Consider the following 144,179-nt stretch of genomic DNA (forward strand, 5'->3'; position numbering starts at 1 on the left):
CCCGAACCTTACTACATGTATCCGTACAAACCCACCCAAGCCCAACTAGCCTAACACCCTTGCCCCAACCCCCCCAAAAGGGAACCCCAAAATCGGACCTGTATTAGCATGTTTAGTAAATGCATTTTATGTAAATTAATAAAGTTTCAATTACTTTATTTAGCCTCATCTCATCAAAATGGCAATTTTTTGATGGCTAATTATAGGAAGGAGAACCCTTTCACATAATTTAAAAAAAAAAATTAAAATTCTGAAAATGCAAAAAAATACATTTAAGTGCACAAGCTTTTTCCTTGCAGGTTAGAAATTTGATAAATAGGTCCATGCATGCATTTTGTATATGATGACCTATTTATAAAATTTCTAACCTGCAAGAAAAAAACTGGTGCATGTAAGAAAGTAATTCTTACCCAGAAGAAAAAAGCTTTTGCATTCTAATGTATTTTTTTGATATTTTTAGAATTTTAGATTTTTTTTTTAATTTCCAAAATTATGTGAGAGGTTTCTCTTTTATTTTGTTTGCAATAAAAATAAAAATTTCGATGAAATGAGGGAAAATAAAGTAATTAAAACATTATTAACACATACATTTAAAAACATTAAATATACCTGTCCGATTTTCAGGTGAAATCAATTCCTCCCCTAATTCCCTTTTGGGGGCAAGGGCAAGGGTTTTGGGTTAGGTTAAAGTAGGCACCGGAGTTTTATGCTGGTTCGCAAGAAAAGCGCATTTTTCGCGATTTGGGTGTCCAAAACGCATTTTGGGTTCCATCGAGAATGTTCACGATTTTGACCCATCGATAAGCTTAAAGTTAAAACTTACGATTTTATGCCCCAAATCGGCAGCATTTACAAGAAAATTCACGCAATATTGGTTCTAACTTCACTTATGTACATCAAAATACAAATAACGATCATTAAACCAAGCATAATGTGGGGAAATTTGCCCTTGCTTTCGACATTTCGATCGACGATTTGTGATGGTCGCCATCTTTCTTTTTTCTTTTTTCTAGAAACTGGAAATGAACCGGAAGTTGTTGGTAATTGATTGACAGGCCATGGTTTTACCAATGTTTTTCTCGTGTTTTGCATTGATAACATGGGATCACGCATTTTAGCGCATTTTGACCTATTTTTTGGCGATTTTCACAAGATTTTGAAAAGTGGCCAGCGATTTTGCCGCTTTTAAATCGCTACAAACTCCGTGCCTAGGTTAAAGGTTAGTTGGGCTAGGGTAGGTTGGTATACATGTAGTAAGGTTTGGTGGTGGATTAGACTTTGTGTAAGGGTAGGAAAAACATTGAAAAACTTTAAAAAAAAAAAAATTGATTTAAAAAAAACAACGTTTAAACGGTTAGCGATTTTTCTAAACGGATAGTGCATTTAACGGGGGTTACATGTGAAACGTTTAAACGTAGACACCCTTAGCATGCGCAGTGGTTATCCTTGTGGTATTTTCCAGGGTTATTTTGTGGTGTTTACTGGCGTTAGGGTTAGCTTTTACATGTTCATTGGGTATTTTTAGTTCATTTTCTGAGAATAAGCAAAATTTCACTCCAAGATGATAGCTTCCCAAAAATTTGTTTTAAACATTTTTCCAAATCCCAAAGTTTTTGTGGAACATAACTCCCACATGTGCAACTTTATTTGGAAAAGGCTGTACCAATCATGTTTTTTGAGGCACCAAATTGCCTTAGAAATGGGTGCTCTTGCAAACAAGCATTTAAAATGGTATATAATGACAATCGGTGTATATACTAAAGTAATAATTATTATTATTAGTCGTATGTATTGTCCAAGCTGATCATCTGCCTGTATATCGGTATATGGCTTTTAGCATCTGCATGATACACAATCCCTGGGAATTCCATTGTTATTGAAATTATCAATAAAGAGTTGTAATCACAGTAGTGGGATTGGGAGATATTTGGCACTGTTCCATAATCTAGCGTGACGTACCTGGATACCCATACCAAATGTTTTATTCATTTGATATTTGTTTGATTTTTAGGAAATTTTGTGGCTTTACTTTAAAAATGCGTACTAATAGTTATAGCAAGATTCTTGTTTGTAATGCATATTTACCTTGGTCGTACAAGTGAACTTTCATTTAATTTATTCATAGCATAGTTCACATGCTGAAAGTGCAACAATTAATTGCACAGGCTAAAATATTACTTATTGACCAGCTGATGAAATCACATGAGTTTTTGTCAGAGCTGTAAATACACTCATAAATATTAAATGTTTATTTTAAAATGAAAATATGGTATTGTAAAATATGGTAAGGTGCATTCAGTAAACAGTAAAAACAAAATATCCACTTTTTTTTGCCTTATTGTCATTGCAAAAACATGCTTATTTGATATGTGAGTCCTATCATGTACATATCCTTAGATGGGGTATATAGTACTACAAAAATCTTTCAGTAATGCCATATGATGATTTATCTTGTTTTAGATTAAATAAGAACTGCAAAATAAATCTGTTCAAAACATTTGTATGCAAAATGACAATTATTCTGGTGCAAATGTCAGAAATACAGGTCCAGGAATTTGTAGAACAAGTTAAATTAACCCCTTCAAGAAATCATGATTGTTTTCGTTTATTAAATGTATGCAAAATGACAATCCATGGTAGAAATGTCAGAGATTCAGGTTCAGGAGTTCAGAAACAAGTCGAATTGACCCAGAAAACACAATTGCCTCTGTTCATTAAATCTGTTGGATAATTTGTATGCAGCAGAATAATAAAATTCATGGTACAAATGTCATAGATTCAGATTCAGGAAACATAATTGCCTTAGGTCACTAATTTGCAGTGGTGGCACCAGGATTTTTGTTGGGGGGTCAAAGTGAATTTCAGGAGGGAAAAATAAACAAATTTTGCGCAAACTTGCCGCAAAAAGTGGAAATTTACGTAATTTGGGGTTTTTTGCCTCAAAAGTGGGAAAACTGGGGGGGCAAGAAAAACATTTGGGGGAGGCAAATTCCCCTCTTGCCCCCCCTAGCGCCGCCATTGCTAATTAGTTACAAAGAATTGTTAAAAATTTTCAGTAAGTACCCTTTTCCCCCTCTTCATTTTCTGTATGATAGTACCTGTAAATTTATCAATATGCTTGAAATTTAAACCATCTTTGGATATTTTACTTGCCACATTCAATCATCTCCTAAGTTGTTAGAATCAATCATTCCCAGTTTTCAGTGAAAAATCTGGTAAATCATGCATCCAGGGCAGGGTGGATCACTCCATCTGAATTTTAAGCGTACACATGCAGTCTGTTGTATGCTGCGGTTAAATTAAGAAAGCCGCTTGGTTTGCGTCACCATCCCAGTTAATGTTATGAAATTGGAGACTTGTATTGACAACAATACCGGATGAGGTGAAACTGTAGATGCCTTTTCAATGTTCATCATCATGCTCTGTCCATGACAAAGTTCTCTCTGGCAGTATATCATGTTTATATCTATTACAATCAGTGGTTTATTTTGGGTTATTTTTGTGAACATGTAAGATATTTACCTTGACAAAAAGCTTGGTTAAAATCAAAATAAAACAGAATCATTCTATTTAAAGAAGTTAAAACAAGTCATCAGGTGGACTGGTGGATATATATCTTAGTATCTTACTGTTTTTATCAATTTCTAGCTAAGGAGCTAATGACCAAAAAGGCTCATATTTGTAATTTTTGCTCAAAAGCACATAAATGTTCACTGTTCAGGGTACTTTCCTGTGATCAGGGATATGCTCTGATATGATAACAACATTATGAAATGTATACAAGAATATTTTAATTTAAAGGAAGATTATGCATGAAATGCAATTTCACACTCAATTGCAAGCAATGATTCAGGTTGTGCTTGATTTGAATGAAATGTACCATGGAATTGACTCATGAATGGCAAAAGTACTTATTGCTCAGGATTTAGTCATAAGTGATTCTGCTACATTATTATGCTAATAAATGCTATTAATGCTTGTTATAATTTTATGTGACAAATTTCATGATTTTATGGCAAAACAATGAATATTAAAAAAAAAAGGAAATAAATAATGAATTTGTCATTTCAGCTGAAATGCACGCACTAAGAAAAAGAAACACGGCAGGCATTTTGAGACAGCATTTTTTAGCCAAAGTTGTAAATGCAGGTTGGTGAGAACTGAGAATATGAACAGTTTATGTAAAAAGATCATATGCTGTGCAAAATTGATGGTATTTCATATGAAAAGTAAATTGATGTTGGAATTACTCTAATCCTAACTACTAAGGTTTGCCAAAAACACTTCGAATACAATACGAACACTTAGATTTGCCATAACTCTATATTTTCTGAAATGTTGCTTGCTTGATCGCATCACATATGCTGTTATGATTTCTTTCATGTTATTGATGTTGCAGTTTTACATAACATAACATAACATAACATAACATAATTTATTTTTCCACATATGCAAAGTACAATAAAATCACAAGAAATATATAGTACAATTACTGAAAACATAGTGGAGGAGGACTGGGAAATAAGCCAAAGGCCTGTCAAGTCCCAGACTCCATTATCATTACTCTAACATTTTGTAATCTAAAATAAGAGAGTCCTTATAAGAACATTTAAAAGAGTTAAGATTTCTGGAGTTTTTAACATGATTTGAGATATTGTTCCAAATCTTTACACCCTGGTAGCCAATAGATTTGTTGCCAAATTCAAGCTTATTATTTGGATATTCAAAGTCAGAAGCATATCTAGTGTTATAATTATGATTATCTGCATTAGTTGTAAACATATTATTAAATGCTGGTGGCAACAAGTTGTTGTTGTATTTATACATGAATGTGCCAATATTAAGTTTACATAAGTCAAAAATTTTTAGTTGATTATATTTGATAAACAGTGGATTTGAATGACTTCTGTACTCACTATTACTAACTGCCCGTAGAGCACGTTTTTGTAATATGTGGAGCTTATTTTTACCAACATTGCCTGCACTACTCCAGGCAGTAATACCATAGTTAATATGTGAAAGGACCAGTGTATTATAAAGGGTTACAAGTGCAGTTTCAGGAAGATATCTTTTGACCTTGTACAAAATACCAATACTACTTGAACATTTTTTTGAAAGTTCATCGATATGATTTTTCCAAGTTAGGTTTTGATCAATAGTAACACCTAAGAATTTAAATGCATTTACATGATTTATTTCTGTGTTATCAAGTGAAAGTTTAAATTTGTCATTAACTTGATTAGTTTTATTACGAGTTCCAAATAGCATATAATTAGTTTTTTTAAGATTAAGAGAAAGTTTATTTGACATAAACCATGTGCTTAATTTACTTAGACCATTACTCATAATATTATTAAGTGTTTCAATATTTTGATGTGATGTAAAAGCACTTGTGTCATCTGCATAGAGAATAAATGATAATTCAGGAACAGAATTTGGAATGTCATTTACATATATTATGAAACCTAAAGGTCCTAGAATTGAACCTTGTGGCATTCCAGAATTAATTGGTTTTGTTGCAGATGTATGGCTGTTGTAATCAACAAACTGTTTTCTATTAGTGAGGTAATTTTTGAACCAATCCAAGACAGTACCTCTTATTCCATAATGTGCCATTTTATCCAAGAGGATATCATGCTTTATAGTGTCAAATGCCTTGGAAAGGTCCAAAAATACGCCAGCAGTTGTTTGATTATCATTTGCGGCATTTACAATTTTGTCAACAAGCTTAGTTATCGCCATATTAGTAGAGTGCTTTGGACGGAAACCAAATTGATTTTCAAAAAGAATATTATGCTTATTTAAAAATGAAATACATCTATTGAAGACAAGTCTTTCAAGGATTTTTTTGAGAATCCTGGCAGAACTGAAATTGGTCTATAATTGGTGAAGATATTCTTACTTTCTTTCTTATGAATTGGAATAACTCGAGCAATTTTTAGTTGATCTGGAACAGTGCCACTTTTTAAAGACATATTGAAAATACATGTAAGAGGAATACTTAGTTCATCAGCAAGTTTTTTAATAATTAGAATAGAAATATCATCATGACCCGCACTTTTTTTAGTATCCAGATTATTTATAACTTCAATCACCTCCTCCTCTGTAATTGGAGTGAAGAACATGCTGCTTTGAATAGGATTAGAGAGATAAGTGGAAAAGTGGGTATTAGTATCTGGTATTTGTGAAATCTGATTAGGGCCAATATTGATGAAAAAATCATTAAAGTGATCTGGAATTTGATCAGGGTTATTTACAATTTGTCCATTCAACTTGAATTCATTATTACATGGTTTATTATGATTTTTATTTAGAACATTATTCAATATTTTCCAAGTGTTTTTAATGTTTTTCTTCTCCTTTTCTAATTGATCTGAAAAATAAGTCTTTTTAGCAGTTCTCAAGAGCTTATTTAGTTTGTTATTTAGAGTTTTATATTTAGTCTTATTTAGAGAAGTTCTTTTGTTCATGTATTTCTTATAAAGCCTGTTTTTCTTGTTGATCATTTTAATTAAGTCTTTTGTTATCCACGGCAATTTTGATTTGGTTTTTGATTTATTATTTTTCTTTTTAAGTGGTGTATATTTATCCAGCATACTAGTGAAGATTTCAATGAATTTATTGTAGGCATTATTGACATTATCATGTTTTATAAACGCTTTCCAGTCGAAATTTCTCATATAAGTTTTCAAGTTGTTAATATTAGTATTCGAAAAGTCTCTAATCTTCTTTTGAAAATGGTTTTTCTTTAAGTTAATATTTGTTTTTGTTATTGTAAAATTAACATACACTCAGCCAATTCATTTTCTTGTCAGCGTCAGCGTCAATGTCAAAACCTGGACATAATTATTTGTACATTGCAACCAAAATTGCATTCTCATATAATGCACTTGCAAAATCACAATTAAGGCAGGGATTTTTTGAGTAATTTTGTACCTGGGTACCCAATGCTTTGGGTGTGTAATCGGGTACCGTACCTGAAATTGCAAAAAAAAAAAAAAGTTTTGAAATCAATTTTAAAATAGAGTAAACATGAACACAAATTACCACTTTGCATAATTAAAAACGCTTGTAAACATTGTTTTTGAATGAATGAATGAATGAATGATACTAGCATTTAGCTTAGGTCCAGGGACCTTCTAAACTCAAAAAAATAAATAACCTATAAATGTTTTTTCAGGGAACCTGATGCTGGCTATCTTACTTGGGTAGTGAAATCTTGGTCTGGTACCTGAAAACATGACTGAAAATCCCTGCCTCAATCACAATTTATTATTTATCATATTTTATTAAAAAATTGCTCTCATTTTGACATTGACCTGGGGATAAATAATATTATGAACAATTTCACAGGTTAATGGATAAGTAGTTATTTTTGAGTTCAGATATTTTCGCAGTTTTGTGTGTGTTGATACTTTTATGCTGTACTTAAATTTGTGATATTTACCTCTATTATTAGGGAAATTTGCAAAAATAAAACCCTCTCGAAAATTTCCATGTTATGCAGGATATGATACCAACAATACAGTCAAAATATTTAGAATTTTTTAATGAGTGCATTGAATTAGAAATGTCATACATGTATTTCAGTTATTATAAAAGATAGTGGGATTATAATCTGTAAGTTTTCACCTTCAAAATAGGCCATGCAGCAAAGGTTGTGAAGGGTAATTCAGCACAACACAACATTAAAACAAGGAGAAGCGGAAAGACTGGACAGGATTTGTGGAATTTTGGACAGAAATGATACCCAATTAAGACTTCTAAGATCATTATGTTTCATGGGCTGATATCAGCGGAATATTATTACAATTACAATATTAATGGCCAATCAATACTTGACAAACATTGTTGAATGACCGTAAATATCATCTCATGAATTGTTGCTGCACCAGCATATTGTTTTATTCAAGGTCACCACATTAATTGCCACTGCTGTATTTGTATTCATTTTTAGCTGAGCTTAGCAAAAAAAATTGCATATGAAACTATACTGATGATTTAGATTGATTAGTTCAAAATCATATGTGCACCACCACAGACCACCCCACCCACCCAATTTACACACAAACACACCCCCACCTACCCCTTTACACAAAAGAATCCCAAACCTGTAGTTCACAACAACATGAAAAGGCCAAATGTTGTGTTTTATTGGATTTTCCACTCGCTTGTTCTGATTTGAATTGATATTCATTTATTTGGGTTTCTTCAAAATAAACAGTTGGTATAAATATTTATGTTTATCAATAGTCGGTCAAATATTTCAATATTTGAAATTGAACAGCTGAATGTTATTTGCCATCCATTCCTGCAATTGCCAAACACAGATGGCTGGACTGGATTGGTAATTTATTGATTTATTCATAAAAAGTGCAAGTGCCTTTCTAGGCCATACACTTTGAAGAATAAATTCACAATCACCCAATACATTGAACATTAATGCTAACATTAATTTCTTAAAATCCAAGCATATTACCGAGGCTAATGGTTGCATCAATTTGCATTGTTATCTTTACAAAGTAATATTTCAGCTGGCTAAAAGTAGTTTCATGAAATTGGATGTTTGTGATAGAACTGATAATTAGAGTTTCTTGTGATAGAACTAAATGATCTTTTTATGTTCTTTCATGGCCACAAAACATCAGACTACACATAAGGGGCAGGGATAAGCTTACATGTATGGTTGAGACTTTATTCCCTTCAAATGGATTTAACTGGAAGATGAAGTAAAACATGCTCACTTGAAAGTGATTTAAACGATAGATTATTGCTACCATGCTACCATCATTCAGATCTGTATGACCATTGAAAAAAGCCCCAAGATCATTGTTATAATAATTTTGTAATGTATTTTAAGGAAAGATGAAATGGAAAATTGCCAATTGATTACATAGCATACATGTATGGGTCACTCCATATCAAATCAAGGAGGCGCCCCACCTGACCCCCTCAGATTTGATTTATATTTTAGTCATATGTTGTACCTGTAAAAATATTAAAACCTGCAAATTTGAGGTCTGTAGCTCTTACGGATTTTCTGTGGCAGCCATTTAAAGTTGGAGTAGGGAGTCTAAATTTGGACCCAAAAGTTGCCCTTTAAATAAATTTCATCTTTGGGCGTTTGTGCCTTCTTTATAAAAAAAGAAAGAGAGGTCTGAAACTTTGCATACACACTAACTGCATGCCCAATTTGTCAAAAAATAAAAAATAAAAAATTCTGTAATTATGCTGTTGTGTCACGGGCTCATTAAATATGCAAGAAAAAATGTAATGTTTTGTAAACTGGCAAGTTTAGCCCCCCTAAATTCACATTTTTTGTCAGATTAATTATTTTTTGTTGTAACCGATGCTATATATAGGATAAATACAATGCATACCCAAAAAATTGGGGTCACAACTCATTTACATTTCGAACAGCGCCCTCACGAAGATGGAATTTATTGCACATTCAACATTTTCAGGGGGCCCAAAGTCGATGTGGTCCACCTTCAAAGTTTATAAAACATCACTTTTATATAACTACAAGTCTTAAATTACAACTTTGCTAAGTCCCAGTAATTGTATAGGTTGACTTCATATAAAATGACAAGCCCAAAGTTAACCATTTTCTTATGATTGCATGTAGTGCAAATGTGCCAATTCGAAGGCTTGAAAGTCAAATTGGCCCCAATATTGAAAATAAAATGGAAATAAAAGTAAATAGGGCCAATAACTATGCATCTAGTCATTTATTTTCAATATTGTGGCCATTTTGACTTTTAAACCTTCCGAATTCGCACATTTGCAGTACATGCAATCATAAGAAAACGGGTCAACTTTAGGCTTGTCGCTTTATATGAAGTCAATCTATAAAATTAATGGGATTGAGCAAAGTTGCAATTTAAGACTAGTAGTCATATAAAAGTGATGTTTTATAAATTTTGAAGGTTGACCACATCGACTTTGGGCCCCCTGAAAATGTTGAATTTGCAATAAATTTCATCTTTGTGAGGGCGCTGTTCGAAATGTAAATGAGTTGAGACCCCAATTTTTTGGGTATGCATTGTATTTATCCTATATATAGCATCGGTGACAACAAAAAATAATTAATCTGACAAAAATGTGAATTTAGGGGGCTAAACTTGCCAGTTTACAAAACATCTTCGTGAGGGCGCTGCACTCCAACTTTAAATGGCTACCATAGAAAATCTGTATATATTGAAAACGAAATGGAAATACAAGTAAATAGGGCCAATAACTACTCATCTAATCATTTATTTTTAATATTGTGGCCAATTTGACTTTCAAGCCTTGCGAATTCGCACATTTGCACTACATGCAATCATAAGAAAATGGTCAACTTTGGGCTTGTCATTTTATATGAAGTCAACCTATACAATTACTGGGACTTAGCAAAGTTGTAATTTAAGACTAGTAGTTATATAAAAGTGATGTTTTATAAATTTTGAAGGTGGACCACATCGACTTTGGGCCCCTGAAAATGTTGAATTTGCAATAAATTTCATCTTCGTGAGGGCGCTGTTCGAAATGTAAATGAGTTGTGACCCCAATTTTTGGGTATGCATTGTATTTATCCTATATATAGCATCGGTGACAACAAAAATAATTAATCTGACAAAAATGTGAATTTAGGGGGCTAAACTTGCCAGTTTACAAAACATTACATTTTTTCTTGCATATTTAATGACCCCGTGACACAACGCGCAATTACAGAATTTTATTATTTTTTATTTTTTGACAAATTGGGCATGCAGTTAGTGTGTATGCAAAGTTTCAGACCTATCTTTCCTTTTTATAAAGAAGGCACAGACTCCCAAAGATGAAATTTATTTAAGGGGTAACTTTTAGGTCCAAATTTAGACCTCCCTACTCCAACTTTAAATGCCTGCCACAGAAAATCCGTAAGAGCTACAGACCTCAAATTTGCAGGTTTTTAATATTTTTACAGGTACAACATATGACTAAAATATAAAGAAAATCTGAGGGGGTCAGGTGGGGCGCCTCCTTGATTTGATATGGAGTGACCCGTATGTGTGTTGATTATATGTGACCGTACAGCACGAATGAGCCGTAAATGTCCTCAATTGTATTCTGAGTTACAGTGTAAAATGGGCATGAAGGTCATATTCATAGGTATTTCAATTTGGTGCTACGTGTATCTCATTAAATGAGGTACACGTAGCACCAAATTGAGGTACCTATGAATACGACCTTCATGCCCATTTTACACTGTAACTCAGAATACAATTGAGGACATTTACGGCTCATTCGTATGTACGGTCACATATAATGGTATTGTTAAAAATGGTGCTGTTTTCTACCAAGTTGTTCATGTAGGGGAGGTACAATGTTTTTGTTTTCTTCTGATGATGAAAAGCTATTTATAACTTGTATAGTTGTTGAACTACATATAAAAAGTTACTTCCAAATATGGTCATTTCCATAAAAGTGACATTAGGTTATTCATGAAAAACATTGTTTGGGTGTAATCACCCGAGCCTGGGTTTGTGTAGGTTGGTAACCACAATAATTAACAACCATTATTGTTCTCTTTTGTTTACTTTCAGCACTGTTAAATCATTTGGTGTAGGAAATGTATACAGAGGTATCAACTTAGACTTAAGTTTTGAGCCGTCCATGCTCGATTTTGGAGAGCAGTAAGTATCCGTATGAATTACTTTGAACAACAAGTCAGGGGGAAAAACTGTTTATATTCTGAGAAGATGGTTACAGGTCGATAATCTAATGGTCTTTAGTCAAAAAACCCAATAAATTAGTTATGAATCCTAACCTATACCCTAATTCTAAACTTCACCCTAGCCCTAACCTAAGTCCTAATCCTAACCTTAACTGCAACTGTAACCTAAAACCCAAAACCTAAAACCATAACTCTTAATCCTAACATGTACCCTAACCATTATCTTATCCTAACACTAACCCGAACCCTAATGCTAACCCTAACCATATCTCTAATCGCAATCCTAACATAAAATGCCCAAAACCCTAACTTTAACCTTCATCAAACTAATGACACTTCAGATTAAAAAGATGAAGCCAAATTTTCCATGAAGATAGCAACATTTCCCAGAATTAAATGTTTTTCTTTATTTGGAAGAGTACAAAATTTCATTCAAAATGCTAAACAGAGAAGTAGCTTCTTAGATTCTGCACTTTTTCCAGCCGTGCTTGTTACACCGTAACCAAGGGACATTATCAATAGCAACTCACCGATGCAAGTCATGTTATGAAAGGGCACGGGAGAGATGAAACATGAATGGTTAAAAGCATTGCATTAATAATGGCTCGCAGGAATATCATGTGCAAATGGTTGATTGGAAGATCTACGGTGTTCCATTATTTCTTATGCTTGGCTTCTGGCATTTATCAATTGTTGAATGAACAGTGTGGTCAAATCCTCCCCCATACATAGCCATGTAAATTATAACATGGCAAGTATATAACAAAGTGATGGCATGTGTTCTTTTGCTATGCCATACTTGTTACATTATGTAGTGTACTCAAATAGCATAAGGTAAAATATATTGATGTGAAAAAAAGCGACATAACAAATTTCCTTATTATTATCAATTCATTTGAGAAACAAGTTAAGTGTTGTTTACAGTTCATAGACTACATGTTAATTGGGCTATTCCAGTTGAAATCCATACACCCCCTATGGAAGACATGACCTTATAAATATCCCACACAGGGCATGTGAATTTTAAGTGGGGTTACCTGAATGGGTGACTTCATTTGAAATTGACACCCCTTATGTGGGAGATGTCGATCATGTCTTCCATAGGGGGTGCATGGATTTTAAATGGAATAGCCAATTGGTTACAAAACATGTTCCTCATTCAAGTGGAACTGGTGGGCATATGAATGAATAGGTAAAATAAACACATTTTGTTTTTGAATGAGAGTTTGTTTTTACCTGGATTTTTAATTGTTAAACTGAACTTTTTAGATGATAATGTCAAATCCCTTGCATGAATTTTCATGTGGGAAGCCTGATAGACAGGTTTAAGGTTAGCAACTATTTTACACTGTTGCGATGCGTGAGTTCACATCTTGCAAATGGTAGTGAGCGTTGGCAAAAATTACATTGATCATTTCATACCAAACATGTAGAAGAATTCAAATATCACAGATATACCTTTGTAGGTCCTGTGGTTCTTGAGTTATGAAACAACAACACTTTTATAAAACGTATAACTCATTAACAACAATAAATCAAGCACGTTTTCAAAGTATATGATTTGTAGAATGAACTTTTTTGCAAAACATCAAAGTGTTATTTTTCGATAATATATGAAAATCAATATTTCGGCTGCTTCGACCAATAATACGTCGTGTACCCTTAAAAGGGCAGAGCTCTTCATCATTTTAGGGTACCAATCAGGCCCTCCTGGGAAATTTAATATTTGGATGGAAAATTTACTGTCCCAGATAAAGAAATACCTTTAAACTGTGTGGGAAAAGTTGCTTTCGTAAGTGTTTTTTCTCTGACCTGGGTGTGGGGTGTAAGTGGAAAGGGGTGTAGATTAGGTGGGGAATAATTTAGGAAACGATCTTAATTAGGCATAGATGGTATCTTGTATATATTTTTTTTAATTGACAATGTTTTTATGATCCCTTTCAATTAAAACATGGTGATTGTGTATATAAATAGATTCAAACAGGGTGATGAGGTACATATGAATATTCTGAATCATCTAGGTAGATTTATAGTCAAATAAATATTGTAACTGTTCATCTGGACTTACTATTTATGCTGGCTACAGTTTCATGTCTCATCCGAGATGGATCAGTCCATAATGGGCTTGCGCTGAAATGTTGACCCTTGACCCAATTGGAGTGATGTGATGGGGAGTTGCTGACCAATTGTATTTGATGGCTGCATTGTGTGTATATATTCAAACAGAGTGATTATATTATTCTAACCCTAACCCTACCAAAAGCTACAAAAGTCTGTAGCACAAAGCAACTGAAAGTATCCCACATGATCCGATTGCATCATCATGCGAACACATGGGTACGAAACTAACGAAAGGCTACTGTGCACCCCTGCGGCACGCTATAGCTAGCACCCGAGGGGTAGGTGGTTAGAAACTGCACCAAAGAAAACAACTTCTCTTCCTTCCTTCCTTCCTTCCTTCCTTCCTTCCTTCCTTCCTTCCTTCCTTCCTTCCTTCCTTCCTTCCTTCCTTCCTTCCTTCCTTCCTTCCTTCCTTCCTTCCTTCCTTCCTTCCTTCCTTTCTTTCTCCCTTCCTTCCCCTTGGCTAAAAAGTCTCCAGTAAGTTTAAACAAACCCATTTCTTTCCCTTCATTGAGGTGTCCACTAACCGTAACCCTAAGCTACAAATGGCTACAGCACAAAGCAACTGCAAGTTTCCCACATGAGCTGATTGCTTCATCATGCAAGCACATAATGGGCACGGAAGGCTTGGTACACCCAGTGGCACTCAGTGTTTAGTCATTCATGTTTCTAGCACCTGAGGGTTGGTGGTTCAAATTTGCACCCGAGAAAACTTTACTCTTCATCTTCTTTCTTCCTCCCTTTCTCCCTTCCTCCAGTAAGTTAGGAATAACTAATATCTGATAATTGAAATGACATACTGCAATGTGCTTTTATCTCTTTCAGTGCGATTGGTATGCCACATATAGAAACAGTCAGAGTTTTCAATCCTCATCCAGAAAATCAAATACGGATGCTTTCAATATCAGGGAGCACACCACATTTTCACTGTTCATTTTTTCAAGATAAGGTAAGATGCTAAATATGATGGTAAAATTTTAACTGCAATGTTTTGTCTAGAATGTGCACAAAAATTTGAACACATGATGAGCCATAACATTGTCATCATCTAGAAATAGTCATTGTCATCATGTCATAGGCAAAATCAGTTTTGTATCATACATGGAGCAATTAATGTGGTTTTAGTATAATATGTTGTTATAATGAGCCAGGCACCTGCATAGTAGTAACAAGTAGGTACAGATGAGTCAGGTGGTTTCAAATGGTGTTGCTATAAGAACTTAATTTGGCACACCAATTTGGCTAATTTTATGAGAGAGTACAATTTGTGAAATTAAATTACCAGTAGCATGTAAATTTAAGTGAATTTCTTTGGTGGAAACAAAAAAGGACGACAATTTGACAATGGAAAAAATGTCACTGGTAACAAGTGTTATATTAGTAGTTACAAAGATTTTTTAATGTTTTGCTGTCACAGAGTAAGAATAATATTTCTTATTTTTTGTACAAAATAATGGAATTTTTAGTGAAATTGTTAAGTGCTCAAAGTATACTGTACAGCAGAATTAAAATGCAAGCTATTTACCACCCTTTGAGGAATGCATTTTACAAGGAGCTTTTAAAAGCTCATTTTACCATTAAATTAAAATCTCCAATAGTACCGTCATTCAGCATAATATGGTATTATGCAACAAATGCTGAAAGGCACAATTACCTGATCACTAACGGATGATAGCGAAAATAGGTAATGCTAATATGTACCGTCCACCACAAATTGGTTGTAATGTCAACATTTTCACTTAATGAGATATTGGCCAGGCAGATTTTCCTTAAAATAAGCTTTACAATGATGTCCATTTTATAGACCATATCGTCGGCCTACTATGCTAATTGCCTTAGTAATTTTTTGTAATTTTGAGAACAAAGTACAAAATGTGGTTCAAGCATGCATCAGTTACATAATCACCCTAATTAATTAATTAATTTAAATGCATGCATGAACCATATTTTGTTCTCAACATTACGAAAAAATGACTTGGGCAATTAGCGAATTTGCAAGGTAGTAAATATCAGTAAATTGGTTGGGAAATTCTATTCAATGGAACATATCAAAACTGGCTCTGCACACGTTATTCCTGTTCGAACTCCAGTGACACCTCATTTATTAAGACTAACACTACCGCCCTGTTGATCAGGACATAAGGCCCTTCGCACTTGATTATTAGTTTCCTGTTTACCGCCCGCGTCCAAAATTGAAAATCTCAAAATAATTAATTATTTTATTTTTATTTCTAATTTTCTGCTTTAAGATAACTTTCAACTACTTCTACTTGCCATTTTCTGACTTTAATAATATCAACAATAATGATGAATGAACAAAGAGTACAACTCCATTTATCAAATCAAATATTGTTGTGAAATAATTAAATGCCGCTCTAGTCAAAAGCGAGTCAATAGTTGCTTGTAATAGTTCAAACTAAATAAAGAAAATAAAAGATAATTAATAATTAATAATTAAAAGTCACCTCGTCCCTTTTTCAAAATCTTTAACAGGAAACTAATAATCAAGTGCGAAGGGCCTAATATAACCGGTATCGCATCACATTTTGCTACACAATCTAGCCAAATTGCTATGCAATCACACAAACTTATGTGTCATTGCTATACATAATTATTGCTATACAATTACAAATAAAACTTTGTCACAATTTTGTTATGCAAAATTCTGACACTAAATTATGCTCTGATGCTGATTCCTATTCAATGCATCCAAAGGTCCAAGGAAATTAATGAGGTGTCACTGGAGCTGGAGTAGATAGTTACATTGCAAAATTGGGTAAATAATGAAAACAAACAAAATGTTGATATATACATATGTTTTTATAACATTCAATTATAAGGAAAAAATTGAAATGTATTTTAAAACTGTTCATCATTCTTAAATAGGTAAAATTCTTAAATGGCAAACTGAAACAAAATGTATACTTTGAAAAAGACAAATGCTGATCAGTAAGCATTAACACACTTTCATAACGCAGATAGTAGGGCAGTCTCTCACTCGCTCACTCACAATGACCTATAATTATGTTCACATGTCCTGTGGGTGTACCCAACAACGTACTAGACATGTATGCAGTGCACACACTTCACTCCAATTATTCTGTCTGTTGAGATTTCATGCCAATATCAATGGTATCAGATATGCATTGGAATAACATTGCTGGAGAAGAATCGTTTCAGACAATTTTTTTCTCCTTTTACGTCGGTTGTGTTTATGGATTGATTTGCGTAGCTACTGCTTCTGTTGAAAGAAAAACAATAAAATTCTAATAGTATTTTGTGGAATGAATTTAATTTGCCTTGGTTTCATTTTGAAATTGCACAATGGTGATTGCAGTAAAAACCAAGTGTTTTGATATGTGTAGATATTTTCTAATTTATGTACCGGTATTTAAACTTACGGATTCTCAACATGCACATACATGTGCATCTGCATCTTACATTGTATGCAGTTTTTTGCAAACACACACATCCCCATTCCTGCACCCCTGCACACAAGCTTGAATACAAACTACCATGTTGAAAATAAGTTAATGTTTGAATCTGTGAGGAATAGCTGATTCTTTATAAAACAAAGAGATTACATAAGCTGATGATGTCACTTTTATGTCTTACATCTCCAGAAGATAATTTGTACACCTGTCAAATGTAAATGATATCACCAAAAAGCAGTATTTCAGAAATTATATTCAACCATTTGAGCATACTCGATTGAAATACCAATTGAAATAATTTGTCTTTCATTTTCATAAACAAAATTTCATTTCATGGAAGAAATATTCAGGGAGTGTAGGTGTTATCTATTTTCCACAATACTTGTTAGATATGATTTGAGGAAGTGGTGCAATAAAACAAAGAGACATTAGGTTTGCATAAAGAAGTGAAACCACTTTCTGATACTGTGTATAAAGCAAAGGAAGGTGTGTAAGCACAGGATACGACCCAAGCTCCTGAATTTACGTATATGTAGCTCTAAGTGATTGCTTTAGTCCCCAAAGGAAATTTTTGTCCCGTAGAAACGTATTAGTTGAATTACAGATAAGTGTATTGTTATCATGTTGTTATCAAATGGTGGGGTTTGGCGATAAAAGAGTGTGGCAATCCTGCAGTAATTCATGGAAGGGAGTGAATAAATTTGATTCTGAAGTCCAACGGATGAATGTTGTCTGCTAGTATGATTGTGATATATCCTTTGTACTCAAAAAACAAACAAAACTATATTATTGGAATAATGCAACTATAGTCTATCACATCTCAAGTTGAAAGAAGCACCATGTTGGATTTCGTAGTGGCAGATTCAAATTGCGCGTGCTAAGCTAATCCTGTGGGGCGTATACACACAAGTAGAAGGGCGATTTGTCCAAATGCTGGTGACGCAACCGCGTAAACACACTGATTCGAGTCTCCACTACAAAATCCAATATGGCGTTACTCTCAACTTGAGACGAGACACAGTATAGCTAGACATTCATATAAATATTAATATAAGGTTGAAAATAACAGGTGGATTTGTTTACAATTTAAATGCCATGGCTTTTATCAGATTGGACCAAAATTACATGAAAAACTGATAACACCCCCCATGTGAAATTACCTCCGAATGGGGATGCTCTTTGAAATTATGCAAACAGCAATGTTACTCTCCAACCTTCACTGATTAACAGGGGATGTACACAATTGTTATGACATTTAACCCATATTCTGGGGACTGATTGTTGATCATCGATAAGACACACACCCTAAAATATTTATTGATGTTATTTACAGTCCACCCCCATCCATTCCTATTACATGATTTTTTAAACAATTTATATTCTGTATGTGCATGGGTTGTACCTACCTGTACATATATGCCTAAGGTGTTAGAAAATGCTTCATCTGACCATATTTGAAAATAATATTAGCTTCTGATAAGAGGAGAAAGAAGTATACCTAACCTTCATTTTGTGGGTCATATTTTGGTTATTTTAAAAACGGTTGCAATTAAATGTTCTTTGCATACATAGATAATTTAGGCATGGTATTGCATGGCTTTCAATGCAAAATATTTATCTGAAGGTTTACACAAATCAAGAGGAATTTGCTTCATGCGTTAATATTAGTTATTAGTGTTATATTTCAAGAGAGTTTAGTGTAGATTTGGGTGGGTGGAGTGGAAGGTAAGTAGCAATATTTAAATGTTATCATTTTGGGCAAAAAGCCATCCATGTACACATCATAAAACTGTTAGAATCTACACTTCCTGAATCTATAAATTGGAATCAATTTAATTGCCTTATCTTGTTTCTGAATCCTGTCCATATCTTGTTCTCTTTTTACAGTTGCTACCGCCTGGAGGAAATACAACTTTTGATATAGTGTTCTTAGCACGTGTTCCAGGAAATGTAGAAAACACAATATTTATTCACACAAGCGGGGGATGTCTCCCTATCAAGTGAGTGGAATCAGTAGACCATGCCTATAGTTAATACAGTGCATAGATATGGTCAGGGACATGGGAACTGTTGGGAACACAGTTCCCAGAAATACTGAAAAGTAGCAGAAAATATTGGATGATTTGTAGAATGCAATAAATTGTCACTAAAATGACTGCAATTAGTATGTGCATCCAAAGGCTATTTGCTCTCTGTTGAATAAAGAATATAAAAAAATACTATTTTTCAGCATGTATAAAATATTAAAGGTACTAGCAGTGATTAAGCTAAATTGGAAAATCTAAAAAATATTTCAGGAAGTCGGATTGTTACATCAAGTGAAAAGAAAATGGGTGTGCTAATTATTAATATATTATGCAAGTGATAAGACTGAAAATGTACAAAAATGTAGTAAGGACAAATTGTCCATTATGGTCAATATTAGGGGAGTCTGTCTCTACGTACACTGTTATCCATGGGAAGAGAAACTACTGGGTACAAGACTCACTGAAACCAGAGCGGTAATCCGCTTCGCGGCTCGATGTTGCGGCTTCGCTGCTCATCCCACCTTGATCGCGTGTAGTATTTGACAAAGACTACATATTTATCAATGCTGCTGTGTTGTCTATTCTAAATTTCATTCTTCTTTGCTATTAAATAATTCATATGAGGGATCAATGAGAGTGTCTTTAACATATAAATTTCATTATAGCCTGAGTAACAAATGATATTTCTGAATAAATGAATGAATATTCTTAGTCATCCAGTAGTTTAAATAAGGTTTTGAAATACATCTAATACTGGAACTTACTTTTACAATTTTGTTACATTAAGTCTGGAACAACCAGACTTCATCAGGCAACTGACCGCTGGGCCACCAAGACAAAACCTAGCCGTCTATCATGTGACCAGTCCAGTGGGTCAGTTGCCTGATTAAGTCTGGTGATTCCAGACGCAACATAGCAAAGTTGTAAAAGTGAGTTCCACTATTAGATTTATTTCTAAAAACGATGTTTTTGAATGTTTTCCATCCAATTAACATTTTGTTTCCCTTGTGTTTCTTTACAGGTGTTTGGTGTAGGGGTACCCAATCCATACAGATTAAGGCCCTTTTTAGGGGCCAAGGTCCCTATCAATACTAGTTACTCACCGCTTATTAACATGCATAATCCCTACAGTTCTGGCCTTATGGTAAGTTGTTTTATATTTGTGTTTTGTCTTGCTTTATTCTCTATCTGTGACAATTATGTGATTAGTTTTAAAAAGATGGATAAAATCAAGTTAGTATAAAATTTGAGCTTTCTAAATTAGGATATGAAAATGGGTAGAACTACAGGTATGAAATTTAAATGTTTATATTAAATTTTTAGTTGTTTTTAGCTAAATTGCACTGTATTTTGCAACTAATTTTGTTGACAATTTTATTTCCACCAATCTTTTAGACTAGGCGGTCAACCATATTTGGGGGTTCTCACCTGTCGCGATTACCTAGCTGTTGCAATTAATAAACTGCATAAGATGCTATATGTGACCTATAAGTGAGCATAAAATGATTTACATCAATTTGTGACACAAACAAACATATACCCATCAACTTTCATGAGCCTCCCCCAAAAAAACCCCAACAACAACACACCAAACAACCAATTACTAATTTTGGTTATAAATGGTATTTTGCAGCCTTATTTCACCAACTTTAAATTAAACCATTTGTGCCATTCAAATAAAACCTTGTCTTATTGTTGCTCTTTCCCCGGCCACTATAGTTAATGGTTTTTGTTACTTATTTCCTTAATCATTATGAATTTGTAATAATGGATTACAATGACAGTATTACTGCCTGTATGGTATAAGGATGATAAAAGAAACCATGAAAATAAAAACAGGCATATAAATCCATTTCCAATATTTTATAATGCTGCTGTAGTATGCCTTTTGCATAATTCTAGGCATAAAATACCTCATAAACACCAACAACTGAATTTACTACTAGTAAATAAAATGCCAACTGAACTGAAAGTGGATCTTTTGTAATGCATTAAATAAAGCCCTGTGAGTATTGCATATTGTGTTGCTTCTCAATTGAGAGGAAAAAAATAATACCTCCCAAATTCGCATTGAAATGCTTTCAACAGTACAATACACTGCGGATATCAGGTGCAGGGTTGTGGTGTGTTCACTAATCAATATTTAAAAGCCATCCCCCCTCGGAGCCAACTGAAAGTAATAACTATGCCTGCAACTGTCATAATGCAGTATGGAGCTTGGTGTTAGAAAGTGGAGCTTGAGGTTGTCATGGGAACTGTTGCCAAGAAATTAGATTTTTAGGCTTATTGGATTGTTTGTAAATGAAAGGCTGGTTGTTAGCCGATTGCTGTTAGGGATCAGCATTATTAGATCGACGTGACCTGGGGTAATAAAATGCCTATTCTCTAATGGCAATGAAAGAAATATATTATGACATTCAACAGGAAATGCATTAGAAATGTTTGTCTGTTTCTTATTCAACTTAATTTATATTATTTATGTAAAAGTAAAATCATAATTGTTATATAAAATATGGTTATATAAAACAGCAAATATATATGGAAGGCTGAATATGATTAAAGTAGAGGAAAAGAGAAATGTCATTGGTGCATCATTTAGCATATTTAAATTCCATCTGACATGTGCCTTGATATCACAAAAAACATAAATGTTAAATTATTCCCAGATAATATCAATTGTGTTAAAAGCATGTCCAATGTCACGTCACATTGACTGGAGTGTGCAGAGAGAAATATTAAATTGAATCAAGTCTTTGTGTACGTATATATTTTTATTCAGTTTACTGATAGGTGTTTTAGAGCAAATATGTTGATTTATGTAATGCTGTTTTATATCTGTGTTTTTTTAAATACTAATAGCTTATTGATAAAAGTTGATTTCTTTGTAGGATGTGAATAACTCTTGCTCATTTTTGAGATGGGAATCCGTTAATCTTTTTGGTCTATTTGAATGTAATATATTGTGCTATACAGGATGCTGTAAATTGCATTTCACACTGGCAACAGATTTAAAAGATAATCCTTATTTTGTAGTACAATGTATGTTGTATTTTTAAATAAAGATGAACAGATTTGTTTTTCTCCTATTGGTCATAAATGTCAGATCTAGGATTATTAGCCAGCATTACCTATTCTTTAATTTTCAAAAGTTTTGCCAATACCACTTGGGTATAACCCCAGACAAACAAGTACCTAGACCTATAACTTTGGTTTGCGTAGTGAAGTCAACACTGCTTAGCAACGATTTTGACAAGGACGCAACCCGGACGCAAACAAGCAGACATGTTCGCGTCTACAGAAGGTGTTGCATTTGACGCGGGCGACAACGGCGCAGCAATCACTCACCCGATCGCGTTTTTCGTTCCAGACATGAACGCTTATTTCACGCGTCCGACCACCCGACCAAAGTCACCTTGGTTACGTGGCTTCACCTACTGCCATGGTTAGGGATGGGCAGTCATAGGTCTAGGTGGTATGTCTATGGGTATAACCCCGTTTACAGCTATAAGTCTACCCAATATTTTTCCAAGACATACTTGAATTAAGAATACATTGTGAATTAAGCCAGCATTAGTTAAATCCACATGATTTAGTAGATCATGCAGATTGCCATGTTTAAGGTCCATGCAGACCATGGCACAAACGTTCCTCCTCATGAATAAAAAGGAGACTTTCTTTTTCCACAGAAAGCTGCTCATCAACGTTTTTTTATGCTCAAGTATAAAATACTATAAATAACAAATTAAGTAGTAAAGATGCAAAGAATAGACATATCTAATAGTATATATAATTTAACTAATATGTCTAATAGCATAAAAGCATATGATCTGAATGTCAAATAAATTTAGTCTCCCCAAGTGCTATATGCAGAAAAATTACTGACAAGATTTATTAGGTGTTTCTGGTTAAAATCCATACACCCTTTAGATCTATGGAAGACATGACCACAATCTCCCACATAGAGGGTGTAGATTTCAAATGGAGTCAACAAAGACAAAAAAATATACAGATCATTCACCGACAGGCAAAGTCCCTGTGCTTTGTATGCTGAGGATACTCGCATATGCATTAGAGTTTAGTTGTGTGAGTCCAACAAATCACGGTCCATTTTTGCTTGAAATACTAACACAGATATATTGCATTCTTGGGATTCGTCATTTGTATACACCAACGTTGTATTGCCTTTGCATTACACAGTATGTATGTAGTGGTTTTGTCACCCCTACTTAATGGACTGATTGGCCCTCATCAATTGACGTTGGGACTTTACCTACAGGTGATTGGTCTGTTTCTCTTTAGTTTATGGGACCCACCCATTCAGGTACAGGTAACTCCATTTGAAATTCACACTCCCTGTGTGGAAGATTAAGGATTTCAACTTGAGTTGCTCATAAGGTGATTGTCTTAAATCATAGCACAAGCTCCTAGAGCCCAATTGCAGGCTTATCCCAATAAAGGGCATCACTACTTGTCTAAACCCATCATCAATTAGTGATAAAATCCAAGAAGGTTCTATAATTGATTAGGTACTTCAGATGGATTAAGGTAGTTAAGATTCGGTCAACTTAGTTAAATTGATAAGCCACTGACTCTGCTCTGGTGCTTGTATGTGTGTGTTAAAAATGAGTTGGAGTTTTAATGTTACTGTTATTGATGTTTGTCTGTTACATTCAAAGTTGGTTCTGGCTGTAATGGTATAAAAGTAGGCCCCCCTATATGAAATTAGTTTGGCAAAATAAATTTGGCCAAAAATGACCCATGACAGCATGTGAATGTATTGAGTCTTTCAGGATTTTTCATCTCGAGTTCTATTAGTCACCAAGTTTAGGGTCAGGTTGTCCCATTTGTGATGTAGTGCAAGTCTTTGTGAAATGATTTCCATGGAAATGAATAGTTAATTTGGTTTGAGCATTTAGAAGTTGTGCTAATACAAGACTGCCAATTCTGTTGTTTTCTCCTGCTTTGTTTTAGACAGTGTCTCCTGCAAGTTGGAATGTTTCTGCGCGCCTGATGTGGCAGTGATGTTTACTCGTTGAGGCAGCTGTTTCACGCGCGCATCTGCGACATCTTTAAGCACGCGTACACAAATGCTTGTGCGTCGGCGGGCTAGCTACGTGAAGCTGTGCCACATCAGGGTAAAAAATGAAAAATGGTATACAAGTCAATTAAGTAAATGTCCTCCCCCTCCCATCACTCGCTCTCTGGCTCTTGCTCGCTTGCTCCCACGCTATCCCCTTCAGATAAACCCTAATCCTTTAGCAAGAATACCATACATTCCATGAGATGGTACATTCCTAACTAAATACCAAATGAAAGTTGCAACAAAACAGCAAGTTTTGTGAAAATTATCAGATCTTATAATTTTATCTTACATTGTACATGCACTACTCAAATGTTGCTTTTGAGGTATGTTGGAATGTGATATGGCTTAGGCTATTTATTTTTTACTGTATTGTTGCAAGCTCTTTCTGAAGCTAAATAAAATAATGTAGTTACAGCCTCAGTAAAAGACATAATTACAAACTTATCATGGCAGGGGGTATTGGAAGGCACAAAAGGCAATATGATCCATGTGACATGCCTTTAAATGAATTTTCCTCACTATCACCTCTAAAATGTATTTAAAAATAAAATAAAATTTGTACAAAAACTAAAATGTTTGAATGTCCCTTTAAATCTATGCAAAAGCTCCTTTGTATCAACATATTGTTCTAATCAAATCTGACGCTATGAGTCCGCTGCAACTGCGGCCGTCTTTGTCAATACTGTCATAGTTAAAAGAAATCATTTAAGCCTTCAATATAAACTCACCGATGGATTTGCTATAGGAAGCCTAGGTATAGGAAATGCAAACGTAAAACTTCCTTGCCCTTAACAGGTCCTGAGTCCAGTATTGTTAAGCTCACTATTTTTTGCAGTGTTTATTTTTTATAAGTATAATGTTTCAGTAATACATTCTTGGTAGATATCTGGGGTTAGACAACCATTGCACATTAGTGAGGATGCAATTTAGTTTTTAAACTGTAGAAATTTACTTCTATTTCTTAAATTACCCAAATCTGAAAATGTTATGATGTGAAAGTTTCTAAAAGAAGATAATATAAAACTATCAATATCAGGAAATTGATATGGCATTGATGAGAAAACTAAATCCTTAAGTCTTTTTTAATGGCAAATAACAATGCATTAACTACTATAGGCTTTCAAATCATTTTGTACATTTGTAGTCCTGGAAAAAATGCCTATTCCCTAAATTCCTGTGAAATTAGTACAAATGTCCTACAGGATGTCAATTTTTCCACATTATGTTTTAATGCATTTCTTTATCTGGGAAAGGAACATTGTCCCTGCCAAATTGTATAGAACGATGCTTCTTCTTTTCCCCATTTTACCCAGGCCTGTTGATCTGGAAAGTTAGAATTACTGATACAAAACATGGATCCTGGATTTCTCTATTGGAAGTCAATTTGACCAAAATTATTTCCTGCAAGGTAGTAGCAGACCTGCCAACTAGTATGTTGTTTCCCGTATTTCATAAAAGGAATTCATTGAAAATACGGGCATATGTTTTTCCTAAAAAAAATATGGCTTTGACCATTGACCAAAAAAAGTTTAAAAATCCCATTTATCAAAACAGCTGTGAGTGTGAACATTAAAACACAAGCCCAGATCTTATAGCTAGCGCATCTATGATTGGTGCATAGGTATGTAAACGCAATACATATAAACCAATCAGGACGTTGCATACAAAAGTGCTAGGTATCTTGCGAGAATCATCAATGGCCGCCATTCATGAGCAGCGAGTATCTGAGATTATTGAACAGTTGAAATCTCCAGAAAACAAGCTTTAGAATAGTATATCACTTGTTAAAACTGTGTGGGAAATAATTAGGTGCTCAAAAATCAAGTTTGCTCTTGAAATTCTTTTCTTTTCTATAGATTTCTATAATGCTCATTGGTCTATATCGCTTGAATAAGCACTGGTGACTTAACACTGGGTTTGTCGTGAATGGTCACATATTGTTTTGTGGGAATCTCTATCAGAAGTCAGTTTGATCAAAAATCAAACAAGACTTTTGGTAGATTCCAAGAATCCATGCTGGTGCCTGGGGAGGGACCTGTAGGTTCATCACAGTACTGTACATGGTGCTCAGAAGTAGTTTCTTTTTCAATGTTTACTAGCTCATTGAAATTTAGGTGTCTTTGAAAGGCAAAAAAAACTAAGAGCAGATTATAAAAAATAGAGATGATATCAATCGGTGACAAAGGGAGTAATTTGTTGAAATTTGGTGTGCAAATTAGGGTCTTCAAAGGTGGTGGTCCAAGTTTATCATTGGTGTTTTGAACTGTATTTGTGGAAGACATCTCCCCTAAATGAGGTCTTTTGGCAACAGTTTTCTCATTGGAGTCTGAAATTTGACATTGGCTTGCAGTATGTTGTGTGAGTAAGCCGTTGGTATTTTGAACTGTTTTTGTGGATGACGTCTCCTCAAAATGAGGTCTTTTGGCAACAGTTCTCTCATTAGTATGGGGTCTGAAAGTTGGCATTGGCCTGCAGTATGTCATGTGAGTGCAGGTGAAATCCAAAGTCAAGTTCATTAGTCATCTAGGGTCTGCTGTCATGGACAGGATGGGATGTGGAAATTGGCTCATAATGAGATTATATGCACTGCTTATTTATTGTTATTGTTGACATTATCATTACTGCCAAATAAGAATGAATTCCTGGGATCTATATTTATCTATTTAATATGGATGTCACAAAATTCCAGATTAAAGTCATGTATAACACCTGGCTTACCCTGTGATTTCACTTGTGCTATCTGTTATCAATACTAGTTGTTAACTCGGAGGTTGTATGTTGCAATTTTGACCCAGTAAAATTTTTATTTGGTACACTCAAATTTGCAGTGCTGTATTACAACTAGTCAATTTGAGGAATTACAGAGCCAAAATTGGGCCAGTTTTGGGGAAAATGCTTCATATGGCATCAAATGGCCAATCAATTGATTAACTGATTAATCAAGCAAGCAATAAAACACAGTCATCAGAAACCTACCATAAAGGAATTATTTATTCATTTATTTGTTAATTTGTCTGGTCATAATTTATAGTTGGTTGTTCTTTGTACCTATCAATCCTCTGCTGTATTCTGTCATTATCATCTATTATAATCTTTCCAGATTGGTCTTGTGAAGTAAGTTTTTAAGAGGTACACAAAATTGTACTGGCAATTCAATCAGTCAGTTGATAAATCGATGAGTCAGTTGATCAGTCAATCAATTTAATAGGTCAGTCAATCAGTCAGTTGATCAATCAAGATCAAGCACACAATCAATCCAGCTTAACCGTACCATAACTGAATTATTTATTCATTTATTTGTTGATTGTCTGCTCATAATAAGTTGGTTGATCTGTGCATATGTATCAATCCCTATTCTGTCATTTGTCATTTATTTTAATCTGTCCAAATTGGTCTCCTGAAGCAATGATGTACACAAAATTGGACAAGTAAAGATAACTTAATGGTGTATTATTTTTAATACAGTGATTGTGTATTAAAAAATAGCATCAAGTGTCATCACCAATGTTTGGACAGGAATTAATATAGTGGAAAATCATCACTCTTCATGGTAATTGATGCTGCTAATGGTGTGGTGTTGAAGTGCCTAATTTATTATAGCAATTTATGGCATAATATTGAGTCAGATAATATTGAGCCAATTGTGTAAACCAGTTTACTTTACGCTCAATTTTCAATGCAATATGTATGTAGTCTTTTTAATGTGTTTGAAGGGAAGAGTTAATGTACTATTCTGCATGTATGCTCTTATAAGCAACATAGGTCAATTGACCTTTTCGGTAAATCCCATAACCCTTTGCGAGTACACCTAAGAACTCGTCATTTTGCCTCACGCCGCTCTGCGCCGGTCAATTGAACAGTATTGTATATTTAAGAAAATGTTTTTAGATTTTATGGAAAAATGCCGACATATTGCAGAAATTGCAAATTAACCTGAAATATTCTGTTGTGAATGTTCCCAATGTCCTTCAGTGTCTGTAACTTTTCATATGACATCCATATATTCTTCTTTCAACAACTTTAATATTACTAGGAAATAATTTATTGCTGTTTCAGGGTTAACACATCAATTGAATATAATCAGCTTCCTTGCTCAATCATGTATTTGCATCTTCTTGAGACTTATTATTTATTTTTCTCTCCATTTTTTTCCAGGTCACAGAAATTTATTCCAGTGGAGGGGATTTACATCTAGAATTACCCACTGGTTCATTAGAAGCACCTCAAAATTTATGGGTAAGTGAAACAGACAAACCCCCAGACAAACAGACATACAGAAAATACAGATAGTGCATGCTCCAGGCATCAAGAATTTAGTCACAGATGTTTGCATTTTAGCACTTGGAAATCACTAGTATTAGTTACTAGTAAGTTTTTTCAAATCAGTTCAGACATGAATTGGGTTGTAACAAAATATGTACTTGTTAATGTATATTTGTCCTGTATCATGAAGGAAGATAGAATGTCATGCTTTTGTTCTTTCCATATATGTAACTTTGCTATCCCATGGGTTTGCAAATGTAAAAGACAAATAGGAGTAGCACAAGATGAATGGGAGGAAGTCCTTAAGAGCTTGCATCAATACATATACTCACGATTCCAGAAAAATATAGCAGTAAGTTTTTGGGATTAAAGTTATCAATACATATACTCACGATTCCAGAAAAATATAGCAGTAAGTTTTTGGGATTAAAGTTATCAATACATATACTCACGATTCCAGAAAAATATAGCAGTAAGTTTTTGGGATTAAAGTTATTATCTTGTTTTGCCAAATGAGACAGCCCAATCCTAATCCTGGAGTTGAATCTAACTGGCAATAAAAGTCAAATTTTAATAATTTGGTCAATTTTTGGAAATAAGGGCCAAAACATTTTGCATGGTTTTTTTTCAGTTGCAGTCACCAAATTCAAAGACTTGACACAAGTTTAAGTATTACTTTTAATCTTGTATGTTAATTGTAACAATTGGTTATAAATAGAAAAGAAACTATGTGTGCTAAAATTACAGTGCATAGATTCACATTGATATTATTAGACTTTTAGGCTTGATTGTCACAGCATACAAAAAAAACAACCATATATAAAATAATACTCTAAAAAGCACGTTTTTTTTCAAAACCGCCTTATATCCAAAAAATTGGACAAATATTAAAATTTGACTTTTATTACCAATTAGTTCTACCTAAAGGATTGGGATTTAGCTATCTTTTACTCAGCAAAACAGGACAATATGTTTTTAAAAGCAAAAAAATTAAGAGCTATATATTTCTAGAATCAGGAGTAGTATACTGAATCCTTTCTTTCATTTTTTCCACACATTTGTAGGAAGATTCCTCTCAACCATACAGATATTAAAACGAAAAAGGTTTTTCTACTCCCTTTGGAAATAGCAAGAAATCGCATTAAGCATATTTTTATAAACACTACTTCCTGCTTTATCAGAAATTATAACAAATAATGCACCAGGAATAAAGTGGATAGTGTCTTGCTGATGTGGTACACAACACCATTTATATTCCATGAACCTGAAAAGCTGCAAAATGTCACGCTGAAAGGGCAAAATTGCATTATTGCAAGCATGTGTGTTCAGCTCTTTTTCATTTAATAAGCGAGAGAATAGCTAGGGTTTGTCGCTGTTTAAAGCACTCTAGCCATTCGCTCATTTGATTTTCCCCACACTGTTCATCATTAAATTGTAGAATGCAGACCAAATACTTTGATATCAAACATTATGTGGTTCATTTCCATTCAGTATCAATTTAATAATGGCAAATGTAACTGGTGACATTTTCTAAAATCTATGATACTTTAGATCATATTTTCACAAATTTGCCTTGGATTTCCAAAGTAGGACGTCAATTTTAAAGCCAGGTAGCATGTTGGTGGCCTTATCTCAAAAAGCAAATAGAGTACTGTAAAAGTGGAAATTTTCGCACTACATTTATTTTTGCGCTTTTCACATTCCAAGCTGCTACCGCGAAAATAACATTGCGCAAATATATTCCTTATATGTATAGGTCAGTATAAGGAAACAATTCAATTCAAGAAACAATTCAAGAAACATTTATTTCACAACTTCAAACAAACATAGTATAAATGACAAATGCCATAATTTTCAAACCAATTACATACAAAGCAAAGTAATGAATCCGATCACAGGCCCACTGATGACAGTCAAATGCGAACACGTAAGAACAAGCAACCTATTAAAAGGCAAGAGACAGGTCAAGAGAGGGCCTGAGACAAGATTATGAGGGGCATCAATAAAAAACCTAAAATAAAGTTGTGGGGCAACACGCGGGGAGCAAGCTCGTGGGTGCGGGTTGCCGGCAAACAGTACAAACGAAAATACAAATACAAACAGGACAAGACAAGACCTTACAAAAAAAAAAAAAGATGTGAACAGGAGTCAAAGAATAATTACTTCGAATCATGAATTTCAAAACAAGGGAAACAGTTGCAAAATTGGCAAAGGGTGGAAAATTAATCATGCGAAAATTTCTACTTTTACAGTAATTACATTAGGCATCTGAAATGTTCAGTTGTTATTATGACATGCAGCTGATGTAACAGTTTGTATGTTTTCATATATCTGTCATCATTTTGAACCATCAGATCTCACATCAAACTGCAGCACATTCAGAAATTGCTCAACCTGCTGCGTGCTTTTTTTACATAACCAGGGCATATAATTTTACTGTACAGTGTATTTACATTTTTGTTATCAAAAGCAACTTTATCAATTCTTCATAAGGCCATTTCTAAACTCAGGACATTGAAGTGTAGTTGGTTAGTCATTTTATGGCTACGTGCAAACCCATAATATTAATAATAACAGGTACTAGATATAAGAAAAAACAAAGCAATTGTCATTATCCATTGATCCAGAAAGAAAAAGTTTGTTATAGTTCTAAGGTCAAGGGTAGATATCGAAGCCCAATATGTGTAATTGGATAACAACATTTCACGATCAATTGGTCCTCTTAATTGTTGGCGTAGTTAAAACAGGCTTATTTTGAAGAATAAAGGCAAAATTAAAAGAGGATTAAAGTTAATTTTTTGTTACTAATGTTGTCCCGGTACGTGTGGCTGGTGATTGGCGATCGTGTAGAAGTGGCGAGGTCTTCACCCCTTCTACGTGCCGAGGTCTTCACCCCTTCTACGTGCCGACGACCAATGGATCAGCCGCCTTGTTGTCAAGACCGTTGAACAGCCAATCAGCGTGATTGTTTATCACTTCTGTGAGACTGTGTTTACGCTTGTGTACACTCTGCGCAAAGCACAGACCACGGAAGTAATAAAAATTAACTTTAATAACTGTTACGTCTACAACAACAATAGAGAACAGTTTGCATGTGTAGCTTGTGTGTGTAATGGTTTTGTAGGTGTACATAAAAATATTATGTACAGTATGTAAACATTCTCTCATATCCTGTTGCATTTTCCATTTAAAGTGCGCATTTATTATATAGGGATCATTTGGCCATTTAATTGACCTTGACAGGAAATATCATGTAAATGTATTGCTTATAAAAAAAACCGCCATATAAATTTAAATAGGGGTTCATTCATTTCATGACTAAATAATTGCTTATGCCCGAGGGCTTTAGCCGAAGGGCATAAACAATGTTTAGTCATGAAAACATATGTAATGAACCCCATACCATACAATACATACAAAACGTTATATGAGCTATTATCCCCCCCCAATTGAAGGTGCAATCATTTAAAACTAATTCTAATCCCTTTTTAAAAAGTCTTCAATCACCAATTGAGAGAAAATGTTTACTTGTTCAGTTCATAGTTTTTGGACGCATGCAAACATTGCACACATCGCGCGCATTGCATTGTGAGTATGTCTGGCTCGCGATCGCCCATGGGTTCTAATTTCAAATCGCTACCAATCACAAACTCTCTATAGTGCATTTTTATGAATTTTTATTGGTTTTTTTTTTTTTTGCTTGTTTGTCGTGTAAATCAAAAACTACAATACCTATTGGTATATGATGGTGTTCTTATTTGTGTTCAATGGAATCTTGCGAAAAATTCATCTAGATCTTTTTCACCTTATTCTAGAAAAGTTCCAGGAGCGGGGGTGGGGAGTCAAGCTACTTTAATAATACAACTAATGTAATAATAAGCAGTGCATTAATGCATGGTGTTGAGTCTGCATTGCCAAGTAAAGTCAACAATGCTGTAATTCAGTACAAACCTTTCTTTATGATTTACCAATAGACCATACACAGACAATTTTATAGTTAGTAGTAGTAGTACATTTATGAAACTTGCATTGTAACTTTCACCTTGCTTGGATAAGGAAGTACGTGCAGTTCTTTGAAAAAGGATACTTGTACAGGAAAGAATAATGGGGTGAAAGAATGCTAACTTGCATGTAAAATGCATATTTATATCCGTTTGATTTTGGATGGGGTAGGGATTTTGATTTTGGATGGGGTAGGGATGTGTGTATGGGATTCTGAAACATTACAAAAATACACAAAATCTCATGAAAAAGAAACTAAAAAATATATTAATTTTCAATTATTTCTGTTCAGAATTAGATGTGCCCAAACAATGAAAAATCTATACTTTTTCCAGTTTTGGATTTTTTTTTTGTGAAGAGTGCCTCATCTCAACCCAGTTTTATGACCCAATCTTTATCAAATTAAAAAAAAAGCCTGAAAATACACCCTGAATATGCCACACATGCCCATTCCCACCTTTTCACTATTAAGAACCTCAGGATTCATGCACATTGATAAATTATTTGGTGGAGCAGTTTGACATCCGATGGTTCCTTTCACAAAAGGAACTGAACTACCTCCTGTCACAAATGTTTTTAGGAAAATGGGAAATGATGTATTATCAATTGGAACTGATAGTTCAACCAAAGTGTAGCACACTAATCTATTGAACCTTGTACCATCCTGGTTGAGTAGCTCAATGAACATGATGAAGTAGTAGTTGATGTTAATGTGACCTATATAACACTGTCAACATATACTCTATAGTGAGCAATTAATAGTGAATCACGGAAGCACATAGTAGCAGCCACAGTAGACAGCTACTGTCAGTATTACAATCTCTGTGGTTTAGAAGAGTGATACTTTATCTAGAAATAGTATTCCCCACAATGAAAGGAAATAATAAATAATAATAAAAATTTAAAAAAAAAATGCTGAAAATATCACAATGAAAACATGTAGTTCTAATGTTGAGACATCCCCTTGAAATGTTATGCTGATCAATATTAGGAGGTTATCAGATTTGGTCATGCATTTTAAACTTGCCAGCTCACAACATTTTTAAATCAATGCCATTTTTTTTAAAACAATCACCTCTGCTTATGAAAAGTAACTTGAATATTCTGAATCCAAATATTCCATTTGACTATTCCAAATCGCCAGCGAAGTGTTACGTGTAATCCGATTTTCACCATATCAACTGGATCACGCTTTTGAGTTCTACACCACGATCGAAATGATAGCAACATAAAGTCTATGACATGTACTACCAATACCAAAAGGTGTGTGATCCAGTTACCAGGGAATTACGTAACCACTTCGCTGGTGAGTGCATAATAGGCATAGTATCAAACCAAATGTATGCAACACACATCCAGGAACCAATGAAACTGAATCAAGTTTCTCTAGTATTTAAAAAATTTGAGGTCATGTTTCCAGACCTGTTTAACTTTATACATGAAATCATGTCAAAAACAAATCTTAACACAATGTCTTCCATTAATTTCATCGTCTCTATCCAGGTCATTCCACCCTACCAAACAAGATCAGTGATGCGGGCAAGTTTCACTGGTAGGGTGGAGAGTAACCATACAGCATTCATCCGCATCAAAACTAACCACTCCAGTAGCCCGGAGGAAGAAGATGAGTTTCTCATGCTACCAGTAGAAGTGGAAGTTTCATCAGGTAAGTGTTTTTTTTTTATTCATTGACACTAAAGGTCAGGTCAGATCTCTCACATTTATCCATTGACCTGATGGTCAGGATTGGATCATTCATGCACAACCGGTGTGCCAAAATAACAACTTGCTTGCATTAGAAATATTAGTAACAACTTGCCCTGGGAATTTAAAACTCTCAATTTTAAGTGGGCATGTACCACATTTGAGCTCTAGTATATAAGCCCAAAATTTAATCGGATTAAAGTGGTAAGTGTTACAGTGAGCTCATGTATGTGGTTTAAATAAATTATACAGTTAAGTGACTTAACTGTTTTTGAAAGTGTTGGAAAGCATTTAGTAAATCCTATAGCATATGGAGTAAGCTCTACTATATGCAGATCAGGAGAGATATTCAACTAAAACAATAAACTCGCCAGACTTTTCTGCAAACAACGAGTTTAAGAGTCTAATTCTTTGTTGCATACAAATTAAAATGCGACTAACTCCTGGAAAAGCTAATGGTTTAATTATTCTCCGAGTCTAGTGCCATCTAATACAATATGCATGATAGTAATTTTTAGAGATGGTACTACAGCATAATAGCAAATCTCATCTCTTGTAGTCATATTTTGATGATAACATTCATAAGTTACAGTTATGTTTTGGTTTATTCGTAATTCAATATGATTAGAATTATAAAGCTTAGAGAGTTGGTATCATGCATTTATTAGCGACATGGAACTACACTTTCTAATAATTAGTTTTAATGGCATTAATAGTATTTTGGTTCATGCACAATATTCATTTGAATTTTAACTTTAGAACTAACACAAATTTCAATCTTCTTCTTTCTCTGTTGTTTTTACAGCTCCAGGAATTTATGCATCATTAGAGCTATTAGATTTTGGTACCTTGAGGTCTTTAGATGAGCCTAAAACATTGCCACTGTATCTTCTAAATACAAATACTCAAAAAACCATACATGTTACGGTAAGTATTATGTAAAAGTGGCCAAGAGTGGTGGATGTCTTAGTAATAGACAGAAACTTTAACTCAGTATGAGAGGCTGTTCCTTAGTTATGAAACAATCACAAAACATTTATTAGAAAACATTTAAATAATAAATAAAGGGTATTAAATATTTTAATAACATTTCTAAAAACTTGCTGCAAAATATTCTACCACAGTGTTATTTAAGTGTTGACAAAATATTTTGCAAAAATGTCCCACAAAACATATTTTGACACTTTAAAAATGTGGTTTTGTTGTGTTTTTTCATATAAAACCTGTTTAAAATGTTTTCATGACTTGTATAACCTTTTAAATGCTATTGAAACATCTGATTAAAACCAAAGTATGTTTATAACATTTTAAAAATAGTTGTATTTACTGAGTAGTACCCTGTATACCATTCTAATTGACACATGTTTCATTGCCTCTTGTGACCCCACAATATTGGAAATGAATTTTTATTATATTACAGTGAAACCATCTTTAAGGTGGTATTGGATGCATTTTCTAGAAACTAGAAAATGCTTTGAACATGTTTTAAACAGATTAATTGAGTAGGGTAAAGTACACTGATCAATATGCCTTTTTTGTTTGAGCAAATCGGACATTCGGTTTCATAATACATCAATTTATATTTTCTTTGTATCCTATTGTTTTTGTCAATAATCGATATAGTTAATGAGCTAAAAGCACTGGAAAGGCTCATTAATATGTAATTTTTGCCAATATTTTGCTAAAAATCAATGCATAAATGTTCAGGGTACTTTTATTTTGCATACTTTTGCCCTGAAACTTGGTCAAAGTGTTTCTAATATGTTCTAATAATGAGCTAATTTGCATAAATGCTAATTAATTATGCAAATATGCAAATTAGGGGGGCGGCTTCACTATATAATACATTAGAGCATATTAGAAACACTTTGACCAAGTTTCAGGGCAAAAGTATGCAAAATAAAAGTACCCTGAACATTTATGCATGGATTTTAGCAAAATATTGGCAAAAATTATATGTTAATGAGCTTCTCCAGTCATTATAGCTCATTAACTTGATTGATTATTGATAAAAACAATAAGATACAAAGAAAATATAAACTGATATATTTTGAAAACCGTATGTCCGATTTACTCCAAACAAAAAGCATATTGATCAGTGAACTTTGCTTTACTCAATTGATCTGTTTAAAACATGCTTAGAGCACTTCCATAATGCCTCCATAACCACCTTAAGTTCTGAGTTGCAATCGTTGCAATATTTAGTGTGCAGTTATTATTTCTATTTTTGCATAAATCGGTCAACAGCTCACGATCATAAATCACTTGCTTTTATTATGGTAAATTAACCTTGCGTTTTATGCATTGAAATAAACGTATGCAGCAATATGTACAATTATAACAGTTTGTGACGGCTTCGCTTGGATTTTTACAATACAGTTCAATGTAAACGCCTCCTTAAAATGACTTAATATTATTTCAAGTGCCCAGGGGTCAAATTTAGGTCAAATACGTTAAATGATAAATTGATAACTCATTATTGAAGATGGTGTTACTTACCTGCATCTTTCTAAAGAACTATGACGATCATGAATTGGAAATGAGTTTTCCAAATCTTGTAGTAAACTTGCTTTCATATAGTACAGACACAGCTTATTTTGCTCTGAGCTTGTTGTCGTGTTTGCTACCGAGTTCTATTTGAACTTGACTTCAGTTTTTGACTTGAATTAGTTTTTAAACTACAGCATGTAGTTTTCGCTGTTTGGTTTTATATTTTGTTGTCTGTCCCTGAAGAAGAGCAGTTTATCTGCTTGAAACGTCGGTTTTTAGTTGTTGTCTGCTTATGTGCATAGTGATTTTCATCATTTTACACTTTTGTACTGTTTTCCTGACACTTCTGTGGGCTAATTGGCAATTTTTGGCCATCGAACTTTGCCTGTACCTACATTGGTTGTTTGGTTCTCTATGTCTGCTTCTGTGCATAGTGATTTTCATCACTTGTTCCAGTGCACTTTTTTATTCCTATTGATCCGTGTTGTTTTTGCAGGTTTAACACTTCTGTGGGCCTTGGAATTGGTAATTTTTGGCTATCGAACTTTACCTACTTCTATGCCTACTTTTGTTGTTTTTTGTCCCCCTCTGCATACTGTCTGGTCTGGATTTTGTTTCCCCACATCAAGTTGGTATACCTTGCTCTCTTTCTTTTCAGTTTTTCAAACCAGACTAAAATTGAACCGTATAATCTAATAGGATAATAACATCAATCACATTTACATAGAAATCATAAATTTTTATCTTGACTTGTTTTTTCCCATTCAGGGTGTTTCGTTAATGAGGGCCAATCCAGCTATTACTATAGATTTTAAACCAATCGGTGTGAGGTTTGTAGATCAACATACCAAAGTGGCAGATGTAACATTCAATCCACTTAGGGCAAACACATCGCGTCTATGGTCGGGCAAAATCATTATCAAAACCAAAGACAAGGCACATAAACTCCAAATTCCATACCAAGCACATGTTTTACAAGGGTAAGTGGATTTTTACAGGTCTGATTTGAATTGTTGCATGTTTTAATTTGTTTAGGTTAGTTAAGGTTAGCAACTATTTTAAACTGTTGCGATTTGGTAGTTCACAGCATTTTGCGAATGGTAGAGAGCCTTGGCAAAATTGCATTGATCATTTCATAGCGAGTGTGTAGAATAATTCAAATATTAGTATCACAGATATACTTTTGTAGGTCCTTGAGTGTGGTTCTTGAGTTATGTTGTAAAGAAGGCTGAAACAACAACACTTTTGAAAAACGTAGAATGAACTTTTGCAAAACATCAAAGTGTTATTTTTCAATAATATGTTGATTTAGATAATGAAAATCAATTTTTTTTGGTTGCTTCGACAAACAATACCTAGTCTACCCTTAAGTTGTTTGGACTAGGTTTTACAATACAGTACGCCACCTACAAGCTGCGCTGTATTTTGTGTGTCCACCGTTCTCAAAATAATGAGAAGGCATACGACACGAGTTGGTACTAGATTTTAAATTGCAAATGTTACCTGAACTTCCAGATAATTTGAATGACTAACTTGCTGTGGCAGTGCATAAATCGGCCAACAACTCACTATCATAAATCATTTGCTATTATTATGGTAAACCAGTCTCATGTTTTACGCATTGAGATTAAAGTATACAACAACATTGACAAATCCCCTGTGATGTAATCTAACACACTTACTGTGTGTTGATGCAGGCTATTCCAGTTGAAATCCATATACCCCAATGGAAGACATGACTTCAACCTCCCATACAGGAGGTGTAGATTTCAAATGGGGTCACCCATTCAGTTAACACCATTAAAAATTCACACTCCCTGTGTGGAATATAACCCCATTGAAAATCTACACTCCCTGTGTGGAATATTAAGTAATGCCTTCCACAGGGGGTGTATGGATTTCAACTGGAATAGGCCGATGCATATGGTCAATCAACTCTGCTTCACAGAATTAATAATTCTTTGCTCATATAAATTGTTTTTAGCAAAACTGATATTAAATAAAACTCACAATGATTACACTTTGTCAGGTGACTTTTATGTTATTATCGTTAGGCCAACATTTTTTTTGTTGTGTTGGCCTCAGCGACTGACCCCCAAAATCCTGAAAAATCAGGGTTGTAATTTGCTAAAAAAAATTTTGAATAATTTTTACAGCTTTGTTCAAAAAATCAATGTTTTTCACTAAAAATTAATATTTTATTGAAAGACTAGTCTTAAATTGATTATTGGCTAAATATCCAGTTGTCACAATTGACAAATGTCCCTACTGGAAGAAGCATTATTTAATATTTGTGGGAATATTAAAAAACTAAAGGTTTTAAAAACACTTTTTGAAAAAAATTGATCAACCGACCAAACTTTCCCACTTTCTCCACTTGAGGGCAACACTACAATTTATTTATTATTTGGCATTATTAATCAGTAAATAATTATTTTAATTTCGAAATCTACCATACCAAACTTGTTAATGCCCATCGTTTAATGTTTGTTTTTCAATGTGTCACTAAATCTGTTCAAAACATGTATTTCTTTCTCTCCACAGCACTCTGAGTTACGACAAAAATTCCACCCTTTTTTATCTCCCCACCAATATACCACGGGAGATTCAGATCAAGCCACTGGCTCTCACAAACTTTTTCAACTTTTCCTTGGTGGTGCAACAAATAAGTTTTCCAGAGGAGGTCAGATCTATTTTTAGGGTAAGTTGATATCCCGATGATTCTGCATAATGACCAATACATGTTACTATAAACAAGGAGTTCTCAATAGGTGGACCAGATCCAGCCCACAGGCCAGTGGTTGGCCCTTGAGCAGCTCTGATATATACTGTACTTAGCAAAACATGGTGCATTTGGCCCAATTACATATCTTTGAAATGGGTTTGATCATCTGTGGTATGCAAGAAAATGTAATTGGGAACCCCTGCTATAAAAAAACCCCAAAACAATGCATTGACTTATAGTGCACTAGGCACAGGCACAACACCTAGATGTTGATCCACAAGCCGCAGCACACTTTATAGATAGTTGCTGACCACTGCGGCCCCAAATCATTTCACAAACCATTAAACAACGACAGGGACTTGCAGCTAAGAAGCGCACACCCTAGATATACCACAATTGACCTTCGCAGCCAGGATCAGCTCCCCCGAGTTTCGTATGGGTTACATACAGACAATCAGCAGTAGGTTCCTTGTCCAGGGGAATTTCAAGCTAACTCAATACACGAAAGCGTACTAATCACTGCCAGGGTTCAAACCTGCAACCTCTGGCACCATAGTCGAATGCCTTATAGATTGAGCTAACTTGACTGCTGAAGTTATAAACAGGGACAGGCGATTTGCGCGGAAAAAATAGCAAATTGCGCGGAACTTTTTTTCAGTGCAAATCATGTATCCCTGCCCATACGAAAAAAAATAGCCAATTGCGCGGGATTGCGCGGAAAAAAGTTCCGCGCAAATCGCTTGTCCCTGGTTATAAACCATCTCTATGTAACCCCGCACAAACCCGTGCAGTAACCTATGTGATTCAGGGACAATGGAAAAAAACAGTTTCCAAATCTAAATTTTACCCTAGCAAACCCTTGGTGTATAAGAAGTTTAAAGAAAATATCTGACAAGAGTTGGATGTAACTTAACATCATTTTAACTTTTCTTCTTCTTTTCTCACAGCTTTCCAATTTCGGTGATCCATTTGAAATTCAGCCACAGAAATCTGACTCGTCAGTGAATATAGTTTTCTCACCCAACGAAACCATGACAACATTATCAACAGACCTGTTGTTAACGACCAATGCATCGGTTTTTACAGTGCCGGTGCATGCGTATACAGGGAGGCTTAAGGTAAGAGGTCCACATGAGTGCTGGAGAAGTGATAAGAATTTTCCGACATTCAGCTGATTTGAAGCTTTCCTGATCATGAACTCCTTATATAGAAAGAATTATTATTATTATTGCATTCACAACCACAAACCTCCTCCAGCTTGACGTCAAAATGATTGGTACCCATCAGTTTCCTATGATAATGGACAAGGCTGCCACATCAAAATGAAACGTAGGAGCTACCTTATTTATAGAGATGAATTTTGTTAAAGGTCATAAAATTGTAAATCCTGGGCATTTCAAGAGGATCTGATATTGCATGAAAAAGCAGGCTTGTCAATTAATGCCAAAAATTGATGATACAGCCTGTATGTTCTCATGACCTGAATAGAATGTCTATTAACATAAATGGTATAAAGATAAAGAACGTTAATAAATATAAACATCTGGGTGTAATTATTGATGGCATATTATTAACATGGAATGAACAAATGATTATTTTAGGTAAAACAACTTATTAGGTATGTTTATGCTAAAACAATGCATAGCAAATTATCTTCCCAAGGATATTTTGTGTATTGTGTGTAACACTATTGTTCTGCCGCGACGTGAACACACAACCTTGGATACAATACTGACCTATCGTATATGTGTTGGCATGGTTAAATTCACTTTACACGTTACGCATGCACAGCCGCATACACTGGCGTACATCGTGCACTGTCCCAAAAAATTGTGTCACACACTATGACAGGCTGTGTTCATTCACCTGAAATTTCCACTGTAAAAAACTGTAACATCATAATATATACTTTCAAAAAATAATCTTAAAAAACAGGAATGCCCGTAAGTATGTAACCATCGCCATTTTTGGTTTTGACAATTGATAATTTTGTTTGTTAGTCTAGATGTAAGAACTTGTAATTGTTTTGCAAGGAAGAACAACTTTTGTTAAATTGGGCCTCCATGTTGAAATATCTATAATATAATAGTTCAGGAAATTTAAAGCAATAACAAATGGAGTAAACAAGGAGAATAAGTCCATCACTAGCAAAGCTATAATCCTAACAGCCCTCTAGAGTGAAAAGTGCACAGAAACAGAAACGATAAAAATTATTTCAGGAAGTGAATGTTGTTTCAGGAAGCAAATAGGCTTATTCCAATCAAAATCCATCCACCCCCTATGGAAGACATGACCTGAATCTCCCACACAGCAAGTGTGAATTTCAAATGGGATTACCTGAATGGGTAACTCAATTCGAAATCTACAGCACATGTGTGGGATATCAAGGTCATGTCTTTCATAGGGGGTGTAAGGATTTCAACTGGAATAGCATTATCCCAACTTGTAGTATATTGAAACCCTGATTCTTAGATTCTTAGATTTCCTATGAATTTCCACACGACATTACGACACATGTATAGCCTATCAGTTAATCAGTATTCCCTAGATGGGATGGATCAAATGTGTCATCATCATGTACTGTCATGTTCTAGTTAGTTATGACAACTTGAATTGAGATGTGAACTTTTGAGTCATGTTATATTTGTTACTGTTGTGCTTACCTGGGGTGCAAGATTAGTCACTTCAAAAGAAAAACTTAGTGCAAACTTCATGGCTTGCAATGTTTGCACACACTTGTTATGTTTATTTTAAAGGAAATATCACATTTGCTTGGTTCTTATAAACTTTTATTTAAAATTGCATTTGTTGGTGATTATATGATTTTGGTGAATTGTAAAGTTCAAAAGTCAATATTTCTGTAAAACAGTCTTATTTTATCAGTAGACAAATTTGAAGAGTGGTTTTGAATCATGAAATTAAATCACTGCAAACTTTATGTACTATATTTATGGGCTATGGTGAAGAACTGAATATTAGGCTTCTTAGTAAAAATGAGGTTTGATGGATTGTATTACATTATGAGTCATCCATATGGAATATACCTAGGCATGACCTAATTCAGTTCTACTCTTTTATTTACTTGGTGCAAAAAAGGAACAAATACTGCGAAAAATAAACTAAACAAGACAAATATCAAGAAACTGACTATCATTGACCTAGTTTACCGGGGGTTTACCGGTTCATATTTTATTAAATACATTCAGGCCTTAGGCCAATAGTATTATAAAAAAAGAAAAGAAAATGAATGACCTAGTTTACCATAATCCCTAAAATATATTTCAAATTGTTCAAGAAAATCAGCATGTAGTAGCAAAGCATTAATCCATGTAAATTTGATATATTATCAAAACAGTGAGAAGTGAAATTATCGAAGCAACTCCTAACTGATTTGAATTGATTCAAATTGTTTTAGAAAATCAGCATGTAGTAGCATAGCATTAATCCATGTAAATTTGATTTATTATCAAAACAGTGAGAAGTGAAATTATCGAAGCAACTCCCAACTGATTTGAATTGATTCAAATTGTTTTAGAAAATCAGCATGTAGTAGCATAGCATTAATCCATGTAAATTTGATTTATTATCAAAACAGTGAGAAGAGAAATTATTGAAGCAACTCCTAACTAATTCAGTTGCTTATGACATATGACTTCCCTTGAACTAAAATACTATGATGTTCTTTGTTGTCAACAGTTTTCAGCTCATGGGGGAGAAAATAAACAGATAGACTTTGGTACTATGAGCACCAAGGATGTGCGCAGCATCTTCTTTGCAGTTCTCAATCAAAATCCTATTGAGGTAAGATATGAACTATGCATGGGCTGTTCCAGTTAAAATACATATACCCCCTATGGAAGACATGACCTTAATCTCCAACACAGGGGTTGTAGATTTCAAATACAAATAGAGTCACCCATCCAGGTTACTCCATTTGAAATTTACACTCCCTGCGAAAAAGATTAAGGTCATGTCTTTTTAGGGTGTGTGAATTTCAATTAGAATAGTCCTATAACATGTGTGATTGAGAAAGTTTTTACTGTGGCTACTGCAAGCTTGCCCAAACTTTGGGTCGCGATCCAAAATTGGGTCGCCATCACTTTACTCCATTTCCAAAATTCTTTTGACATTTTGTTAATCTTTTGCAAAATTGTGTTAAGTTTGGCCAAAAAATCTGGGCTTCAGGTATAAAAATGGGTCAAATTTTATTTGAAATTTGTATAAATATGGATCCACACAAATAAACGGGCATCTATATCACTGACTGACCCCAACATTTTAACATTTGTGAATATTTTTTTTCTGCCAGATTATTTGATTCAGTTATTGATTCTGCAAAAGTGAAATACAAACAGTACAAATGGTTAAAGTGTGTTTGTATGTGCTGTACGTGCTGGTTTACTTTCCACACTCACAGTAGACACCGAAACTAACTCTATTCAATAGAAAGAAACATAAACTAAACTGTAATGCTTTGTTGATTTCATACAAAGACTTGTGCACATTTTACTCTCTTAATGGATGATTTGTTAAAATGGTGCAAAACATAACCTTTAAATAGTATGTTGTGAAAAGGAAAGAATCAGGAACTTCACATAAATATGAATATAAAAGAAATTGTAGCAGGAAGTGAAATATATTTAATGTACACTGGTTTTTTCTCTCAAAGTACAAACATTATTATGTGTATTTTTAGATGTAAATACTCATACAATTTTTTTTATCAAGCTTATTTTGTCCCCATCAAATGAAGTTTGGAAAGGGGGATTCCAAAATGAGCTCCTATGTCTGTTATATGTATGTATGTATGTACAGAAAATGTTAACCCATTGCTGTTTTTTTTTGTGCAAACATCAAATTTATCTAAATACTTACATTGAAAATATGTCTGACTTTGGACTAAGGTTTCTTATATTTGTGACCCACTCTGACGAAACCAGTAACAAGTAGCATTTTTGACATCTTCTGATTTTATATAAATGTAAATACTAGACACTAAGCTTTAAAATTATACTAAAATGATATAAATAGCATCAATACATTCAAGATATGGATAATTTTGTAAATGATACCTTGATATTTTTGCTTAATCGCTATTCTGAGAAATGGGCAATTAGTTTTCTGCTTTACATATTCAATAGGGATTATTCTAGTTCAGCTGTTAATTATTGATTAAATAATCCTCTTGTCAGTAAATACTTTCAAGGATTTGAAAGTTCACTTAATTTCCCAGTCAAATAAATGAAATTTGAAATTATTTTTGTTGGGAAAAGTCATCTTTAAAGCCTATTTTAACTCAAAAACAAGTCTGACGACTTGTTCCGGGTTTTGTGGGAGTGGGTTACATTTTTTAATTTCATCTCATATAGGGCTCATGGAATGGTGATAGGGTGGATTAAGAAAGTGGTCATGTAAACCACATTTGACCATTTTAATGTTCAGCTAACTATTAACATTAAATCAATGAGTGACTTCTAGTCTGTTCCTAATTGTTGCTATGTTTTATTTGTATTTTCAGGTGCCTATAGCTAATTATGAGTGCAATTTAATGGACTGTACCATTGAAGCATTAAGTATAGAGGAAGGCAATACTACATATCATCTGAGTGATACAGCTAAGCCAATTCTACAAGAAAATCCAGTGAGTACAATAAATTGCTTGCCCCTTTGTAAATTAACCCTTACATCCAAAAATACCACAGAATACCACGATGAAAAATTCTGCGCATGCATGCATCCCAGGGTCTGCGATGACGCAATCACCCTAGGTGTCAAATGCTCACAGAATTGCTGGCCGGGCAGCAATAACCCGTGTAGCTCCGGTCCGCGCTTTCGTGTGGTTGGCATCTTGGGGGTCAAAGATTCAATCCCGGGGTGCCAAGTCAAAATTCTTCTTCTTCTTCACTTTTTCGGATCTTCTGTGACTTCCGAAACCACACACTCCTGGGGCGGGGTTGGGGTTGCGTAGGGTGTAGTTTTCGTGTTTATATCGGAGGTTGACGCTTCCTCAAAAAAAAAAACCACAGAATACCACGATGAAAAATTCTGCGCATGCATGCATCCCAGGGTCTGCGATGACGCAATCACCCTAAGTATCAAATGCTCACAGAATTGCTGGCCGGGCAGCAATAACCCGTGTAGCTCCCGGTCCGCGATCGTGTGGTTGGCATGCGGGGGGTCAAAGGTTCGAATCCCGGGGGTGCCAAGTCAAAATTCTTCTTCTTCACTTTTTCGGATCTTCTGTGACTTCCGATAGCAAAAAACCTGGGTAAGTGTTAGGGTTAGTATCTCTTCTGTGCTACTGTGCTATTTTTGCATACATATCAAATTGTTTGCTCTTTGGAAATTGAGTGCGTAAGTTTTGCTGTTCAAAAGAATGCTCTCACCTTAGTACTATAATTAATACTGCTGTATGGTTGTACAGACAGCTAAGCCATCATAAAGGTTGAAACCTTTGTAACAAATGCAGACTGGACTTTCTTGTATACTATGTACAAGACACCAAACACATGCTGTATGGTCTGTACATTACATAGTGTGTTGAAGTGATATGAAATGTTCTGCCAAAATAAAAACAAGAACTTTCTTAACTGTAAAGCTGAGTAGACAGAAATTCTGGGCTGGAGGGTGCTCAAACCACAGATTGTTAGTTGACTTGACAGAATAAACTCCAAGACTGGTGAATATGTGGTGAACATTTTACAATGGCATGTTTCTTACTTAGTTAACCATACTTGTGTGTCTATCCTATCCATAAAATCCATACGCGTTGTTGTAACAGAAATGTTCATTTAATAAGATAATTTCGGTGCTTTTGTACATTTACTTCAATTGTGTATCTGGTGCAATGGTTCCCATATTAAATATGCCTTTGTGAAATGTGTTTAGAGTGGATGTATTTTGTTGTCAAATGAAAGGTGATGAAAAGAATGTAATTTACAGAACACATCCTTTCTGTACAGATAACCAAAGCACTCAAAATGATTCAATATTATATATTTTTTCTCTTGACTCAGTTGGTTATACCAGCAAACTACATGGCTGTGATGCGAGTTGAAGTACAAGCACCGGATCAGGAGGGTCAGTTCTTAGGGGAAGTCAAGCTAAACACAGAGTACGAGCAGCTATCTATACCAGCTCAGCTTAGAACAGTGGAGGGTTGTCTTTCAATCAAACCTGACCATGTCATCATGAAACCAACATTTCCAGTAAGTAGAAGCATCTGGTTATTAATGTACATATTATAGATTGATTACTTTTGCACGAATGTGACTTGGCCAGCTACCATTGGAGAATGTAGAGTGCACCACTTGAAGGTACAAGAAGTATATCCATTTAGAGTGTACGCGATATTATACTGATATAGGGCTTTTAGCCAAATGCACGCAGACACTGATATCAATATTTTGTTGGGCAAATCACTGGCATACTCTACACTGCTGAGATGTCTGTACAAAATAGCTACCTTGATGCATGTCACTGATTATGTGTGCATGAAATAGCTGCCTCAACGCATTGATGTCACAGACTACGCTAGGTCAAAAGTTATATAACTGTATACAGGCATAGCTATTTAGGTGGCCATGTAGAGGGTAGGTTCAGCTTATGTGACTATGTAACTCATAATGTTACTCAAAACTTGTGGAGAAGATTGATAACAAGATTTTCTTGTTTCTTTCTCATCTTTGATTGGTTTGGTTTATTTCTTAACATGGGTTCCACAAATCTTTTCTTTCATCATAAAGTCCAGGCACTTAATTGGTGGTCTGTTTAATTAAGTATGTTGCATATCTCATTAAGGAGTTACTATGATGTCAAAGAGTTAAAACAAGCATTTTATCTCTTTTACTTTTCAGGGTTACCCTCAGTCTCAAAACATGGCGGTGATGAATAATTTTGGTTATCGTATGAAGTTAGAAAGCCTGCTCCCAGATCCACCAGACGACAGATTTTTCCACAAACCACCGCGGAAACAGCCAGATGTAGAAGTAGAACCTCATAAAAAGCAAAAGGTAAAATAAACTGAGTGACTAACACATAATGAAACAAATCATACTCAGACAAAACACTTTGGGATATAGTCTAACAAAGACTAACTAACTGACAGGATTGGTAAGGCTCCTAATTACCAAAGGACACTATATGTCTCGTCTCAAGTTGAGAGTAACGGCATGTTGGATTTTGCAGTGGCAGATTCGCACACACTAATCTAATCCTGCAGGGCATATACACACGAGTAGAAGAGCGATTTGACTGAATGCTGATGACGCAATCACGTAAACGCACTGATTCGGATCTGCCTATGCAAAATCCAAGGTGGTGTTACTCTCAACTTGAGACTAGACACACCATAGGTGCACAAAGAGAGAGAGAGAGAAAGGAAAGAAAAGCAAAAGGAAAAAAGAGAGAAAACTACATGTTGGTGGAAAGATGAGACTAGAGCAGCTTTTTGAATGAAGATGTACTGTTGGCATTCCTCATTGAAAGGCAAGCTATTCCAGAGACGAAGGGGCAACAATAGAAAATGCCCTATCACCAGCCTGCCTAAGGAATCTATGGATGACAATAACAAATTAGTCAAAGTGATGGGGTGCTTCCTTCCCTCTTGTGGATGATGCATACATGTCATATTTACATAATCATGTTTTCTGTATGTTTGATTTTGTTTTTCAGATTGGCAGAATAGTGTTTGATCCTAGAAAATATTGTGACACAGACTGCTATGTGGGTTTACCACCAGCAGGTAAGAAGTACATCCAACACATCATTGGTCTAGAATTCTATACAATGTGGAAAAAATGTCATATACTTGTATAATATTATTGGCATACTGTAATACGAAGGATACAAATGAAAACCTTTTTGACATAACTGAGCTAAAAGTTTAATTTGACAAAACCGAGCAAAAGTGGCATCAGTGAACCACTGACTTTCTCAAAACTGGTGTTGTTGTGATCCCACAGCTGATTGATGGGAAGTGATGTCACTTCCAGTAGTCTTAGTTGCAGTCTCAACTGCAACTAAGTTTAATTTTTATTTTGTTTTATATTTTTGTATTAATTTTTTGCTCACATAACATTTTAATTGTCAAGTTTTAATTGTCACATAACATTTTAATTGTCCAGTTTTTTACACCTCAAATGAATATGCTCCAGACTCAATTTGATATATCGTTCCATTTTTCTTCAGATGAACAAGTGTGGTTACAATCTTTAGCTTTACCAGAGGAAACTCAGGATGTAGACAGATTGTTTTACAACTATCTACGCAACAAGTGGATGAAGCTAGAAGAAACAGGAGAAAATTTGTAAGTTGAGCTATCAGCAATAGAGTTTCTATGTTAATACTCTAAAAATATGTTATATACACTGGCAAAGTGCCATAGCAATAGGTGAAAACAATTTTTAATATAACACGCTGCATTACAAGCAGGTTGCACTCATCACCTGGGTATGTCTGCAATCATAGATTGAATACAATACTGGTCTTACAGGTGCAAGTGATCAGCATGATATATACTTCAATGCAGAGGTACCGCGTAAACATACCAATGCAGAGCGGTATATTAAAAAAATGTTTCACCTATTGCTATGGTAGTTAATCTGATCATTACATAACTTCACCAGTGTATATTCTACCTATGACACATGGATCTAGCTGACATATTAAATCTGAGAGAAGATTTGTTAAAGACGCAATACCCCAACTTAGTGTACTGATGCGCTTGTAACCTACAAGTAATTTTTTCCTTTTTAATGGTCATATTTCGTATATTGCTTGTTCACTAAAAATCACATACTCTTTTTCTTGCAGAATAAATGTGACCATGAAGCTAAACAGCAACTTGGTTAAAGGTTTAGAGATACCCATTAGTGCTGAACTCGTTTGGCCGAGATTGGTGCGCAATGACATCATCAATTTTCCACTCACCTACATAGGAAATTCTTCGGTAAGTATGATAAAGAAGTGAAAATAAGTTACATGTTCATTATGGTCTGACTGGGATGAGCATTGCAATGCTGTGTTCATTAATAAAATTGGTATTTTGACAATGTTTGGAGACAGTAAGTATTGGATAGATGGGATGTGTGTATGTGGGGGTACAGTATCAAATACCAAATAATTCATGCTGATTACGAGTTATAAAAGCAGCTGTTATTAAAAATGAATCTTTTATTTCAATTTGTCATTACAGAAAGGAGAAGTTACTCTATACAATCCATCAGATAGTTTAATCCTGGTGCAGCTATTACCCATAGCAGCCTATCAGGACCCCAACACAGTACTAGACCTACTCGCAGACAGGTAAGCTTAATGCATATCTAGGTTGAATTTTCACTACTATTATTTTTTCCAGATTTCTTTTTCAAATTAAGCCTACTGCCAACCGTCCAGCGCATATTATTTTCCACAAGGTCCTATGCACATGCTTGATGTCGCACGCCTATTCGTAATGGTTAACACATGAAAGGAACCCTGAATAGTTGTATAATACGGTGGCAATGAAGTTGTGAGGTTTTCTTTATCATCTTTCTCTGGGGTGTGGAAGGTTAAAACCTGTGAAAGTGGTTCTAGTTCATTAGCAACAGTGTTTAATAAGTGTATGTCAAAGATATTCAAGATATGCAGATAAGTCTGACTCTGTATGGTCACATGCGTTACGCTATGTGAAATCCACCATACTGGTAAATGGCACATCATGATACACACACAAGTGTAAACAAGCCTGCACAAAGATTAAAAAATTAACTATATACCATCCATGAGCCACAACAACACTACCAGTGTTCCTTTAACGTTCCTTTAACAAATATTGACTTGATCTATTACTGTGAGGCTCTCATGATGTACTTTCACAGCATTGATAGCATTGGTAGCAATTGAGGTATTTCAGTAAGACTCAAGAATGTCAAGTAGTTAAAAGTTATTGAAAGATAAAAAAAAAGTAGTTAGAAGTTCCTGTAAGGCTTTTATGGATTACCAGCCGGGCTGGATAGTGGAAATAATGAGAAGGTACAACATTGAAATGAAGTAATGGAAGGTTGGACTCTGAAGCATGTTGTATAAATATCATATATTAGCAATCTTTCCTTATTTTTTCCTGTAGGTTTGATTCAGAATTAATAGAAATTGATGACCCAGACACATTTTTCATGATTGACGTAACAGACAAGGTAAGTCGGACTTTGATTGGGATTCAGTCAGGTTGTCGTTAGATATTGTACATCTAAAGTTCTGTTTGAGAAATCTGAAGTAGTTGACAAACCTCAGCAACCATTTTCTACTTCACAGCAATAGGCTCAGTCTGAAGCTTACTAGTCATATAAATTTAAAACCAGTGCTAGAATCTACTAGGATCAGTTCTGGCAGGAAGTAGACACTACTTTCTCATGCAGAATCAACAATTTTACAAGCTTGAAAGTTGCTGATATAATATGCTGACTATTTGAGATTTGTTATCAGAACTTTTTTCTCACAATTGCTATTGTGAATACAAAGTTATATTTATTTCATGTATAGTTGGTTCAATTTTCTGATGAACATAAAGTACTTATTTAAAACAAAAACAAAATGATTGGACTATTGCATATTGATGGTTTTAACCATATTAAAACATAACATAACATGTAACATTTATAACGTATCAAAATTTGTTATAAATGTGTAATAACCTTTATGATAATTAATTGAAATCCTGTACTGTGAATGCATGTTCATTATAGCATTAATTTACTACCCATGTGTATAAAACAGAACCCAGAATGCATGCGTCCTCCAACATCACTTGGGAAACCTGAGCCTAACAGTGGCAAGTCCACTGGACACACTCAACCACCACCAACACCACCTGATACTGAGCAACAGCAACAACCCATCAAAATCAACATTAATGGCATGGAAATGACCGTCATTCCAATCGCTTCTACAGAAGGTCCGGCCGGTCAGCAGATTATTATCGACACCAGTAAAATGGATGGCAAAACGGGGGCTCCTACCATAGTGATGTCTCCTCCCCCAAACGCTAAAGCGCCACCACAGAAAACAACAACGAAAACGACCAAGAAAAAGAAAGAGGTAGTGGAAAATTCTGTGAAGCTATGAGGATACTTTTGGCTAACAACCATCATCATTTATTTATTTTTTTTAAAAGCAGGGTGTATGATGCATTTCTACAAGCTGGTGAAAGGGCAATAACAACGTCAGTAAACAAAATATTGTCTTTTTTTTGTTTCTGTAATATTTCAGGAATTGCTGTGAAGCAAAAATGTATCCATGTAAATAATAAGTCACTTTCCCGATGACTCCAGTTGCCATTCTCAGCATGCATGTCTGTCTCTGTTGTTAAAAAGCCTTGGATATGGGACACTTTCTCTTTCTATTGGTGATGCTTTATTGTCAAACAGGACATTTTTGCATGGTTTCTATTTTGTGATTCTCGCAGTTGACTTAAGAACCAAGAATTAAAAATCCTGTGAAATATTTTTGGACTTGTACTACTCATGCTGCCATTTGACAATTTTCCTGGGAAACAAGAAATTCCAACGTGTCGCTTGCCTCAGTCCTTGAACAGACTTTTGCATTGAACTGAAGTGGCCATTGTTGTGTGGAATTGAAGATATAAAGAACAGGCTTACTGCTAACAATTTAAATCTTTCTCTCACTGTTATTTGCTCTTGCTCACACAATCACATGCTCATCCATGCACATTCTACAATTAGTCTTATCTCCACATCTTTCACTATTATTCTTAATTTCCCTCTCACTCTACCATTCACTACCCAGCAAACACAGCAATATTTTTAAAATATTATAAACATGTTTTGGTCAAAACATTTTAATAACATTTAAATGTCGGGTTATGTAAACTTTTTGGCAAAATATTGTGTTATCACTTTAAACATTATGTTGGAATGTTAACATTATAACTTGAATGTTAACATTATGTTAGAAACTAACATAATAGAACGTTTTGCTGTAAGTTTTCAAAAATGTTTTTGAATGCTATTGAAATGTTTTATACCCTTTACATAACCTGACATTAAATATTTTCTGCAAAACATTTTCTTTACTGGGTTGCTCTCATGCAGCCCTCTCTCAATATTCGCTCCATGTTTCTCTCCCTCATACTCTCACACTCTGTCTTACATCTCTTTCTACATCTATTTGTCTCTTATATAAAGAATATTTCTAATCTCTACAATCTGTCTGAGAAAATGGTACTAACACATTTTCTGATTCCCATGCTCTACTAACTCTGCGGTTGGATTTGAAGAGAATAGATGCAAAACATGATATCCTAAATCTGCATTGTGTTCTTCTGTTTTAAGATAGCTATAATGCAATGAGATAACCCTGAAATAGATCTTCTGAAGCAGGGGCAACTTCCTGTGAAAATTGCCCCTGGGTCGTGTGTTTTTGTGTTGAACCAGGGGAAATTTCGCTTCAGCCTGGGCCAAATGCAGTGCAAAAATGAATATTATGCTATTCTGATGATAATTGTGCATTAGTAATTTGGGGGCAAGTTTCAATTAAAAGTTGCTTCTGGTCATGAAGATTTCCATGGGAACCAGGGGCATTTGCAAGTTCAGCAGGGACATACTTGGCCCTGGCTCCTGCTTATTTTGAATCCTGAAATTGAATTTATAAGCAATTAACATTACTAAATACTCATTTACATTATACCAGTAACCAGTGGCGGCGCCACTGAGGGGGAGCATGGGGGGCAAATGCCCCCAGTCAGAACTCTTGCCCCCCTGTTCCCCCCAGAAAAAACCCAAAATTACGATTTTGCACAAACTTTGTTGATTTTGCCCCCCCCCCCCTGAAATTCACTTTGCCCCCCTAATGCCCCCCCGAAAAAAATTTCCTGGCGCCGCCACTGCCAGTAACACTTTCAATATCAAAATAAACACAGGGCAGTATATCGTTTATATCAGTTTTTGCACATAGACTCTTCATTTCTTTTCATTTGACTCATTCTTTGATATAAAATTGGATCGGTTGAGCCCATATTTATTGGTCGAGCTATGATTTTTAAAATATTGGACGAGACGTAGTCGAGTCCAATATTTTACAACTCATAGCGAGACCAATAAATATTGGGCGTAAAGCATCCAATTTTATCATTATTATGTTTTGGATCCAATATTATCACAACTTGGATCCATCAAAACATAATAATGGACAAAATTGAGCTCTTATGTTTATACATCAAATGCTCTAATGCAATGTTTTACAGCAAGCAACAATTTTCACTCAAAAGTTCAGTAATAATTTACATTTAGATTTTTATTTGTGGAATAAGAATTTTCATATTTTGAGCATGTATAATTTTGCATACTGATAACAAGTCAGTGGCAATATATTTTCTTTCCAATATTTTTTTTGCAGGTCTGAGTAATCAAAAAAAGTTAGCGCAATTATTGAGATTAGCCTTCTCATTTTAAGGCCAGTAGATAGCTTGACAATTGTGTGTGTTTTGTCATTGTGACAATCAGCTATGGCAATATTTTTCCCAAGCTCCAAATAAAGGTTAATTATTTGGGTGAAAAATTGCAGCAGGGAACAAAAAATGTCTGCTGATAATAGAAAATCTGTTTGTCACAATGTGAAAATGTACACAAAAAGTCACACTATATAGTCGCATAGTCATGATGTGATCAAGCAAAATGAGTTGGATGTCGCGAGTATTGATTTTGAGATATAGCCAATAAAAGTATTCAACTTCTTTTGAATTTTTGTTGTTTTGAGCAACACTAAAATGGTCATATCTATGGAACTGTAAGTCTAATTATAATGAGGGGGGTCAACAAAATAGAGCATTGAGAATGGCTCATGTAATGAAATTGAAAACTGATTTTTGATTTTGATCAACATCCGACTCTGACTCGTTTAGCTTGATTGCATCACTATCGTCAGACTATATAATCACACTGGGCCTTGTATTGCAATTGGATAAAGTTTGTATTTTCACTAAAAAATCATGTGTTGTATTTTTCCTCAACAGCATTCCCCAGGAAAGTGCCTTAGCACGCAAACTGCCATAGAAGAAAATTTTGGAGTAAAACCCAATAGGACAGCACTGACAATAGGGATCAGACCACGGCAAAATGTCACCATCAGCATTGGCTTCAGACCAAATGATAACAGGGAGAGAATATCACTCATCTTAATCAGGTAACTTACTGACTGGGCACAATTCACTGTTCATTTTCTAACCAAACCAGTAACTAACTGCTGGTATCATCATTTTCAATGTACCAACAAAAGAGAGGCTCAGCATTAAGCTGCATTGATATTCAACAGGGTTATAGCTAGCCCAATTTGAGTGCCGACTAACTTGCGAGGCACAGGGATAAGCTAGGGTGTATCACCCCCCTAAAAATATTTAGAGAGTGGATTTTGAGCCCTTCTTTCACACACAGGCAATAAAATGCTAGGTCTAACTTATTTTTGTAAAATGGTGGATTTGGGCCCTTCTTCCACTTAGGTATTTATTTTTATGCATTTTGTCCTTTTTACGCTACACACAATTTGCTTTTCCTGTTAGTGTAGTAATTACTTATTTTATCTTGTATCATTTTGCAGAAATAACCTGACAGTACTGGATGCATTCATGGTGAGGGGACATGGGGCTCGGGGAGAGCTCAGAATGAATGGCAAGAAACCCAGTGCCAGAAGCAGTCTACCTTTTGAGCTCAAAGAAAGCCATTTAGTTGATTGTGACAGTAAGTTGAATTTGATTGTATGTCAAATTATTTAATATAACATTTCCAAAACAATGAAAATATTCTTTATTTGTATCAATCTCAACATCTGAACATGACTAAATGAAACCACTTATCGATTTGCTACAAAACCAATAACCAGTGACGAAATCCCCAAGTGAGCAGTAAGATTTTGAGCATGAGATGTTAAGTTTACTTTACTTATGCTCTACCAAGTTAGTCAACCTAAGGGGGGGCGAGGAGGTGACACTAAATTCAAACTTAAGAAGCATATAAAAAAGTTCTGATTCAACAGTCACTTGAATCACACAGTACATACAAGAGAGGTTTTCACAGATCAACTAATTTGATACCAGTTCAAGCATATTGTATCATGTATATTTATATTAATAAATATATATATATATATATATTTTTTTTCAGGGTCGTCTCCAAAAGCTAGGGTTCCACCAAATTTTACAGTGAAGCGTACTTTAAGTCTTAAAAACACAGGGCAGCTTCCGCTCGCAATACACAAATTTCAAATTAACGGATGCGACTGTGAGGGCTTTGGTTTTAGGGTACTTCAGTGTCGCCCAATAGAACTGCAGCCCAATGAGACAAAAAGGCTGGATATAGCGTAAGTCAATTTTGATAATTAATTCTCAAAATTTGTGGATGCTTTATGTCAAGGTGGAGGAATATTATTATTGACCAACTGCAGATTTTGGACTTCAAGATCAGAAGAAGAACAACAAATGATATTAAAAAAAACTGTTTGGTAGATGAGTATCATAATTTACCCCAAAGTTGATTCACTATAATAAATATACCATATTTTCCCAGTATAATAAAGCTGTGACCAAATTTGAAATGATTGTAGAGTTTTTTTTATTGCAAATTTTAAAAGTATAAATTACACTCATGTAATTTGAGTCTTAAAAGACTATCAACAGAATCTTATAAACCACACCTTAAGATGAAATGTGACCAACTTTTTTCTTCCTCTTCTTTTCAGATTCACACCAGATTTTACACTTTCGCGGATCACTCGTCAACTGAGCATCCACACATACAATAGCGAGACTTTAGAATATACACTAATAGCCACCCTACCCCCTCACATGCTTTCCATCTGCACATCGGCGCTCCCCAGACCACCTTGGGAGCAACTCCTGTATGCAGTATCAGCTGTTCTAATGACGGTGCTCTTTATGGGAATTCTGACAGCTGCGTATCTAGAAGCAGTACGACTTATGGAACCTGTGGTCAACCGAGTTTGCGAAGAAAATGGTGAAATCAACAAGTTAAAGCGGTTTGATTTAAGAAATATACCAGTATTCAATAGCGGTGACGGGGGTGGGGGCGGCGGAAGTTTGAAATCTGGGTAAGTGTTGCACTTCAAAGAGAAGAAAGACAAGTTTTTGAAAGTTGACTTTACTGTGTCTCATCTCAAGTTGAGAGCTATTCAGGGTGGCTTAGCATGCTATCAGTTTGTGATATGCGGTTGCGTTGCCAGCACCATTCTACACGCGTGTATACTCCCCACTGGATTAGGTTAGTGTGCGATTCAAAACTGCCACTGTGAAATCCAACATGGCATAAATCTCAACTTGAGGTGAGACAAACTATAAAACATGTTGCATGTCTTGGTAGACTTCCCACGCTTGTGGCTGTGTATAATGAAAAGGTGCATTTATAAGAAATTCTATTACTCTTACGACCCATTATTCAAAATCGCGCACTGTTATTTGTTAAAACACGTCACGTGAGAGCCCATTATTCTGCAATAATGGGTCAAGCGCCGTAACACATTCTGTGCACAGCATTACGCGTGGTTTCACGTGCAATATTTCCGCGACACGCGCTGTCACTTACGCGTCGCTATCCACCTTGAAGTAAACAACTTTAAATATTTGTGCCAAAAAATGATATTTTCTCTTTAAATCGCACTATTTTGTGGTAATAGAATAGAAATAAAGGGTGCAGCATTATCCTTTACACTCAAATAATGTGTCCTTGGCAGTAAAAACGTTTAAATTTACGGTTTTACTGCCTCGCACACATTATTTGGGTGCAAAGGATAATGCATTACCCTTTATTTCTTAAGTATTTGCCATATTATTGCTCCTCTTATTGCTGCCAGCAATATTAAACATATACCTTATAAAGTGAGCCATATCATGAAATGTGAAGTGGACGGTATTAGGAGTAATGCAGATTTGTAACTTGGCGATTATTGTATGTGCAGCCCAAAACTTCATACAAGACCTCAAACAGATACTAACTTGACCTTCAAATGACCTTGAAATTACCTTGGACAAAATTGTCTTTATTTACGAATGAATGTACTCAGTTTCATAATCCATCTATTGACACAATTTGACATTTGTTTGACCTCTGGTGACCTTTAAATAACCCCCATCATATTTTGAATCGTAGCAACAGCAATCACATGTACTAATTTATATTCAAATTGAATAAACTTAAGATATTTACCCCTTTTGACTCCATAACAGATGATCAAAATAGAACACATAATCCCAGTCCTTTAGGAAACTACAATTGTAGGCAGCTGCAATAACTTACATCATATAATATAATTGGAGGCATCTCTATTTTTTTTAATTGCAGGTCACAGAGTGTTTTATCAAGCCTTAGTGGAAAATTACCTTTTAGACAGTCATCATCACCGCAAAGATCTCATGAAAGTGTTGGCAACAACCATGATACTAGAGCTGAGCGTAGGCCGCCTCCAAACAAAGAAAGGGTTCGGGTTACCAATTATACTCCCAACAGTACTCCTTACTCACACAGCAAACATGGCAATGATTTTACCCATAGTTCATCAACACCAACTATTGCAAACCATGATTTATCACATCGAAAAGTGGCACGAAACAGACGCCGAGCATCATCCGATGTTGAGGCATCGTGGAACCACACCGGCAACAGGGATAGCAGCAAAGAAACACCTTTCATAAAAAATTCAGATTTAGACCCCATCGGAGACCCTCCAGACAATATCTCGAGGACTCCGAGCATAGAAGAGTTAGATCCAGCAGCACGTATAAAACTACCAAAAGGCAAACGTAAATCCAAAGCACTAAATAGCAGCAGCAGGCGAGAAGAGCGAGAAGCAAGGAGAGCGCAGAGTAAGATGGCTCGCAAGTCGGAAGAGACTAGGGAGCCAGACCGTGACGATTCGTCATCCACCACTACCGAATGTTCCAATGCAGACTCTGAGCAGTCTGATAAAACTAACAAGGTGAGCTTATCACACCAGCAATTTTGTAATCCAATTAGGTGAATTTTGAAGATTTTCCTTGCAACTTTTGACAATTTCCTGTACCATAGAAACCAATGGTTAAGAAAGAAAATTGGTGACTTTTTGTTTCACAATGGGAGGTTCAGTTTAAAGGGGTAATTTATGATTTTAGGTCCACTTTTTAGGCTATCATTCAATAGATACAAAAAATGTCAAAATTTCAGTTGATTTGGATATTGAATGACGATTTACGCATAAATTACATGTATTATAGCGCCTATAGGGCACTGTGTTGTAATTTTGGGTTGTCAACAGGAGGAAAATATAAATTTGTTCAATATATGTAGTCTTAGGTTTCATGATTTTCACTGGGTGGGCCTTTTATTTTTCATAACTCAATACCTGCAATACATATGAAATATTAATTTGACCAGTCGCATCATTGACTTAATGCTTACAATGTCAGTGTGTTACTATTATAAACTATTATTAAAATCAAATAAACAAAACAAAACGGGGCAAATATAAGACCTGAAAGCCCTGACCATTGACCAAAATGGTATCAAAAGTGTCATAACAGAAAAGATTTTGTACTATATTGAATTGTATCATTTCACCTTGTTTGCAGTTTGAGCATGTTGTGTCTAATGGTGAGCCCATCTGGTCTTCAGGAGGTCCCAAGGCAAATGCCAAGGTATCAGACCCCGAAGCAGGTGTGCTGGACCTAGATGCACTCAAATTTGAAGATGTCAAACCCAAATCAAAGTCGAGAAAAAACGCCAAAAATGACAACAAGAATACACCTTTTAATGGAGATGTGTTGAGGCCCAGGTAAGTCAACAGTTTTAATTGTGATCCATCATATAGAAACATGGCAGGTGTTGGAAACCCTTATTTACAGAAAATGTTTATAAAAATGTTAGGAATTTATTTGTACTATATTTACCACATAGAATTAATATTCTCACAGCAGCTGAAGGGAGTATCGTGTATTGCAGTGTATCTGCTTGCTCCATAATGAATTATAAGTAAGAGCTGCTTGAATATTGAGTTATACTTTCACAATACCTTTAGAGGTCATATTTTTTCATACAGAAGTTGAAGCACCTCTGATTTAAGGGAATAATTGAAAGGTGTTGTGTACACTTTCTATGGTGCATGCAGTCATATCATATTGCAGCATTTGATGGAAAAAACCTTTCAGCTGCTGTGAATAGTCTACATATGACAACAATGAGGTGCCATTTTAAAGCTTAAGAAATCAGTTCTTTGGTTGAGAAATCTAAATTTACATATTTAAAGACAATTGCTGTGTTTTGATGTGATGGATCATGATTATTGATACCATATGTTGGGTAGAATATAAACATCAAGAGATGTTAATGAGCAATATTTCAGTGTTTTCTTTTATTAAGAAACTTGGATTTGATTTTCACATGCAAATTTCATTTATTTTAAAATTATTTGGAAGTAGATTTACTCAGTATGCTAAAATGAAAATCAATTAGACTGGATTTCAAGCTTTTGATATGATCTTTAAGATACGTGTATGATGTATATAACATTTTCAAAATCTTTTGAAAATCAGTTGCATTGGATTTGAATCTTTTGTCCTTCTTAACTTGCTACTGTATTCTATGGATTGGCGCACTGCATGAATAAGTAATAGATTCTGGGGAAAGAAACTGGAACATTGAGAAGATAGTGCCTACATGTAATTTTCATTCACTAACTAAGGATTCCCAAGGACTTGAAGCAAATCTCCATATACCGTATTTCCTCGAATAAACACCCCCGTTAAAATCATTAGGTAACCTTAAAAGTCACGCTAAAATGACGAACTATGAATTAGAAACACTGACTTTTGGTTCACTTCAGGGTTTCCGATGTAGATTTTCGGCAATTATTGCTGCTATCGACCATGTGAGCAACTTGGAAAGCTTACTACACAAGATAGCATGGAAATATCGGCATTTTTGAAATATCTTGGTTGAAAAAAGTGGTGGGGGCGTTTATTTGAGGAGGGGCGACTATTGGAGGAAATACAGTACTATATAATGTGGAAATATTAACCTTTATGTGTGTTATCAACTGAACTGAACAACTAAACATTAGTTTCATCAACTTCTTCTTTCATCATGCTACTAACATCAGCAGGCGGAACGTGCCTCCGGAATTACTTAATTGGTAACAACTAATTTGTGGACTAATAATTGTTTTTATGTTAATGCAAGTAAACTACCCTGCATTTTAGTATGTGTTCCAGAATTTAAAAGATAGCAGTAACCTTTGTGGTGTTGGAAAATATGCATGCTGGGGATGGATCAGGAGTACTATTATTTATTGTAATTGCTAGACACAAGGTTTTAATTGTTTTATTCGAAACTATTGTTCTCTGAAAATGTGAGGAAATAAAAAATGGTTTTACATCCGAGGACCTAACATGCTTTCCCACGTTCTAAAGCAACTACAATGTCTATTCAGTTTAACCCAGTTTTAAACTTGGCAATGAATGCAAAAATGGTTGAGAAACCAATGTAAAAGGGACACAACTGGTGGGTGTCATTGTAAAGTTATTTAAACCAAAAATGATGTAAGTGGAAAAGAATTTGATACATGTATTAGGCTATTGCAGTTGAAATCCATACACCCCATATGAAAGACATGACCTGAATCTCCCACACGGGAGGTGAGAACTTCAAAATGGAGTTACCCATTCAGGTAACCCCCATTTGAAATTCACACTCCCTGTGTAGAAGATTAAGGTTATGTCTTCCACAGGGGTATACAGGCCTTGCCGTTTGAGGCGAGCGATCGCTCTCGCTCGCCACCGCTCACCCAAACTCGATTTCTAGCGAGCGATTTTCCACTCGCCATAGACATTTAATATCACTCGCCGCGAATCTCCCAAAATCTACCATCGAATCAACCAATTCAGCACTTAATCGATTTTGTGCCCCCTCCAAGCGGATAAAGTCAACATGAATACATAGATACCGTTTTAAGACCAAAGGTTTACTTGATTATACCCAAATAAGTGATATTTGTGAAAATTCGACCACTCGTCTAGCATCACGCTAGCGAGTGATTAACCCTAACACCCAAAAATCTTACAAAATCTTACGATGAAAAAATCTGCGCATGCATGAATCCCAGGGTCTGCGATGACGCAGTCACCCCAAGTGTTATATGCGCATGGAATTGCTGGCCGGGCAGCAATAACCCGTGTAGCGACCGGTGCGTGATCGTGTGCTTGGCATGCGAGGGTCAAAGGTTCAATCCGGGGTGCCAAGTCAAAATTCTTCTTCTCCTTGACTTTTTCGGATCTTCTTTGACTTCCGATCCCAAAAAGCAGGGTCCAGTGTTAGGGTTAACTAAGATGTATTTTTCCAGATTAGAGCCTACCCTAACCCTAACACCCAAAAATCTTACAAAATCTTACGATGAAAAAATCTGCGCATGCATGAATCCCAGGGTCTGCGATGACGCAGTCACCCCAAGTGTTATATGCGCACAGAATTGCTGGCCGGGCAGCAATAACCCGTAGCTACCGGTCCGTGATCGTGTGCTTGGCATGCGAGGGGTCAAAGGTTCAATCCGGGGTGCCAAGTCAAAATTCTTCTTCTCCTTGACTTTTTCGGATCTTCTTTGACTTCCGATCCCAAAAAGCAGGGTCCAGTGTTAGGGTTAACCACTCGCCTTTAAAATCTAGACGGCAAGGCCTAGCTGGGTATAGGAATTTCAGTTGGACTAGCCCATCTAAAGTTAAGATTTTTTAGCTAAGAAACCTGTTAGGTCCGGCGATATTTATATAAAGATTTTTCTTTCATCATATCTTTTCAACAATTAAAACTTTGTGTCCAAGTTTATCGAACATGTAATAAGTTTAATTGGTTTAAGTGGGATGTATTAGAAATAGTTGAGTCAAGTCTCAAGCAGTGATGAAGTGTGCTAGAAAATGTAAGGTTTTTTGTTTGTTTTTTATCCTTGAAGGTGGTGTAATGTTTTTCTGGGAATATGTGAAAAATGCTAAATAATGTCTTCTTTGCAGATTTTGATGTAACATATTATTTCCAGTTACACTTAATGTGGTCTATCCTTTATGTTCCTCAAGGAGAGCAAGTTAGTTCTCTTTTTCTGTAGGTAGAGATGCTTCTTTTTGGCTTTGTGGTTAAAATGATTTGCAGTAATTTATTTAATTGTTTATGTTTGCTACCTACATGTAGCTAGCTTCAATCATTTGCTGTAATATATTTGTGAAGTTTGTCCCTGAGGAAGGGCAGTTTATCTGTTCAAAACATTGGTTTTATTTTTGTTAACTTTTGTCTACTAGTGCAATGTTAGTATATACACTTCCATGGTTTGCATACAGCATTAGTTTGTTATTTTTCATCATACATCATTAATCTACAAAGCTATATTTTGATGTGGTTGTGTTGTCCATAATCACTTGAAACAGGTGGATTGGTACCAGTCATTTTGATGTAGCTTCGAGATCCATACAAAAGGGTTATCTCTAATTGAATTTTAACACTGATATTGTTTTGTTGCAGTACTCTGGAGTTGCCTTACACAATCCCATCAGACAAGAATCATCGTAACTCCAAAGAGCCAACGTCGCCACATTCTATTGCTGCCAAGGCTGCAGCCAAAGCCACACAAAAGGCACTCAGAGCTGCTGTCAAGGCTGAAGCAGGTATTATAACTGTTAAAAACTAATTGAGTGTTACAGTAATGTTATCAGACGTGTAAAAAATAGATTAATCAATTAATCATTACCGTACTAATTTCCCAACCTAGGTTTTGCATGGAACATGTGGGCAATTGTCTTACACATCAATTGTACATACCAGTAGATGCAAAGTTGACTTTGTGTCAAGTGCCTCGCATATGCACCGGATCACATATGTCTTAACTGTAGAAGCCAAAGCAAATGATCATTTAGAATTATAGCAAGCACACACAGCCTGTGTGTTTTGGTTGTTGGTATAGCAAGAACATTTGCGTGCTGATGAGTGTTAATTTTATGTTGCGTGTCAGTCCACAAGAAAACTACCTTTGATCAGCACTGTATATGTCACTCACAATCTTCTACTTTACATTGCAGGACCTAAGAATCAAGTTGAAGCTGATGCTGTGAGCACATCCAGCAGTGAGCACGACAAAGATTCTGGATCCCCGCCACCATTGTGGGACCAGCCCAAACCAATCCCCACCAACCATGTCCGCCAACTCAACGTCCAACCCAAGCTCGCCGAATCCGGCCCCGGAGCAGTCGGCACAAAAGCAGGCAGTCAATTTGCACCTGGCGGGGGACTGAGGCCAAACAGCTACAGCAGTGCAGTGGCGGGCAGCAAGAACGACACGCCGAAACGAGGAAAGCAGAAGAGTAAACTGGGTAAGACTTACTCGGCACCCGAGAGACTGAGTCATTCAGCTTTCATACCTGTTGGAGATCAACACAAGGCCAAGCATCCAGGTAAATGGCAGGGATGATGATGAGAGGAACGTGATGACGCTGGTGCAGCACACTAATCAAAACTTTGTGTTCATTATTTTTTGTGCATATTTGCCAGTTTTGCCTGTGTTCTCTTGGGTTTATGATATGCCTTCAGAAGTGTAGTTACATGTGTACTTTCTCAGTTATAGGAAGCAAATGTTTTGTCAGTTCCTTGTTGTGACTTTTTTCTTTTTTGGTTTATATTATTGGTGAGATTAAATCAGTAGAGCTATTCATTTGAGTGTTTCCGTGTTAGTGCATAGATGATAGTAGAATCACTGTAGTTTAGAATATTCCAGATGAAAAGAAATCAAAATTATCCTCTTTCTTTAGATTGTTACAAGTCAAGGCCAAATACTTACGATAATAATATATTATGTCAGTGACTAAATTATATGAGATAACTCAGTAATGGATTTACAGGTGTTTTTGTTACAGAAATAATTCATTGCTGAAAAATAGTAAATCAGCCATAAGGTCTTGGGCCTGTCATTTGACATATTTTATTGGCCTTATTTTATGTGTTTTTCCTATGGGTTTTCAAATCACTTTTTTTAATTGTAATTCATGTACATATTAAAGTCCATTTCATACACACAGGTGAAGATGAAATCATCCCTAGTATTACTTAAATATATGGTTTATTGCTCTGATTTGATCTGATTTGAAGGTGTATTATGAAGCCAAGAGAACACAACCATAGTTTCTGCACAATTTCTTTTTCATTCAATCTATCTTTGTGGAAGCTGTAGACAATCTTTTCATTCCTCTTTCACTCTTTGTGAGTTAGCGTTTAGATAGACAAAAGATTTGGAGATACTTTAGAATATTGATCACCACCTCAACCACAATCCTAATCCTAACCCTAGCTCAAATTCTAAGCCTAAACCTAACCCTGATATCTCAATATTTACAGTAACCCTAATTCTAAATCCTAACCCTAAAACCTAACCCTACTACTAATCACTTTGGGTGTGATCATTATTCTAAAGTCTTGCCAAAGTCATTCATCTCTAGCTAACATCAAACATCTACATGCACTAGAAGTTCATGTTTCTTGGCATTATAATGTCTAACAGTGAACAGAGAGAACTGAACTGTGTTGTTTCTGTAAAAGAGTGTGTCTAGTATCATATCGTCACATCATTTTCTACCTAGCGCTTTGGTCTTATGTTGTTTTCTACACATGGTGAAAGGAGACTCTATCTTCTGTGGGTGAGCACATACATGGCAAGATCTGAACCAATTAGGTGGCAATAGACCTTTTTTCAAATCAACTGCGGAAATGTTTGGAAAATCAGGCCATATGCACCGGGTGTGTACACATTAACCGTGGCAACTAGTGTAAGTGCTGCAGCCAACAGCGGCATGATGACCCAGAATTATAAAGTGGGTCATCATAAACAAAGATCTGTCTTTGGAAAACTTTGATTTGAAAAGGTTTATTGTGAAATTGAGATTCAGACAAAATATTGAGCAAAAACTAAAGTTAATTTTTTATTACTTCTGTGGTCCGAGCTGTACGCCATGCATACATGAGTGCACACACAGGACAGGTGACAACAAGTCGGTTGACCCATTGGATGTCGGTGCAGCGTGTAGTAAGCGACCTTGTCACTTCTATGCGATCGCAATTCACCAGCGCGTACCTGGACCATGGAAGTAATAAAAGATTAACTTAAACAATTAAAGCTTATAACATTGTAACCCAGTATGCCAGGGAGGCAAGAATGTCAGTGATAGCATGCTTGGTACTGAATAAGTTGATTATATAACTCGATTGTCAAAATATCCTCCTTTGGCCTGAATGGATCAGATCATGTCATAATATTTAAACATTTATATCAGTGTATTGTGCAAGTGCTGTATTTAGCCAATCTGTTAGTCTTAAACTTTGTTTTACTTCAAGTTAGGCAGTGATGTTAATGCCTTTACGCAGTTGCACCACAAGTGTGTTTATAGAGCATCCATGTACGCATGTGTATAAGCTCTGTGAAATTATGATAATGAATTCAATTCAGCTAAATAAGGGGCTATGTCACATGCTGAACTTGAGGTAGAACAATGTATAGATGCAATTCTTAAAACCATAAGATACGATTTTAATTAATTTTGTTATTCTTTGCCAAAATGTATGAAATAATATTAGTAACAAGTGTTAGGCCTGGTTTATTCCCACTTGGTCCAATCCCATTTGGTCCAATCCCACTTAGTCAAATCCCATTTGGTCCATTCCCACTTGGTCCATTCCCACTTGGTCCACTCCCACTTGGTCCACTCCCACTTGGTCCAGTTCCCACTTTGTCCAGTTCCCATTTGGTCCAATCCTACGAGGGGTGTGAAATCTCTGTGTTAACGCGGAAATCCGTGTTTTTAATACTCCCAAATCCGCGGAAATCCATGCATTTCCACGTTTTTCAATTTTTCAAATCCTTCCTTTTTAAAAGGAATTCTTTTTTCAACATCCTCAACTCCAGTGAAGAAAGAAACTCATCACTCTATGTAGAACACGCTATACAAACACATATTGTGACGCTGGAGATGAGAGTAGAAAACATGTGATGCATATCCCACATATTGTTGCGAAGTTCACTTTTTCTTTGAATCCATGCTTGTACTCAATGTTGTGTTTGGAACTGTTCCCATCGGAATGATATAAAAATGGCGGTGACCAGTTTCCCTGTGTAGGGAACTGAGCTGAAACTAAACTGATATTTTCAATCCGTTCCATCCATCTAAAGTGTGACGACATGTTTATTAAATCATGGCTACCAGGATTGTAATTTTGTTGCGCAATACTCACATCTGTGCTATGAAATGTAAGCTTATAATCTTCTCATATTTATGATGAAATACGGATGTAGGTAAGCTTTCTATACGTGCTTCGAACGCACTAATGGGTACTTGGTCTTTTTTCCGCGTTTTTTAGAAAGCTCCATTCACACCCCTGTCTTACGGCCATGTCCTACTAGGGCCATGTTCCACTAAGTCCATGTCCCACTAGGGCCATGTCCCACTAGGTCCATCCATGTCCCACTAGGGCCATGTCCCACTAGGGCCATGTTCCACTAGGTCCATGTCCCACTAGGGCCATGTCCCACTTAGGCCATGTCCCATTCGGACCAATACACAGGCCTATGTGTACATGGAAAGATGACAAGATTTAGAAGAACAGAGAGGAAAAAAGGAGATAAGGAAGAACGAATGAGGAGGATAAGGTGGATGGAGGGGAGGAAGGATAAACAGAGGAAGGAAAAGAGAAAGAAGCAGTAGGACAAATGAAGGAGATAGAGATTGAAGAAGAAGGTACTAAAGAAACTAAGAATGGAAATGATCTATAAATGATTATCTTGTCCATAATTAAGTGTATATGCATGTGAAAAGCAAACACAAAAACGTTTTAAACAAATTATATTTTGGGTTTTGGTTTAGGTAAAAACGTTTTAATAACATTAAATGTCGGGTTATATAAAGTTCATGAAAACGTTTTGAAACAATTTGCAAGAAAATATACTGCAACAATATTTTTTAAATCTTTTCAAAATTTGCAAACATTTTTTGCCAAATATTTTGTTTACAGTTAAATAACATTATGTTAAAATATTTGCAGTGTGTTATCAAAAAATGTTTTTCTAATGTTATGCAAATGTTTTATACCCTTTATATAACCCAACATTTAAACATTTTCTTATAGACTTTTGCAAATGATGTCGAAAACGTTTTGTGTTTGCTGGGTTATCACATCTCATACTATCATGTTTAAAAAGAAATATTTATAATAATATAAAATAATTAACTATTATACAAAAGTACTTGAAATTCAATTTACATACTTGGCACAAAGAACTACAGAGTGAGAGAAAAGTGGGACATGGGGGCAATAAGTGGGACATGGCCCAAGTGGGACATGGCCCTAGTGGGACACGGCCCTAGTGGGACACGGTCCTAGTGGGACATGGCCTAATTGGGACATGGGGGCAATAAGTAGAACATGGACCTAGTGGGACATGGCCCTAGTGGGATATGGCCCTAATGGGACATGGCCCTAGTGGGACATGGACCTAGTGGGACATGGCCCTAGTGGGGATGACCTAAGTGGGACATGGCTAAGTGTGACATGGACTAAGTGGGACATGGCCTAAGTGGGACATGGACTAAATGGGACATGGACTAAATGGGACATGGACTAATTGAGATTGGACTAACTGGGACTGGACCAAGTGGGATTTGGACCAAATGGGATTGGACAAAGTGGGATTGGACCAAATGGGATTGGACCAAGTGGGATTTGCCTGTTTTTCTGTACATTTTAAGCTGAAATAATAGATAAAATGAAAGAAAACTCACTGGCTATCTTGAATGCTTAACTGAGGAGCTCTATGGGGGATTTAATTTCATAATTATGATAATAATTCAAAATTGCTCTGTTGCCCTATAAACACAACAAGTTTGGATTATTCAAATTTTAAGTTGGGACATGTGTAAACATTACAAACATGCCAGAAAAATCGGATTTGAAAACAATTAACCAAATTCATACATTACGGCTTTGAGTAACTGTTCTGCGCTTTATTTTTTTAGTAGAGTAGTCTAAATCTATGTTCAGAGCTGTTAGATAAATTGCCTCCAATATTCAGTGAAACAAAATACACAATAGGGTCATTCCATGCTAACTCACCAAGAGGTGTACACCACACCTCATGGATTTTATTCTTAGTTTGCTTTGCTGTGTGAAAACAAAGCAGTTATAAAGAGGCTCAAATTTTCAGGTTTTTCATTTCTCATCAATACCCAAACTGAGAAAAATGTCCACGAGGTATAGTGTATACCAGGGCTTGGCGTTGGCATGGAATGACCCAGTGTGAATACTGTATAAAGTTAAGATGCTGGAAAAAGTTCAGTGTTTAGTGGAAAAGCTGTACCTGGAAATGATATTATCTCAAATCAATAATTATGTGATTTATTAATTATAACCAACTCTGTAAACCTTTAAAACATTGCTAGAATCATGCAGTCTATTTTAGCCAAGGAAATCATGCTCTAATGTTAAAGGCCTTGCTCATAATTTGCACCAATAACTCTACATGAAACAAATGTAACTTAAGAAACAGGAATGTGTTGCCAACATTGTGTTGGAATTGCTTCCCATTAATGTGTTTTAGCTGGGATAGATGTCACTGAAAGGTAGGAATATTAAGATAAGCTATTGAAGTTGAAATCCATTTCCCCCTCTATGGCAAACATGTTCATAATTTCCTGCACAAGGGGTGCATATTTCATATGGAGCCCCCATTCAGGTAACCCCATTTGAAATTCACACTTCCTGTGTGGAAGATTAAGTTCATGTTTTCCATAGGGGGTGTACTGGACGAACCCAATTGACAGACAGTGTCAAGTGTGAGGTTTGATGTGGTGCTTTTTTCGCACCAAATGAATATTTTATGTAAAGGCATGTTTAAACATACAATGAATTTATTTAAAGAAGTTGCCAATAATTTTTTTCTTTCAATTGTTATGTTTATCTCATCAGGTGCCATAGGTACTACAGCCAAGGGTATCTTCGGCAGTAAGTCCAAGTCCTTGCCACGCACCTCAAATCCATGGAGCCAAGCTTTGAATGACATCGATAGTGCTTCAGATACCAGCAGTACTACATCTACTGGACCCAGCAGTCCTGGTATCTTTGGTCTTGGATCCGGGAAGGGCGATGCGAAGACAGGACAGCTTGATGATTTCTATGGTAAGGCAAAGATAAGAGTTAGATTGGATAATACCATAATTAATGGGGTCGATGGAAATGTCATCAGGACAGTTTGTCATTCAGGATGACCTAAAGAGATAGTGCTATTCCAGTTCAAATCCATATGTACACTATGAAAGAAATGATGTTAAACTCCCACGTGGGGAGTGTAGATACCAAATGGAGTAAACCAAAGCACAAGTTGTCTATCTGAAAACATGGGTTCAATGGTGAAATTGCCCAGCAGTTCAGTGCTTGTATTTTAAATGTTTAAATGAAGATCCACTTTATACACCCACCTCTATGGTTCATGCTAAAATTGATAACAGTAGCTAGGTAGATTAAGTGCAAACATTGTACGTACACGCATGAAAGTTTGCACAGATGTAGTGGGCGTTTGAATCTACTAAAACAGATTAATTTCAAATCTCAAGCGTTGAGTCCATGATGGTGTTTCAAGACGGGACATAAAGTACCTAATATGGTCTTGTGTTGATAATTTCAATTTTTACTGAGGCTCAACAAAACTGGCTGTGTGGAAATGATTGGACAAAAGAATGGGGAAATAACAGATCTTGAATTTATAATCTACAGCTTAAATGTGAACTAACAAGCTTAATTATTTTTGTAATCATTTCAGTTGGATCATCCATGTGGGATAACAAATCTCTTGGTTTGTCTGATATGACACCATCCTCATCTAGACCCAAGAGCAAACATGGTGAGTCGCCATTAGATAAATATGTATTATACAGGTGTGAGAATTCATTTTAATGAGAAAAAAACCCAGGAAAATTCTGGTGGGAGAACATCATCAGCTATTCAACTTGGATTGACAAGATATTCGTTCGTTTGTTCGTTCATTCATTCATTCATTCATTCATTCATTCATTCATTTCCACAATTCACATAAAAATACCAAATACGCACTAAAATATCATTACATCAAAATACCATCAAAGAATCATGGAGGAGATGGCCGAAAGGCCAGATGTAACCATCACCTTTAACAGAAAAGTTTCCAAACACAAAACACAACAGCAAAAAATTAAAATTAAAAAGTACAAACAAGAACCAAAAAATCTACAATGCTCAGCAATTAATCATATTTTGAAATAAGTGTCTTTTGTACACATTCCGGAAATGCCTGACCAATCTTGCACTTACGCAATGAAATTGTTTTACAATTTTCATATTTAGGTGATGATATGTTAATTTGTGTAGCCTACCAAACCCACAAGGCCCCAGTGCACTGATGATCTTGGTGAACCAGTATGATTACATAATCATAGTTTTGAATTGCCTGTGTGTAATGATTTTCTTTAATATTTGTGGTATTGATGTCAAGGCATATATTAAGCAGGCAGGCAGTATAATCTTATCATATAATATAGTATTACAATGCATTTAATCAAATTGTGACCTCTTTATGTCACAGGCGGATTGGCGGACCTGTTTGGTGGACTTGGCGTCAGTACAGCACCACCAACCAGCAGCATCTGGGAAACAACACCCAGCCATGTCTCCAAGCCTCTCATCAGTAGCAGTCCTAATGGTTGGTCAACCGGTATGGATAAAGAGGACTCCCAACAGGTAAGATGAATAGAATCACACAAATTGTACCTATAATGTTAAGGTATGAGTCAATGATGGTGTTTCAAGACGGGACATAAAGCACCTATATGGTCTTGTGTTGACAATTTCAATTTTACTGAGACTCAGCAAAACAAACAAAGGAGGATACTAAAACAGTTTTCGTAATTGTAGAGAGATGTCTGACGTATATAAACCGTAACTTGCATGCTTTGATTCAAATCAGTGACCTTTGGATATATAGTGAAACTACAGTCAGCAAAATAATCTCAAAAGAAAATGGGCTAATTTATTTGAAATCTGCCAAACCCCTGTACAGAGGGGGTATGTTTTTGAAATGGAATTGGCTATAGTTATTTATTTTGAAACTCATACACCCCCTGTATATGGCTTTACCAGTATCTTCCACAACTGGAGTGAGTATTTCAAATGGAAATTACAAAATTGTCTATTATATTTGAAACCCACACTCCCTCTGTGGAAGACTAAATCTTTCACAAGGGGAGTATTGATTTCAAATGGAATAACCCAATACCAGAAAGATTGCAAATATTTCAGCCATTAAATTATCACTTTTGATATCACTTGATGTACTTTTATAATTATTTACCAATCCTTGCAGCCATTGTACCGTTCCTCCAATCCATGGGAGAACACATCGGCTAATGCGAACACTTCGGCAGATAATGGATGGAACACCAGCAGTGAGCTGTTCCCTTCATCCATCTGGAGTAGCAGTTCTGATAACAGCAATCTCTTAGATAGCAACCAAGAGAACCAGGTAACTAAATACAACCTCTGCATCACCACTCAACAACGGGGAAAGCAGTCTTATAATCAGGGCTTTGACTTTATAAGAAAAAATAAGGGGAAATAGAACACAAAGAAAGGTGCCCAGGATTGTGTTCAAATCCCACTCTTACTCAAGAAACTAAAGAAATAATATGCCACATCGTGAGTGGCCTTTGATGTTCATATTTGCCATTGTATACAAATGCAACTCGTAACAAGCAAAGTTTATCATCACAAACTTTATGAGGAACTGAAAAAAAGGGGAAAAATAAGGGATTTTGAATCAATTCAAAAGTTGTGAATTGAATAAAGGGCATTGGCAGGAGCAGAGATATCACCCTCTGTTTGTGTAACCTCCAATGTGTCAATAGCAAGTAAGTCTGTTTAATAGCATAGATCTACTAAGGCTACTTGTTGACAAACACTTACTCTTACTGAGACTCAAAAAGCTATACATATAGATTTGAAGAGGATGGAGGTAAACTTGTGGGATGTGTGAGCAAATACTTTAAAGGATGGCAGTAAACCGATTCAATGGAAATGTTTTTTAATCAGGATGTACTTCAGAGTTTCAGTGTACAATAGCAAGTGCTTGTTGAAAAGTGAATTTCTCTCTTCACAAACAGTGTTTACCCCCTTTTCTTTAAAGCAATATAACATGTCCAAAAAACAGACTTGGATTAAATGGAAATGTTTTTGTAGGCAGGATATGCTTCAAGGATTCAGTGTACAATAGCAAATACTTGCTGAAAAGGGAATTTCCCTCTTTAAGATAATAGCGATGTCTTATTGCAAAATTTCCCCCTTTTTGACACATCAAAGTGGTTTTTTTAATGACCAAGATAAACTGAAACTTCTTGGAATAAACAAAATGATCAAAGAAAAACAAAATATCAGAAGAAAAGTTGTGCAACATTCTCCATATTTTCCTTCATAAATCAGGTCTTAAAGGGGCATTTCGTGATCCACAGCCTCATCCCCCCACTTTTCTCAAAAAAAGTTGCGATTTTTATATCACTGGAAACCTCTGGCTACATAATGTTTATGTACAAAAAATTTCTTGCAGATTAATTCGTTTTGCAAAGATATCGTGAAATTTGAATTTCGTTCTGGTGCAGTGTAATACACATAATCATGCATAACTCGCAAACGCAAAATCGGAATCAACTTAAATTTTGGGAATAGGCTTTTTTCGTGGATATGTACTGAAAAATGTCATAAAAAGAGGATGCTAGGATCACGAAATACTCCTTTAATAATAATTTCAGTGGCACATTTCAAAACAATTTTAACATCATTTCGAAGTTAACAATTTTGTTTATTTGTATGCTTTATTTCAGAGCCGTGGTTTTGATCCATTTCCATTTGGCAGTACCAGCATTTGGAGCCCGGCTAGTTCCTTGGATACTTCTAGATCACCCGGGAATTCACCTGGATCCAGGGATAATAAACTCTAGAGGGCGCTATACATAGCAACAATATTAATGGATACCAGCCAGATTAGAGTAGATTGCTTGACATCTGTATTTTGTTTGTGTTATGTGAAAGTTTATGCTGACACACTTATCTCATTATTTATAGCAAATGATATTTAGATATATTTTTGTTACTTCTGTAGAGTATATTTTGTTACTGTCAAATGTAAAAAAAAGTAAAGTACAATTGCTCAAATATTTGTAGGAAGGTTTAGAAAAGCATGTGTCCTGATATTTTGACTTTGTAGTGTAGAATACCAGGATATGTAACATGTGTCCATCTGAACCTGAATGAAAGAGTGATTATTTTTAATAATAAGCACAAAGTTATTTAATGAAAGCTGTTTAACAATAACATTTATTCTATTTTTATCTTGAGATACCACTTTAAGAATTTCTAATCCTTTATTTATCAAATGGAGCAATTTTTTTGTGAAACACTATTTTTTAAACTTTTGCATCCAGTTACTTGTTCTTAATCTAATGTTTGATGTGCCACACTTCTAACAGGACAAACGTAAGATAAGTTTTTATTTGCCTTGCCAAGTGCTTCTTCATTTGATAAGTAGTGCTCTTTAGAAAATACAGCAAGAACTAGGCAAACATAACAAGAGCTTTTCACACTTTATAAAACTGTTACGGAGAATGCTGTTGTAGGCACCATTTTTTTTTTTCAAATTTAGTTTAATATTGCTCTAAACAAAGCAATACCAATTTCCTCCATTGACAAATTGCTGCATTATTTGCTCTTTGAAGTAAATTAGACCTAGAAATTAGATTTTAATTGTATTTGAGGTAATTAACTTTTTGTCTTCTCTCCTGTTCTAACCTATTCCTGTTTAATCCACCGTATAAGGTTTGTTTTTCTGATAGTATTTTTCTACAAGAGCTTATTTTTCTTCTTTCTGGGCTTATCGTGTGCTGAATTGCATGCACACTTATCAATCTTAATTTGCTGCAATGTTGTATATTCTGTTTTGTTTGCATTGTTTAGAACTCTCACATGTTGGAGTTAAATTTACTGCATACAATTGAATCTTATTCAGCAATGATATTTTCATATACCTATTGTACTCTGTTTCGTTGCAAGTGAGTGCCATCAGTGCGTGTACACTGTTGCGTTGCCAGCGTGCGGATAAAACCGCCATTTTAGGCGCGAGTATACGTCCTGCGTGCATTAAGCTAACGCGAGTGATTAGAAACTTGCCACTGTGAAATACGCACATGGCATTGCTCTCAACTTGAATCGAGACAGGATAATGGGTGAGAGGATTAGATAAATAATAACACATCATGTCCCAGGCTTGTCCCTCTTAACTTACGTTGCTGTAGTGTTCAAACTTGATGATCTAACTACCTGTTTTCCAGTACGCTCACACTAAATTCAGTTCAATACTGCACAATCGCAATTATCGTTGATGCCCATGGGCTAAGTTTTATGATGCGTGGTATGGGGACAACACTCCCCATTCACTTCATATGCCCGCCAGTTCCACTTATGAGTTGACACCTCTACCTATCTCTCACTCAAATGGAACAGGTGGTCATTAGCAGATTATTTGTGATTCAATTTAGGTTTCATTTATTCAAATAGTATGTCAAATGACAAAAAGCGGAATAAACAAACAACACTTTCTCTCTAACGGGCAGCAAGTTTTTCTCTTAACATGTGAGTTGGTAATGTATGCAGTGTACTAAAATGTGAAGTGTAATTTGTAGTTAATATATTCAAATTTTATATGACAAAAATACAGTTTTATTTTTTTTCCTTACATTTGTGAGTGTTATTTATAATATTGTACTGAATTGTATGAAATTGTTATTTATGTTATTTTTAGAGAATCTAAAACTTTTTTAAATTTAATTGCACACTTTGTGTGTAATGGTTGATAGAGAAAGGCCCAAGTTTATTTGATATATAATCACAAGGTAAAAGATGGATTGTCCATTTCAATAGCTGGTACAGTGAATGGAATGGAACAATACATCTTTCAAAGAGTGATTGTATTTCAACCAGTTAATATTTGTTTCACATCACTCATACATAAGTTATTTAACTTTTCATTCAAGAATAGTTTATTGTTTATACTCCTGTAACAGCAACATTCCAAATTTTCAATTAAAATAATTAGTATTTCCAATAATTTGCCTACAACTAAATCAGCAAGTCAAAAGATAAAAAAAAAAAGTCAAAGAGATAACACACATGCAAATGGCGCTAGGAGTCAGTCTCTTATCAGCATGTGTGCCACATTCAATGTATGACTATGCTAGGGTGTAGTATAAGTGTCATTAGGTCTTTTTTAGGATGTTAAAAACTGTCAAACTCCATTGGTTGAATGTTAATCAGCTAATGAGTGGTATAGAATTTATGTATGAGTGATATTATATCCACTTAGTACTGATAAAAACAACTTGGGCTCTTGCCTAAAATTTGGAAAAAAATTACGCATTTGGTGAAAGCGTGATTGGTACAAACATGGGAAACAAATGAAAATTTAACAAATTTACTTGTTGGTTAATGTTAATAGATTATTAAGTGTGTCAGCATAAATGTAATATCTATGTATTGAAGGTTCTTTGTTCCAGGCCCATATGCACCTTTGACTGATATCAAAGGCGATATTAACTGCTTCAAATGACCCTCAAATGATATTGTATGCCCAACTCTATCTACCAAACATACTTACTGATTTATGCAAAGAAAGCTGTAATTGATTGTGCCAATTTTCAAAATTCTCTTATTATTGGGTGTTTGTCACCAATTTGGAATTGGTTAAATGTTAAATTCAAACTCATTTATATATTTTATCTTCTTTGAGTATTTGCAATGAAAATGTAAGTATATGGTAGATAGATATTGGTTACAAATTGAAATATACATCTACAAAAAAATACTTTTGATGAGTTGGGGCATTTTGTGAAAACATGTTTATTATAATTCCTATTTTATCTTTACACTAATTTACATAGTGCATAAGTGCAAGAATTAATACAGTGGCTTCAAAAATAGTTTTCTCCATTACAGATTTTTTTGGGACATCCAGATTAAAGGCTTCTGAGCTGAAAACAAATTAAAGTGGAATTGTGAAAAAAAACTACTTGCAAATGTTGATATAAAATGAGCTAAAATATTGTGTAACTGTCAAAATAAAGCATGAGCAAATCTTATGCCTGACACATTCTAGTGTCCGGTCAACTCATCGGGAGCCAATTTCACCAAGATCTGTATGTATCACACATGCCCACATTGCAAGTTGATGAGTGTATCATCAGTAATGATAACAGATCAGAGACCTGTGATGGGTTTAGCCACCTGCAATGGGCTATTCCTGTTGAAATCTATAAACCCCCTGTGGAATATATGACCCCCGTCTTCCATGCAGGGAGTGTGAACTTCAAATGGGGTTACCTAATTGGGTGACTCCATATGAAATCTGCACCACCTGTGTGGATTATTAAGATCATGTCTTCCATAGGGAGTGTACGAAATTCAGCTAGTATAGCCCAATACATAGCAGATCTTATGGTGAAATTTAGGCTGATCTTATTTCTTTGTAATGTATATTTCAATAAGCAATTGTAGGTAATAGTAGATATAGTGATGTAGTGGTAATTTCTGGCTGGGATCCATGTTATATATCATGGCAAAAGATGATTATCATCAGCATTCAAAATATTGACTTGATGATTTTGATACACTACTGTACATTAATTAGTATTATTTCCACCCTTTCTGTATGTATGCCATTTCTTTCTATATTCTTGAATATCTTTATTTCCTTGCTCTTTCCAGTCACATTTTTTGCACACCATTCCCCTGCACTAGCAGTCATTCTCCACACCAATATATCCCCCATTAATATCTCCACTTCTATACTTGTCTCCATTAATATCTCCACTGCAACTTGTGATAGGTGCAGCACATAAGATCAAGGTGCAGCTCATAAGATTGTGGATTGATAAAGAATGGTGAACACGCAGAGGCGCAACCTATTTGTAATATATGACTAGTGAGCGCATTTGTGACCCGCTCCCACAAAACCAGACATAAGTCACTAAATTTGAAAATTGAGTTTTTGATGTCATCATTTAGTATAGGACTTCAGCTTTTATTTGATACCAAAACTATGTTTCTGGGTCATGTGGTCCTCATTCTGCGGTCTTTCAACAGGAAGGGGGAAGCGACACATAAAGAAAAGGCAAATGCAAGAAAAATGACATGTTAAGGACTTGGTTTGGCTCTAAAAATGCTAGATTTGGGTGTAAAAGAATATTTTGTTTTCAGTGGTAGGTTAAAGTAAACATTAAGGAATCAAAAATTAATAAAAACTGAAAAACAAAATCTGCAAGGTTTTTCACCCCTTTCCCAATTTTGACTCGCCATATCTCAAAATGGCTGAGTACGACTTATGGTGGGTTTCGTCAGAGCGGGTCACATTTATGAATTGAACAAGCGTAACAAAAACCAAATAATTTTTCATCTGTAACAAGTTGAACCAAGTATATTTTCCCCAATCTAATATTTCCTGCACTATTTTTTCAATTATCTTCCCCTTTAATCCTACCTCTCTTCCCTTTTCTTCCGATCTGTTTATTCAGTTATCTTCCCATCCATTCTAATTTTAACCCTGCCCTTCCTATCCCTTCCAATTTTAATCATTCCTTCCTTTCTTTCTCTTTCCTTCCCTTTTCTTCTCATCCCTTCCAATTTCAACCCCTCCATCCCGTCCATTTTCATCCCTTTCTTCCCATTCCATCCAATTTCAACTACTCCTTTCTGTCTCTTTCCTCCCTTCTATATCTGTCCCTTCCAATTTCATCCCGTCCTTTCTTCCCTTCCCACCCATTCTAATTACAACCCTTCTCCCATCCCTTTCAACCCTTCCCCCATTCTCATCCATTCCAATTTCAATTATTATTTTCTCTTCCCATCCTATATATTTTCAAACCAAACATCTTCAAATTTAAAGTGGCAGAACTAAAATGTATAAGATGTGTGTTCTATCATCGCATTAATACTCATTTTACCACTTTCCCTTTTAACTCTGTTTTAATCATAATCCATTTCTTATTTCTTTTTAGGTCTCTCTTATTTCACACCATTGGTAACCATTTTTGTCTCTAACTAGATTAATCTTTCCAGGTTCATAGTTTTGTCTTATCAGTACTGCACACATTCCCTCACCAGCATTCTTTACATTCCCTTCTACCCCTTCTTTATTCTCTCCCATACTTCCCCTCATATTTTCACCTGCACCTGTCTCCCTCCCTCTCTTCCTCCCTCCCTCTCTTCCTCCCTCCCTCTCTTCCTCCGTCCCTCTCTTCCTCCCATCCCTCTTACTAACCCAAAACTACTCTTTATTTCAGTTTGTCAACATTCACTCACTTCCACCTCACCATTCCTCTCGCATTCTATATCACATTTCTCACTCACTGCACATTCTCTGCTCTACTTTTGGTGTATCATTCGTGTAAGAGAATACCAAATGAATCCCAACTCTAATCCTAACCCTTACCCTAAATCCTAACCCTAACTCCAATCCTATTAGTATTTTGTGCTCTCTTACACTAAGGATAAACCCTACTTTTCATCCATCCCTTTCTGTCATCTCTCCTTTCTTACCCACTCCTCCCATTGGGCTATTCCATTTAAAATCCACACTCCCCCTGTGGAAGATTTTGGAAATATTTTCCACAGGGGGAGTATGAATTTCAAATGGAATTAACACATTAGCAGCTCCATTTGAAACTCACTCTCCCTCCAGGGAAGATTCAGGTTGAATCTTTCTCAGAGGGTGTATGGAATTTAAATGGAGCTACTAATGTGTTCATTTCATTTGAAATTCATACTACCCCTGTGGCAGATATTTCCAAATCTTCCACAGGGGTAGTGTGAATTTTAAATGGAATAGCTCATTCTCTGTCTCCTCCCCACCTTGTATAAAATTTTCATGCTCAATGGCTAGTGATATGCTGATGTCATCTTTTGTCTTGTAACAACATTATTTGTTGTATGTGTATGTATACAAAATCAAAATGTATGACTTTTCCTGCCAAATTATGTCAATTTGCCTAATCATGACAACACCTTCACTCAAAGAACAAACCAACTTTTCACACAACAGCATCATGAAAATGCACCGTGTTTGAAGAGTAGCAAGAATTTGTTCCAATATATCTCACTTTGTTTGCTAAAGGTGCATGTTGCAAGAAGAAAGGTTGAAATCTGGTGGTTGAGTCATTTCATTCTGTTATGGCTTCCAGGATTTCAGATCTTTAAGAAGTAATGGGGCAAGTATGAAGTGTAAAATTGCTTGAGTAAGTTGAGTTTGCTAGTGCAGATTCCTGAGCAAGTAACTTGCATGTGTAATTGCCCCATAGCTTTAATAGCAATCACGAGTTGCACAACAATGATGCAGCGCCATGTCAGAATGTGTAGCTTCCATTGTAATGTGCTCTACAGTTGCTATAAGCTTGATACGGTGGTTGGTGCAACTATTATTAATGCAACAAAGTGATGATAGTGAGTGAAGGTTTACCAATTATGACCTATATGCCTGATATGTCTTTACAATGCCAATATTGTCACCTAGTTTAGATAACAATACCAACTATTGTCAATTCAATCCAACATTATATGTTAGGATTGAAATCGGTGGATACAAAGTTAAGAGCAGAATGTCACGGAAGGAAGATGCGCTGGAAGTGGGTTTTTTATGAGAAAAAAGCGGGTGTTCGATAGATTGGACACCAACAAATGGTGGTCTACTTAAAAACTTTTGTTATATCATAGTTGTTGAATTTTTTGCTTTGGATTTACGCTTTTTTGCTGTTTAATGGGAGTGGTGTTATGTACGCGGGTTTAGAAAAAAAGACCAGCTTGGTGGGCGTTATTGTTCATCAGCTGTGTTTTGGTTTTGCTTTTTGCTATTTAGAGTTTTAACTGTTATAAACACCTGGCTTGGCTCCTTTTGGAAAGGAGTTCTTCCAGGGTAGTATGCTTTATTGTTGCCATATTTCACTGAGAAACTCGCATGCCGGTACACCTGATGTTGCATACAGTGACAAGAAGTACATATTGTACTTAATGCTTGTCCTGGAACTGCTAGATTCGGCTGTGTATGTAAGAGCTGTGAACTCGGATGAAGTGGTATGTAGGGTTTTGAGTCACAGATGTTGTGTTACAATTTGCTGCAGTCCCTGTACACACGGGACCCATATGAAATGGACTTTTTGCCAAAAATTTTTGAAAAGCTTAAATAATCAAATGATTTATAGTTTGAAAACTTCATAGCAGTTTGAAGTTGCAGCTGACACAGAAAACTATTCAAGCTTTTCAAAGTTTTGAAGGGGAAAAAGTCCTCAAAATCCATCCAAAAACAGGTCGTAGATACCCAAGGACCATTCAAGTCGAATACCAGAAATTACAGTGGAAACATTTTATGCCAGTATTGTTTGTCGTTGGAACCATCAGAAGACGGCTTGGTCTTGTTATGTGAAAACAAAAGTCTTTCATTATTTCTTTGTTTGTCAATATATCTTGCCCCAGTGTTTTGCTTCATATGGGCTATTCCAGTTGAAATCCATACGCCCTCTATGAAAGACATGACCTTAATCTCCCACACAGGGAGTGCATGTCTTCCATAGGTTGTGTATAGATTTAAACTTGAATAGCCATCATATACTTGGCTCACTTCCAGCTCCGAAGGAAATGATGTCATTAGAAAATGTATTATTTTTATTATTTTAATCAATAAGGTTATTTTAAATGCACTTAGTCTGAATTTTTCAATTGAATTATATTTTGTTAATAATTTAAATTCCAGTTTTCAAGGAACCATAAATTGAAATCCAATTTAGTATCTTGAATTTGAAACAAAAAGTATCTACGCACATACAAATACAGTTTCAGAGCTGCTGATTATATAAAACAACATCTAGTTGTTGACAGGATTGATTATAAACAGTTTAATATATCAATTCATATCAAATTTGATAATTGTGAGAATAATAATTATTTAAATTTCTGAAAACCCATTTCCTTGTGTTGGGAGTGAGCGGAAGTAACATAGCTATGTTTGGTCTTCTTTACCCATCTAAATGTTGGGTATACTGCATAAATTATGCAAATTTATAAAAACCATTCATCTCTGAACGTCAATCAATGTCATCATATTTTGCATCCTGGTATTACCATTCAATATACCCAGTACAGCATATCTATTTAGGTATTAACATGCACATCAGGAAGAGATTGTTTTAGTGATCATTTATACAGGTTGTTCCATATTTGGTAGTCAATCAGAGAGGAAGCATTAAATCAAAAATATTGGGCTATTCCAAGTGAAATCTATATACCAAATAGAAGATATGACCTTAATCTCTCACACAGTGTGTATTTCAAATGGGTTACCTAAATGGGTGACTCTATTTGGAATCTACACCCCATGTGTAGGAGCTTAAAGTCATGCCTTCCATAGGGGTGTAGGCATTTCAACTGGAATAGCACAATGTGGCATGTGAATCAAGTGCATCATTTATCCATCAAAACTGCTGGGAATTACAACACGACTGTGGAGGATAAGTCAACTCAAACTGAAATTCTTAATTCTTTGCTATATTTTTACCTTAAAAACTGGGGGAAAATTTCCTAAGATGTCGTGGCAGTTCGCCAGAGGTGTCTAGACTCACCCAAGTCTCAACATTACACATCAATGGAGATGAGAACTTTTGGAACCTTGGTGCAAGATATTCAAGAGTTAGACTGCAGCCTTTTGCAAAGATTCTTGCAGTTTTTATCCTGCCTCGTATGCTCGCGTAATTTCACGCCTGCGTCACATGATTGATCGGGGAATGAGGTGCTGATGTGTTGATGACATGTTTCAACTAGCCAATCAGAACCTGACTTCATGTATACACCATAAACTGTGTCAAAATAAAAACTGCAAAGGAATTTTGCAAAATTTAGTACTGCTAGTAGCAGCTTACAAAATAAAGCTGTATAATAATAAGGATAAGTTTATGATGACATTTATGATGCAAGATATTAGGGATCAGTCTTTGCCACTGTCATAAGATCTTACATGATTAGTAACTTGTTTACAATTCACTGAACTATTATTTATTTTATTTATTATTGTCACAAGTTACTAATTATTTCAGTGGTAATTTAAACAATCTCTTCCTGATGAAAAATCAAGCTACTGGTATGACTTAGTAAAATGTTTATGTCATTTGTTTTGAATTAGTTAAACAAAAATGAGTCAACTTCACGGGATTATTTCAGAGTTGCAAATGTTTTTCACAATCGGCTATTCGAGTTGAAATCCGTACACCTCATGTGGAAGACATGACCTTGATCTTTTATACAGGGAGTGTGAATTTCAAATGGGGTTACTTGAATGGGTGACTCCATTTGAAATCTACACCCCCTGTGTAGGAGATTTAAGTCATGTCTTCCATAGGGGGTGTATGGATTTCAACTGGAATATCTTATTCTACCTTCAATACTTGCTATGATTTTGCAGTTGCTGTACAAGAATGGTATAAGGATGCTACAGAGTTTAACTATGCAAATGATTGCTTAATGGTTATTCATATAAAGAAAACCTGGGTGTTCCTCAATTCTAGTGTGTGTGGTCCACGTTCTGGGTCAGGAATGATGGAAAGTGTTTCCATTTTTTATTTACAACAAAACAAAAATTCCAAAAAATTTTGCACACATCTTGTTGCTTGTTTTCACTCTTTTATGGTTAGGCGGCGCTGATGCTGCCTTAACTATACAGAGCGAAAGTTATAAAATATGAAAAATTAAAAAAAAATTAAAATTTTAACTTGAAACCTGCTTGTGTATGTCTTGATTACATGTGTTATGAAAATGATGGTTTGGATGGGACATAATGGCTAAGAATATTAGATCAAAAGACTTGCCTTGATCACCCATTTGTGCTTCATATCATTACGAGTTTAGCAGAAAGCTGAATAGCAGCTATTTGTCTGTTAAATTCATGTTATGTATGAATTCTCTCACACAGTAGAGAGCCAGAGGGCAGTATATCAATTGATGGTGATTTAGCATAAGTGAGCAACAATAAAAGGATGGCATACAGGGCTAGTTATAACGGTGTAGTACTGTGCTGGCTGATCCGGTTTCAAGAGAATTCATGTGTAACATGAATTTGTTACATGACATTTCGGAATGGGGGACAAACTTGTGCATGTACTGAAATTGCAAATTGTTGACCCCAAAATGTTGGGAGGGGGTGGTGTGGATGGATACCAACAGGCCCTGATATCCATAAAGGCCTATTTGTTTGTGTCTCTATGTGCAGTTCACATGCATTTAAACACCAAAAGGTAGGTTTTATCGAATGCATGTACCAGGACCAAGGTAATGGAGGCCATGGGAAGCACCTTTAGATTCTTTTTGCCTTGCACAAAGCTAGTGCTTAATTATATGTGATCTGCATTTAGCTGATAACACTTATGTCAGAAGCTACAGGCACATCACATAGGCTTAGGAACCTGGGGAGGGGGCTCAGCCTCAATAATTTTGTGCAGGGAATAATTTATAATTTTGGTGCAGGGAATCAAATAATTCCAGGTGAAGTGAAAAGTATGTTTCAGGTAAGACAATAATTACACCAAATACATACTGCTGTTCGTAATCCATTTTTAACTTCTAGCAAGTTTCTCGACATGGAGATCACAACACAAGTGCAATGTTGAGCTCAAAATATCACAATCTTATACACAATTGCCACACAGAAATAACATATCCATCAAACATTGTACAGTTATTAAGTACCATGTGAATTTATTTGATAAATATTTAGATAAATATATAAATATAACATTTGACAGATATGTACACCATTTAATGTAAGTTTATAATATCAATTTAGTGTTCAGAAAATCAAGATGTGTCCCAAAAATACATCTTACAACTTTTCAAAAGCAAATAATAATCAAATTTAATAATTTTGTTTCAAGCTAAGCAAATGAAGAAAAAAATAATTGTAGCACCTCTATGCCATGCTTAGTTGAGTACATGTAGGTCAGGTTTAAAAAACTACAATCTCAGCACAAGGCCATCATGGGGTTGACATTTCAAAAAGCAAATAAACATCTGCACCTGAGCTACTCAAGAATATCCCACAATTTGCAATGCGGACCATTTTCTGAGATGAATGCTACATATTTCACAAAATATTAATTTAACATTAATTATACAGTTTCATCTTTTATTGCTTTCTTACTATATTATAATCATGAGGTGAAAGGTGTATTGTTCATTCCGGCTTGTGGAACAGTCCATCTTTCACCTTGTGATTATATACTGCGCCAATAAAGTATCCTTACACTTGGAAAAATAATCACAATGTCCAAACTGAACAATATTGGGATGCATTTGTTTTTTTAATAGATGCACTATCTAAACCTGCACAATATGACACCACATTGAATCCAATGTGACTTCAAGAAGCAAAGTTACAAGCATTTGATTAGACGAAGGTCCAGTTTTAAAAGTGACAAACTGGCCTATTCAAAACTCCACAGACTAGACATCTAGTTTGAGAGTGGTGAATGGCTAATTTATGCGTTTGGCTTTAATTTAAAACAAAAGGAACAAAAGAAAACTGAAACAAAAGAACTGACAAATAAAATGAAAGTTATGAAAAGTATACAGAAGTAAAAACTGAAATAAAAACTGCTTTAAATAACGCTTCATTGAAGAAATTGTGTTGTCTCTTTGTTTCGCTTGTTGGAATTTTTTTGCGCCTTGTATAGGCCAGTTTGTCACTTTTAAAACTGGACCTTCGTCTATTCAATTGTAACTTTACTTCTTGAGATCACATTGGATTCAATGTGGTGTCATAATGTGCAGGATTAGATAGTGCATCTATTAAAAAAACAAATTTACCCCAATATACACCAGGCACAAAAAGAAACTTGTCAGTTCTATTCATCCTTGCTGTTCAATAACTTGATAATTTTGGATTATTCTGAAATATACATTTTGTTAATTGGACTTTTCTTTCTCATTTGACACCCTGTTCGTGAACATTGACCAAGAATTGACCAAGATATGCGCCTCCAAACTCTCAAACCCCAAAATGAAAAGTTACAATTTTAACGATTCAATTGTGCCTGTTACACTGTGTGCTTTATTGATTGGCCCGTGGTGCTTGTGTGCAATACAACGATGCGTTCACATTGAAAATCGTTGAAAATGCAACTTTTGATTTTGGGGTTTGAGGCGCATATCTTGGTCAATTCTTGTTTGTTTTTCACGAACAGGGTGTCACATGAGAAAGCAAAGTCCAATTAACAAAATGTATATTTCAGAATAATCCAAAATTATGAAGTTATTGAACAGCAAGGATGAATATAACTGACAAGTTTCTTTTTGTGCCTGGTGTAGTTCAGTTTTGAAATTTTTCCAAGTGTAAGGATACTTTATTGGCGCAGTATATTTCAACCATCACACTAATAGACACTTAATATTTGTTTACCAGTAATGAAGATAATTGCTTTCTTTAAAGAGAACATACTAGAGTAACACGCTCCGTCCAGCATCCTCATAGTCTATACCTTCGTTGTTAACATATACATGTACAGTACACTATCATAATGTCAACTACACACAGAAGAAGGTTCGGTGAGCATCCAGCCTTCCCCCCCAGCAAGAATATTGGCAAAAGAAATGACAAATGTATTTAAAGAGGCATTTCGTGATCTACGGCGTAATTTCCCCATTTTCACAACCAAAAGTTGAGATTTTCATACCACTGGAAACCTCTGGCTACATAAAGTTTATGTACAAAAGATTCTTGCAGATTAATTTGTTTATCAAAAATATTGTCGAATTGTGTGAGTTGAGCAAGTTCTGGTGTACCAGAACAAAGTTACAACACATTGGCTATCAGTCAGCCAGCCGGTCACACTAGGGAAGTTCTGCATGTCAGATTTCTAAAATGATGGTGCAATTTCTTTTTCTGATTTCCAGAAAATGATAAATGGGTTTCCAATTCGTACTAGTGGCTATGGAGCAGTGTAATACACATAATCATGTAACTTGCAAACACAAAATCAGAATCAACTGAAATTTTGAAAATAAGCTTTTTTCATGAATATCTACTGAAGAATGTCATAAAAAGAGGATGCTAAGAAAATTGTAAAGGACTCTTTGACATTGGAAAGTCCACTTTAATTTTGTCACAAAAATACTATGTTCACCCTTGACTACAGGACACTCGCACAAATTGGGCTATTCCAGTTGAAATCCATACACCCCCTATAAAAGACAAGACTTCAATTACCCACCCAGGGGTGTAGATTTCAAATGGAGACACCCATTCAGGTAACCCCATTTGAAATTCACAACCCTGTGTGGAAGATTAAGGTCATGTCTTCAACAGGGGGTGTATGGATTACAACAGCAATAGTCCATTGAAAGTACCAATATTGACTCCTTGTCTGTTTCTAAAAATCGACACTCAAGCTGACAGCCAATAACAGAATCATACTGAAGTGTTCTTTCAACACTATTTCAATCACGTTCGTCAAATTTCAATTTTACAATAGGTGCACTTTTATAGAATTTGAAATGTCACAACAGAATTGCCAATGTTCAAATTGACATTTGCACATAACTACATAGCAGAGCATTATATAATGAAGAATTCACATGCAAAATGTGATCAATGTCATGTGTTGCTAGTTTAGGTTAATAACTACGCATCAGATATTTGGAGGGTATTGTAAAAAACTCTTTACATTGCCTTTGGAACCGAGGAATATCACGAGGAGCATGATAGCCTACAGGGATATTCTGAGGTCCAAAATAAAATGTTTTTATTTTTTACAATGCTCGACATATAACTGGTGCAAAGTTATTAGCCTAACCTAATTCATAACTGTCTCTGTAAGCGTAAATTGTTCTGTTGCATATTATGCACCCAGGCAGAATTCACTGTACCGTATAAGGTAAGTTTTAAATAGAGAAAATTGGGAATCCACAACGGGGGAAATGCAAAATTTCTTGTCAATATTTGTTTTATTTCTCCTATTCCACCCAATGTAAATATCAAATGGTCCATAATGCTATACACACAGCAGCCTTTTACCATACTGCATTTTGCATCTGAAAATTTAGATCAGCATTTCAGATAGAAAACATGCAGCTTTAGTTGCAATGACAAAACACAAAAACAAAAAACCTCTTGCAGCCTAAAGAGGTTTTAATGCAACTTCAAAAAATCCCCCAGTTTTCTATGACGTTTGTGAGTATATTTACATGTACATTGAAAATCAAGTAATAATACCTATCCCTCTCACCATCGCTCCTTTGGCTTTCCTCCATAATAAAGTCTATTATCTTGATGTATCAAATTTTGGGTTGGATATGTGAAACAATCTGATCCCTCAGACCAAAAGCAGAAGTTTGGACAATCTGGGTATATCCATTACTAACATGCTGCTTGCTCATTACCTAAAGCAAGTTCCTGGCATACATGGTTGCAAAGTTATCAACTTTCATTATTTCCATTTTCTTATGTTTTGCATTGTATTTTTGCCTTTATTTCAATTTCATTATTGCTGACTTTTGTCTGATTGGATCAGATTGTATCACACATGTGAACACCTTAGAGCTAACATATACATATTGATGTTCATAGGGTGAATTTTGAAAGAAAATCTGCAACACACTGATGATATTTTGACCTACCATATTTCATCAAATAAACAGCCCAGGGGCATTGCATTTTCCAAACAGGGGGAAGGGTATTAGAGGTCATTTTTAGAACAATAATTCCCATTAAAATCATTAGGTAAGCTTAAAACTCATGCTAAAATGTGAAATGACAAACTATGAACTAGAAACACTGATTTCTGGTTCACTTCCGGGTTTCAGACCTGATTTTCGCTGATTATCAACGCTATTATTGACCATGTGTGCAACTTGGTAAGCTTATTACACAGGATAGCATGGAAATATCAGCAATTGTTTTTTAAACATCTTGGTTGAAAAAAGTGGTGGGAACGTTTTTTTTGGGGGGGGGCGACTATTCGAGGATATACGGTATATCCCTCACTCTTAAATCAAAGTGGTTCTTTGACATCAAGATTTCTGTTTTCTTCATGATCTTCAGTGGAAGCAGCCTCATTTCTTCCAATATCTTGTGAGCAGTTTGATGATTCATTTAGAGGACTGCTTTCATAATCGCTCACAAGAGCGTATCCAGCATCCTTCGCTGTCCGTTTCGCCACAGCCTTCACTCCGATATGACTGAAGTTGTACGCAGTAAACCCAATATTCGTCACAGCACCTAGTGAGTTGTCTGTTATACGTGCTGCATCTTCCCCATACCTGTATTATAGATATAAAATATAAATCAAGCACCATCAGCAACACAGCTGGCATTACTTATACTGACCCTGATGTGTGATAATGGATGATGATCAAGATGAGGATGGAGGAGGAGGAGGATCGTCTGGTTTGGTTTCGTAGTCTTTCACAAGAGCTTTGCCAGTATCTTTGGCAGTACGTTTAGCGATGGCTTTAATTCCAAGGTGTTTCATATTGTACGCTGTGAAACCAATGTTGGTTGCTGTGTTGAGTGAGTTATCTGCAAGTCTTCCTGCATCTGTTCCATACCTGAATATAATACAATACAATGAGAAATGAAAGTGATACATGGTATAGCTGGAATAAATTGATTTTGGGAAAATGTGATGTATGATCTGATCCAAGCAGGCCAAAGGAGTCAATTGCAAAATTGAGATACATGCTACTAGTAAAGGTGGAGAACAAAAGCAGTGAAATTTGGCATTATAATATAACTCATAACTAATATATAATTTTGCAACCAAGTATGCTAGGGATGTAAGAATTTCAGTAACTACTCCCCATTCCAGAAAAATACAGCATGCACTAATTGAATAAAAAAATATATTCAACTTCTGCAAAATAAAAAACAAGTTAATCCTAATTATTCCTTTAGTAGTAACTTATAGAAGTTAAATTCCACTATTTAGCCAAATTTATGAATTAAGGGCAAAAAACATGCATTTCTAGGGTGTTTTTGCACATACAATCAGGTTAAACGAAATCTAATTTCAATTACCGTATTTAGTCAAATAGTCGCCCCCCTCAAATAAACGCCCCCACCACTTTTTTTCAACCAAGATGTTTCAAAAATTCCGATATTTCCATGCTATCTTGTGTAGTAAGCTTACCAAGTTGCTCACATGGTTGATAATAGCAGCAATAAATGGCAAAAATCTGCATCGGCAACCCGGAAGTGAACCAAAAGTCAGTGTCAAAAGTTCATAGTTCATCATTTTAGCGTGACTTTTAAGCTTACCTAATGATTTTAACGGGAATTGTCGTGCTAAAAATGACCTCTAATAAACGCCCCCCCTTGGGAAAATGTAACGCCCCTGGGGGCGTTTATTTGACGAAATACGGTATGCATTCTAATTTTTAGAAAAGATTGTTTCATTCTCATAACCAATCATTTAATTCAAGTGAAAATTAGAGCAAATATTATACTCATGATTTTGAATGCTTAATTTTTGTCAAAAACATGCCGAAAATGTTTTTGTTTTTTTTTAATCTCCATTTAGTACTCAATGAATGATTATGATTGAGCTTTGTTTCATTTGGCAGAATCTGATAATATTTTTTGAATCCCAAAAATTAGTGCTGTATTTTTCTTGAATGGGGAATAATAGTGTTTTGATAATTTGATGATAAAATGTTCAAATCTGCCTCCTTCCTGGTTGGATCAGATTATGTCACATAATGGTATGTCTTATATCCCGATTGGGGGTGGGGGGTGGGCATAGGCTTTGGGAAAATGATGTTACAGGAATATGTGAAAGAAACCCTGAAATTTGATCATAGCAAAATGTTTGAAATTGTTTCTGCGGGAAGAATACTTGATCAGGGCAGAGAAATCAACCCTAACACACCCTAGGCTTGAGTTTTGCCACATTTTCTCATGCTTTTAGCTTTAATTTTATCTTAAGCTTTTGAACAAAATGTGATGTAATATCACACAGTGACAGTACAGATTGATTTTGGGGGGGGGGGGTGCATATTTTCTAAATGCAGACCTTTTCAAGGGAAATCTTCATTCTAGCCAAAAGCTTACCTTTATCCCCTCTGCAATTTATTTTTGGATCCTATTTTGTAACAAATTTCACAGAAATTTCATGATTTGGGGTATATCTATGCCATTTTCCCAGGGCCATTTTTGGCTCACTTTTGCTATCTTTATACATAAAGCAGACCTTTTACAGTTTTATGGGAGGTGCGTTGCCTGACGGTTATCAACCTTACCAGTAATAGGCGTACTTCTTAGGGTTGTGAGTGCATGAAATCCTATCATTTTTCATTTTCGAGAGCTTACTTTGGAACAACTTTTTTGACAGACAGCCTGGATTTTTAAATCAAGCTTTAGCTATCTTCTAATGTTAACAGGGGAGCACCCTGTCATGCAAACATCACATCTTTTGCAGTATACAGTTACATAGAGCCGGAAATCATGCATCACATCTCTGCATTGATAAAATATGACAGCAGGAAATGAGAATGGCTTCATTGTTTCAAATGCTTCTATATATGGAATACGAATCAGGCAGGAAAACATTTATCTTAGGATTAAAAAACATATGAAATGAATATTGACAGGAAGCCAAAGCCAAATTGAAAAGGGTTGAAAAAAATATCATATAAATGGTTATCTTGTTTGCATTACATTAATTTGCCATATCTTTATGCTTGAGTGAAAATTCTGAGGATATTGTCAATTCCAGGAGTGGGTGGGAGAGATGTGCGGCAGATTGGGGTAGCATTTTCTGGCTCCGCAGATTTTAATAGATCTGGTTTAAGGAATTGGATAGCAACATTTGCACAGTATTTTTTGCAGGACATGAGAGCGCATCAGACTCAAATTGCATTCTGATTATGAGGAATGTCCTTCTGATATCAAATAATTTAGAATTTTTTAAATTGGTGACATAATACAAATTTTATGACAAATTATTAAATATTGAGATATTTTTATTATTTTTCATATTTAACAGTCCTCAAACTAAAATTTATAAATCTAATGATATGTACTTAAAGTGTATGTAGCTGGGAGGAAAAGCTGACAATCACTTGAAAACTTTGACTTTTCGTATTAAAGATACATATTTTGTCCCCAAAAGACCTAAATTTTTAGGTTTTTGGGAAAAAATATGTCTTTAATCTGAAAGGTCAAAATTGGATTTTCCTCCCAGCTACATACACTTCAAGTAAATATCATTACATTTTAATATTAATTTTACTTCAAGGACTGTTAAATGTCAAAAATATCAATTTCTAATAATTTGCCATAAAATTTGTAAATATTGTGAATTTCAAAAAATCTTAAATTATTTGATATCAGAAGGACATTCCTTGTATTCAAAATGCAATTTTACATGTCTGATGTACTCTCAGGCCACACAAAAAATACTGTGCAAAGGTGGGTGACAGAACCCTTAATGAAAGAGTGGTTTAAAAAAAATAGTCTAAACAATCTGGAAAATGTATGTGCTACTTTTACAAGCAAAATTGTGAAATTCTAGTAGAAATTTGCCAAGCTTACCTTAATTTTGAATGGGAATAATTTCAAAATTAAGATTAACATATTTTTGGGTTCCTCTTCTTGTCAAATGAGGTATATTTTTAGAGTAAGTTTAACAATCCCAGCTACACATTCCCACTCGATCCAAAATCAAGAACCCCTCCCACCTGGGTTAATTGAAATACTTCATGCTGCCAATGAGACAAAGCAGGAGAGGAAGGGGAAAAAAGATCAAAAAACAAAAACAAAGGGCATGCAACTCTGAAAAATGCATATATGGAAAACTTTAAAATTTCAACAATTTCACTTTAAAACTACCTTGTTTTGTAAGAGCAATCACTCAATATGCATTGGAAAAAACAAACCAAGTAAAATGACACAGCTGTCTGATATGAATTTTTTGCTTGCTTTACACAACTAAATCTTTGAGTCCTTGTGTAAAGGGCTTTAAAGCTTAAATTGAGTGCTTATTGTGTACATATCCCAGAAAAAATAGCAGCTTTTCGAAAGAAATTGGATCCCATTCACCAGCATTTAGTTAGCAAGAGATGTTGGTGTATCTTGAGCCTACCTGGTCTTAGTTTTTTCTTGTGGAGTCATATTTTGTAAATGCTTGTTGTTAAAATCAAAGTGTCAAAAGCTTTGTAAACCAACACCTATATACATCAGCAACAGGCATGCAATTATAAGGAGGTTGTAGAATAAGACCTGTTACCCAATAACATTCACTTTTGTACACAACACTGATTCACCTACTTTCTCATTTTGTATTCTTTTCAATTCCTATAGGAATACTGTGGCCAACAATGATTTTAAACAAGCTGGTTTAGACTTTATGCCCCAAGCCTAAAAACGCCTTATTTGTCTGTAGACACAACAAAAATAGTAATAACTATGTACAATTTAGGTCAAATGACCAGCAAGGGTGAATTATTCTAGCTAGTACAACCAAAAACATGTTATCGCTAGTGAAAGCTATAATGTTCTCACCTACAACCACTGAACACCCCTTTGACTATAACATGACGTGCATTAAAGATGGTTTGCTAAATATCTAAAATCAGATTCATACAAAATATTCTCTCGAACTCGAACAATAAGCCAGTTAAAATACATATTTACAAAATAAAACCTAGTGACTGACTTAACTCAAGTAATTGGCTAAAGGAGCTGAGATTGGCTTGTAGCAATATAGCAAACACTTGCAAAATCAACATATAGATTAGTAAATTACGTGATGCGTAAAACGTGTCGTCGCCAGAAGAGCAATTCTCAATTCCCTGGGGCTTGAACAAACTTTTGCGGCTTTGAAAAAAAAAAAAAAAAAATCAAAAATGGGGAAACCAAACCCCGAAAGAGGATTTTGTGGTTCGTAAAAATATGAAAATATTTGTCAAATGACCTCAATTGACCCCTAGATGACGTTTGACCTCACATCCAATAAAGGGTCATTATGTCCAAGTTCCATTCAAATCCACCAAAGCAGGTGGGACAAATCAACACAAGAAGCCAAGGTTAACATTTTGGCCAAGGGTTTATATTTTGTGTATACATACATCATACATGCACAGGGTCAGAATTTCGTTTCACAGTGCGAGAATCAATCTTGATTCTGGCAGAATAAATTTGCGGGAATCATTTGATTCTTGCCAATCAACTTCTGGGTAAAGTACAAAGGTTTGCGCGCAAAGCTGTTCACAAGAATCTTGGCGAGAATCGATTCTCGCTGAAATTCTGACCCTGATGCAGACAAATTTCAGAGCTCATTTTATAGTCCCCTTTCCAAACTTGGCAGGGAAAATTGCAAGTTTTCTTCCTTCAAAGGTAATAAAAACATACATAATAAAAAACATGTATTTTTATAACATGTGTTATGATTGAATTCACTTTAAAAAAATGTGACTGTTTGAGTATTGTTTTAACACTTTAAAGCGTTTATTTAATTTCATGACAAAAATGTAATGTAGGGCAAAAGTTTACAGCAACAGAATAAAATTTTATGAAACTATTGAAAATTTATGAAGTGTGCAAGGTGTAAATAGTGACGGCTGCTATAAATGAAATTCTGTTAGGGATGTTTTGATTTAAAGACCTCAGTGCTAGGCAGAACCAATTAATTCTTTTCATGCAAAATCAGTACTTTTAAATCTTCAAACTTCATGACAATCAGCTAATGCTCATGGTGCTCAACTTTCCTGCTTCCAAGGTGTTTATCAGAATGGCTTAAATTTGTTTTCATGTTTTTATTTCCATTTGCCATCAGTCATGCACCTGTAACTAATAGTAATAAGTGCTGAATATAGAGGGCTCAAATTAAATTCTCATGGAGTATTATAGGGCTTGCTATTTTTGGTATAGTCCGTTCAGGCCAAAATGATTGGCGATGGGTAGATTCAGATCGCGGGTAGACTATGGACTTTCAATTTTGAACGGGCAAAGTCCCTAACACTCACACTGTCAATCATACTTGTTTATCAATCAAATTTAACCGCAAGCAAATACAAGACGCGCTCATGCATTCACTGACGCGTTCATGCAATTACACAACACAAAAGCCGCATACTTGTGTACCATGTAGTTATTAATGGTAATGACAGGTACCCGGAGGATTTAAACCATAACGAGATCTGGGCGACCAATCACAAGCCAGATCCATTTAAAGATGCATTACATCATGGCCAATTTTAGTAGGCCAGATTTCCGACAATCTCATCCATAGAAGCTCATAGACAGCCGTGTTAAGCATGAAAACCACAATCCAAAGTCAGTAGTCCACTTGGGAAGGCCAAGCTAACAAACAGAGGGAGTAGGGTGACTGAAAAGATCAGATGTGAAAATCTATCAATTGTGCACACATTAATTAAATCAGAATTTTAAGCTTAAATGCAATATCCAGAGTATGCACAATGGGCAAGTGGACTACTGGGTAATCTAGATCTCGGGTGGATATGTGCATAGATAGTGAAGGAGCTCCACTATCTATGATCTGTGCATCAATAAATTAAATGGGGTAATCAAATTTAGGTTAACATGTATTTGCAAAATTCACGTCTGGCAGCCATTATATAACTTATTTCAGTAGGCTGATAATATGGAAACAGAGGAAAGAGAAATAATCTTTTGCATATATTTCATATAGGTTATATAATCATGCTCATACCCGTAGCTGCAATGAAAGTAAAGTAACCCCAGGTTCATGCATTAATTCATTTTGCACAAAAATACACAATAAATAACATAATGACAAAAATAACTAACACTTGTTTTCAATCATCCCAAATGAGATTTTGAACCCATGCATAACATGAAAATATTATTGCAATGAAAACAATGATGACTATACAAATCCCATGAAAATTTAACAACCCAAACAGCAAAATAAACATGTATACACAAAACCAGCTTTTGTATAAAATAAGAGTATGCAAACACCACAGTCAAATAAATTATTAAATGCAACTCAACCAAACTCCACAACATACATATGAATGCGTAATCAGAACCGTATTATGTCACTCAATCAAAAAAGCTACAAATAACATAAAATAATCATTTTGGCCTACTTTTGACTGTATATTAAAGAATGTGTCACAGATGTAGAATGCATGCACCCACCTATATCCTGTTACACAGTTAACCTAATTACACAGCTTCCAAAGAAAGCATTCCCTTTACATTTCCTTGATCAGAGGAGATCATGGTTATAACCGCAAATTGAAAAAAAATACTTGCAACTAAAATCTTAGTTAATCCACAACATTTGTCAAGTTTGTTTGTAACAATAACAACAAGCGGCGAGAGAATAAAGCATTGAGAACAGTGTTGTGTGTAGGTACATACAAAGATGTTGTTGTAACTGCATGCATTACATCAGAAAGTTGTATCAGTTTCAGAGTCAATTTAGTTTTCCATAAATGGAAGATTGTAACATTTAAACAAAAACATAATAGTGGACAAAGCTGTTAACCTACAAACTGAATGGATTTAATAAATCAGGAAGTGGACAGTCACAAATGAAACAAGAAAATACCAGATCGGTGAGAAATCTGAAACTCTATTTTCTTACTCTCATACATTTGCACACTTGAGGGTAAAAAAACACAGGAAAGAAATCAAAAACAAAATGTTAATTTAAAATGAATGTCCAAAAAGAATTTAAATTCCTGATTTTAGTATAAATGAGAGGCTGTGGAAACAAAACTAGAGAGATGATCTGAAATAAAACAATGTATCTTAAACCTGACTACCCAAACAAGCTGTATCTGTATTTATTTTGTATACGTACCGTATTTTTTAACAACAATTACAAATACATGTGTAATAGCATGTTTTATCATACCACTAAGGGATACATCAAAGAAAACCATTATACCGTATATTATTTAATATCTAGTCAGTGAGAGCGTATTGCATTAGCACAATATGTATATTCGACGAGATACACATATAAAGTGATACCTAATACGCAGATTAGTCATCCAATTTTTGTAATTTATGTTTATCCTTTTTTGCAACAATTAGAATGCTAATAAAAACTACTATTTTATACTAAAAAATGTAGCATGTGAGTATATATCTTGTTGAAAAATAGTTACTGCAGAAGTGAATCCCAAAACCATATCAATTTGTAGCATGTGAGTAGCATATGTTGTACTCCTTAGATCAATTGGCCCTCATTAACAGATGATACTGGGACTTTGCCAGTTGGTGAATGTCTTTAGTTTATGGGTTTCCCACATCTGATGAAATGTGATGCCTTATTTTGGGATTCACTTCTGCAGTAACTATTTTTCAACAAGATATATATGTACAGTTTAAATGCTTGCAGACCTCAAGCTAGAGCACTTTCAACAACATAATTTACTTAAGGGTAGTTCACAGCATCTTGCGAATGGTAGTGAGCTTGAGCAAAATTGCATTGCTCAATTCATAGCGAGCGTGTAGAAGAATTCAAATATCACAGATATACTTTTGTAGGTCCTGTGGTTCTTGAGTTATGTTGCAAAGAGGGCTGAAACAACAACACTTTTGTAAAATGTACATAACTCATTAACAACAATAAATTAAGCAAGTTTTCAAAGTATGACTTGTAGAATGAACTTTTGCAAAACACCCAAGTGTTAGCTTCGACCAACAATACCCTTTATACCCTTGATACTTATATCTAGGTTAAATGTGTAACTTAATGCACATTGAACTCAACATTACACAAGAGGCACATGTAGCAAAAATACGACACAATATGGTCAACATTTAGTGGAACATATGAAAAACATATAATAAAAGACATACAAAGTATTTGTTTATAAATGGGATTTTTCAACAATCAAATACCCTAGTGAGAAAATTCTGGGTGTGTTGGATGTTATTTTGGCATGTTTATACATTATTTTTTAGTATATGTTAAATACTTAAATTTTACTGCATTTTTACTTGAGATGAAATGCATTCAATTGTGTATCTGTTTGGCATGCAATCTGAGTTTATTCCGTTTGGGATCAAATGCTGGCGTGATCCATAAATAGCCTTAAGACTAAATGGCCATTTATACTCTCACTTCTGTTAGGATGTTAAGTGCTGGATATTTTTTTGAAGTATCAGTTTCTGAAAATCAGGATAAAAATTCATGTAAAGAGACAGGTTTTCAAATTTATGTAACAAAATTGCACTCCTCAAACCAAGACCCAGTGTCCTTTTGAAGGAGGAATTTGGAGAGCAAGAGTAATATTTTTAATAGAAAGCTACATCACAATATTGCACTTACTTTGACAATGGGATGCAACAGATCATTATTTTGATGTATACTTTTAGTCCAGTCAAAGTGGGTTTTGACTCACCACTAATTGCAACAGAATTTTTTTCACTCGTATGAAAATCAGAGGTGTCCCCTGAACAGCATACAAAAAGTATACTTGGTGGAAAGGTAGTTTTTGGCGGGAAAAGGTCACACAGGGGTCAAATTTCAAAATTGCTCCAATCATTTTAAAAACTATACCAAATTATTCCTCTTTCCACCAAGTATATTTTAGTATATTTTTGGTATGATGTTCAGGGGACATCTCTAAAATGTATAAAAGTGAAAACAATTCTGTTGCAATTAGTGGTGAGTGACTAGATTAGATTGACAGGACTATTTGCAGTGATACAATGGGGCCAAATTATAGGCAGTGGAGCTACAAAATTCTAAATGTGTCTAACTTTGAGCTAAAGAGCTACACTCAAAATCCAATCAAAATTTTCATAATATTGGTCACATGGGATTAAAAAATAAATGTACTCATTATTTTTGTGTGTATTTCATAAGGAGGTTTATTTATCAACAAGTAATAGTATAAACCTACATGTAAGTCTCTACATGTAGGTCGAGTACTATAATTAGAGAATAAAGGTATTGTTTTTAGCCACTGGAGTGCATCTAACGTCTCATATAACACGGGCGACATCATTATTGTAAGTAAAACAACAAGGCAACACCAAAAATAATGATGTAGCCTGTGTTATGAGATGATAGATCCACAACAGCGGCTAAAGACAATACCTTAAACACTTCAATTCAAATAAGAAATATCATAAGTATTACAAATTTTTAATCAAATTAAATCCTACATTTTACAAGGAACTACCTATAGACTTAAAATCGATCAGTCCCGTTGTTGGTATGCGACTCAGATTGGTTCAAATAGCAAGTATGCGTATCGCGTTGATGCACACACGCTGACCAGTGTGATATCATGTCATATCACACCGGTAAGAACCAAGATTACAGGAACGTTATAAAGTGTTTAAGAATTGACCTAATTGGCACTCTTCCCCTCCCTACCAAAACTTAAACTTCGTCAGCAGAGACAATCATGGCCACTAACCTATATAGAAGGATAAAAAACTTTCAATGTTTTGAAAATACAAGTTATTAAATGGTATTGTGCAAATTACAGTCAAGCTACTTACTTGTGTTGTACGACTTCAACAGTTGCATTTGATATACTCTTGGCTAACAATTTGGCTGCACTCTCCAAGCTCAAGTAAACTGTACCAAATCCTGTATTCCACAAAACAAAGTAAAATATAGGGCAAATTGTTACTCAAGAGTCTAATCCTTGACATACATATCAAGCAGGGAAAGTGTGTCTAATAAAACATCTGAAAATATTTACATTAACTTTATCCATATGTCCAGGGGCTACTTCTGGTCACTTATTGGTTTTCTCTCTCCAATACGTGACTGTTTTTAGAGAACAAAATGCATGTCAATGACAAACCAAAATTGTTGTTGTTTATGTGGGTAGTTTTTGGTATTTAAAAGAGTGCGTATGCACAATAACCTTTGGGTTTTGGGACTACTTTAGTCCACCCCTTAAATTAGGCCTATATATTATTTAGTGAGGCTAAATTGCTGACGTGATTCTACTTGACGTATCTTTTGGTCTGTTACAAGTCATCTTTAATTCATGTCTGAAGAAAAAAGCAATAACAGAATTTCCTGTTGTGAAATTATCTCTGATCCCATTTGTCATTAGGTCAGAAGAGTAAAAATTGACCAGATTTAAAAAAAAAGGAACAAATAATTTTCCAGGAACCTTGTGCATTTGAATGTAATCATGCCAACACTATATTGGCCACAGATTATGCCTTGCCATTCAACTAACTGTCTCTTGATCTATATAGAGTCTAGATGACAAAGGTTGAGTACAAAACTCACAACAACACCCGAGTAAATTTGCAGAATGGGACTATCCCATATGGACTTGGGGATTTCCCCCTATATAAAACCCTCTCAAGTCAATAACATGGCTACAATTTGGTTTAGTATTTTTGCTTGAAAAGTCACGTCCACTAACGTAATGTTTTCAATAACAATATATAAATAGAGTATTCTATTTCTATATTAATAAAGCATTATTTGATTTACAACTGTTGAAGCCAGGAGGTTCCAGATGCAACATAGCGAGTTTGCAAAAAGTAAGTTCCTGCATTATATTTACGTTTACAACTACAGGGTGATTTAAAATGAACTGTACCCAACTTTACCCAATTTTTGTTATATATTTGCGGAGATTATACATATCAAAAATACTATCATAGAAAGCAGTGATAAGTGTTCTGTAGTAGAAATTTTGAATTTTGATAATAAGTGGTTTTAGTCAGAAGATATCGCATTTTCAAGTTATCATCCCATTTTTAGACCAACACACAGAACAAAGTTTATCAGTGGTCTCTACCGCAGTAACAAAATGCATCTACCATGACTACATACATGTACAGCAAAACCAAGACAAATTAAAATTTGCATTATTAAATCAATAATATTCAATTACAATGTCAGGTTTGCAAAGATTACATGTTAAATAATACATGTAGAACGAAGGACCCGTTGACTTGAAATTGTAGAGGGAAATTTGAATTCAAATAGAAATGGTGCTGGTGCAATATCCATATACTCATATATTTTTTCACCAATAATAGGAAACATAGCCTACTACCCTATTATATACGTCTAGCCCTCTTCTTTTGTTCCATTATCTATTGTATTTCTTTTGTTCAAAGTCTGGTCAACTGTCGATTATATCAAGTAATGTGGACAGGTCAAGATCGATAATCTGGACAGGTCAAGATAATCTTGGTCAGGTCAAGATAATCTTGGTCAGGTCAAGATAATCTTGGTCAGGTCAAGATAATCTTGGTCAGGTCAAGATAATCTTGGTCAGGTCAAGATAATCTTGGTCAGGTCAATAAATTTTGAACAAGAGAAGTACATGTTCATATTTAGAAACACTGGCCACATTATTTGACTTTTTGGACATTTCAACAAACTTAAAATGCATCAAAGTTTAATATATTTTACACGATTATTATGCAAGTTTATGCATATTAGATTTAAATGAAGATGGTAAACAATACTTATGTGTATTGAATGACACCAAGAACACCTTTATTGAATAATGCAAATTAGTTTGTATTATGTCTTAAAGCCTGTATAATTAGGACGAGGATGTCAATCTACCTTTGTCCCCCTCTCCCAACTAACGCAGATTCCGACAAAGTAGGTAACAAAACAAGAGCCATGAGGTCTTACAAATTAAGTTCAACCAAGGATATTTTGCACCTAAAATGCAGTACATTACAGGCCACAAGACTAGATGTAGAAAAACTACAACAATCTGCGGCCTAACCCCAACCAAAAAGGTCGAGGAAGGTACCCAGGAATATGCGTTGATTTGGTTCAGGACATTTGTTCTATAAGTATATTAAAGATAAATATAAATTCTATGGTGTTAAATGAGTTACCGCCATGTCTAGGTAAAACACACCCACTTTGACCTTTGAACTATTTACATATTCATTATTAATATTACGAATATGTATAATCGAGTGGTACATGACCACAAGTGAATTGAATAGAATCTCCGGTTAAAATCAATGTTGTATTGATTTAATTAAATCACTTTCAATTGACACTAGATAAGAAGCTATAAGACTCGTAGACTCAAACGCAGGACACACGGAAAGAATATTACACTGTCTCGGTGTGTTTTTATTTTTGGAAAACCCTAAACTTACACAAGATAATCATATCAGTAGGTATGTCACAGTGGCTGCACAATAATTCTGCTACACTGTGCATGCAAGCATAACAGTGAATTGAAAAGGGCGCGCTTCAAATTTGGCCAATTTTAGAAAACATCCATGTCGATAAATGAATTTCTTCATATGCTTCATTTATCCAAATTGTTTAAATTTTTAATATATGGTGTGTGAAGCCTTTCCGAGGCTAACATCCGTCCTTAAATAAAAAATTGTTTTGTTTGAGAGCTACTGCCTGTTTTTATGGATTTTTGAAGATCGCTCATAAATCAGTAAATATAGGCCTATTGAAGTCAAGGAACTACCACCATTTAGCTGAAATACTAATCTTTCTTAGCATGTAAATTAATTCCGTCGACAACGAATGAAACACTTCCCTAAAACTAGTTGAAGCAAAACATTAATCAATGATATTTTTAGGGAGTAATTTTCCAAACCACAATAGCTCTAAGCCATTGTGTGTGTCCAAGGCCATACTATTTTTGTATACGCGGTACAGTAAAATGACTTTTGCTTTTACCGATTATCCTCCCATGTTAATCCATATGACTAAAGTTAATTTAAAGTCTCTTTGCAACTGAATTTTAATTTTTACTTTTCGGACTTGGCTTTGAGTAATGGTGACACATACCATGTTTACAGTAAAAATGAAAATTATATTCCAGACACCGTCAAAATGTCAATTTTTTATTTTTTGTATTGTTTTTAAATAATTAACTGCAGTTCATTTATTCAACCTCATAACAGGATCATACTTAAAAATTTATGATGAATGAACAGACGTACATTAAATATTGAAAAAAACCTAAAATTACTCATGCCTAATTTGCATAATAATATCATAAATACATAATTAGCTGTAATTACCTAATTTGCATAATTAATTACTTTTTGTGTATTTTTTGTTATCAATTGAAAGAACTTTGTATACATATGTGTGCAAAAAAAACCGCACCTTTATATCATGTACGTTTTTCCATGGCATCAATTTTGCATATTAATTAGCTGAACTTAGTCATTTTTTGAGATTTAATTTGTCTGCAGATTGGCCGAAATTGCTAAAATAGTATATTTGGTTAATTTCTTATAATTATTCAATGATAGATTTTTTAATTTTGTTTTCTGTAACGAAGTCAGGAAAGATATGCATTTAACATGTGATATTTAAATTAACGCTGCTTTTTCAAGCAAGCGTCCAAATATACCTTCAAAATCTTAAAATGTGCCAATTTTGTCATTACAGCCATTTGTGGCAGGATTTCATTCCATCTACGAGCATCTTTAAATTGACACTACGTCACAATGCATCGACCGATTTCAAGTCTGTTTTTTGATTTTTGATGCTTTAATAAAGCTCAATAATGTAGGAACATTAAATAACATGTTTCTGCTGCGATTATTTTTGAGGTGATATGCCTAATATCAGCTTTTCCAGTTTGTCTTTTGGAAAATGAATAAACCATAACAACAAATTCGTTTATTTTGGCTCACCGTATATGACAGCGTTCAAGCTTTGACTTACGTTTGGCGGACACGCGTGTGAAAAAAGTATTTAGGGGTGACAACAATAAAAATTCTTGATTGTTTATATGTTTCCAAGGGTAAAATATCATCTAGTTTCAGATTTTGGCACTTAAAACTCCCTATCTTTTATAGATTTCAAGAAAAATTAAATTTTATGTCAGATTTTGGCCAAAAATAGCCGTTTTGGGGTGACAAAAATTTTGACTTGCAGATTTCCTATGAGTGTATGAACATGAAAACTATCAAATAGTGCCTAATTTTCTATGCTACTTGTGTAACAAGGGTACAATTGTGATATTAAAAGCATTGAATGGGATCCATATATTTCTTTATTTTTGTAGCAGGGGTAGAAACTTGAGGGTTCGGGTGACAATTGATTTAGAAAAAAATACAATATTCGCATCATTTTCGATTTGAAAAGGCCATATCTCCACAATGGTATGAGCTATAGGGATGCTTTAAGTGTTTGTTTGCTCATTATTTCAATAGCTAAATGGTGATATAACAAACAAGTAATCTAGATATACAGAAAAGAAAAAAAAGAAAAATGCTACCCCCACCCCTAAGGATTTTGAGGTCGTGAAAAAAGTCACGGATTTTGCATAAAAAATAAGTCCTTCAAAACTGGGAGGTTTGAGGCTAAACAAAAGACATGTTGCCCTTACCAATGCTTCCCTCTAGAGCAACATGTTTTTTGTTTAGCCCTTAGTATCCCCATTTTGAAGGACTTATTTTTTTTGCACCAATTTTCGCTCAAATTTGAAGACTTCAGGCAGAAATATGCCTGTACAGTGCTATGGGGAAAATTTTCAAGTTGATAATTGTGCATTTGTTATGTCAGATTCAGTTTCTACACAAAATTTCACCCTAGAAAATGTTCCTTTAAGTAGGATATCTTTCACTTTAAGTTCTCACCATTCTGTCCACCAAACGTAAGTCAAAGCTTGAACGCTGTCATATGTAAGATAAGCGGTTCAAAACAGACCATTACCATAGATAATCGGTGTCTTGTTGAGGTATGGTTCGAATGTTAGTCGCTGGAAGGCTCGACCCTTGGGTCTCGCCTTCGGCGACTAACATGCTCACCATACCTCAACAAGACACCGATATCTATGGTAATGGTCTGTTTCTCACCTTTATCTACTACACAGCTTGCAATATAAAATTATTTAAATGTCGGTAAGTATTTAATTTTAATTGTATTATTTGTTTATCAATTCATCTTTTTTTCTTAATATTTTTAAATAAACGTACGTTATTCATGTTGAACTGAAAGTGTCTGAGGGCAGTTGAGTGAGCAAAATGCTGTAGAACAGATAGTTTGAATAAAACATTCGTCCGTGTGCAACATCGTTTTTGGTGTGTTTTCTGTAAGAATGTACTTTTCTTCAAAACCATTAGAGGTAAAGACATGATTTTTTCACCAATAATAGGAAACATACTATCCTATTTACAGCTTACAAAAACACATTATTTAAATGTCGGTAAGTAGTTTATTTTAATTTTTGAAGTTGGGTACAGTTCATTTTAAATCACCCTGTATTGTATGGCCAAGAACATCCAATCATTGACAGTCTAAATTGGCTCTACAATCACAATAAAAGGTATTACAATAATGTGATCCCTGCGCGGGGCCTTGGAATGATCCATGTGACATGTTAACATTATTTTACCTCAATTTAACGTTTGAAGTGTTTATATAGGGTCACTATAAGGGAGTATTATGAGTTAGACCTGCAAGTTTTTATGGGTCGGACGAGCAAGCTAGAAGAAAGCATACTTGGGCCGTGTTCTTTACATCATCGTCCCCTGGAATTACTGAAGAATGAAAAGGTCATATTCATAAACCAGATAATTGAGATGAGCTTCACGACCGCCTGCCGTGAGAATCGATCTTGGTACTCAATGCTATTGTTATAATTGGTAATAGTCCAGTGACGATCAATGTAATTGGTGACCAAACTAATTGGCCACTTGAGCAAAGCACTTGAAATTGGTCACCGCAAATTACTGTTTGAATGCACGATCGATCTCGGAGGTCATGCTTCTCCGTCCAGATCTTTAAATTTCATCGGGTAGCTAAGCTTGTTTCGTCCCGGGCAGCTCTATTGGCTCCCTAAGCAAAATTTGTGCAAATATTTTACTTCAAAATCTGTGACTGTCCCTTTAAGTACTGTCTGTGCAGTCACTGCATGAAAAAGTGTAAAAAGTCATCTCAACATAAATTGGGCTATTCCAATTGATATCCTTACACCACCTATGGAAGACATGACCTTAATCTCTGACACAAGGAGTGTGAATTTCAAATGGATTACCTGAATGGGTGCCTCCATTTGAAATCTATACCCTCTGTGTGGGAGATTAAGGTCATGTCTTCCATAGGGGTGATGGATTTCAACTGGAATAGCCCAACAACAGGCGTGCAGTTTGTTCCTTGGGTATCTATTATATTCTATTTTTTTCAACTATAGTAATGTTTTGAATGACAAATGTCCAGTATGACTTTCGAAATATGGTAAATAATTAAAGGCCAGGATACAAAGGAGGTTTATATGTGGTGTGATCAAGCAAATTCAGTCTGAAGTCAAACATGTTCAATTCTCAGTTTCTTATAGGATTGTAAATTTTGCTAAACTACATTTTACAGAAAACACCATTGAATTTAGACATCTAGTTCAACAGATATGAGCAGATAAAGAGTTTCCAAAACAATAGGAAACAAAGGGAAATACTTCCCCTGTTTGGCTATATCTCAAAATCAATATTTCCAACATCCGACTGATTTTGCTTGATCACATCACATAATGGTGCTCTAATTTTCATAATATTTGAAACAAATTGTTAAATTTGCTCAGAAATAGAACAGTTTATACTTTGTGTGATGTAAATTGACAAATGACAGTAATTGCTATCTGTTTGTTGTTTTTACTGATCTGTTTACCCATTAAAAATACAGGTGGTGTAATTTGGCCCCCCATGCGCAAAACACAGAGGCTTTTAATATACAGCACCCATTTTTTCATGGCCCAAAGCATTGTGGGATATTCTTAATTTGACACTATTTTGCTCAAGTTATAACCAGGGAAGTGTGTTTCATTTTCTCTTCTTGTAAACATGCACTATAACAGTAAGGCTTTGGCACCTCTTTTGGACAAGACTTTAGAATCACTTGGGACCACTTTTATAAAGTACCTCCCTCCTCTGGTTAAAATCTTCAAACTCAAAGTATAAACAATTCTTGACAAGTTGATATGCATGAAAGGACATAAAAGATACAAGATGGCAGGATGACCAAACCACCAATCCCTTGCAAATCTCTGGTGTCTGGTCACATTTACACCATTGAGAAGTGAATTAACTACTCAAAATGTATTAGCATCTGGCAATCTTGATTTGTTTTCCTGTGTCATGGGATATCAGTACTTATGGTAGTGCAAGTGTTCTGTTGCCTAAACATTACTGAATGTAATAACACTCACCCGATTTGTAAATGTTACTGCTGTTTTTGAAAAATGATATTTTACATATGTCTGAACGTTATAATATTGTAGTTGTCAGGACATAAAAGAGCAGCACTTACGGGATCTATGTCAACAAAGCCATGTTTATTATGAAGTTGTGAAAAATAAGTTTGCCCGAATTTAACCTTACAGCTGGATTCATCATGTATTTGCCATTCTAAATATAGATACTTTTATATACTTTAGACCAATAATTTAGCAGTTATGAGGCTCAGAAGTTTTCATAATTCCAGATTCACCCTGGAATCAATACTGTCACAGCTGATTGGTATGAGCACTAAATAAACACAGTTAAGACTTAATGAACTTGCAGGAAGTTTCTAAATTAACGTCCAATAAAGAACTTGGGGAAAGTTTTAATTGTTATTAGATTAAGAGCATTTGAATGCTCAAAACATAGAAATAAATGTAAATGTAGATATTTATATAGCGCTTTATGCCGTAAACAGCCTCAAAGCGCTTTACATTTATTCCGCCGTTATTAGAATATGTCGGAACCACGTTTGCAGCCTACAATTGGCGCAGGGTTCATCAGCACAACGACTGTGACTACCCGTAACAGCTTCCCACTACACCTGGGTGGGGTGAGGCAAGCGAGGCAAAGCGCCTTGCCCAAGGGCGCAACACGGTGGTGGGACGGGGACTCGAACCAACGCACGTCGAGCAAGCTTTCAGATTATGAGTCCAAGGCCGTAACTACTGAGCCACCATGTCCTTGCATTTTGTGTATTGGGCAATGCAAATTTTGATCATAAAAAAACCCCAAATGACCTTGTGCATTGATTTGTGTAAAATGTTGGAATGTCATCATCTGACATGAAAACACTTCAAGTGACCTAAGGGTTCCCTATGTACACAATATTTGGTTCATCCATGTTTGCACTTTGACTCTGGGGACCCTCATTCTGCAGCTGCATTCTTATTGGCACTTCAGGTCTCTCCACCAGCTTCCAAACATCGTATTGCTTCTAGCCAACCAGATTGTATACCTTGCTCTTAAGCCTGTTTGTCATTGACTGCATTTCGTGATTATGCTCTTGAGGGTCTCGTTGGTGAACCCTCTGGACTCAACTACCATGTGACAATACCTTAAAATGTATGAGGTCAGTGTATTGACACTTCTTTCTGCTGTTGGATTGTGCAAAGTTCTCATCTGCTGGGACTGTCAGTTATATCACAACAAACATTTTCTCTGAGATGGAATATATACTGACAGCGTTATTCCAGTTGAAATCCACATCCCCTATGGAAGACCTGTCCTTAATCTTCCACACAGGGAGTGTGAATTTCAAATTTCAATGGCTGACTCCGAGTGAAATGTGCACTCCCTGTATATGAAATTAAGGTGACATCTAAATTTCTTCCATAAGGGGCGTGTAAATTTAAACTGGAACAGCCCACTGTCACTATAATTGCTGGTAAGAACATTGCATGGTCTTCATCCCAAATATTCAAGGATAATAAAAGTAAATTTCATCTTCAACACTGGATATAAATATTAGTCAAAAGTTTATCAATAAACAGTCAGGTAATGCAGATAATATTATTACTTGGTTACATATGGCTACAACTTTATGGTCAAAAAATGAAGTGCGCAAACATCCTAAATGTCATCTTTTTATTGGAGAATTATTTCTGTAAGTTTTATTTTCACATGTAACCTCCTTAGAAACTAATGTAACCATAATAAGTGGGATTTGAAGATCATCTCCCCGGAAGTACTGACACAAAAATAAATTTAACAAAATAAGATCAAATAAGATAGACAGCATCTCGCATCTTGGATTTTAATGCACCTACAGGAAACAGACATGTTATTTTTTGGCCTTGTGTTATATTGGTCATAATAAATACACTTTTCTATTTTTGTAGATATAAAGTGATATTTGGCCATAGGTAATGGACAATTTAAACTCAATCTATGGAAGAAACGATAACAGCAAATTCTAAATCCGGATCTAGATTGTATTATACACTTCATACATATTTTTCTGTCATCTGATCGTTTAAATGGGGGACGGGGTCACATGACATTTGTTAAATCCACATGTACCATTTCCTGATTTCAAGGCAAAACAAAAAAAATTGAACTTTCGGCACTGGGTGATAGTACCGCTCCTAAACCTACTATAATGAAAGACAAAGATAAAAACAATTTATCGCGTCTGATGTCACTGTCAATTACGATCCTTGATTGGTTTACACAGGTTAATCAGCGCGTAAAAGGAAGACCGATCTATATGGTGATGATCGGAGAAAAGGAATAGCAGCAAATGGCGAAAAATTACGTATTTTTACAAGGAAAAAAGCAGCTTTTCTAGGCATTGTGGACATGGTGCCTTCGCCAAAGAAAGTTTCCTACTATAAAGACCTAACTTTTGAGATGGTTTGCATGTCGAAAGGTGCAAAATTAACAATAAGGCACCCGCTTATAAATCCGCGTTCAGCAAGTCATCATCACGACACTTGTAAACAAACCGTGCTCGAATTTGATTGACAGGTGCCGTCAGACGTGATAAATTGTCTTTATCTTTGTCTTTCATTATATCACCCTGCCATAGATCATGAGATACTCTTACACAGTCTAACTCTAATTATTTCGATGTGTAGCGTAATTATAATGTAAATAATAATGTGTATGAGGAAGGTTGGTGGAAGAGATGGTTACTGCACATCTCAAACCACAACACAAATCATGGCCGACTCGCAGAATGAAATTCCACTGCAGTATATAATCGACCAGTAATTCTAGTTTAGCCTGGTAACTGATGAGGATTTGTTTGGAATTATAGGAGAAGATAGTTCTGACACCAAAAAGCAAATCAAATTTGCAAAAAGTGACTTCAATGCGAGCAATATTTGGAGGCAAACAGGCTACTCGTCTCACGGCCGAAGTTGGAGAGGTTGCAACATGTTCATGGTAAGCTTGTGTGGGTAAGCTTTAGTCTTCCAACCGTATGTGCTGCATGGATGTGTGTTGAATCAACAAAACAATGCAAGCAAGGCCTAGCCATGACTAGGCCTAGCTAGGCCTATGTCGCATGGCATTAAAGTGCAACTTTTTCCCTCAACCTGATGGTCTTGGGAAATATTAGACCCATGGTCTCAAGATCACCTCAGGGAAATAGTTCTTACCATCTAACTCATTAGCAGTCTATATTTGCATACTTACACACACACATTTAAGCACACACCCCACCAAGGACTGACATTTCAGATTTACACACAAATCTGAAAATTAAAGCCATTTTTGTGCATAATGTTTACACATGTCATGCATAAACTTAATTAGAATCAGGCATATTTGTTGTGTATGTAGGACATCAGCAATTTTGAATTTATGTCGCATTTCTAAATCCGCTTAAGATTACTAGTACCACAATTAAGCAGTCAAGATATTAAGTGAGGTTTCTTTAATTTTTACCTCATTATTTTGACCTAAAATGATCAGAAATCCTTTCTGAGAGTTTGAACTTATACAGTATGTATTATAAGGGTTGGCAAAGAATAGCAAAATTAAAATTTAACTGAAATCGTACATTATGGGTAAGGCAACCAAGGACTGCCAATTCACTTTTATACACACCTGACAAGTAATTGCCATACCACGGACCCGGCATTATACCCCTCTATGCTAAATTCATTCTAAAGATATGTAGTTTCCCTTAGGGGCAGTGCAATAATATGAGCCCTAGGGAGGGTAAAATTGGGGGGGAGCATTTTTGGCAAGCCGAGAGGGGGGGGGCAAGCAATTTTGGCACACATTCATAAATAAAACATGCTAAAAAGGCTTAGGAAAACGGTACGGAAACGCTTAAATATGCAAATTTTCCTGGACACGGCTTCTTGATCCAAAGTAGCATAAGAAAGCATCATATATCATAACCCTCATAACCCTAAGTCCCCTCTTGGATAGTTAAAACTTAACTATGTCCACGGCAAGAAAAACCCCTCAAAAGTTTGTGTCCGCAGTTAGATAGTGACCAATCCAATGATGTACTGTATTGTTGTTCATGTTTGCGGATGGTTATAAATAATTGTGAGGGGTGTGTGAGGGGTAAAGGGTGTTAGGTAGGTGTATCTCTTTTTCCTACCAAATCATCTCACCTTGTAGGCTGCTAGCAGCAACTTCCACAGCACCATCAACAGTCTTGCTTAGTTTGCCATCAGGCGTATCCTTGGCTTTCAACCACTTGTCACCTTGTTCTCTTATCACAGGTGCCAGTTCTTCACCAAGACGTTTGGTACAGTAGCACACACCATCCACTACCACTTTACTCACCTAAAAGGAGAAAAAACTGTGTTTGTGATTCTCTTTGATTTTGTGTTACCGATAATCATCTCAGACATTTATGCATCCAAATACCTGGATTATGTTATGTAATATGCAACAAGACTTTAATTAATTTTTATTAGCTCAAACTGTAAGCACATACATAATGAAAATTGTTCAAGAAATAAAGACACAACGATTCAAACACCCAAGGAAGATGCAATTTATCAAAAGCTAAAGTTTGCTCCATTGCATGCCTTATTGACATGTACACAAATCATTTTCAATCAAGAGAACTAACACAGTGATTTCATTGATTAGCATATATTAAAACTAGCGTCATGCTTTCATTGATTAGAACACAAAAGTGCAACTTTTTATTTCGTTTCCTCCTTAGGTTTTAGATCACCATTTCTTTAATTCTCAACCAATTTCAACAAATATGGTTTTAAATCAAAGCCAATGAGTACAGGTATTGGCTGCATGTTTTAAATTTGACATATTTGTCTTTGTTTAGAATATACAACGGTGAACATAACTGGTACCTAAATTCTTTGGCTTAAAATTGAAAAAACCTGATTTGACCCAAATTAAAGGTATAAGTTTCATGAAATCTCACAGAGCCCCCTTGAGTCTAATCACATTGGGGATCACATAAATACACCTACTTTGACAGCTACTCCAGTAGCCTTTCTGGCACAAAGCACACCTGTCTGGTATTTCTCATCAATTTCAGCAGCTTTCTCATTGGACTGTACATTCTTCTTCAGATGATCTTTGCCTTTTTCTATTAGATATCCAGCACCTTCAGCACCTTTGCCAAGACCCCAACTCAGCCACTCAGCACCTTGTTGGCAAGAAAAGAGAATTATTGGTGAACAGTGTTAGAAATAAGGCACCATTTGTAAAGGCTATTCAAACTCTTAGGTTTGGGAATCTACAGGCCCGAACTAAAATTTTAAAATTAACACTAATTTAGCATTTTGCATTTATTTATAGCAATATTGGAAATATGTAAAAGCAAAAAAATTCACCGGCCACATGGGGCCCTTATGTCTCAACATCTATGTCCCTCATTAATTTTAACAAGGATTTTTGCCCTAAGGACTCTGCCTTATTTTATTCTTTTAATACTGACCTAAGTATGCTGGCTGCTGAACATTATCTTCAGACTACTGGACTAAATTTGTGATCATGTATCTTTTTCTCTTCAGAGATACATTGTACAATCATATTGCTGATCATTAACATTTAGTTTGACATTTTCCATCTGTTCCCTCTAAACTGGTACAATTTCTCACAACAATACATACATGAGGGTATGCAATATGACGTCACTCATGACAGAGTCATCCTCATTTAAATAAAATTATGTTTTCCATAAGGTACCATGGGGTAATTTGTATGATAATACGATAAAACAGGTGATAGGTATTCATGGTTGTGGAATCGATCTGGAGACCTGTCCCTCTTGTCATCTTAAGCTATCTTAGAACTGTCTCCAACATGGATGCCATTTCAATTGTTATACCCTGGTTGGTTTATTGCATAATATACTAGCAGGCCCGTAGCCAGGATTTTTGTGGGGGTGCTGATTTTGAAAAAGTGGACTTTTTCCAAGAGGGGCAATTTTGTGAAAAGTTCACTTTCTTCTCCAAATTTGCACCTTTTTTGATCAATAAAGCTTTAAAAAATTTGGCAGGGGCACCCCTGGCAACAGGCCTGTATAACACTAGTCTATATGGAATCTAAGTTCTCCCATTTAAACTACTGGTTGATGACAGTTCAGTGCATTGCAATGAAAGTGGAAGTGAAAAATACATACCAACAGAGATTCCTTTTGCAATTTTGGTGCTAGTGCCCACTTGCTTGGCTTCCTCCTCTTCTTCTTCTGGTGATTTCTCATCAGATCTGGGTTGCTCTGCTTGACGTGCTGCCGGTGGAACCTGTCTCTGTTGAGGTCTGGGTCGTTCTTGAGGTCTGGGAGGGGGTGTCGCTGTTGCTGTGTATCTGGGTGGGGCTTCCCCTTCTTCTCGCAAAGCTGTCAAGCTGCCAATTGTTTGTTTGAATGATTGGAGTGTATTTCTGCAAAATGTAATATAATATACACATGTTAATTCACATAACAATAGCATGTCTTCAGCTTTGAAAAATGTATACCTTAAAATTGATACCAGGATATTTGAGTTGAAATAAAACGTCACATTTGTTGACTTGATTTCTTCTGCCAGTCAGCTCACCAATGTATCAGATCACTCACCAAATAGTGCCCATCTCTGCAGTTGCTAAATTAAGTGCACATCTATGCAGTGGGTAAATTAAGTCGAATCGAGATTGGATGGAAATTCATATTAGACCAGCAATATTATTTAAATGTTTCAATTGTGTCTATAATAATCACATAAAAAAAACCAGCATCCCCAGCTATTAAAGCAGGGGAAAGTTGTAAAACAATTCAACAAATTTTGTACATGACATGATCTGATCCACATAGGCCAAAGAGGCAAATTGCAAAAAATTATTTATTACAATCACCACACTGTCTTACACATTAAAACCAAGTCAGCTTGCTGAACTTACATTCCATTGTATGTTATGAGCTGTTGTGTGTCAGTTTTCTAATGCAGGCTAATTTTTTGGTGTTTTGCACTTTTTTATCCTGTATCTCAATTTCACATTGCCATCTTTGGATCCCATCATACATCTTACCTGTCTGTTTGAGGTGCAAACATCACTCCAACACTGGAGCCTGGTGCTCCTGTTAAATCTGGAAACATATAGGCACCTTCTCTACTTCTCAGAGCTGGCGATTCTCCTGGCACCAAAGGATATAACCAATCCCCAACTTGCATGAACGCAGGTGGCTGGTTCGCTTCCCGCACCTGTCTCTCATTGGTGAATTTATAGATTCGTAAAGGACCTGGTGAACTGGGAGCGCTAACATGGCCTTGAGGGTTTATAAAGAAAATCTGAGCACCGCCTTCCAAATGGAAGATCTCCCTGGCATCAGCTTGCGCCTCTTGATACGAAGGTGGCTCTTCGGCTTCCAAGTCATCATGGAGTTGCATGTTGATTTCATCTTCACTTGGTGCCCTGCCATTGCTTTGGCTTGTTCTGTTGCCAATTTCAGCTTCAAGAGCTTCCAGTCTTGCCTTCATCTGGACGGCAGCTTTCTTCATCTTCTTCTGCATCGCACGGGCTTGATTCCATTCCTCTCCATTACACTGTGGCCCTTCACATTGTATTTCTAGTCCCTTCATTAAATTTTGCACTCCTTGAACGTAAGCTTGGAGAGCTTCCTCCCTCTTGCCATGTTCATCACAGTTGAGGGCATGATTTATGTCTTTGAAAGCATTGTCATGATGTCGTTTCAGAGATGATAATGATGATGATTGGGCTTGGCTACTATGGTTACCATTGGTGTTGGACACTCTAGGTCTTGCAGTTTCCTGACATTCAGCCATGATCACTGGATGTAGCACCTATACATGTATGTACACTGTAGGGAAATAAAATATTACAAAAAGGGAAATAGTTTACAAATCTAAAGTATCAGAAAGTGTTTCCAAATCCAATAAGTGTGGGGATCCCTGGACTTTTTTGTTTTGTGTAAAAGGAAACTTGCTTTTTAGTTCAGCACTTTTGTTGATGCCCTCTGGAGTCTGGACCATGGGGATAGGAATTTGCATAAATTACTATCAATGCTACAAATAAACCGAGGGTTTCCTATGTTTTTATTGTTGCTATACTTCCACAAAAAATGTGACTGAAAAGACTTTGAAAGAACATTGAACCTTTCCTTTTACTCCACACTGTAGGGTCATCTGCACAGAGGCCGATGCTAATATATACCGCCAAGCAACCGCTGGGCCATGATGATGAAAACCAGGGCATATAAGCGGTATTGCATCGCATTTTGCTACACAATCTAGCCAAATTGCTATGCATGCAATCACATTAAACTAACGCCATTGCTATACATAACTATTGCTATAAAAATAAAACTCTTCATTAAATTGTGGAATACATCAAAACAGATGTATTCCACAAGCTAATGAAGAATTTGGCTGGAAATTTGATTACATGGGTTTATTACTCAGAAAATCAAAATTGCAAATGAGAAACATGCAATAATGACTTAGGCAGTTTGGTTATGAGGGTGACGATATTTAAATGTTTCCGTACTGTTTTCCTAAGCCTTTTTAGAGCGTTTTATTTAAAAGGTGCTCCATGAATGTGTGCCAAAAATCGCTTGCACCTCTCGCTTGCCCCCCTTCGGCTCGCCAAATATTTCTTGCCCCCCCCTCTAATTTTGCCCCCCCCGGCTCATAATTATTGCACAGTCCCTTAGCCTAGTGGTTCCGTCCTCACCATTATTAAGGCCAAGACATACTATTGCACAAACCAGGGCACCCGGAAGCAGCCTTACTGAACTCAAGTCACAGTTTCAAAGGTTCACCCTGCATTCATAAAAGTACTCACATGTTCAGTTTTGTGATATGATCCTTAAAAAAAATCATAATCATAAATTGTATGTTTTGAAAAGCTAATTGCCCTTTTTAGTAGACCCAATTTGTAGAACAAGGCCATATCAGCACATATTTGAACTCTTTGAACCCCCGATGGGCTATATTATGTCTGGTAAATGTTTTAAAGGTCAAATTAGGACAGACAATTTTATTCAAATGACGGGCAACCCTCAATTTCTAGCTAAGACCCTGTTTCAGACCTTTGTTATACTATAGAGAAGTCAGTGGAAATCATAGTGATGGAGGTGCGAGTACCTAGGGTTACTGCTCATCCGCATCGTGTTCAATCAATGTATGCACCGTAACCGTTATTGGCGTTAGCATCTGCTAAACTTGGCAGAGTAAGGTCCAGATGTTCTATTGAACAGTGTGTTAACACTGTCCTATCAGCAGAAAGATACAAACAGCAATCATCTCATCTAGCAGTTCCAATAATTGAAACTCCTGGCTCCGACCGGGAGTTCCAACAGGTGCTGTGTATGTGTTTGTATGCGTTTAATGTGCTTTCACACACTTTATAGCCGTCGGCACGAAGAAATCATTGCTCCAAAAATGATTGCAAATTACACATTTGTAATCATTTTTCACCACAAAATATGATATGAACACACAGATGAGCAATGTATGAATATATCATGTATATGGAGAGGTCAAACAGGTTGTTAATTATTGTCAATACATGTGTAAAAGAATCAGGGTCCGAAAAAGGAGGAGGCGTGGGCCAGGATTTTTAAGTCCCTCTGGATATTAATAAAAATAAATAAACAGTGCAAATATTCGCACTCTATAAATTGGCTAGTTTTAGCGTGGTTTTACACCAAAACATTTTCGTGCACGTAGACAAATAAACAAAGATAAATCCAAAATGTAAACAGTGTCCTCTGAAGTAAACTTTTGGATCACTTCAAAGCTTCAAATATTTTGAACAGACATTAAGATAAACAAACAAAACAAACCTTTTCTTTCCACAAACAAGACAAAAGTATATATCACAAGTTCATATCACAAATAAAAGCTATTTATAGTCCGATTTTTCAGTCAAAAGTCAGTATAAAAATGAATTCTGTATATTTTATAGTTCAGCATGTTATTAACTGGTCTCTGGCATATATTTATAGTGGCGAAGATGAAAATCGTGAAACAAATGTCCTCCAGACCGAATAGAGTTTTTAGATTCTGATGATACACGCCAGGTTCAGGTTCACGATGATAGTCATTTGCCTTAGAAGAAATATAATTGCACGGAGTACGAGAGGAGATGGGCATCCCAGATGGCGGAGTTGATATGTCCAAATTCGGGTGTTGTGATGAATCCATGGGCCTACCTGTACACTTGTTCTACAGCTGGGGTGGGTGAAGTGCTTACATGTAGAACTTCAACTGGTGAACTTGATATTGAGAGTTGTATATTTTTGCACACTGATGATCCATTTAGGGAATTGTTTTGGCATGTTTAGTGGGTAATTTACTACCAGTGACACAATTGCCATCACATCCAGTTATATTTACTGCTTCTGAAGTCCTTCCTGAAACACTGATAATGTCAAAGACAATAATTTCACCTTGTCCAACCCTGGCACGCTTGTGTCTAGGGTTCGCTTTCGCAATTCCTGATTTATGAATAAAAATGTCTTCTGCATTGTCTGTTCTGGTAACAAATCCACCCTTTAGTCACGTTAAACCATTTCACAGTTCCCTCAACATTTGTTGCAATTATTGGTACAGGTGTATTATCAGGTGAGGTAGAAACATTTGAAGTCGAAGAAACATTCACTGTCTTTGGATTCTTGCATTTGCAAGGCTGCTGATGCACAAGTTTATTTTCCAGTTCTTTAACTTTGCTTTCCAGTTGCTGCAATCTCTTTAATAAAGTCTCCATTGTAAAACTGATGGTGATATAAAACGATACACTTGGTGATAAAATGAAGAATAATACAGATGACACAGAGCTATTTGTTGACAACAATATATTTATTTCATATGAAAAGTCCTAAAGCAAAATGGTGGAGGTGGTCTAGCAAGGAGCTGGCATGTTGGAGACCAGAGCTAGACTGACAAACATACCATGTCAAAAATAAAGGGAGCATTATGCTAATTATTAAATCTCTACTACAAATTTTATTATCACCAAAACATATAATAACCATAGGCACTGAGTGGCATTGACCTTGTTAAAGAGATGGGTGACCTATGCAAATAAGAGCAACATGAGACTAGAAAGTGGAAAGGTCAACTCCCATTACATAATCAGTTTCCAGGCAGAGAACATGAGATAGGCACATGTCTTAAAGCATGACTGGGGTCAAATTGATGTAAACAAACCTTGACTGAACTTGGAACAACTCATGCATTTTTGAGGAAAGAAACACAAATAATTTGCAACACAAGTAAACTTCCAAAATGAAAACAACATTTGTCACTTCCAACACATTTATGAGGAAGTATACCTTAATTAAAGATGACACAAAATAATAGATAAATTAAGCTGCATAGGTCACCCATCTCTTTAACCTTAATAAAAAGTTTCTAAATTTAGAAATGTTGTCACTTTGTAGAACATTTTTAAGTCCTACTATAATCATGATGTCTTTCAAAATGACATATCCAAACAACAAAACTAATAAACTTTCAAAATATCAAAACAAACAATGCATAATCAAAATTCTGCTGATTGCTATTAATTAAATAAATTGGTTGTGTACACAATTAGATCAATATTTTTAATGATCCTCAACCAAAAACAATCATAAACAATTAGGCTCATTTTGGTGACACCTAAACAGAACAGATTTCAGCCAAACAAAATAATATTAATTAGTGACCAAAGTTGATGACCTTACGAATTTACAGTAAGGGCGCATACTACCAAAAACTTTTCAGGGCACATAACACTATAATAACATAAAAATAATACACATTAAGAAACAGCTGATCGTTAACAATGCCGGGTTTTACATGATTGTAGAAATGATGGATTTGACACCATGCGAAAAGATAAATAAACAAGAAAATTTGGAAAGCTCAAGACATGTCCTTTAGCAGCCCTATTAATTTTGCAGGCAGAGATCATAAGATTTTTCAGGCAGACCACACAGAAAATGACCAAGTTTAATGATTGGCGGAGCATACTTCTCCCTAAACACAGGCTAGTCCTCTTTAAAAATCATACTGCAGTCACACTCATGCAGTTCCTTAATTTGTTATCTAAATTAACCGTCAAAATTCCGTGCGAAAAAATACCCTATTTTTGTCTTAATTACTCGGCCCAAATTTTGTTACAGAGCCCCCATCGAAGACGATGCCGCCCGGCATAAAAAGGCTGACTGACACCAACAAAAAAGGGACAAAATTTGGGCTGCTACACATCATGTAACTTAAAAAAATGGGTTAAACAAAACAAGCGTTAACGATCAGTGTAATGACATAATAATAATGATAACAGCACCAACCAGTACACAATAATAAATGAGCATATAAATTTCTACATATTTCCAAAGGTATAAAAACGATGAAAACAATGTCACTTTACACATTTTGCCACCCATCCCACACAACAAAACAATATACTATCCAAAAAAACCTCATCCCACTCCTGACACCATTTTGTAAAAGAATCAGGGTCCGAAAAAGGAGGAGGCGTGGGCCAGGATTTTTAAGTCCCTCTGGATATTAATAAAAATAAATAAACAGTGCAAATATTCGCACTCTATTTTGTCTTAATTACTCGGCCCAAATTTTGTTACACATGTATTATAATATTTTGCGACATTTTTTTATAATGAAAACAATTAACACTGAAGACACCATATGTCACCTGCTACAACTTGAGAATAAGTCCTCAAACGTACAAAATTGGTAGAACTTACTATAACTGCTCATCTATAGTAGTCGGAGCTGTGAGTTCCAATTATTGGAACTATATCTTAGACTATAGGCAACAAAACTTATATTTTTACAAACACACTTACGACTTTAGACTGCGGAACTCAGTCCTCAATGATAGTCAGTCGTTATATGACTATCATTTGAGGACTGAGTTGTTATGATATATCTTCCGAGGAGCAATTTCAGACAATAGCTGGGGATTAGTGGGGCAGAGGTTATCTATTGAATCCTTTCATGACCACTGAAGCATAGTCAAGTCTGCCAAGGACACTCGGCACAAATTGAAAGACCATGTAAACGCTCGACAAAAGAATGCATGCATGTCAAAGGTCGATACTCTTTTGAGGTTTTGCACAGTATCGGAAGAAGAAGACACCAATTTGGTGTTTGTTATGCTCCTCGAAATTAGTACCTTAAGGTCTATGTCTGTTACGACTTATCATGCATTTTGTTCATGCATGGCTGCTGAATTTTGATACCACTAAATTTGGCTCAGAAGCTTAACGAATTTCTTCTTCTTCTTCTTCTTGGTTGAGTCGGTAGATACAGATTATTAGCTGCAGTTCACCAACTTTTTGGGTCATGGTCGCGGATATATGGTGCGTGTCTGACGGTGTCTCTATCTAATTGTTCTGTTTGGTTGACTGTTGATCCGGTTCTTGAAGCTATCAATTGTGCTTGCCTTGATTGCTTCTTCTCCTGTTGCGTTCCACTCCCTAATTGCTCTTGGAAAATAGCTGTACTTGTATGTGTTGAGTCTTGCATAAATTGGTTTATAATTGCTGCTGTTCTTCTTCCTGGTTCTTGTTTCTTTTATTAGCTCCACATGGTCGTTCTTGTTTATGCCCACCATGTTGTTTGTTATCTTGTACATCATTGCTAGTCTTGCTTGCTTCCTTCTATCTTCCAATAAATCCCATCCTAACTCCTGTATCATCTTGGTCACACTACTTCTTTGCTTGAAGTCCCCATGCAAAATCTGGCAGCCTTACGCTGCACGGCTTCAAGTTGATTTATTGCTCCATCCTGGTATGGCCCCCAGACTGTGCTTGCATATTCGAGTATTGGTCGCACTAAAGCCATATATGCAGTTTCTTTAACTTCCTTGGTGCAGAACCATAGGTTTCTTCTGAGACAACCAAGCACCCTGTTTGCTTTAGAAATTGTGTTTTTCCTCTGTGTATTCCAATTGAGCTTGTTATCAATTTCTATTCCCAGGTATGGGTGCGATGACACTTCTTGCAGTTTTTGCTGGCAAAATGTATAATCCATATCCGGAGGTTGCATCTTGTTGCTAATTTTCATTATGTAGCATTTTGCTGCATTAAAGGACATTACCCATCTATTCTGCCATTCTTCAAGCTTTCTCAAGTCATCTTGAAGAGTTTGAAGGTCCTGCTGTGTTTTTGTTGCTGTGTAGATGACACAGTCATCCGCTGAACATTCTTGCCTTGTTTGCAAGGTTATCTGGAAGATCATTTATATAGATCAAAAATCCAGTGGTCCTGTGACTGTACCTTGTGGTACGCTGGAAGTGACTTGCTTGGTTTCAGATGTGATCCCATCGCAAACAACTCTTTGTGTTCTTTCTGTTAAAAAGTGACAAATCCATTTTTGCAGATTCCCTCGGATTCCGTAGAAATCTAGCTTACTAAGCAGACGTTAGATGCGGCACTTTATCGAATGCCTTTTCAAATCTAGAATAGCCATGTGTACAGTTTCTCCCTCTTCCATACTTTTTGTCAGATCATTCAATGTCAGTATTAACTGGGTCTCTGTTGAATGCTTGGCCCGGAACCCATGCTGGTTATCAACTAGAATATTATGCTCTTCCAGATGATCCATGATGTGCGAATGCACTATGTGCTCTAATATTTTGCACACAACACTTGTTAAGGAGACAGGTCTGTAGTTACTTGGTTTAGCCCTGTCACCTTTTTTAAATATAGGACATATGTCTGCCTGTCTCCACTGTGTTGGAAGAAAACCCTCATCTATAGACTGCTGAAATAATTTGGTGAGAACCGGAGCCAGTTGCTCTGCCATCATTCTCAACATCCACGGAATATTCCATCTGGACCCGTGCTTTATTTGGTTTGAGTTTCAGCAGTTGCTTCTTGACTCCTTCCTCATGAATGACCAAATTCGGGATATTTGTTATGTTGCTTTCCCCAAGTGACGGGATGTGACTTTTATCCTCTTGCGTGAATACACTGCAGAACTGGTTGTTGAGTGCTTCCGCCTTTTCCTTGCTGTCTGTTAAAAGTTTGTTGTCAACCTTCAGGTCTGCCACTCCATTATCTTCTTTCCTCAAACTTTTTATGAAAGTCCAGAAAGCCTTAGGATCTTCCTTGACCGCTGACCCCAGATCATTATTGATATACTCCCATCTTGTCTTATTGAGAGCTCTTCTACATTCCTTTTTGTACTCCCTGTATGTCTCCCAATCTTTTGCTTGGCCACCTTGCTTTGCCTTGTTGTACAGCCTCTGTTTCCTTCTTGTTCTTCTCCGACTCTTTCTGTCAAACCATGGTAGATCATTTCTTGTTGATTTCACTTTAGTAGGAACATTTTCTTCCACCGTTCTTTTGATTTCCTTTTCAAGATGATTCCATTTGTCCTGCACCGTCAAGTCATCAAGATCTGCAAAGGTCTTTTGGTATTCTCCCATTTCTTGTCTGATCTTCTCTTCATTGGCTTTTTTTCCTGATGTAAATTCTTCTCCTGGGTTGTTTGGGCCGTTTAATAACAAGGTTCAGAACAGTGCTACCATGTCATGATCTCCCACGCCAGGTTCCACTTTGGTGTGATTGACAATGTTGGTATTATTTGTGAAAACTAAGTCTAGGATGCTGTCTCCCCTAGTTGGTTCTGTAACCATCTGCTGCATATTGTATTGCACCGACAGATCCAACAACTTCTCTGCAGCTGCTTTAGATGCATAGTGATCTGGTATCACTGTATTTGTTTCCCAATCAATGTTACCTTGGTTAAAGTCTCCTGTCACTATTATGTCACAAGTCCTTGGTTTTGCATTAATCTTTTCAATAGCTTCCCTCATGCCATCAATCTGTGTTATGTCCGAGTGATTTGGTTTATAAATAACACCAAATATTATTGGTCTCCCCTTTAATGTTAACTTGACACCATAGGTTTTCCCCTTCACTTTCTAGATCTAACTTTCTAGAAACTGCAAGGTCTTTCCTGTATACAAGCAGAACTCCTCCATGACTGCCCCCTTTTCTGTCACGTCGCAAGATCATATAACCTTGTGGCACTATTTCTGTGTTTAGGATATTTCCATTTAACCACGCTTCGGTACCAACTATGATGTCCGGTTTGTAATCCTCAACTATTGCATACCATTCAGCAATCTTGTTTTTATGCTCTGAAAATTGATTGTAAGGAACTTCAGATTGTTTTGATTCTTCCTCACTTTTGTTGGTGAGGAACAAGTCCGATTAGTCTGATTTCCTCCACTTTCACGACTTGGTGAACCTAAGCTGCTATCTGCTTCGGTCGAGCTGCAACCAGAGGTGTCAGGGCTGTTATCTTTTGTTTCAATATAGTCACAAATTGGGCACACATAAGCAAATGTGGTACCCATAAGTCTGTCATAGTCCATATTGTCAATTCCACCACAATGATTGTGTGTCCAGGAGCCACACTTATCACAATCCATGCCTCTTTGGCCATTTAGAACTGGGTCTTGGCACATAGTACATGGGGCTGCACAGTTGTTGCAATACCATTCTTTCTCACTACACCTCCACTGTTTGTAATCCTTCATCGGCATTGCAATGCAGGTAATATGCGTCCAATATCTGCAGTCACTACACTGAACTCTCAGTTTTCTATCTGTTCCTCCTCTATTGCAAATTTGGCAAAAGTAGTCACTACCCACTTCTTTTTGTATTGTTGTATCTGGATCTTGACTTTGGTGCGCTGGAATTGCGCAGTTGCTGCAATACCAGTCTTTCTCATTACACCTCCACAGTTGGTAATCTTTCACCGACATTCCAATGCAGTTGATATGCGTCCATTCTCTGCAATCGCTACATTGTACTCTTAATTTCTTGTCCATACCTCCGCTATTGCAAATCTGACAGCAGTAATCTGTAGGCCCTGGGTTTACACTAATATCTCCTGCCAAGATGATGATTATGAAAAGTCCCAAATGACTTTTGGCTTTCGGTAGCATTTTTGCTCTCCTATAGTTATATTTCAAACCTGTCATATTCACAAACAAGGATGCATGATCCTCACAATCTACCCTTAGACTGTTGAATTCTGTTTGAAGAACCAAACCAATACCAATACCCAATTTCTCTTTCTTCCCTCTTCCTTCTGTCCGTTTCACAAGCAAGACTAACAAGACGAAGTAACTCACCACTCTTTGCACCTTCATACTTGGTTGTAGGTAACAATCTATTTAATCCGGTAGATGGTCTGATGACTCATGTAAAAGTCTTTGGTTGAAATCCAATACCAGTGACGGTAGATACTGTTGGGTGATCAGCTATGTTTTTATATTTATCACAAACAAAGTCACAAAATAAATTACGTACTCAATAAAAAAGCTCTCTTCACCCGAAATTCCAAAGTTAATTCTCCACTTCAGTTTGGTATTCCACTACGTAGTAGAGAGCACTCGGCTGCACATGTATTTTTATAAAAACATCAATTTGACTTCACTGTTGCACCAAACACAAAGAGCACTGTTTATGAAATATCACATCCATAAATAGTTCAGCTAACTGCATACACATCAATATTAAAAAGTTAAAAGTTAAAACCATCAAACACACTGGTAATTTCTAGTTCAATAAATTGCACTGCTTCTGGTATCCTCCGATGATGCAAGCACTCCAGTGATTGCACTCACTTAATTTTTGTTTGGCGTTCTACTATTTCTACACATTGACATCGAATGTAAACAATAAAAGTTGATCACGATTACTTAAAACATCAAGTTCAATATCTGCACTGCATGTACTCGTAATGTCCACGAATACATATACTGCTACTCTGGAACGGGTCCTGTTGTTCTTCTGCACCGCCAATACATCTAATTTTACTCATGGACGCCAAATATCAACAAATATTCACTGCACCAGTTTCACATTAATTTTGCACTGTCTTCATAAAACATACACTTAACATCAAGTTCAATATCTGCGCCTTCCTGTTGTTTTATACTGCTACAATTTATGCCAAAACCATAAAACCACAACTTACCACTGTAGTACCACTGTAGTACACTTTTGGATTTCGCAGTTTGTAGTCTTAAAATGCTTCAGAGATTAGAATATAATCAAACTATTAACTGTCACACAGTAATTGAAGCAATATACGTGGGCCTGACTGTGAGTCACATCACCCGATGTCGATGATATTGTTGACGTTCAGATGCAAATTACATGACGTCACTTTACGTCATGGTATGACGCAATAACATGGATCTCGCCCTATTCTCCTAAAATTTGCGATCTATATAACACATTCGATCATGTGATGAACTTTCAGGGGACAGGGCAAAATCCAAGTTGCTGCCAGATCATAAAAGAAACACAGTTGACTATCTCCAAAATAGTACCAGGGGGATGACACTCACCTCATTTGCATGGCAAAATTACCCGTCTCCTCTGCAGCCAATTTGTTTTCGCTCCATCGAAATCAAGCTGGTCACGGAGGAGACTACCTTCCTTTGTGTTTGTTCATTTGTGTATGGAGAGCCCTTCTTGGAGTCCGTTTGGACTTAGGCTACGCTCTCAGCTAGAGTCCGACGCTATATTGTACTAGAAACACCTTCTCTGTGAATTCGCTAGAGCAAGGAAAATAAAAACTGGTTTCATTACTATCTGTTTTTGAGCTTTTTTGCATGTCTGCGACCATGGTGTTACCACAACTGTCTTTGCGTCATTAAGCCGTTTCTCTTGCATCAAAATGTCCGTTTTCTCATCCAAAACTTCCTTTAGTGTATTAAGTTAGCTTAGGCCTATTGATCCTAAATTTGCTGGTAGGGTAAAACTCGTTTTAGGGGTGTTTAAAAAGTCATGCGTTTAGGCCTACACTATCATACTTGAGTGCCCCCCACCCCCTCGGTGAAATTTGGGACTCATTTGGTCACCGTCCTAAGCGTCCTTGCCCACACGAGTCGCCCAGGAATAGGCCCTACTCGGCATTATTAATTATTAGTGCTCAGCCCCTAAATACAGTCGCGTATCGCGATATCGTGTTGTCAATTATCGTTACTTGTGTCCATGGATATGACCCTATGTATTTAGTAGTCTTCATAGAATTCACACAGTCTATGCCATGTCATTTAACGGATACAAAGAGGATAATAATGTTGAGGGTGCCCACAAAATCTTACACCGTCTTACACAATGTTCCAAGGCAAAGTTCAGTTTAATATTTACTCATCGTACAAATACAGACGTTTTATTATGTTATGATGTTGTCTGGATGGGTGGACAGTTGTCACACTGTGGAAAAACAACAACCGGGAATCCGCATTCATTTACAAATAGCATTAAATTAGTATCACATAGTGGCCTCCGTGCAGTGGAAAACCTTAATTCTTTCATCAAAAAGAAATGAAAATGACCAAAAAACCGGATCCACCTGTACGCCTATAAAATGGGCACAGAAATTTGTCTCAAATATGAATGAATTTTAAGAAACATACGGGATATGATGAACCAATGACCTGACGCCATGATAGCAGGATCTATTAGTTGTTTTATATACAATGCATATACCGTGTTGTCATAATACCAATATTTGGCATAATATATAACGACTAATATTTAGTATTGTAAATATGCAGTTCATATGCACAAACGAACACTGATCTTTATGATATTCAGGTTGTTGTACATCTCATATAACATGTCATATAGGAGGTCATATGTGTTGACCTTCTCCTATTGTATTTGTTCATCTGTGTATGGAGAGGATTAGCGCCATTAAACGCCATTAAAACTCCATCAGTATTAGGGCGTAGTTCAGTGAACTCACCAGATTGCTATTCCAAGTACTTTGATAAATACATATAATATGTATTGATGGGTCGAGGCGATTGCATTGAAAACCTAATACATTATTCATAACAGTTACGTAATCAATCGATAGTGCGGACACTTTTCATTTGCAAACCACCAAAATTCGTGATCTTTTAGCGTTGGAAAAGAAACCACGTGAATAGAGTGCCCTCTCAAGAATATCAACTCTCTGATAGTACTCTTTCCCCCCTTCCACACAATTTGTAATGGAAAACAGGCCTAGATTGCATTGCAGTAGCCACCTGTTTCCACTTACATTCAAAGATGTGTTGTTTCATAAACCAGACTTCAGCAAGTCGACAGAAGAATATATTCCTTTGCATGGAAGAGGTACGCACTTTGACGTATTCTAGATCTTCTCCGATATTACTGGCTTGTAGCACTTTGACTACTTTGATCACTTACTTGAGTGCATGCTGAGTTAAAGCCATTCATGGACAAGTTCTCACTATTATTAATTGTATAAATTATTGGTTTAAACATTTTAAAAGTGTGGTGTCCAAAGCAGAAACAAAAAGGGATAATTTTTTGTATTCGTAGGGGGTGTCTAAGGGGGGATGTTCCCTGAGAAGTCAGAAACTTTTGTACAATGAGGTCATTTTCCACCATTTTTGGCACTATTATTGTAAACAATTTAGTTTGAAAAATCCGAAAATCGTTTAAATGAAGGCACAAACCATTCGTGGACGTTTTCAATATTATTGTATAGGTTATTGCTGTGTTGGGTGCCCAAAGCAGAAGCGAAAAGGTGGATGTTTTATCCATACACGTGGGGGGGAGTGTTTTTTTTTTTTGGGGGATTTCCCAAATTGAATCTCCAATTGAAGCCAGTTAGTGCATATTTTTTACACTTTCTTTTACTACTTTTAGGGTCTAGAATAGAGAACTGATTATTTATGTTCATGTGACACACAGCACATTATGGGTTTGATTAAAGTGGGAGGGGGGGGGGACAAGCCCTCGGCCGAAAAAGCGTGTGGTGAATTGGGCTGCCCCCGGTTTCGCTGCCTGTGCTCACATGGTCATTAAGAAGCGAGATTTTGCAATTCAGAACAAAATACTAAACCGAAGTGACTTGAAGATATAAGTAGCTTATGTTTTTGTGAAGAGATAGAATGAAGATCGAGAACCAGAAGAAAACTTCTTTGAAAACTGCTGCGCTTTTAAAGTTGCTATGCTGTATTGAAAAATTAAACTCCAGCTAAGCTCCTCCAGAGAAAGTAGTAATACGCCGTCAAAATTAACAATGTAGCGGATATGAAGCGAAAAATGTCGCACAACATGGATATACAGCAACATGATAAAAAAAAGTTCCCAATGTCATGTTCAAAGAAAACACGATTAATGGACTTAATTAAAAAGTTTCAAAATGTCACAAGTATCCGTTTCCGACCACGTCTCACACGTAGCACTGATCAACTTCGATATCAAATGTCTATGCATGAGAATGAAATGTTATTGTCATCCATTATAGACCTTTATGGGAGATGAGACAGAAAAAACAGAGAGAGAGAGGGAATTAGGGGAAAGAAAGTGATGAGAAAGAAGGGGAATTAACCCGGGAATTAACCCGGGAATTAAAAGGCCCGTTTAGTGATTTGCTCATTCAGAAAATCATCGAAATCATCAAAATTCAGTTTTTTGCACCTTTGTTAGTAGCATAGATGTGCTAACACAGCCTTCATGCGATTGAGCCGAAAGCCGTGTATTAATAACGACAAAATAGGACATTTCACATGAAATAATGAAAATAATTTCTGAGAAATTAGCTCCATAGATCTACATGTATTTGAATGGGGCTTTAACTTTGTCAAGACTGCTGTTTTCTTTTATTTTTTGCAAATTTTAATTTAAAAAATACCCAATGACAATATTAAAGGAGTATTTCGTGATCCTAGCATCCTCTATTTATGTCATTTTCCATTAGATATCCACGAAAAAAACCTATTCCCAAAATTTCATTTGATTCCGATTTTGCGTTCGCGAGTTATGCATGATTATGTGTATTACACTGCTCCATAGACAATGCGTTGTAATTTCGTTCTGGTGCACCAGAACGAAATTCAAAGTCCACGATATCTTTGCTAAACGAATTAATCTGCAAGAAATATTTTGTACATAAACATTATGTAGCCAGAGGTTTCCAGTGATATAAAAATCTCAACTTTTTTGAGAAAAGTGGGGGATGAGGGTGACATCCCGCTATCTCTAAGGTCCGCTATCTCTAAGGTTCGCTATCTCTAGGGTTCGCTATCACTAACGTGTAAAGTCTATGGAGATCAGAATCCCGCTATCTCTAATTGAGAAAAAGGTTCGCTATACCTAAAAAAGGTCCGCTACTTCTAAGGTTCGATATCACTAATTTAGAATAAGGTTCGCTAGTTCTAAGGTTCGATATCACTAATTTTGAATAGGGTTCGCTATCACTAATTTAAAATAAGGTTCGCTATCACTAATTTTGAATAAGGTCCGCTATCACTAATTTATTGAAGGTTCGCTATCTCTAAGGTTCGTTATCACTAATTCCAATAAAGGTCCGCTATACCTAAGGTTCGCTATCACTAATTTTGTTTAAGGTTCGCTATCCCTAATTAATTAAGGTTCGCTATCTCTAAGGTTCGTTATCACTAATTTCGATTAAGGTTCGCTATACCTATATTATTATTCGTTATCACTCATCTTAAATAAGGTCCACTATTTCTAATTTTAAATAAGGTCTGCTATCTCTAATTTCAAATAAGGTCCGCTATCTCTAATTTCAAATAAGGTCCGCTATCTCTAATTTTAAATAAGGACCGCTATAGCGAACCTTATTTGAAATTAGAGATAGCGAGCCTTATTTAAAATTAGAGATAGCGAACCTTATTTAAAATTAGAGATAGCGAACCTTATTTGAAATTAGTGATAGCGAACCTTAGAGATAGCGAACCTTAGAGATAGCGAACCTTAGAGATAGCGGACCTTATTTAAAATTAGAGATAGCGAACCTTAGGGATACCGGGATTGTTAAAATTAGAGATAGCGGATCTTATTTTAAATTAGTGATAGCGAACCTTAGAGATAGCGAACCTTCAATAAATTAGTGATAGCGGACCTTATTTAAAATTAGAGATAGCGAACCTTATTTAAAATTAGTGATATCGAACCTTAGAAATACCGAACCTTTTTCAAAATTAGTGATATCGAACCTTAAGTATAGCGGACCTTTTTCGTAATTAGTGATAATGAACCTTAGAGATAGCGAACCTTAGAGATAGCGAACCTTAGCGTAACTACCGGGGGGGCAGAGGGGGGCAACGTGCCCCGGGCGCTACCCTTAGGGGGCGCCAAATTGACTAATTCAGCATAGATTCTGCGCCCCTCCAAGCGATGAAAGTCAAAATTTTCGCGCGCAATTGTTTCATGAACAGGAGGGAGGGAGTATATACTTAGCCCTGGGTGCCACAACCCCTAACTACGCCACTGCCCGCGTCCAAGATATTCTCGGGTGGGGGAGGGGTAGGGGCGCCAATTTTGTTTCTTGTCCCGGGCGCTACCCACCCTAGTTACGCCACTGCCTTAGAGATAGCGAACCGTAACCAGATGAGGCTGTGGATCACGAAATGCCCCTTTAAGGACTTCCCACTTTTTATAATTTGTACACAGTTTTAATTTTTTTTCGCTGACAGACGAATAGCGATATACACATAGTTTATGCGTCACGTATTCAATGATACACATGCACGAGACGTGCAGCCATCACTCGATCGATGAACTCGGAATAAAACCGGAGATTATAGCAAACTTAAAACTTACTGTTGTTAAAGCACTTCAGGCTTATTCTTTCGCTTTTGTACACCATTGGGCATTTATACAAAAAGTAGAAATTCGAGGAAAAATTGAGGGCGTCGCTGTGGAGCAAATAACATCACATTATGGCTTCATCACCATAGATGGGAGGAGTCGAACAGATAAGAGGAATGGCAGAGGTGGTATTCAATACCAAAAGTTTAAACAAGGACATGAAAATATAATAGTTAGAAGTGTGGCCTTGTATGGAGCTGCGACATTGGACACTGCAGAAAGGCACAGGAGAGTGGAAGCTTTTGAAATGTGGGTTAGTTCGGGGGCACTCATAATTCGCGGACGTTTCTGATATCAAATACTCTTGAAGCGTCATGTCACATAACAGTATCATATTTCAGAGACGTCTCATAGTCATAAATCACACGATATTAGTAATTTTGGTGAACGTGCCAGCGCAGTGGGAATAATTTTATGAGTAGGCCTTATCAGGGTTGTAGCTAGCCCAAGTTGCCTGTTAATTTGATCCAATTCATGAATTAGAGCGCAGACTCGGGTACTCTTGGGATTTTTTTTACTTCAAAACATTTGATTTTGGCCATTGTAATCTAAGTGTGTTCTAGGACCATTTGTCAGAATTTGCACAGATAGGCTAGATATGCACAGGTAGATATTACCCTAAGCTTCGTTCCAATGTAATCGAGTGCCCAGCTATCAACAAAGCACGACGTATGTGATATCACAGACTGCCGTATGTGAAATCACTGACAGTCTTGGAAATCAGAGACGCCCATGAATTACGAGTGCCCCCGAACTGGGGTGTGTTAAGAAGAATCGTCTTCACAGGATCATAGCTATATACAAAAAAAAATGTAATAACCCTAGACAAATAAACTTACCCGCATGTTTTAACGATGTTATCAATGTACTAGTAGGCCTACTTTCATGTATTACTCGTGTATGTGTGTGCAACAATCTTTTCCTTTTTTTAATTTTTATAGAACACTATATCTATAATTTACCGTACATAATGCACAACGCTGGAAAAGACAACATCAACGAATCATGTGTTTAAATAATAAATAATATAATAAAGTACAAGTTAAGATGAATATTTATAGTGATATTTTCAATATGCTCACTCTCAAGTTTCCTAGATTCAATTATATTATGACGGCCTGCAACAGACAGATTGTGGATAGATAGTAAACTTGATTATATTGCGAATATTGTTAAGGCGAATGGGATGGCAGAAGCCATATTTGTCCAGTTTACCGAGACGGGATGGAAATGACACCATTTATATTTGTTGTGGGATCTCCTTTATACAGGACCGTAGCCAGGATTTATTTTGAGGGGGGTACGGATGCTTCAAAGTGGACCTTTTGTGAAGTGCGTTGCACCTCGTACATTTGGCTATGGTTTTGCCTTTATAAAACCCATACCACTCCTCTTGTGTGTCAGCTTTATTTGTCTCAATGTTTGAGTGCAAACACCGCTAGGTATGCTCCCCTCCGACTCGCCCTAAGACTAGCATAAATCCTTGCATAAAATTGGTCTTGTTATTCTCTTTTTACAGATACCGTACCTTTGAAATAAAATATTTATTTGTTGTTCATCCAGGTACCGATTGGAAAATAAGACACCTAGTTATCAATTAATAAATGATAAGCTTTGAATAAATGTATATATACATCGACATAGTTGATATATGGCAACTACGAGAAAATAATAGGGATTTAGATTTCCAAATAAAAGTAAAAGAATATCGGTTGATTGATTGATATTAATCTTGAAATGAAACAAAGAGTCCAGTGTCTCTTAGTTTTCTAGATTAAAAAGTAATCCATGCCATACGTCGCATCTACAGCCCGAGTCATAAAGAAATTTACACGTCTAAAAAATGATAAATTCAAGTAAACAGTAATATTTGTGTACAAAGAGTACTTTGTTTTCCATAACCTGCAGTAAAAAATCACGGGATTCGATGATTCTGTTTCCAAGATACCCCTCCTTATGGTCTAACATTACAAGGTTCATTCAATTCCAAGAGGTTTATGAACACGACGAAACTTTCTTCCATGTCAGATGTAGTTATCAACAAGTCATGTGCATTTAAGTCCCAACAAGTCATGTGCATTTAATGCGGCCTGGTCAATATTGGGGATGCAGAATAATTTCCGCCTTATATAAACCGAACACACTTTAGATGCAGAAGTGGATACACATCTACAATTGTACAGTGCATAATGATAGACTTTGTAATCCGCTCTTGTATCTAGGGTCCTTGATATCAAATTGATCGTCATGTGGCGGCCCATACACGATCAATGTTATTGATCAATATTGCGGATCCTAAATGCAGTAGTGGATACAAAATCTACCATTGTGCGTGTACAGTGGTAGAGTTTGTATCCACTCTTGTATAAAGGGTCTTTGGTATTGATCGATAAAATTGAACGTGTATGGGCTGCATAAAACGTATTACCTAATTATTTGCTCAATCAAAATTCCACTGTGAGCATTCTTTCTCCTCTTGGAAGAATAATATTGTTTTATTGAGACGAATTTCATAGTTCTAAAACAGCACTTACTGTGGACGTTTCGAAATCTGTCAGATTTCTTTATCAACACTGATGTTGTTGTGACGACCTTCAGTGTACAACTCGTTGTTGCTTAGCAACTCGGTTGCCAGTTGGTTTCTTCAGGAGATCGTCAAACACGTGAGTTAGGTTGTATTGCCCCTCGTCTCTGTGATCATGATGAGAAAGTAAATAACATGCTCAGTGACACCAAAACGTACGAAGAGTTAAAGTCTATAAATGGCACAGCGCATCAGTATATAAAACGAATAAACAATGCTTCACACCAGGTTTTCAACCACTGCCAATGCACTATGACTGCTCAAGAGTGACAGGCGACGATGATTATGGAGCTACGGTGACGGAGAATATACAAATCAACACGTTTCTAGTGTAGTAAGAATCAGATTTTGGTACTTTTCTGTCTACAATTATTTCCCACGGTTGTTTGATGTGATCATTTATTAGTTTTTCAAACAAAACATCATGTACAACCCAATTTTAGGCATAAACAGCTTAACGCGGTATCATGCTAATGTATACAGATGCTTTGGAGTCATTTCCAACTTTACTTTCCCCTTATTTACAACATCATTCACTTTCACAGCATTTTTTAAAGCTTTTTCGGATATAAATTGTATCTATTTATGACAAGATTGGTGGCGCTATTTAGATACTGGAAATTACTCTTTCAGGCTTTAAATACAAATAATTCCTTTTATTTTTGATAAAATATGTTTATAAAATTTCTTTGTTGCTTGTTTCACCTATTCCACCTGTTTTAATGGCAGTATTGATTACCTACAAATGTGCTCTTCCTTCTGTCGAAAAACGCACATCTGTCAAAGAAGCCTGTTCCCTGGAGAAAGAGTGATTGGTGAAAGAAACAACATTTTTGGAAAAAGCAGCGCAAGGAGATATAGTTTTGGAGAAAGCAGCTCAAGAAGATATGTGATTGGAGAAAGCAGCATCATTTTCGTGTGAGGATTTCATACGCAAGGATATTTATAAACGCAAGTGTACAATGGACTTCGCTGATTTTCGAAGGGTAGGTGAATAAGGAGAGTAATTACATCAGTCGTCCAGAACATTGCAAGAACTCTGTTATCTTCAAGAAGAATGCTGGCTAAGTAATAATAAGTTAAAATATTATTGTGATTGTGTGATTATTTTGTATGTGCATTTGTTGTCATATATTGTACCAATCATATCTTGCTTTCAATTAAAGACTTAGATTTTGTTAGCTTAATCAAACAGTGTATTTGTGTTGTGCATTTGTGTGAGTTCGGGTAAAAGGTGATTTTGGCCTTGAGTCAAGTAACAACCTCGAGTTTCAAAATACACCGAGTGCATGTTTTTTGATCAAAAATCTCGACGATTCATGACTCTGGGTTAATTGTCTGAGTTAATATATATATAAAGATTACTTTAACATTTTGGCGTGTTTACTTACGCCAAAAATTTATCCACCAGAAAGAAGCAATAGCTTTAAAGGCATATTGTAACATTCCCATAAAAAAGCTTACAAAAGTTTATAAAGCTTTTCCATAAAATGTTAGCTTTTATTGTAAGTTATGTCCACTTTTTAATTTTGAGCCGAGCAACTGAGGTAAAGCAAAGATAATTGGAATTTACAACCAGCGCAGACATAGCCAATACGTATCACTCCGTCGGTTCTGCTCAGGCACAGTCCTTTGATGTGTGTATGACCGTCCCGCACGCCATTACGTACGCGGTTACTTACGCGTTTGACTAATATTGTCATCTTAATAATTAAAACGACGGATCCTGCGCTTAAATCAAAATCTCTGATTTTGACAAAATTACAGCACCAAAATTCTAGATTTTTGCAGAGTATGTTAGTTTAATTAAGCACATATCAATCATGTAAAACAGAATTGTGAAAAATATTGAGGGCGTCCTCCTCAGCAAATGTTATAATATGACTTTAATGTCTCTCAATTGAAAACAAGTTTTCGGGGCAAATTTTTAAGAGTGTTGCTGTACAAGTTCTCTAATGTGTTGGGAATCTATGTGCCTTCAGACTGAGGTACATGTGATCAGTCATTTTGCATAGCCAATAATGTGCTGTTAATACAGCAGTAAAGAAGGAGATGTTGGGTACATGAAAGTGCTCCTCCTCCCGGGTCTCCTCCCCAATGGATTAATATTCTTCTGTCAACTTGCTGGAGTCTGGTTTATGAAATAACACATCTGTAAATAAAGTGAATCAGTGCAGAAAAAGCCTGTTTCCGGGAGAAAGTTAGTGATTGGTGAAAGCATTGTCATCTTAGCGAGAATTTTATTTTACGCAAAGGATACATACATTGAAGTCTACAGTGGTCTTCGCTGAACAGTGATTTTTGCAGGACAAGTTTGGATCAGGATGTACATCCATTGGTCGTCCGGAACCTTGAGTGCAACAGACCTTTGTAATCAGCAAGAAGAAGACTGCAAGAAGTAGATTATTAACTAGTGTGATTTAGTGTATACATGTTAGTGTATGTGCAGAACCATTGTCAATCATATTATACTTTTCATTGAAGATTCAGATCTCGTTAAGGTTACTGCCTCTTTTGAGGTTTTGAGCAAAAAAATGGGATGAATTTGCCACATTAAGTATCAAATTTGGCCCAGAAATAATCATCGGAAAAATAAAAGTTATACCTCATCTTAAAGGTAAATGCTTATATATTATTATTTTCCCATTGTTATTTTTATAGCCTTAATCAGATTTTCACTGGAAGCCTATGACTTGGGTCCCCGTTATCACCACTCGCTATTTTATTTTTGGCCCGTTGATATCATACCATACTTCACACCGATTTCTCTACCAAATTGTAGGCATATGTCAAACATTCCACAATTACATTCTTGCTATCAAACTTTGGTATATGAACCTCCGAAATATAATTTACAAGTTCTAGAAAACGTAAATTTTCAGTGCTCCACATTTGGCCATAAGCTTATTCATTAAAGTTCTTCTATTTTCTTTCTTGACCCATATTTTTTATTTTAAACTAGCTGCAATATATCACTGAATCCTACTTAAGCCATAGGTACAAAGTTTGTATGTCCAAACTACAGCAGTGATGAAAAATAGTAACATTTCTTGCCACCATTCTGCCAAATCACACACTTTTTTCAAAAGCTTCCGTTTCAATCATTTTTGTGATTCAGGTACCTGTTTTGCCATTATGTGTCAAATCAGTTCTAAGTTTACCATCTCAATTGTACTCACCATTTATATCCCAAGCAAAATGTATACATCCTTTATATTATATCCAAATTCAGGTTCAAGAACAGGTAAAATAGACCAAATCTCAAATGTCTCCAGTCATATAAAAAGTACATTGGTTTCAAAATGGTGCCCAGAATTGACCTCAAGTATTTGACCCACACAAAAGCCTCATTTACAAGTCACACTATTGACAACTAGCCATGCATACAACAGTACAGTAATGAATTCTTTTGAAGGTTGGTGAAGAGCCTAATCTTTCAAGTCAAAGCACTTCCCACAAATCAATGCAGTCAATACATGTGTGCTGATGTGTGACAAACTAACATGTATTATAATACACTGCTATTTAGATCAAGAGGTGTCAAAAGCAGGTGAATTGTGGGATGGTGTTCAATAATGCTGAAACAGGGCTGGTGTTATGTCATTGTCTGAATATATTGATTTTTATGGATTTTCTTTGCCTTGTGTTAATACATATTGTGAATGAGAGGGATTTTTATGCCCAGCTGTCTTAGAAATGTTTATGTCTTGGTCTGGCAATCCCAATTGCCCTCACCTAGCAACTGTAAACAACATCTATGTAGGGTAAAAATTAATATACTAAAATCATTTTTAAAAGCACTTTTTAGGCACAAATTTTGCAAATGGAATATCTGAAGTGTTGAATACATTAATGTACTTCATCAATATGCAAAAATGTAAAACATGGACAAGTTGGATGGAATTCAAGAGTATGTATCCTTAACTTAATCAAACAGTGTGTTATCGTTGTGTGTTCGTATGAGAACTGGGAAAAGGTGTTTTTGGCCATGAGTCATTACGGCTCGTAACAAATACATTCATTTTTGTTCATATATGACCTCAGTGTATTACATTATTTTTATACCCATTCTATTATTCATTTATAGCTGTATTTACATCTGTCAGTTTTTCCACCTATCGACATTTATTGTTATGCCACGTTTTAGGTATGAAGTTCCCGTCAGAGGCAGTATGAAACTGACGGATATATAAGCCTATGATTTTGTTTTGGATGCCTAACCCACATACATTTATGATTGCAAAAGGAAATCGTCTCTCTGAGCTTCTCTGGAATAAATCTGGGATGAAGTTCTTTATTTTTTAGCAGCAGGCATATTGTTCTCAGTGTAAACTATTTTCCGTCGTTTAGTATTCTGACACAGCTCCTCCTCTATTACATTTAATACCGATGGTGGGATCATTATCACATCCTCGCTGGCTTCTTTGTCGTCTTCTTCCTTCTTACTGGACATTGCAACAACAAATCGGATTCAGTAACATTCTCTGTGGTCGTATGTTAAATGTTAATTTTGTTCATACAAATTTTATTTTTTACTCAAGGGTAGAAGTGTGGGGATCCTGTGAGCGCTAGATGTTATGGAAGTGTCAGATATAGAAGCTGCCTGATTATTCTCTAGGGCATACGCCGTAATATGTAAATTACATGCTTCGTTGGGTCGCTGGCGGAACTACCTCATTAGTCAGGGGCGTCCCTGTGGGGGTGTACATGCTATTACAGACAATCCTGAGGGGTGACGAATTGACAAGTCTATAAATGACACAGCGCATTGATCAGTATATAAAACGAATAAACAATGCTTCGCACCAGGTTTTCAACCACTGCCAATGCACTATGACAGCTCCAGAGTGACAGGCGACGATGCCTATGGAGCTACGGTGACGGAGATTAAATTCTTGCAATTGTCAAAGATACTATATACAAATCAACACGTTTATAGTGTAGTAAGAATCAAATTTTGGTACTTTTCTGTCTACAATGTCTACAATTATTCCCATAGGGGTTTTCTGTTCGCGTATATATAGTTCATGCTTTGGGGCTTATTTGAGAAGAATTATGACCTTGTGATGTGCCCTGAGTAATTTAATTTAATTATTTAGCTTTGTTTACAAGCTGAAAGTATTTCATGAGATGGAAAACCCCCTTGCACTTGCAAGAGTTTGTGTGGAAAGTCATTTTTGGGATTCCCCCAAATTATTGTAAACAAAGTCATATCTATGTTTGGAACTTGGAAATCCCCAGTTCAGTGTATTGCACCATAGGAAAAAAACCCAGGAGTGATGTAATGTGAAAGGTTAATTTGTATAATTAATCTTGGGAAAATCCCTTGGATTGTGAAATGGAGATCAATTTGGAAATTCCCCCCAAGAAGTAAATGTGACAGAATGGTCTATTAATAGACTGGGAGAGCTTGAGTTTGCTGATTACAGAATGTCATGGGAGATTGTAAAACTCCACATGTGTGTGTTGGTCTTCGTGCTTCAAAAAAGAAGTACATTTTAACCAGTTTACATAGCCAATAATTGAGCTATTTTTAATACAGCAACGAAGGAGATTTCGTGTACACAAATATGCTCTTCCTTCTGTCGAATTACTGGAGTTTACTGGGTTTATAAAAACCACACATCTGTCAAATACAGCGGAGCAGTGTTAAAGAAGCCTGTTCCCTGGAGAAAGAGTGATTGGTGAAAGAAACACCATTTTTGGAGAAAGCAGCGCAAGGAGATAAATATTTGGAGAAAGCAGCGCAAGGAGATATATTTTTGGAGAAAGCAGCTCAAGAAGATAAGTGATTGGAGAAAGCAGCATCATTTTCGTGTGAGGATTTCATACGCAAGGATATTTATAAACGCAAGTGTACAATGGACTTAGTTGATTTTCGCAGGATAGGTGAATAAGGATAGTTACATCAGTCGTCCAGAACATTGCAAGAACTCTGTTATCTTCAAGAAGAATGCTAGCTAAGTACTAATAAGTTATTATTGTGATTGTGTGATTATTTTGTATGTGCATTTGTTGTCATATATTGTACCAATCATATCTTGCTTTCAATTAAAGACTTAGATTTTGTTAGCTTAATCAAACAGTGTATTTGTGTTGTGCATTTGTGTGAGTTCGGGTAAAAGGTGATTTTGGCCTTGAGTCAAGTACTACTCGTAACAACCTCGAGTTTCAAAATACACCGAATGCATGTTTTTTGATCAAAAATCTCGACGATTCATGACTCCTTAAAAACAAATTATCTGGGTTAATTGTCTGGGTTAATATATATAAAGATTACTTTAATATTTTGGCGGGTTTACTTACGCCAAAAATATATCCACCAGAAAGAAGCACTAGCCTTAAAGGCATATTGTAACATTTCCATGCAAAGCTTACAAAAGTTTATAAAGCTTTTCCATGAAATGTTAGCTTTTAATGTCAGTTATGTCCACTTTTTAATTTTGAGCCGAGCAACTGAGGTAAAGCAAAGATAATTGGAATTTACAACCAGCGCAGATATAGCCAATACGTATCACTCCGTCGGTTCTGCTCAGGCACAGTCCTTTGATGTGTGTATGACCGTCCCGCACGCCATTACGTACGCGGTTACTTACGCGTTCGACTAATATTGCCATCTTAATAATTAAACGACGAAATTACAGCACCAAAATTCTAGATTTTTGCAGAGTATGTTAGTTTAATTAAGCACATATCAATCATGTAAAACAGAATTTTGAAAAATATTGAGGGTGTCCTCCTCAGCATATGTTATAACATGACTTTAATGTCTCTCAATTGAAAACAAGTTTTCGGGGCAAATTTTTAAGAGTGTTGCTGTACAAGTTCTCTAATGTGTTGGGAATCTATGTGCCTTCAGTCTGAGGTACATGTGACCAGTCATTTTGCATAGCCAATAATGTGTTGTTAATACAGCAGTAAAGAAGGAGATGTTGAGTACATGAAAGTGCTCCTCCTCCCGGGCCTCCTCCCCAATGGATTAATATTCTTCTGTCGACTTGCTGGAGTCTGGTTTATGAAATAACACATCTGTAAATAAAGTGAATCAGTGCAGAAAAAGCCTGTTTCCGGGAGAAAGTTAGTGATTGGTGAAAGCATTGTCATCTTAGCGAGAATTTTATTTTACGCAAAGGATACATAAATTGAAGTCTACAGTGGTCTTCGCTGATCAGTGATTTTTGCAGGACAAGTTTGGATCAGGATGTACATCCATTGGTCGTCCGGAACCTTGAGTGCAACAGACCTTTGTAATCAGCAAGAAGAAGACTGCAAGAAGTAGATTATTAACTAGTGTGATTAAGTGTATACATGTTAGTGTATGTGCAGAACCATTGTCAATCATATTATACTTTTCATTGAAGATTCAGATCTTGTTAACTTAATCAAACAGTGTGTTATCGTTGTGTGTTCGTATGAGAACTGGGAAAAGGTGTTTTTGGCCATGAGTCATTACGGCTCGTAACAAATACATTCATTTTTGTTCATATATGACCTCAGTGTATCACATTACTTTTATACCCATTCTATTATTCATTTATAGCTGTATTTACATCTGTCAGTTTTTCCACCTATCGACATTTATTGTTATGCCACGTTTTAGGTATGAAGTTCCCGTCAGAGGCAGTATGAAACTGACGGATATATAAGCCTATGATTTTGTTTTGGATGCCTAACCCACATACATTTATGATTGCAAAAGGAAATCGTCTCTCTGAGCTTCTCTGGAATAAATCTGGGATGAAGTTCTTTATTTTTTAGCAGCAGGCATATTGTTCTCAGTGTAAACTATTTTCCGTCGTTTAGTATTCTGACACAGCTCCTCCTCTATTACATTTAATACCGATGGTGGGATCATTATCACATCCTCGCTGGCTTCTTTGTCGTCTTCTTCCTTCTTACTGGACATTGCAACAACAAATCGGATTCAGTAACATTCTCTGTGGTCGTATTAATGATCTTAATTCAACACAATCTATATTCCGGTACCGTTTCTGTTTTACATTGCCAATCAAAAGTTACAAGTTACGTTTGAAGTGCATAAACGTGTTTATTTAGATACTACTAAACGTAAGGATAAAACAAATTAGTTATTGTATTATCCAATGTGTGAAAAGGTTGTTCCTGTATAATGATAACAATAAAACTTTGACAAACTGAAATTGATTTTTTGAATATTACGTTAGATATGCCTAAACTAGACCAGTCCATATATTGTTTGGACTTCTTGTGTTGTTCATCTGCTGGAATATTTGCAAAATTACTGTAGGCTTACTTGTACTTGTAAACGAATTTTTGTATTTCTCCAACTAGAAAAATATTATATTGTACGCCCGTGATAAATACTAACTTATTTCATAAGCAACAATGAGTGACGTTTTTCCTATCACCAAAGCCACATCGATCTCTTTTCGGAGATAGATGGATTTATATTCTATTTTCCAGCGACGAGCCATTGACGTTTTGGTCAATGAACTGCTATGATAGCATTTGTAACACAAAACGACCCCTTTTATTGGGAAAATTGCAAGTGATCGTTTCTTGGGACTTGATTATGACACAGTTTAACAGTAAACCATCTCCGAGATGGCGGGATCGTCGAATGATTTCATTGGACGTTTCAGTCCTGCGCGAATACAGTAGGCCTATAGCAATTTGATTATGACGCAGTTTTGCAGAGAAACCGTCTCCGAGGGGCAGGGGGGCAGACTGCCCCCTCCCCTGACAAAAAATGAAAGAAAAAAGAGCCCCTTTTCCATCAATATTCACCCCGATCATGGGCCAAAATAGTGTAAATTTCAAATTTTTGCTCGCTGCGCGCGCAAATTGTCACAATAAAGCCATTTTTATCTCGATCATAGGCAAAAATAGTGTTAAATTCACATCGTCCCAGTAAAGCCATTTTTGGAAGCTCAAAGACATGTACAGTCTCTCTTACAACAAAAATTGCATGTTGCAATTTTTTCCAGCTGTGCCCCTGAAATTTTATTTTGCCCCCCACCCCCACCCCACCAAGAAAGCTGGCTACGCCCCTGTCTTGTGCGAATGTGTTTACATTTGATCTGCTTAATCTATAGCACCACTATGAGTTGTTCGCATTGATAACAATTCCAAATATCCATTGCTGATTGGACGCCTAAAAGTCCATACTATAAAAGTCACAATGTTGACTTAAAAAAGTACATATAGTACTTGGATATAAAGCTCAGTCATCATTTTACCTCCAAAAACACACCAGGCGAAAACTACTTAAATTCGCTTCGAATTGTGCCCTGAGTTATTTTTCAGCGGTTATTTCTGGCCCTCAGAGTTCAAAACTTTGCCCAAGTTTTGGAAGAAAACTTTTGAGACATATTGAACAAAAGTACATGACACTTTGAGAGAGAGAATTCTTGATTCTAAGAAGTTGATTAATAATAAATGTACAGATCTTTTCATGTTCATCATATTGATACTGTGTTAAGTAGTAGATCGTCATAAGTTATTCAATTCTGTCTTGAAGCTATGCCATTGTGACTGTCACTATTGTCACGCAGGGTGCTACAAGTTCAATATGATTTCCTTAAACATCTTGAGAGCTAGAACAGAAATAGTGCCCGATCGAGCCGGATGAGCTTAAGGTATACAATGCATACGCACTCAGATTTATCAATCGATTCAATACAATGGCTTATTTCTTGTCAATATTTAATGACGGAAACCAGTTCTTGTCATTTTGAGTGACGTGCAAGTCTTTAGATATTAAATAAGAAGATGATTCTAGAAACAGTATTATCCATCTCCTTTCAACACACCGTGATTATCCAGTTTCAGTTGAAACCTCATAATTTTCGAAATTTCAAAATTGTGCTCGTTTTTTTTCAGATGGTTCAATAAAATATATCATGTTATATATAATTACACGTTGGTTTAGTTTTAGCATGTCCATTGCATATATAACTAGTGGATCATGATGCGATGGTATATAACACATTGCATATAAAAGGATAAACACAGCGCAGAGTTATGCTTTGAACACGAAATGCACGACTCTCCTAAAATGAAAAGCTGGTCACCCACTCAGATTTTGCTGAAAATCATGTTAAGTATACCTCTGTGAGTATTATGAACACATAGAAGAAATTGATGTTCAAATCCAAGCGGTTTTAGAGATATGGCTTGTCGAAATTTGTCCCAGACCCATATTGTTTTTGATATTTTTTAACAGATATACCGGGCAGATATAATATGAAAGTTTAGTATCGTTGTGCCATCAACAAAGGGAATAAACTGCAACATACTTGATTTACACAACCTTGTATTTACGATATAATTTATATATAATATAAACAATAAGTGTCCAAGTATTGATCATTGTGGTACGCCGCATCTTATATTTAGAAACTTAGATAAAGCCATAATGTACGATTTCTGTCAAATTTAAATTTTTGGTGTTCTTTACCCAAACTGCTGAAATAATAGTAGTAATGAATATTTTAAAGCTTAAATAACAAGGTAAAGTGACATACAGAAATCCCAATGGATATTTTGGTCGTTTAACATGGAGTTCTATGGCGGACTAAAAGTCACAATTATGACTTCATGTCAAAATTGCTCTGTTGACCTAGAAACACAACAAATTTGGCCGATTCCATTTTATTTAGGTGTAAGTTGGGACATGAGTAAACATTACAAATATGCCAAAAATTCGGGTTTGAAAAAAAATTAACTAATTTTATATTATAAGATTGCACATTATGGATTTACAATTTTTTAACCAGTTTAAAACCTATAAATTCAAAATGCTCTTATCTGTGAAGAGAAATAAATCCTATGATCAAGGGTCGCTGCATGGCTTCATTTAATATTTACCAAAGTAAGTAAGAAAGAAAGAAACATGTTGACGTAAAACAAATATTCAGAAATATTCAGATATATGATATACTTTATTTTGATATCAGTGATATATAAAATGTGCAGTGTACTATTATTTGCAAATACTGTAGCACATGCGTTTATGGAATGTATCCCTAATTACATGCGCGTTTAACACCCTGTACATTTGGGACGTTTCGAGGTATCCAGCGATGTGGTATGTTGTGAAAGTATATTTATTCATCTTCGAGCCATTTGTCGCTCAGATT

At 35.8% G+C, this 144,179-nt stretch overlaps 2 protein-coding genes across 6 annotated transcripts; one reads left to right on the top strand and one right to left on the bottom strand.

The window, feature by feature from the left end:
- The first annotated feature begins 19,143 nt into the window (after positions 1-19,143).
- LOC140160994 (transmembrane protein 131-like) lies at positions 19,144-75,916 on the top strand. Of its 4 annotated transcripts, none has more exons than XM_072184356.1 (32): positions 19,144-19,256; positions 20,305-20,427; positions 28,522-28,602; positions 34,135-34,297; positions 35,141-35,262; positions 37,594-37,805; positions 39,370-39,526; positions 40,498-40,668; positions 43,247-43,351; positions 45,069-45,191; positions 46,567-46,758; positions 47,407-47,562; positions 48,224-48,293; positions 48,740-48,857; positions 49,364-49,499; positions 49,746-49,855; positions 50,658-50,724; positions 51,305-51,625; positions 54,558-54,727; positions 55,139-55,278; positions 55,702-55,897; positions 56,276-56,644; positions 57,892-58,525; positions 59,154-59,356; positions 60,680-60,712; positions 63,079-63,221; positions 63,633-64,004; positions 69,556-69,765; positions 70,406-70,486; positions 71,204-71,358; positions 71,981-72,139; positions 73,491-75,916. In XM_072184356.1, the coding sequence occupies exons 1-32, from the start codon at positions 19,242-19,244 to the stop codon at positions 73,605-73,607; spliced, it is 5,424 nt and encodes a 1,807-aa protein (XP_072040457.1). In that variant the 5' UTR covers positions 19,144-19,241; the 3' UTR covers positions 73,608-75,916. The 4 variants fall into 4 exon arrangements, with proteins under 4 accessions (XP_072040457.1, XP_072040459.1, XP_072040458.1 ...); XM_072184358.1 differs by having other exon boundaries at positions 63,633-63,923; XM_072184357.1 differs by lacking the exon at positions 60,680-60,712.
- Positions 75,917-87,055: 11,139 nt separating this feature from the next.
- Positions 87,056-124,960, bottom strand: LOC140160995 (spartin-like). Of its 2 annotated transcripts, none has more exons than XM_072184360.1 (7): positions 124,815-124,960; positions 113,861-114,650; positions 112,977-113,236; positions 111,820-111,998; positions 110,986-111,160; positions 99,200-99,290; positions 87,056-89,001 (listed from the first exon to the last, which is right to left on the bottom strand). In XM_072184360.1, the coding sequence occupies exons 2-7, from the start codon at positions 114,613-114,615 to the stop codon at positions 88,734-88,736; spliced, it is 1,728 nt and encodes a 575-aa protein (XP_072040461.1). In that variant the 5' UTR covers positions 114,616-114,650; positions 124,815-124,960; the 3' UTR covers positions 87,056-88,733. The 2 variants fall into 2 exon arrangements, with proteins under 2 accessions (XP_072040461.1, XP_072040462.1); XM_072184361.1 differs by having other exon boundaries at positions 88,874-89,289.
- Between the last annotated feature and the right edge of the window lie 19,219 nt (positions 124,961-144,179).

The sequence above is a fragment of the Amphiura filiformis genome, chromosome 9, assembly GCF_039555335.1.
Source record: "Amphiura filiformis chromosome 9, Afil_fr2py, whole genome shotgun sequence".
In the NCBI taxonomy this organism is placed as follows: domain Eukaryota; kingdom Metazoa; phylum Echinodermata; class Ophiuroidea; order Amphilepidida; family Amphiuridae; genus Amphiura; species Amphiura filiformis.

What these genes read in the sequence shown, in the direction of transcription:
- LOC140160994 (XM_072184356.1), top strand. An exon ending in CAATTCTACAAGAAAATCCA is followed by an intron (nt 45,192 to 46,566) that starts GTGAGTACAATA and finishes CTCTTGACTCAG; the next exon opens with TTGGTTATACCAGCAAACTA. An exon ending in AACCTCATAAAAAGCAAAAG is followed by an intron (nt 47,563 to 48,223) that starts GTAAAATAAACT and finishes TTTGTTTTTCAG; the next exon opens with ATTGGCAGAATAGTGTTTGA.
- LOC140160995 (XM_072184360.1), bottom strand. Translation starts at nt 114,615, where the DNA reads ATGGCTGAATGTCAGGAAACTGCAAGACCTAGAGTGTCCAACACCAAT. An exon ending in TTTGCACCTCAAACAGACAG is followed by an intron (nt 113,237 to 113,860) that starts GTAAGATGTATG and finishes TACATTTTGCAG; the next exon opens with AAATACACTCCAATCATTCA. An exon ending in TGCAAAAGGAATCTCTGTTG is followed by an intron (nt 111,999 to 112,976) that starts GTATGTATTTTT and finishes CTTGCCAACAAG; the next exon opens with GTGCTGAGTGGCTGAGTTGG.